This window comes from Micropterus salmoides, unplaced genomic scaffold (assembly GCF_014851395.1).
Source record: "Micropterus salmoides isolate LMB-PRFRI ecotype aquatic unplaced genomic scaffold, ASM1485139v1 Ms_hic_scaffold_18, whole genome shotgun sequence".
Taxonomy (NCBI): Eukaryota; Metazoa; Chordata; class Actinopteri; order Centrarchiformes; family Centrarchidae; genus Micropterus; species Micropterus salmoides.
Genome location: NW_024040928.1, coordinates 16,403,518 through 16,523,075, shown reverse-complemented (window position 1 = coordinate 16,523,075; position 119,558 = coordinate 16,403,518). Strand labels below are relative to the sequence as shown.

Sequence of the window (119,558 nt, the reverse complement as noted above, 5' to 3'; positions counted from 1 at the left end):
CTAAGTACTACTGATATTAGGGAACCTCTCTTAGTGGCTGCTGTTGAGTGTTTTCAAAGTTGCACATGTTTGTAGTTACTTAGGAGAAGTCATTGCAGTTGTCGGGGGACAGCTGATGTAACTTCCTGTTGTGCCACAGCCTGTCCAAAGTGTTTATTTCAAAACATCTTCAAATAGTGCTTTAGAATGCCCCAGTTGTGGTTCTTTGCCCGTTTGTACCTGTATGCATAGATAAAGTGATTTATTCCACCCCTGTATGGTGTTAAGGGACATTTTTGTTTAGTACAGCACTAATCATGCATCATTTGATGTCACCGCTTCAAAGCTCTGCCTCAGCTGATATGTGGATGAAGGGTAATCTAATAGATAGATGGCTGGATGGGAGGATACAAACAATTTCCTTAAATAGCATCACAGCGACTGCTTGAATCACAACCTAATTGCCTCGTGTTGGAGATGATTGCATTAATTCAGTGATACAGACTCAGTTCACACAGCAGAGCCGGGAGATGTCAGGTTGCCAATAAAACAGGAGTCTAAGTTTCATCCCACTTTATTGGATTGTACAGTAGCCTTTGCCAATCACAGGGGATAATTGTGCAGCTTAAATTACCATCAGAGGCTACAGAACGAGTCCTCCGTAAGACAGCTCACCGTCCTGCCACTGTGGTCCTCGAGGAAAAGGGATATAACTTTCTTCAAAATCCGCTTTTCAGTGCTCATTTCACAGCACTGTCATGGTTGGCGTCAGATTTCCTTTTCACTTGAACATATCGGGTCATGATTCTTGTTGTGTTGCCACATACCAGTTCATCAACACAGACATGGTCATAGTGAAGTGCTGATTCGATAAAGTGTGAATTGATCAGAGCTGTACAATGGAGTCCTTAATAACCTGTCCTGCGCTCAGCTTTGGTTATTACTATCTTAGATAACAGGTCAGGATACCTCTCTCTTTCTCTCTCACACACACATCCCTTTGTGCCTAATTTTTCTTTGAATAGGGATACTTTCAGGTCCCTGTCAAAGCTAATACCAGTAAAACCATGCTAGACTTTCATTGACTGCATTGTATCAGCTCTTTCAAAAGACTGAAACTGACGGTAGAAGTGGTTTCGACTCATTGAGTCAGTGACATTGAACTGAGGGCAAAGTGCTATTCACCTCTCATGTGTCTTTCTTCAATCTCCGGATGACCGGTTTAAGTAAACCTGTACTTGGCTGCACGCCGAGTGCAGCTTCTTTCTAAGAAATCTGTCCTCCCAGAGGTCCTGTGTCACAGTGATGGTAACATTGGCAATGCCCTTTCATTTAATAGTGGCATCCATCTGCTTGACTGTGGTTGTATGTTTTTATGTGTGTGTGTGTGTGTGTTGATGGTCAGCTTATTGCCTTGGCTGATTATTGGAATTAATACCAGCTGTTCTTCCCTGTGTTGGGACAAGCTGACGTTGTGTCACGTCCGTCGCCTGAATTCTTTGCACAAACATGCCTGTGCATGCCCACATGAGCCACAAACTGCCATTTCAGTCATTTCTGTCTTGGTGTTGATGGATCTTTATAGGCTTGTCTTCTCTTCTCTCCTCCATTTGTCAAAAATAAGGTGTGTTGCCAGGATCATAAACTCATGCTTGTATTAGACTCAGATTTTTGATTAGGAGTGCTATGGACGTGATAAGGGTTTTATGGTATTGTCAATTTCTCCACCCCCATCTCCTCATCTCTTTTATCCCACCATAAACCCCACTATAACCATGGGGGGGGGGTATTTTCTGATGTACCTCTAAGCTTCATTACCTTCCACGTCCTACACATCTACGTGTGTATTTGCAGCAGGAATCTTTGACATTGCATCCTTTTATTGGACTAGGCAGAGACAAGCAAGTGTTCCCTGGAGGGCATTGGCTCATTAACTTGCGACCCCTCAGGGACATGTATGTGTTTGTGTGCAATGTATGTACCTGTCTGTATGAGTGTGTAACATGTATATTTTTTCATGTTTAAGTGTTTAAGTTCTTATGAGCAACAACTTGTTCTTCTTCCTTTTAAGCACAAGCCCCCAGCATAAGTGTGTCAGTTCTACTGTATGTGTGATGATACCGTATTCCCGCTTACTTGTTAGCTAGTGCTATGCAGCACACTTGCCGCATCAGGACACAGTGGTTGAATGCTGCAGGAAGGCTTGGGGTCAAAAGCCCTGAACTCAGGTGTGCCGATTCGCATGATTAACTACAGCTGTCAGTGAGGGTGGAAGGTTCTTGTCCCTCCAGTCCTTCAGCATGACAGGCAGACTCCCTGACTCTATGCGACCTGCTTTTGTCCACTGTGTCCCCGTGAGTTGTTCCACTTCCTCCAGACGGCACGGGGACTTGCTGCCATACGGGTCAAACAGGGCTGGCTGTGATGCCGAGCTCTGGGGCTGCACAGTGTGGTGCTGTGGACGGATTAGTCTTGAGTGTTTGAGAGTGTGACAAGATTTTAAGTGCATGGCTGAAATCCACTAGAGGTGAATATTTTTTGTGTAAGGACACTTGCATTTGAGTATTGCCTGTTTATGTAACTCCACATTAGTGTTGGAATTTCAGAACAGTTGATAAAAAATCTGTTATATAATTACATAAAAAATGTGAATATAAATCTTATATAATCAGAGAACATATAATTCTATACTGTGATCAGCAATCAGTGTAATGAGATGCATGTAGATTTATGTATATGGCATGTGTAGATACATATTCTATAATATTTTATGCAAACATCGGTGTAATATATGCACATTTGCATGCGTAAGTAGGCGTTGTCACTTCACTCTGCAATCTGCTGTCCAACAATACACTTTGCCCTCTGCTGTCCCACTGTGTCTTCAAATCTAGAAGAGTTTTTTAAATAAAATGTACATTAATGTAGATGGAGTGTATTTTGATTCCATTTTAATACATTAGCTTTGCCTAAAACAAGCTGACGTATAGTCATTTGAGCAAAGCCAGTGTGCATAATGCTAATGCAGGAGCTGCTTGATACAGTCAGTCATAGTTGTCATGTTGCAGACGCTCATCCACCCTTTTCTCTGACCTGACCATGTGCATAACAGCTTATAGATCAGTACGTGCCCAATTTGCATATTTCCCAGGGTTGTTGTGTTGAATGATAATACATACAGTAGATAATGGGGAGGCTGCAGAGGCAGGGTGTTCTGCACTGACTTGACAGTTTCCCTAAGAATAAAGGTCCCCGTGCTGTAGAATTTAGTCCAACCTGCAAGACGTTTAACTGATTTTCAAGCTTAAAAAACCTCTCTGGAAAAGGTTGCACAAAAACATGTTAAGCATGAAAGATTTTTAAAAAGATAAAATCAACTTGGTAACATTAACCCAGGGAGAGAAAAAGACTATATTGATAACAAGACCACAGCGACCAGCAGGCTGTCATTACTAGGTAGAACTAGATTGGGTGGATGCTATGGCAATCGACATCGCTTGTAGAAGCAGCAGCTCCTTCAAACTTCGCTACACTTTTGTTTTTTATTTGTTTTTTTCTGGCTTTATTGCCAAAACATGTGTTGTTAGGCAATATTTGTTGTTATAATACAGTCATTGGAAGATGAAGATGGAGTTTTTGGATAAAGAGCAGCAGACCACGATCCACCCGGCCCAAACAACCGGACCAGGCACCACGGTGGGTGCTGAAATCCTTCAGAGGAGAGGAAAGAGAGCCAGGAGAGGAGCCATGTTGGCCTAGCTTGGACTTCTGCTCCTAAAGAGCCGGTCTGGATTAAATGGGACTCATGTTGACCAGACAACGGAATTCAAAGACTGTTGTGCCCACATTGTTACAGAGACCTGCCCCATCAACATCCCAAATCAAGCACTCGACAGGTGGTCCAAGTTCGGAACTGTCAGCGCAAGACTCCGGTAAGATGAGAGGAGGTGGACTCTGTGTTTTACATCGATTATGCTTGGTGCTCAAACGCAGTACAGATGGACTTTGTTTCCCAAATGTCAGACTGTTTAGTGTGAAGATGAAACTTTCATATTATCATCTGGTTGCTGCTGTTTACATTCACCCCATGCAAATTCAAATGTGCACTGTGGAATGTTTGTGGTGTATACGTATATTTATATATGTATATAAATATCTGTATATATTAAACTTATATGTTGTGTGTGTAGCACAAAGGAACTACAAATTTTGTTTCGTTATGCAGCCTTGTGCTGTATAATGACTAATAAACAACCTTGTAGATTATATACTGTAAAGTATGGGCTATTTCTGTGTCTTTGCACTGCTTGCACCAAGAGCTTTATTTCATTGTCCTAATGTTTTCAATTCTTGTTGCTACCATCTTCAAGGTAAAATGAATTATGATATAGCTGGAGCAGTTATAAATGAAATATTTATCTTAAGGACCAAATACTGGTCAAATATAACCCTATCACCTTGACTGTACATGGGATTTACACCTGCGCTTGTCCACCCCTATCTCTCTTTTCTTTCTGCCCTGCTCTCTTTCCACTTTACAAAAAAAAAGAAAAAACACTAATACAGCGGCGCCTTAGTGAAAGGCCTTATCAAAGAGCACAAACAGCAGTCAGACTCAAAATACAACACACACACACACAATGCAGCCAGATGAATGGCCCCGCCACCACACAATGGTGCTAAATTAAATCACTGATGACCCTCCCACATCACTCACTCACTCACATGCAAAGATTGACTAATAAGGACTTCTTTGTTTGCCTGCGTAATGTATTCTGGATCAGGTGATATCAGTTGGGGTTGGAAGGTGCATGTGGTCAATTTCTGTTCATTATGCAAATCAGCGCTGCAACAATTGTTCTCCAGCCACCCTGGTATGATTACTGAATTAATAATTTGCTCCCTGGTCCTCTTCATATTTTGTTTGCCCTTTTATTCAACAGCATCTTGATATCCTTGATGCATCCTTTATATGAGCTGTGTCCCAACAAAGGAGTTATATGGAAACACATACGGACAAGGTCATATAATCAGCATTGATTATCCCAATGTGCAGTAACAGGACATAAAAATGCCCTTTTTTGGACTTTCTCCACTTTAGGACAGAGTTGGCATCAGGTGTTGTTAGCAAGAGAGTGCAAACACAGCTATTACTTCCACTGCTGCACCCTTGTCCCTGCTGCTGGCGGCAACCTGTCGAAGATGACCGTGTTAGCAAACAGCCCAAACAGGTGGCAACGTCAGTGTCACTCAAGCATGAGCAGCCTCAGCTGAGCTTGTCAAGGTGGGTAGTTTCATCTGTGACCTTACAAACATACACAGATGTTCAGAGATTCTGAACTCAACTCACTTAAACATAAGCTGTGATAAAGTTGTTTGAGTTGTAGATCTTTATAGCAGGAAGTCCAGGCAGACCACAGTCTGTCAGACGTACTGAATGAGTATCATGAGGGTGACCACTGAGTTGATGGTGTTTATTTGGACACCCTGGACAAGTCACAAGTCAATCACAGGGATGGCACTTAAATAAGCAGACAACCATTTGCACTTCATGGCAATTGAGTGTCACCAAATCTGAGCAAGGCTCGGTACGCCCCAGACAGGTCATCAGTCAATCACAGGGCTGAAACACAGAGACAGACATTGAAACCATTTACAATCACATTCACATCTAAGGACAATTTTCGAGTTACCAATCAACCTCACCTGCATGTCTTTGGATTGTGGGAGGAAGCCCACGGAGGCATGAAGAGAAAACATGCTAAGTCTACATAGCCAGCAGGTTTGAAACCAGTGCTAACCACTGCACAGTTGTGCCGACCCCAAATATTATCACTAGATGGCAAATAATATGAAAGTTCTTGTAGAGAAGAGACAGGATTTTTCAAGTCAGCTGAAGCACTTCTGCAAGATAAATACATCCTCATTTTAAACCGGTTTGGTTGGGAACAGTTTTTAATTTAAAGGATTTATTTCCCAGTACTAGTTGCAAGGCAGAAGAACAAAATAGCAGCATTGTCATCTTGATGGGTTAGATGACTGACACATACAAAACATTGCAAGACATCAAACAAGTGTTATTTCTGCCATTCCACATGATTGCAGCATAGACGGAAGTCTCATAGGGTCTAGACAGTCATGGACCTACTGTAACACCTTGTTGAAAGGACAAACCAAGTCATTAACTGTTGACTTTTTCTGCAGAACCACCTGTCTTGAACGTTGGATGAAAAGAATTTACAGAAATACTGTCCTGAGCACATTGTAGCACAGCGCCAAAGCATGGTTACAAATAAAAACATTATAGCCTTTGCCTTTGATATTTGATGCATTAAGGTCCTGTCAGGGGGAAAATCCAGTGTCACCTGCTAAGCAGACACAGGGGGCTTTCTCAAACCCACCCCTCCTCAGTAGCTCTTCAGTATGAAGGGTTACCACAGCATGAAGTCAAACTTGCAGCTGTGGAGGGTTCTCCATATTAAGAGGGTGGTTAGAAATAACAGGTAAACTGTGGAATTCCTTCATAAGCAGGAAACAACCTTCACAATGGATTGGATACTGATAGAAGCACTGCTTGCTAGGCTGTTTCCCTGCAAATGCAGACTATGATTTGTGTGATGCTTTTGTTTCCCATATTATCACCACAGTTTCTTTTATTTTTTGTCTAAACCCAATTTGAAATATATAGTGTATGAAAAAATTGGCACATTTATGCAGTGTTTCTCCAATTCTCCCGTCCTGCATTGTCTACTTCCACTGTCCGCTATGGTTTGGGATGGCCTTCAATATGGCGAATCTTCCAGGCAAGCACACAAACAGAGGCAGAGGGGAAAGGCCGAGGGTGTAGTGGAAAGATTGGGACTGAGCCCCCGTCTGTCTGCTTGTCGGTCTCCACAGACACTCAACGCTGCAGCATCCCAACATCACCAGCATCACCAGGTGCAGTGGAGCAAAACCTACTATGTGTGCGTGACAGAGAAAGAGAAGGGGGGGGGGGCTGGCAAGGTGGCGGGATTTGTGTTGAAGCCTTTGCTCTGTCAGACATGCGCAAGAGCGTCAGCAGCAGCAGCAGCAGCAGCAGCACCACTGCGCTGCGTTTCCGCCTTGGCTGAGCGGCGCACACAGCCGAGAGGGGAGGGGAGGCAAGCCGAGAAGAAGAGCGGAGCCACCGAGACGCAGTGGGGCACAGCACGGAGCGAATTACACCGACGCACCCTAACATCCCAGCAGTCCGTCTCCAAATCTCCACGTCAAGAAGCGAACCTGTGCGGTGCGCGCCAGAGCTTTTCAGCATGGAGACTGCGCTAAAAAACAAGCACTAAAATGTGAGATTAACAGAGGAAATCAGAAGAGAGAGAGAGAGAGCGTGTGTGTGTTTGTGTGTGAGGGAGAAAGTGACTATCCCCTTTATCTTTTACGGGTGATCTCAATTCTGTGCTCTGTAGTCCGAAAATGAAGAAGTTCAACATCAGGAAGGTGCTGGACGGCTTGAAAGAGGTGTCCTCCTCCACCCCGTCTGTCCAAGTGGGGCCACAGGAGAACCATCTGATCCAGGAGACCATCCAGTCCGACCATTTCCAGCTCTGCAAGGTGGGCGAGCCTGATGATTTTACTACACAGCTGTTTTCATTCCCTTTCGCATGTAGTCCTTTATTTATTCATTTATTTTAATTATTATTATTCACAAGTCACAGTTTGTACTGTGCGCATCCCATCTCAGGACACAGCTGGTGCGACTGCGAGTGAGCCCCACACAATAAATTAATTAATGGGCTAAGCATTTTGCTCCGTTGTCGTCTTCTAAACTATAACGAGCACCTGCTGGCTGAAGGTTTATTTAACATTTGGCAAGAATCTCTTTTAGAAAGAGAATCATAAAAGCGCTCTGTGCTTGTCTAAGGCATGGTAGGTAGCCAATGACATATCTAACTACAATGCGCATACTGTACGGCGAGTGCGCACTAACAAGAGGACAGTACAGATTACTAAATTCCCATATGGCTGCACATATTTGTGTTTAAATTTTGCCAAGAAATTTCTCAAAGCAACTAGTTATTCAGGGTATGGTCACACTGGGTATTATAATGCCATTGTTTGCTGGATGTGTGCTTGGCATGAACTCTCATATTGAGAGATTGGGCCAAACTGATCCCCTCTTGCATAATCTGCTGGGTTTGGATTAGCAAAACCTAGTTTCTGGTTTATGTATGCATATGTGAGCGTGTGTCTTCCCCTTTTGCTGTTGTCCTTTCCTTGCAGTGTCTGTCTATCCCCTTTCTCCCTCTCACAGACACACCTCTCACACTCCTCTCTTAACTGTCTCTCTTGCTCAGCTTCCCTCATGTATGCACACACACACACACACACATACACACACACACTCAAACACATACTATGTTACCCCCAGATCACTGATCCATTGGGGACTGATGGCGCCTCAAGTAAGTGGGGGCCTGTTTGAAAGGAAAATGGTTTTCCCTCCTCTGTCTGAATTGGCCACAACAATGGACAGGATTAATAAACACTCATGCAATTTACAAGCTGCACGTGCGACATGTGTCATATCTTTAAATCAGGATTTCCCCAATTGTGCCGTAATGGTTTGGTGGCCTTTTTCATAGACACCATTGTGCACTCGCTATTGATTCCCCCACATATTTAACGTACACAATTACAGCAACAGTTTGTGGATTATTTTTAAGGTTTCCAACTGTAGAATTACTAATAGGTTTATCAGGTACTTGTAGACTTTAATAGCTCTCTGAAATGCAGGCTTGTGCGATTGTTTTTCTAATTGGACATGGTGCTAAAAAAACAAAACTCTTAGGTCTGGTAGTTACCGCAGTGACATTGCCAGCACCGTGGAAGAGTCATATGATGGTTGTCCTTGGCAGTTTTAGAGACACCAGCAACCAACCGAAAGCCAAACGGCAATGATCTCAATAATAGTAAGAAGTAATCCGCCAGAGTGCCTAAAATAATAGAGACTAGAAAACTAGATAACATTAGCTAGAGTCAAGTCAACACACCCCAGGGCTTAGGGGATATTGTGGTTTAGTGGCTGGAAAGATTACAGGTTTAATTGACACTACAGCCTAAATATGTCTGTCAACAGCCAGACATCTGATTAAAGTCTTTTTGAACTAGGCTCCATCCTCCTTCCTGCACCTTTACTGTCTGTCTGGACAGAAACTCTGTGTAATGTTTCTCTGCAGGGAAGGCAGGTGTCTTTGCTGCACTGAGTGCTTCTTATGTAACGTGCTTTAGCCTTCTGCCGCTAAGCAAACAAATCCAACAGCCCACCACCGGCTGACTTATACCATAAAGCTACAGTTACACACACAGGAATATACCGAGGGTGGACAAAAAAACAGAAACATCTGACAGTGCAATGCTCTCCAATAGAAGGCCCTGCAACAAATCATAACCAAATGCTCCTTATTGATGTGTTTTCCATGTTTTTTATTTTCAGACTTCAGAGTAATCACGACTTCATGTGGGAGGCGGTGAGAGAAGGAAAATGAGATAAAAAGAGAGAAATCTCAAAATAGGCCCATGATTATAAAATGATCCTGAATGGCTAAGCCAAATATCAACGAGGAACAGGGTAACCATGCTAAGAAAGAGAATTTGTTCCTTCCATTTTCTCTTGTCTGCGGAATTTCAGGCTTTACATTTCTGTTTCCTTGTTCCTTTTTCCACACTTTCGGCATCCATCCTGGCTATTTGTTTACCAATATCATGTGTGTGACATCCTTTGACAAAACAACACCCCTGCTGTGAAATGCAAATTGATATAGTCTCTAACACGTTCTCTGTTTTCATTTTTCTGCACATCTCTCAGACTGTCCGTCATGGATTTCCCTATCAGCCGTCGTCCATGGCTTTTGACCCCGTGCAGAAGATACTGGCCATCGGCACCCAGAGTGGGGCTCTCAGATTGTATCCTTTCAGTTGCCATTGAGCTGTTTTAGGTTACCGTGACCTGTCGCAGCTCGTTTTGGTACCTGCATCCTTGGCAGGCAACAGCAGGTAAGTGGACAGATGCCCGAGCTGCCACAGTCAGATGTCGAAGTAGAATGTTTTCGGTAGCATTCATGGATTGCCACTTTGACCTCTGTATGTCCTTATGAGCTTCAGGATCAGAAATTAAATCTTTGATTTGTCTTTACTTTTAAAGTACAAGTCCCGGATGTTGTCACATGGGAAGACCTTGCTTAAACCATAGACCAAGAACAAGCTTGACTCAGTATCTCTTGAATCCCATATTTCGGTTGCTGTTATTGACATTGCCACACTGTTGCACAATTGCTCACACACTTTAAGTCATCAGAAATGTCACTGAAAAGTTCACATTTAGCGGCACAGGCTGAAGTATGTGCTGCAGTTCAGCCGGAGAAGTGAGTGGTTGGTCGGCTTCTTTGCAATATGAGGACGTTTACACAAACGGGGACAACAGCTTGTGCTGAAATGGCACCGTGGGGAGTCGTATAGCTTCAGAGAACGCCCGCGTGCTCGCTTGTGTCAGGCTGCTTTTACAGGTCCTCCATGTGTTCTCCTGCCTGTCCGACAACCCTTTGCCAGCTCATTACGTTGTGATAAAGAGTTTGCCTGGCTGTCCCTCGTTCCCACCTGCTGGCAGCTATGGCTCTGACTCTGTTTCGTTCACCTGTGCTGGAATGGTGAGGATAAAAACATAGACACTCAGGCAGAGGAGGATGGGAATAGAGTCTACAGAGTCATGTTTACCAGATGGAGTCCATTTACCTTTCGTATCTTCTCTGTTCTTCTTAAAAGCAGAATGAGGGAGACAGAAGATATGATCTACCGCTTTTTCTGGAGATGACTGGAATTTCCTAAAGATTTAAAGATAGAAACAGAAACCATGCATTTCTTCCTGCAAACGCAGAGCAAATTCTGTTGGCGGTACACATGTATTAGAAGATAGGCGATGAAATCCCTTCCTTGGTGGAAGTACTATGTTAGGGCTGATGCAGGAACTGGTGAATAAGCTTAATGGGGCTTATGTCTTGCGGGCTGGTACATTACTCTTGTGAGCTCCAGACTGGGTAAACTCGGAGTGAGAAAAAAAGCTGTACTCATGCTGTAAAAGAAGCCTATAACCAATCAGCTTAGAGATGAAAATGTATTTTCCCACAGACGATCCTGAGTTCGGATGAAATGATGTTGTCAGATGGTTCCTACTGGCTGAAACTGGTCACTTTGAAATTGAACAAACAGAGGAATCTCACGTGTGTTTGAGTGATGTGCATCAGATAGAGTCTTATCTCAGTCAGGGGAAGGTGAATTGTGAGTCATCCATCTATTCTTTGGTGCTGCTTCTCTTCCTGTGTCATTTGCTGTTTAGTCAGCCCTGTCTCTTTATCTGATGACAACGATACTACAGTGGCACAGATGAAGGGGGCATAATGGAGATTTCACGATTCATATTTTTCCGTATTTTAGCTAAAGTTTTAGCAGGTGTCATGTTTTGTGGCGTCCTGCGACTCCTGCGCTAATACACATCTATGTCCTGAAGGTAAGTATCTTTCCAGTTAGTGGCAAGTAGTGACTATTGGCGTCAATTCATGTTTGTGTGTGTGTGTATTTGTTTGCCTGGCTGGCCTGCCAGGGCATTTGGCTGCACCTCTCTCCCATGGAGGATTACAGGAAGTGGCAGATCAAGGGCCTCAGCCTGGCAGCGTGGCAGAGGACTGAGAATTACAGCAGGAACAGGGTGTGTGTGTGGCTGTGTACATGCGTGCGAGTGAATACGTGCGCACATGCCTGCGTGTGTGCATGAATCCTCCGAGGAGACGTCTGATCCCTCCAGCCATAAAGCCAATCACTTCTGTGATCCCCCCCAAAACTGTCCCGTGTTTGATGCTCGCCACTGACTCTGCTGCTGCTTCCACTGTCCAGCTGGGAAGATGACAATGTCCCTTTGGTGTTTTCTGGAGGAGGGGACGAGGGGAATAGAGAAAGAGGTTGGTGGCAGGAGAGCCAGCGGAGCGGACAGGCGAGGGAGAGCAGAGAGAGGGAATGGATTGGAAAGAGCAAGAGAGGCAGGCTATCCCCTGCTTCAAGATCTAATGGCCAAGAATAGAATCCTTATTGATCTGTGTGTGGTAATGCACTGAGACAGATATGCCCAAGTGCATGCACACACTGCTATCAGTTGTTTTCTGTACAATATCCCAGCAGCGAAAAGAAGTTGCGAGCATTCGTAAAAACAGGTTTTGCTGTGCAAGCAGTCCGTGCATATTAGCTATCCATCGGGATTAGCAGTGTAGTTATAATAATAAGCATAAATGCTGTGTTGTAAAATGCTGAAAGAAAAAAGCTCGTGCTTGTGTTGAGGCAGTTTGTGATATGAGGTAGGCCTGAAAAAAGTGGAAGGAACATCCCATCTTGGTCTGTATGTCCTTTATTTTCCAAGTTAAAAATGTTGCAATGATGATACTCAGTTTATATAATATGGCTCAAACCAAACACAAGATCTCTTTGGCCATTAGTTTAATGTTGGTACTTGTTAAACAACATCCACAGCAGGTTGTTGACATGGAGCATTTGTATCATAAAGCCAGCGGCAACAGACAAAAAAAGTGGGGCTAATGAGCTGCATCTGTGTATCAGCCACGTAATGTAATATTATGAGCCTTCATCAGACCTAAATATGATGTTAATTGATCTATTCATTCATAGATTCATTGGGTGGTAATGGCTCAATAGCTTTTGAGTACCAACCAAAAGGCATCCGAGAAACTGAGTGTCAAAAACCTAAAAAAACCTCCAAATTTTGGACTGTAATTTCTTGTATGGCTGCTTGCTTAAAACAACAGTAAATACTAATGCACTGGTTGGTCTGACATATTTATTCGTCAAACCACAGTAATGTATCTTATAACAATGGAATTGACAGATTTCCAGCAATACCTGAACTTGTATCCCATGCTTTTAATAACCAATATCTAGTATTTGGACAGAATCTATCTAGGGTGTAAACAAGAGTTGTTCTTTTTTTATAGGAAAAAGTTACCACCCTTTATAATTGAAATGTATACTCTGCTGGTTCAGTTTGTGTGTTAAAGGCAGACATAATGTAGGTGGAAATTGGCACTATGTAGTGGGAGATTCGTTCACTCCCTGACTGAAAACATGGTGCTGGGGCCTTATAGGGTGATTTTGCCAGCTTACTGTCATCAAACTCGAGTCATCTGTGTGTGTGTAGATGTATTTTTGTGTGCGTGTCTGTTTGCTGGGTGGTCTGCAGCTGCATGTGTAACAATGAGGCGGCACACCTCTGCGGAGAGATGGCTCTTTACTGGTGGTGGCCAGGGGAGATGGCAGCACTATAACTCAGAGACTCCCTGTGAGCCAGCAATAGATCAAATTGTCACTCCATGCTCTGCCAGATTATCTCATCGGCAGGCGCAGGACATCATAGGACTCACACATACAAATGGGGGCACAAACACACACAGAGTTATTATTTCAGGATAGACATTCTGAAATGGCAGGAGGAAACACACACACACACAAGCATATGATGGAAGAAGACTTATACAAATGTTAGTGAATGTGCACACACAAATACTGTATGTGTACCGACATACGTAGAAGGGCAAACCTTTGCACATGCAGGGGGACAGTGGTGCACACATGTTTGCAGAGACAACCACACACACACACACACACACACACACACACACACACACACACACACACACACATATATACAAAGCTTTGCAGTAACTGCTGTGACTGGCAGTGGCCCTGTGCAGCTTTTGGTCGTAGCACAGATTGACTATGACATATCTTTGTCATTATCTTCCTTCTGATTCACTCAGTAACTGTGCTATCCTCCAAGCTAAGTCTACAGTCACAGGAGAACCTCACTGAGCCATGAGTCCTCTAACTGGACTACTGAATGGGAAATTAAATAGAAATTGTAGCTCAGCACAAGATGTTGGAATTTCATTGACATAGTACATACAGATGAAAGTGTTCAATTGGAGCTTACAATCTCTAGAGAGCTTTACAGTGTGTGCATGCATATTTCTCTTTGTGAGCCAAGTTTGATGGGAGTTTCTAATGTGATATATGCTCTTAAATTAATTCAAAGATGCCACTAATGCCATTCACAACACACTGGCTGTATATAATTTACATGTCTGTGTTGATGGTAATTGATTTTGATTGTAATGAGTGATTACGGTGACTCACTGGCTCCTTCTTTTTGTATGTCTTCAGCATCTTCAGAGACCGAGGAAATGTAAATGGTGAAAAAAGTGCATGCGATCGCGCTATCTTTCCAGTCTGTTGCGTAAAGAGTGTGGGAGACTCTTTTCAGGTCACAGATCATTTGTTTATTCTTTTTATCTGTTTTGGTGCATCTCATTTCTCTTCCCCCTTTTTGCTTTCTCCTCACTGGGGTTGCCAGTTGCAAGTTGACTCTTCTAGATGGCTCTCCACAGTGCAGACCGAGCCTGGGGTTATGTGTTTGTGTTCAGTTATGCAATGTGCTGGAGCTTGGCGCAGCAAAGTCGAGGCTGACTGAGACAGCAATAGTATAATCAAAGGAGTTAAGCTGCTGCTGCCGCCACTGTGTTCTATATAGTATGTTTTATGTTTGAGTGACGGAAAACTTTTAACTATATAAAACTTGCAATGCTGCGTCTGTGCTCTTGTGGTGATATCTAGGAATATTCCTTAGTGTGTCAATCCTGTGTCAGTGGTTGGTGGGTTACCTACCAGTAGCATATGGCAGATGAACGGCTGGGAAAGAGGAGAGGTATCGCACAAAATCGAGAGGGATTAGTGTCTCATCCCACTTGACCTCATTTTACTTTTCGCACAAGTGGGATAAGGATTGGGGAAGAGAAAAAAGAGAGAAGAGTTTGAAATTAAGTCATCTCATTGCATCTGATGTGAGAGTTTAATGAGGCTTGTGTGTGGGTTGAAGGAGTCTGCTTGTGTCTGCCAGATGGTATTTTAAAAAAAATCTTAAAAGAGTCCGTGGTGAGGTCACCAGAGAGCTGCAGACATGTCGCTTTCATGTCAGTTCAGTGCACATTAACTTTACACCATTCCTGGGACAACGAATGTGTGTTTGCAGGCCTCAGAATTTTTGCACGCATGTACCTGTTTACTGTAGTGAAGTACTCTTAATCAAAGACCCCTTGTGTATTGGGTTTCATCTTTCATGCTCTCCAAGAGCACTCAGCTTCCTCCTTTTTACCAGTTCTGAGAATTGGAAAACAAATTTTGCAACATCAGTACCACAACAATGTAGTTGCTGCGTCTCTCTGTCCAATATTCTGACAGTGTGTCCTGCTTAAGTCCTTTAGCCTTGACAAGCCACAAATGGAATCTGGGTTTAGGATGATTAAAGTTGTGCTGCCATGTTGCTTCTCTTCAATAATTTTGTGTACATTTAACTCCAGCTTTTACTACTCTTGCTCCCTGTCCCTTATCTCTATGAGCTACTGTCTTGCAAGAAGTGATAGTCCTCCATTTCCTCCAGGGAGTCATCACAATCCAGGAAGCCATGTGACGTTTTTGTTCACTAGAAGCAATATTATTGGAGGACAAGTAATCTTGATGACCTGGAGAAAGGTTAACAGCGAGGGCTGCTGTTGCGGATGAATACTAAAGATGTTTTATCTGTGAACTGTGTGTTTTTGGCCCTGTCATCAAGGTTTTTTTGTTTTGTAAATTAGGATAATCATTTAACCAAAGACACATTTAACATTTATTTAACTTTGATACAGGAGGAAAGAATTAATGTTCAAAAAACACTGCCTGCATACAAAAATAAGTCACCAACCTCTGCACTAATTATTCCCAACAGACAGATAAGTAGGGGCTGGCTGGCTCCGATTTGTACACATACTATACACTCAGAGGGCGTACCTATTGCACTGGTTGATGGTTGGCTCTATTCTGGCTTGTGGATGAGTGGAGCTATAATGTTTAGACCATGCAAATTATATAGTGTTTGCTGCTCTGAGATTGCTTGTCATAATGATGTGAAGCGCTAATTAGGTAGAATTAATTGAAAGCAAACACGAAATAACAAAAAATGCTTTCAAAATTGACATCAGACCCGATGATGGACGCTGCATCTTCTTCTTCCTTCTGTAGGCATCATTTTACATTAAACATTTGCATCATTACAGATAGAAGTTGTTGAGAACCGTGAGATGTTGCAGTATTTAACTTTAAGCTCTGATTGGTCGACTGTTTCTCCACCTGGTGGAAACGGCTGTCAGCGGGCACAATTGACCCTTCGCTAAGCCACGCCCCGAATACACAGCTGGCTAATCACAGCACAGTTTAGGACTCGCTTTAACTGAGGTTCAACACTTTCATGGCTGCACTCCATTGACTGTAATGAGTTGTTTTCTAGCTTTCTTCTGCCGTATTTTTCTAAGATCTGGTCAAACGCTGTTCCTGGGGCACTTGCAATAGTTACAGTCGCTACCCAGAGAGGTTGATAGAAGAAGTATGATTTATTGTCTTTCCAAACCTAAAATAAATCCAGTAAAATGTCGGCTGTGGGTTGTTCCTAATGTAATGTTAGTTAGGTAACGCTAGCTAACTTCCTACTGAATGTAACGTAATAAAGCCCTACTGTTCTGCTCTTTAATGATTGTAATAATGAATAGGTGCCTACCCAGCTTTACAGAAGCAGTGTTCATCCTCAATACCGTTGACTTTTGTCTCAGTCGTCAGGGATGCAGTGGTTCACTTGCACTGTGTGATCGGTAGGCTTTAGCTTCTCTCTTTCATTTTTTTCACGTCCGTCTGAGCAAGTTTGAGTCCGTCTGACAGCCTGAATACAACCTTCAAATGTATAATGCAACTGCAAAACTGTCTGCTTCTTTCTGAGAACACTTTTTCCAACAAATTTGAAAATATTTCTCCGGGGAGTGCAGTAAGACAGTGGCAGTGCCGACAGTTTGTCGGACTTAGAAACAGTAACTATGGAGGACGGGGCTTAGCGAAGGGTCAATTCAGAGATGTTGGACTTTGTTCTGTGCGATGACAGATTACTGACAACATTTCAGGTGTACTCTCAGTTTTAGTTCTAAATAAATCGGATCATCTGAGCATTTGTTAACTGCTCTGTCTAACTTCATTGTAACAACTTTGCCTCGATCCCAAATTTTTGTGAAGGATTTTTTCCTTCATTAAGGGTAATATCACACAGGTTTCGCCAGTTCGTGATGGGGTCATTTGCTGAGCTAAAGTAAACCAAAGGTGACAGTTGGCCAGACTCTGTCCCTCCTCTCCGTCTGTTGGTTTGACTGTCTATCTGCCACAGCTGCCTTGATAAGGATGCACTCTGTGATCAATTTCCTGGGTAACCCAAGGTCAAGATTAACTTTATTTTGTTTCATTACAGACAGAGTGGCTGGCTCTCTTTAGAATGTAATGCATGTAACCTCCAGCCACCAATGTAGATTAGGTAAGGCATCAGAGACTGACCTTGTAAGGATACTCCCTATAATCTATGGAACAGCAGAGGGATAAATATTGTGGACCAAGAGGAAATCTTCAGATTTGGTCTTGGTGCTGAACTGTCTTCAACTCCACTTCAATAAACGATGGCACGTAAGACATCCTGTGATTCCTGAGATTGTCTGAAAAAAAAAGAGTTGGCCTGCTCCCAATAATTTCTATAACAAATACCTTAAGTGCGTACAGTGTTATAATTATAAATACAGTAATTACAAAAATAAAACCCAGACCGGAATTATCCTTTAAGTGTTTGGAGGAGATACTGGTGATTGTAGTGATTTTGCACCCCCTCTGCCTTGCAGAGAGTGACACACAGTGCTGTCCTCCTGATTTATGACAGGATTTACTTCCCACAACTGCCCTTCAGCATTGCTGGGGTCATTTGTGTGGCCCGTGTACCTTCTGTATCGATTTGCTCTCATAGTAGTCCTGGTCAATATGCTGTATATACTGTAACAGAACTCTCATGACCATTACATTACAACCTGGGTCTCTCACACCAAAGGCATGCGTCTTGTCCACTGTACCATCACCACCCCAGCAGCGTGTTTGATTGTGGAGAGGTGGACTCGAACGGTTACAAGGCGGGAGCACTGACCTCCAGGCCACATCCTGAGTTGGCAAAATGACCAAACATTTTGACCACTGTCCAGTCCCTATACCACAGATGTCCCTCAACATTGAGAGTCATGTTTCCAAAGCCGAGCCTGTGCACGCTATTGAATTTATTCGGTGTCATTGTGTACAGCGTCTGATTTGGGAGTCATGGTATGTGTGCATTAGCATGTGGTAACACTATGAATCCTATTGATTTCAAATTGTGGTATTTGTAAGTCTAAGGCTTTCTTTATCATAAGATGAACTCCCCAAAGAATAAATGCTAGTATTTCTAAAATAATGTTAATTGCAATTTCTTAACAACTGTCAAAACTAAAACAAATGACACTGGTTGCCTTCTGTCTATAAATAGGGGAGATTGTCAAGTGCTGCTTATTGTTTTTTCAACTTGCCCTGAGCAGATTATGGCATGTATGTATAGCTCTCGCTTGTCTAGTGATATAAATATCAATTCATCATACATGCTGTTAATCTAGCTCCTTAGTGAAATGTCACTGTCATGTATCAAATCGTACATGACAGTGACACAGAACTAGTCATATGATATCAATTTAAATGCATTTTTGAGGTTGAATGAGAAATGCGATGCCTTTCAATTAGCTTTGGTATACACACCCCAAGCTGGGGCATTGTTGAGTAGTGACATCTGGTCTGTAAGTACATGTTCGTCCACAGGTCTCGGGCGGATGCCTTCTATGTTTCCTGCTGTATAGTGAAGGAACTGAATTTTAAAGTGAAATGTAGGTTTTGTGTAGGAAAACATCATAACTGTGTAACTGTTCCTGTTTAGTCTCAAGGTGACTTGACAGACTCAAAGGTGTCTCCTTGACTGAAGAAAAACTGCATTTGATGAGGCAAAAAAAGGCTAAAAATAAAAGAATCCCTTCTCAGGTGCTTATTTAACATTAGTGTTGATGGCTGGCACTTGGTGGTTTTGCCTCACATGGTTTTTTGAGGTGTGGAAGTGTGGCAGGGTTGAGCCTAACTCTCGCTGTCAGGTTGGCACAGTCCCTCTGGTGCTTGTAAGGTGACTGGCTTACAGAATGCTGTGAAGCATAAAGATTTTGTCGTCTTGCTTTTCTCCCCGTCCTTCACGTGACCTCTAGGTCTCCACAGGGCCACACTGCTGAAATAACTGTGAACGGGGTTCTTCCCTCATTTATTCTTCGTCTTACTTCCTCTCATGTTATACCACATGCTGTTTTAAAATCTATTTTCTATAATTCACGTTCCCAGGGATAAGATTGTTGAGTTGCTTTAAGATTGTGGGATTTTTCTAATAGGATTTCATTGTGCTTCTGGTCCCCCTGCTGATTTTCTACAACTCATTATTTTTGTCTTGCGACTGTAGGTAATCTTCCACTGTCTTAGAGGGGTTTACTCCATCCCCAATTTAATGTTTTATATGCTTTCTTATCATTTGTTACTGTAACCATCTTCTCTTCCAAGTGTCTTATCCAAACATACACAAGAATATGTTTCAAGAGCTTATGTGTATTTTAATGTTCACCACATGCACTTCATGCCCTACCACAACCATCATGATCAGTTAAGTATAATTAATTAACAAACTCTTCTCTCTTATCTTTTACATTACGGGTGGTATTATTATGATCCTCATGTTCATTCGATAAAGCATTACAGAGCTTGTTTTGTCATTAATGCACACATTTATGCAGTGAGGTATGCCGATATCTAATAAGATCATCTACGCTGTACGTGTAGGGGTACAAAATGTTAGGATGTGCTCTCATGATGATGGGATATTTGGCATTCTGTGTACAAAACATTGCAGGGCATAAAAAGTATGCATGCAAGTTTGAAGGTGAGTTTGAAGGTTTGCACGTGCTTGCTCTCCATCGATACCTCGAGCCTAAAAAATGGCTGCATGTCCTCATACGTAGTAGTCGTGGAGTTAAGGGCAAAGAAATCCTAATCTTTGTGTAACCATGATTATAGGTGAAACGTGAGCTATTGAACTGGCCTTCTCCTATTGGCTGGACATTTAATAATCTTTTATTCTCTAGATTGAGTGCCAAAATCTATTGATTGTTTTCAATTAACTCATTGTTTAGTCTATTAAATGTCAGAAAGTGTTAAAAAATGTCCTATTTTCAGAGCCCAGGGTGAAGTCTTCAACTGGATTGTTTTTTCAAACACCTAAAGGTATTTCATATACAAAGCAGCCAATCCCTTACATTTGAGAACCTGGAACCAGCAAATGTCTGGCATTTTCGTTTGCTTATTAAAATACTTGTTGCTTAATTGTCAGGTGAAGGACTTATCGATTGTTGTTTCAGGACTAATGTTACATAACAAATGAGTGAAAGCGCTCTTTAGCCTGGCAGCCTGCACCACTGACTTACTGAGCTGTGGAGCACTCATATTCTTCTCCAGTATCTTGTTTTTCCAGTACTGTTTGATGTGATATTGTTATGCTACTTTATATTGTTTCTGTTAGTCAGGTACTAGCTCAGAATAAGATTGTACCTTTGCAGCAATCCTTACCTGTGTTGCTGAGACAGAGACGGTTGTGGTTTGAAGGCGCACAGACGACAAACCATGAGCACCTAATGGCCGTGGGCTGTGTAAATGGTTGGTTATGACCTTACTAAAATCTAGGCACTCTGTCTCTGTCTGCAAGGTCCTCTGCTTGCACACACACACACACACGGCTCTGAACACACAGTCACACACACAGAGGAGGAACGACAGAGAGGTTCCCAAGGTACCAGACCTTGAGGAATTGCCTGTCACCAGGTTTGTGTGTGCAGAGATGTGGATGTACGTGTGTACCAAGGCTCTTGCAGACAGAGACTGAGCTGTATGTGATTTCAGCTGCTTTTATACAGTAGGTGAGTGTCCTTGCCCGTGGTTCTATATTTATTTGCATTTAGCCTCAGAAAGGATTTAGTGTCCAGCAAAATGTGCGTCCAGGTGAGCCATCTGTTATGGTAGACACAAATTTTTCTATACTTTTGTTCCTTAAAAGTGTAAGTCCCAGATGTAGTATTACACAATTTGAGTCAGACTGTTTCATGCTTTTTTTACCTTCTTTGCTAAAGGCAAATTTCTACATACTCAACTAAACCAACTCCAGCTGGAGAATATTAGTGTCTCTGTCAGCTGTAGCTAACAAGCCTAGATTGCCAGTGTGGCCGAGTGGGTAAAGTTGCTTATGGGTATATTATGGAATATGTACTTTAACTAGAGATTTCACTTTCTACTTCACTTTTAACTGCACCAAATCCTGTCAAGCGGAGGCGAGGACTGCCCACCTTGCAGCACATGCTCCTTGTTCCAAAATAAATGTTAGCTAGTGTTTACATTAGCATGAGAGCCTAACAAATTGCTTGTGATGTTTACCTCAAGATAATATTTGGCACGGTCATTTGTTCCACTCATGGTTATTTCTAATCAAGGTAGAAAGACCTCTGAAACTGCATTTTAAGAATAACCAAAGACTGCCTTTCAGCCGGTCCCTGCCTTCTACACGCAATTTCGTGCGGAATCAGGAGGTGTCAGGGGTTGTGGCATATTCATCATCTAACAGTAAGGGTCTTAGGTAAAACCACCTAGAAATCTTTAGAATGATGTCAGACTGGGTGGAGTCATCTTTCCAATATTGGTTAAATTTCCAAACCAAACGAGGGCATTTAAAGCCCTTCAGACACATGTAATTCAAGCTGTGCTGGGGTTAGCGCACATCTGACTAGGTGTTCGGGGAACACACAGAAGACAGAGCAGAGTAAGCAGAGTTTCCTTTTACCTCAGAAAAGAAACTTTTATAGGTCTGTAAAGCTTTGGAGGTGGGACACTTTGTAAACCACATAACAGACCTAAAGTATTGTCAGGATTTGTCGTGTGCTGGCAGTAACAGGTTTTAGGACCCAAATGCAGGACACAAAGGCAGAGCAGGTACAGTTTCTGGGTATTTATTTAAGCCCACAGAACTTACAGCAGAGTCCAGAATTCAACAAAGGGTAATCCAAAAATGAGGCAGAAACAGGCAGGCAAGTGAGACACACGGCAGTTGACGAACATACAACGAACCAGCAACAGCTGAACAGAAGTCACACACATTTAAGCACTGGCTAATGAGGAGGGCGGGAACACAAACAGGTGATACTAATAAAGACAGCAGACAGGCAGGCAGAGAGACAGCAGGGGAAAACAGACAGATACTAACAAGTTTCAAAACACAAGGCAAGAATCCAACTGGAACTCAAAACACATACTAAACAACAGATACTGAACAGACCAATGAACAAAACTCACAGATACCTAAACTAAACCAGGCCAATCAGACAGCCCAGTGTAACAGCTATCATATAGGCTACACATATTATCTACCTACAAGCTACCTGTTAAAACACACCTGATTTGCCTACTTGGTTGGAAATGTGTTTCCAAGATAGGGCTTTCTTCCCGAGGTCTCAATACAAGTGTAAACTTGTGTTGTACAATTCAGGGAATTCAGACCCAAACAATATTAACTTTTCCTCTATAAATGTTGTAATGGCTTAAAAAATCTTTTTGTGTTTAACTACTCTTTAACGCTGCTATAATCAATATTTCTACATTAACAATGGATCACGTCACTCTATAGCTCTATGGCGCTTAACAGCATCTTTTTAGTAATTGTTTAGGTTTTCGTTAGATGGACAGAAATAAGACTCCAACTGAATGCTAATGTTGTTCCTTATCTGACAGAAGTGTGAATAAGCAGCTGTTCGCCAACAAGTGTGCCATATCAGTGTTGTTTTCATGCCAGCTTGTTACCGCTGCCCACAAGTGGTCATTACAGGTTTATAGATTATATAAACGATGTGAATTTCAAATTCTCCAAATTCACTCATTTGCACTTGCAAGGAAAAAATTATTTGTTATGTGAGTTAAGTTGTTGTTATTTAAATTTAATATAATTAGAATTTTTGGGAGAAATCTTTGTGTCGTATGTGTCAGGAAACAAACTGGTACACCACGATGCTTGAAGCAGCTTCAACCCCAGCGCCTGTTGAGGACAAAGTGTGTGTGTGTGCTGAGCTGAACCCACAAATGATCACTTTTAGTGTAAACACAGCTGAGCTCAGTTTCATCACAGCCTCACTTTGGGATCTGCCATTTATTTTGTCTCCCTCGACAGACAACCCATCGTGGGCCTGCAGCGTTTTTGTTTCCTCCTGCTGACACTGGCGTCACAAACAAATAATAGAAATTTTCCCCAGCCCAACAGAGGGGCTCTAAATATCCGCTCAGTGATTTAAGGCTCACTGCTGCCAGCCTAAATAAATGACATTTATAATGGATTTTGCTTGAGTAAAGCCAATGTCCTAGACTAACTTTAGCCAGCTGAGGCTGTGATTCTGCCCAGGACTTGGCAGCGCATTTGCTTGTCAATAAGAGCTACGCAAATTTTGACGTTTGCCTTCCCCTGCCCTGCTGGTAGCTGCGATGATATTTATCCTCCTGTTGCTCCTCTGTACACTGCCCTTTAGCATGCAGCCATACTGAGCGCCTGCAGGAAAGACACACATGTGTCGCATGACGTGATGACTCAGGCTTTAATGCCCTTCCCCCCCTCCTCAGCTCTCAGCCTGTTTGTGTGTGTGATATAGGGCTATATTTAAGTACGTACGAGTTTTATGTACTGTATGTCCAGCATGTGTGTCTGTGTGTAGAATGTGAGTGGCCGAGGGGCTGTTTGTACTCTTCCGTCTGATTGAAGCAGAATGTGGATTATGTTGTGATGTGAAATGTGGGAACAGCGGGGGAAGGGCAAAATGGGTCTCAGGACTTCAGGGGACATCAGGGGAGGAGGGGGGTCGAGAATAAGAAGGGAGTTACACTTAACGTTTGTGCCAAGACAAATCTCTACAGTACATTGTGTCTGTTTGCTTTAACATCATCCAGAGTGGGAGTTGGCAGACCAGCAGGAGGGATGTATGCTGTGATTGTTCTTCCCTTTTACAACGCAGGAGACTTCTAGAATAGCATCAACATGGTGCAAATCTGTTAAGATACAAATACCTTAAAGTGCTGCAGATGTGTCCTTGGTTTGTCATTCAGTGCAGCACAACTAGGCCTGAATCCCTGCAGCTACAGGAGACAGGAGGGAAAGCAACAGGAAGAGTGGAGGCATGAAATCACTGCAGACTGACGAAGTTGCATCTAAGTTTAGAAAAGTGAAGAGGAGGAAGAGAAATTAGAAGGAGATAGAGTGTACTTGTGGGAGTGTCTGCATACAGAGTGGAGCCAAAGTGGTCGCAGACATTCAGCTCTGTGACTCACAGTCCCGGTGTTGTGTGGGTAGGGCTTGCAGAGATTGGAAGGAAAACAACTGGCTCCTCACCCCACCTGGAATCAGACTGCTGACGAAGCAGAAGCCACCACATGTTGCTTGTTTGCCCGCTGCATGAGCAGGATGAAATGTCAGACCCCTAGGAGACGGGACACGCCCACTATTTCTCACCCAGCACACGGAGCACTGCAGATCCCCCCCCGTCTCCACTAAACCATACACAGAGCATCCTCTCTTATTCCTTCTTACTTCTTTGATTCATAACAAGAACAGTGTGTGAAGGAAAGGACAACCTTGCAGCTTGTGCATCACCACTTACATTTCACTGATGAAGCAGCTAATTTGTTTGATAAGCCAGAAGCCCTTGTCATCTCCCGGACAGCAGCGGGAGTGAATGATGAACAGGCAGTGCGAGAGGTCTCAGCTAGCCGTGCCACTAGGCCCCCATTAAGCCTCGATTGGGGTCTATTGGTGTGATTTCTCTTCCTGTCTTGTGCCTGGCAAGGCTTTTGCTTTCACATTAGACGCGGGTGTCGATGATTGCAACAGTGAGTGCATTAACCCTCGCTGGCACTGCCACAGACTAGGGCTGGGCAGTATATCGGTATAATGAGGTACAGCGATATAATTTCAAAAGAGATATAAAATTAGACAATACCGTTTATACCGATATAGTTTGATGTTGAGTTAATAAATATGTTTGTGTAAAGTCCTGCCAGCATTTGCTCCTCTCTCTCTACCTCATCGCGTAGCCCCGCCCCTCCCTCTGCGTCTGCACACAGCGGTCTACTCACCAACTCACTAACAACATGGAGGTGTCGAAAACACAACAGTTCAGTGTTTCCCACACATAGACTTTACTCCAGCGGTCCGCCCAAGTTGGGCGACACATTGTAGCATTTATCAGAGAAACACAGAGTTTTTTCGTTACAAGTCACGACATGGTGGATATTTTACATACGCAGACCAAGTAAAGCGACAGTGAACACACCAGTCAGATGTCAATCATTAGCTACCACGTGGGTTTTGTTTTGAAAGGCTACGTCTTCAACACGCAGCTCAGCTGCTGTTGTGAACGGAATCACGTGTGGAAAAGTCCAGAAGACGAGTTCTGTTTTTTGTTTTGGCGGCTCTACAACATACAACATAGCTTACTACTGATGGAGGAAATCACCGGAGCAGACATAGCCTACAGGGAGAGAGAGAGACGGAAAGAAGCGAGGCACACTGATGTGTTTACAGCAGAGGTACGTTAGGTCTGTGAGTGTGAAGAGAACTTAAGGAGGCAGATTCAATAAGTGAGTGACACCTAATATGGAGAATGAAGTATTATTAAAACGATGAAATAAGAAACAAGCTAAGTTACTTCAAATAGTAAAAACATGGCCGCCATAACAACAACCCCCCCCCCTCCCACACTCCAGCCCACACGCTGTTAACCCTTCCATTGACCGTTAAATCACACACAATATAACAAGGACTGCTTTTAATGTGATTAGCTCTATGGTGTACTTTATCCACTATAGAGTATATAGAGTGTTTTGTATTTTATAATACTAAAGTGACATTGTGAGAGAGATTTCCCATTCCGTCTCTCATTCGGTAGGCAGTTCTCAGCGTACCGATCCGCAGCTGGCCCTGGTGCTCATTTTTAGAAACTGTTGCTGCATTGCCATGCATTTTTAATGGCTACGGCCATTGTAGCAGGCTGTGTTCTGCGTGTGTGTGCAGTGTATTTGTGTGTGTGTCTATTGGAATTGTGTTCATAGGTGTTTGTACATAACGTGTATGTTCTTTATACATGAAGAAGCTTGAGCTCCAGTGTGTGTAGAAGAACCAGGTAAGACACAGATGTATGCAGTTGTACGTGTGTGTGTGTGTGTGTGTAAGAACTCTGTCAGCATATGAGTACATTGGTATGTGAGCGTCTGTTTCCATTTGTGTTAGTACATCGTTTTGTTTGCTAACAGTGATTTGGACGCTGATCAGATACGACAGCTTTGGGGCTCAGACACACTCCCTGAATCATTTTGAATAAAACCTGTGGGCTCAGATTCCCAGAGGTCTTTCTATTAATGCTTCCATGGCTCCTGTGCATCTCTGAAAAATTAATTTGATGCTTGGCCAAAGCTTAAAATAACCAGGAATTGTCCAAAATAGAATGGCAAAAAAAAGCGCATGTTATCAAAACATTTGATAAGATCAATGTCGGTTCACATTTCGTTCAAACATTGTTTGGAAAAATATCTTCCATCTTGGTCCTGTTATACATACGTTGATTAACTCTGAAATCCCTTTTTTTCTAATTATCATTTGCATTCATTTCATCTGATCTGTTGATAACATTTTTACTGCATATCAAAAACAATAGGAAAGAACTACAGAAACATGATACTCCATTATCTTGACACTTAAATAACATGTAGAAAAATATGTGTTGAAGCTTTAATTAATCCCGGATAATGTAGCGTTAGCCAGGTCACAGAATGATCTTTTAATCCTCATCTATCTTAGTTCTTTGAATGCAGAGGGCAAATAGATTAGTTCAACTTGAAAGTAGTAATCTTGGATAACTGTGTGCTCTCATTTTAGAATACAGTATGACTAGAGAGCCGAAACCAGGATCAACTGCCACATGATTGGCTTTTTTTTGACATACAATTAAAGCCATTGCATGTTTTACTGCAGTTTGGTAATGAATGATAATTTAAGAGCAGAATGTCTTACCTAAAAGCATATTAACTATGTGATGCAACTCTGCAAAGAATAAGAGATGATCAAACGCAGCACGAACTTGTACATATATTGCATCAGTAAAATGTATTCACAAAATAAATGTCAGTATATGCAGTTTGTGAATAATGCCAGTACCGTTGAAATGTAAAAGCATCATAAGCAAATAACTTTTTATTAAAAGTACTAGTAGCCTACTAATAAAACGTTTGCGATGTGCACTGCAATACAATAGCCCTGCAATATGACGCCATTGACAAGGTGACCAAAGGAAATGCACCTTTAGCTAGAATAAAATTTTGATATCTCTGGGTTTGAACATTGTTAGAAACATTTGGGATACTGTAAGTACACAAACATTGGTCTAGTCACTTTTAGACATCTTAATGCAGAAATGTTACATATACTTTAAAGGGGGAACTGATTTTATACTTCAAAGTCTGTTTACAGGTTTTTGAGAGTACTACTGCATGTAAAAAAAGGCCTTTTGTGGCTCCAGGGAAGCTTTGGGGAATTTCATAAATTGCCTCAAATAATGTCATTTGAGTTGGCATCGGTTGGGGCTGAAGACTATGAAGTTTGAAGATGAAATAGGCTGGGGAGCTAGAGCTAGAAAGAAGAAGCCTGCTCCTCATCTTTGTTAGAGGCTAGCCACTCAAGGCTATATTAGCTGCAACAAGCATAACACACCCACATCACTGACCAAACTGTTGGTCATACAAGTTGCATTGTGGGTAATGTAGGCGCTTGTTTTTGACAAGGAAGAAGAATGTGTGAAAAAAAACATCAGTATCTCTGGTTCTGCTGCATCAATGTTAATATTTTTTAAACTGTTGATCATGAGCATGACAATGTTATTACAATGCTAAATGGGTGGAGTGATCTATTAAAACGTTCTGCTTTGTTGAAATTATTAATTCAGTTGTTCATGTGTTGACTCAGTCCTTTGATATATTTTGAGTTAGTACTTTTCTGATTGTGTATTATTATAATAAACGGTGTTTTTAGTATTTGTCCAGCTCGTTTATTGTGCATATATGGGGGCAAAACATTAAGAAACCATTACAGAATAGTGCTCTACAATACAACTGAAAACTGTGCCCACAGTTTTAGAGAAGCTGTGTACATCATCACTTGCTTGTTATTTGATATCTTTCATAGCAGCAAAGACATTTGACTTGAATCATCCCTCCTGTGCACTGTTAGGCAGAGATGGAGAAGTAAAACCATTGAAATGTCAACTACCCTGTTGGAGGATGCTGTGATGTATAATGTCTGGAAAGAAAGGACATGACATATGATGAACATGCTGCAGATAATCTGTATACACACATGTATATACTCAGATGCACACACACACTCACACCGTCATTATCTGTTGGTTTCATAGAACAGTATCAGTGAGGTGCCAGCACTTAGGTGTCACCATATTGCCAGGCTTGCATACGCATAGCTCACAAACTGTAGTTACAATATGATCTTTGTGTGCATGCATGTGTATGTGTGTGCTGAATATCAGTCGTCATGGTCGGGCTACCTAGCAGGCCTCCTGGAAGAGCGATGAAATAAGAGGGGGGGGATCAGACCGAGAGGCGGTAGAGATAAAAATGACAGAGATGGTACACGAGAGAGAGGCGGCGGGGCGACAGGGGGGATTAGTAGCAGAGCGAGGGAGACGCTCTTTCTTTTTCGTGCTCGCACTCCTTCACTCTTTTTTCCCCGTCCACACACTATAGGCACTTTGCCTGGCACACAGCGATGAAACAGAATACATGCCGGCCTATGTGCCCTCCACACTGCATGACACATGTCTATGAACACACACATTCACAAGCAGGGACAATCCTCTTGACTTATGTAACCGCCTTTGTTGCAGAATGCACTCACTCTAGACCCCTCCCTCCAAAGGCCTGTATATGGTGTGTGATGAGATTATGTGTGTCTGTCTCTTCCCTGTCTTCTCTCTTTTCTCTTAACCTGTCTGTTATAATCCCTACACTACAGAAATAAGGTAGCACACAATATGTGACACGTACTGTGGTGTATGTGCGCTTGTGTCATAGGCGCGCATTTTTATATTGCACAGATGGAGGTGTGAGTCATCAAAGTGCTGTTATTTAATTAAGTGCATGGTGTGTTTGTCTGTGTGTTCATCTTATTAATCCTGTCATTCAGAGAAAATGTCTCACTTTGGAGTCCCGAATTACTTAATCCAATCTAATTCATCACCTGCATTAAGCCACTTGTCCAGGTCAGGATTTTAATACATTTACTGGAGGTATTTTGGTGAGTTATTGGTGTGACCGAAAAGTAGAAAAATCTGAAAGTCTGTTTCTTCAACCTTTATGCAATTATTATGTTGATTAATCGGTCTAGGTGGTCATCAAATTACTCGTTTTGACTGAACTACAGTCAGAAAACCTACAGATATTTAGCTAACATCACAGGATAAAGAAAAGCAGCAATTCCTCTCAACTGAGAAGCCAAAACAACCCAATGTTTGACGTTTTGTCTTGTAAAATCCCTTGAATGATTATTCAGTTATCAAAATAGTTGCTGATTAATTTTCTGTCAATTGACCAATCGATTAAACACTTAATTATTTCAGTAAATGAGCTCTAGTCAACAGGTTCAGGGCAAATATAAGACTGATATCAAATCTGGTTTAGATTTTCATGATACTCGAACAATGATTTCTAATGATTTTTGTGACCTTTAGTCTTGTGCCATGGGCAGGTAAAAAAAATCCCCATCGATTTTGCATGACAAGTTCACTTCAAAAAGAAGTGGCCTCATTTTCATGAAATTTGTTGTAGATGTTCAAGGTCGATGGAGCATGATTAATATTTGTTTTTCATGACCCCTTAAATTTTCCTTTTGTGTCACCATCAGGCCAAAATTTCTACTTGTACAAAAATAATGTCAAATTCAAAAGACATTTTTGGAGCAGAATAAAGGCTCTGGTATACTCCAACATGAACAAGAACAGAAGGGTGGACAACAGACGTACTCACGGTTCTGTGTATACTACACTGGGTGTCTGTGTAGGTGGACATGCTCACAACGCTCTAAGAATTAAATGTTGCTCTGTTTGTGGAAATCTTTAAGAAATATATGCCCATGTCTGTGATGGGCCTGATGAAATATGTTATGCGGACCCTCACTGCTATGTAGACGATGAAAGTTTTAGCTTTTAGCTTCACGCTCCTAAGGGAAGAAAGCATTCTGATTTTATTGACCCCTTAACCCCAAGTCTAGTGCCATGCTTAGAGCAAAATGTACATTACGTGTCCTGTTTTGTACATTATTCTCTCCTGCACTGCCTGTTTATTGGTTTAAAAATGTCGGACATGTAAAAACTGTAGAAGTTTGCACAATAGCAACAGTTAGGGATTTAGCATCTTGCTCGAGGACACTTCAGCAGGGCAGATGGTCACCAACACAGGGGCTTGAACCTTTGTCCTCAAGTTGAAGGACATCTTCCTTACTGACTGTGCCACCCCGCTGCCCCTGAGTACATGTGTGTGTCAGAGATCAGGGCAGAGAGAAAATGCAGATGCTTCACAAACTGCAACACAGCAGTTAATCTGTGTGTGTGTATGTGCATGCTAGTTCACTGGACGCCTGAAGTTCAGTGCTGGAGATACTTGGCCTTCTGTCTCGCATTAATCAAAGAGTAGAGGACAGCACTACGATTAATATTTTATATGCTGCATGACACTTTTGGCAAGATGCCCTTCTGCAGTATACTACTAGCAAAGTGACAACCATACAATGTAACAACGGTGTGTCTAATTAGTCCTAAAGCGGACACAACAGAATCCATGCCAGCAGAGAGTGCTGTAGAGATAAATCAGTCCATCAGTCTGGACAAATCTATCGATGCTGGTGTTGAAGGGGTGTATGGTAATCTCAGTATAAATGTGATGTGTGTGTCACTTGATCTTTCATTTCATTAAGAATATGCATATAGAAATAAGCAATCTGGTATATTTTTTATGTTTTCCTCTTCTAGGTGAGTCTGCCTCAAGGTTACTTTCCATTTGACCTCCCTAACTATTTGTGTTTGAGTAACTTCGACGCCACAAATCCATTCCTGATTACGCCCTGACGGGTTCTAGAAACACACAGTGCATCTTTGCCTCTCCCTCTTGTGGCATTTCTATGCAACGATTTTTTTCATTTAACAGTCGATTTCTCTTACACACACCCCCCGCTTCTGAGGTGTGAGTATACAGTCAGTCAAGTGTTACTGCACGGCTGGCAATATACTGACTCTTGCTGCGCTGGCAGCTTACAGGCACCTGTCCTTGAAAGTAGGGCCTGGCTCTGCATTGGTTGGCACACTGAAACATATTAGAGGCCAACGGTGGCTAATCTCCCATGGTCCTACCTTTGAAAAGATTTGTTTGATATCAGTGCCAGAGGGTGTATGTGTGTGTGCGCGCTTGTGTCAGGAGAGGGAAGGGAGGAGGGAACAAAAGAGCAGCACACACACACACACACACACACACACACACACACACACACACACACACACACACACACACACACACACACACACACACACACACACACACAGTGCAGTACACTTTGATTGCTTTGAGATAGTGTTGGGAATATGGTGAGGATGGCTCCAGGAACAGGCTTAATGGCTGTGTTGGGTTGTAAGATGTGTTCAGCTTTGTAAATGATTTAACATTCATGTTTATACTTCTAACTACCTACACCTGCTGGTGTACAGTGCAGTATAGTACAGTACAGTACCTGGCACTGTTCTAATTAAGATTAGATTAACGGAAGTGTTTGATGAGAAAGCTCCTCAGTGTGGATGCATTTATTACCTTTGGCACTTGTATTAAAACAAAGACTCATGATCTCACAGTGTGAATGTGTTAAAGGTTAATTTGGCATTAAGTTACATTCTAATCAAACATTTTCCTCCCTACCACTTTGAGAGGGTAATACATAAAGCCATCTAAATGCATATGCTGGCTCCCATTCGCCACATCCATTATTCATAAACCGGAGGAAACCCAGTCACAGACATTAAGTCCTGCAGTTGCTTTGTCTTCCTCTCCATCTCTCTTTACTTCTTTTTCTCTCAGTATATAGCCAAACCATGTTTCTCCCCCTTGTCATTATAAATGTCCACTTGGGTTTTGTCTTAAAACTGTTATACTTGTTTTCTCTCCCTTTTTTTTTTCTTCCCCTCAGACTTACGGTGTCTTTTGTCTCAGTCCTTACATATCTCAGTCGTGTTAGGCAACATTCATCGTAATTGGATGGAGGATGAAAGCCTTTGCAAGTCACACACAAATATTATGTTTAGATTTTACATTTGTAATACAAGCTTTTCATTTGGATCCGCCCTCTTCACTCTCCCCATCATCCAATAACGGCCAGGTATCATATTAAAACATTACGTTTACACATCAATTTACAATTGATCAGATGTCTGAGTTTTGTATATGCTCCTCTTCCTGGTCCTGCTGGCAATAGATACACCACTGTTTAGACTATCTGTTTATGGATCTGTTTTCATAGTGAGCATGTTCAATATGTGCAATCCAATGACAGTGGGTGTGAAATAGGAGTGACCAATCCCTTTGGAGACCTGGCAGTGATGTGGGTCATGTTTCATTTATATCGTAGATTTCACATGTTACATAAGAAATTAGGAGTATATACACAGATGGAAAGCCTTTTTAATAAGAAAATAAACCTAGAAGCCTTTTCATTTAAGTGTTAATATTCTGAAAGTAGTTAATTGTTTTATTAATGAAGTACATGGAGTTATTGTTGCAAAGTATTTGAAGTCAGGGTGCAGCAAAGTGAGTAACTGTATAAAGAGGGCATTAGATGAGTTCTTAGAAAATATAACCACCAATATTACTAATTCCATGCTCTAATCTTGAGAACAATCACATAATGTGATACAATAAGTAATTTCTTGATTATCTTTACGCAGAAATGAAGTTGAAAGCTGCCATAGTCAATGATTTCATCTACGAAGCATTTTAGCATCTTTCAGCTCTTTGTTTTGGTTTTATGGCCCACACGTTTACTATTTTGATTCAGTCTTACTGCTCTCATCAGTGTCGTTTTTCAGTAGCAGCAGCTGGTTTTCAAAGAAAATGCTTTAGAAACTGACTGTACGCCACCTGCCTACCACCAAAAGGGCACGCAGACAAAGTTACGGACTAACTGGTGAACATAGTGGAGCAGTCAGCAGCTAAAGAGTCAGATATTTTTCTCAGGAGCTAAACCTAAGACCTAAACAGATCTAAACAGAGAGTGAATGCTGGACTTACAGTTGTCAAGTGGCCAGAAACAGGAGTCCAAACTAATGCTGATGTTGCTCTGCATAAGCTGGATGTGTGTTAAGTAAGGGTGCTCCGATCGATCGGTCACCGATCATAATCGGCCGATAATGGCTTTAAGTAGTTTGATCGGTGGTCGCTAAAAAGGCCGATAAGAAAAGCCGATCAGATGATGCAATACTCGGCAGACAAATTTTCAACGGCAGCTAAAATGGTTTCACTAGGCTGTGTGAGCGGTTTTCAAAGCTAGCTAGCACCAAAGTCCTTCTCAGACAGAAGGGATTAACGCGCCCACATAATCATTTACAATTAGAGTTGAGCAGCAATCAGACAAGTGGAGCAACATGCAGGAGCGATCATGTGTCGCAGCTGTGCTCATCTCACTCACACACGCCACCCGCAACCGGAGTTTAACAGACTCAGCGCATCAGGCAGAGCGAGACTGATCCTTCAGTGTGAGTTTCCTGATGCAAAGAGCGGTGCCAATCAGCTGACTGCCTCTCTCTCTGTTCTCCTTACAAAAACGGAGACCTTTTGCTACGTTTCCGCCTCCCGTCCAGATTAAAACGGTGAATCAGAAGATGTTGGTTTGAAAACGCTGCTGACCCGGTGGACAAAACAGAGGACTTTATAAAACGATGACACACTCTCACATTTGGCTTTGTGAGTCGGTCTCATCAGTCATGCAAAGCAAAAACACGATGCTTTACAGAGTTTTAGTTTTGGTATTTTTTATTAAAATATAAGTGCTGTGTAAATAACACTGAACAGTTAAGCCTAGCCTACTGTGCATGTCGCTGTATTTACTTTGCGACAAATCCCAGTCTGTTTTCCGCCGCCATCTCTGGTACTCCTGTGTTACTTTCAGTAACAGTTCCACTTCGTTGTCGGTCAATGCAAAAAAAAAGTAAAAAGCCTGGTGTGGTTCTTGGTCTGTATTACTTTCTTCTTTCGCTAAATCGTCTGCTACTGCGGAGTAGACCATCTGCTTCATGTTTACACTGGCACGCGCATGCCCAGTGTAGCTACCTGAACGGCCACTAGATGTGTTTTCAGTCCTTCTAATTTAGACAGAGATCAACTCTGATAACGCAGCTGAAACGCTGCTGTGGACGGAGAAGATCGGTTTCGTTATAAAACTGTAGCAGTGTGGATGTAGCCTCACATTACCCCACTCCTCTCTCTACTCCTCTCATGTCAACCTTCCCGTTTTCCCCGAGATTCTCCCGTGTTTTTCCGTTCTCACCCGTTAAATGTTTCCCCGTAAATCAAATAAAAACCTTGTTTGCTACTCTCCCTCTGGTAAAGTCGGTGGCAGCATGTAAGATATGTAGACTGTGCTTCCTGCACAAGTATTAAAAATGAAAACAATCCACTGATATGATATAAGGCCTATAGCCTACTAATGGCAAACCATATGAAATTAGAATGAATATAGTAGCCTATTTAATATTAACAATTGACTGTATAATATGGAATTTACATTGTAGCCTATTTTTATTTATTTAAATTTTCCTTATTTTCAAATCTCATTGAAGGCAGTTATGACTCCTCTCTGTAGCCCTTCTCCCTCTCTCTGCTCCTCTCTCTCCCCCCTAAAACCCACAGAATCTGCCTGAGCTTTCCAGAACAAAAAGCAGCTAATTCAGAGTTTATCATCGACTCAGGATGCCTGTGCTCCTTTATCTCCTAAATATTTTGGCTACAGTCTTTTTGGTTGCAGTTTTTATGGTTTTAGTAAATTAATAAAGATGCTGTTTGTTCTGTTTTTGTAGTTATTCCACAGTAAAGCTATATTTGTCAAGCTATTAGATGTTCACAGTAACCAGGCTATGGTTTAAGTCTCTAACACAGATTAAGTGGGATTTGTTGCCCATGTTTCCTGGCAATAAAATAAACAGTTGTCATTTCATGATACTTTATCATCTGTTAACTTTAACACTTAATACATTGTTTTTAGGACCAATTAAATAAATATACAGTATACTGTATAATGCTACATGATAAATAAAAGGCTCCAAATAGACCCAGTGATCTGGGATCGGTATTGGCCGATGCTGCTTTCAGCAATCAGTGATCGGCCCAAAAAATTCTGACCGGAGCACCTCTAGTGTTAAGCCACTTTTTGCTTATTTAACTTTTGTCTTGTTTCCTCCACCCCCAAGTTGCCAAAAAAAAGTTAATGCAGGTTTAACATTAAACAGCTAAACATAGGACATACCTGCTTACTAATTGTAGTTACAGAGTCAGAACCATCAGTAAGACTCACAGGGGACATTTAGTCCTGACTCACTTTTTCTTTGACTTCTCAGTTCTTATTCATGATGGATGATGAACAGTGGACAGTAGAGGAAGACGGAAAGCAGGGAAAGTAGTTCAGGTGGGATTTAATCTAAGGCCAGCGGGTGAACATGTGGCTCCAGAGGAGACGTATTGAACCAACTGACTCTCCTTTGCTACATGATAGATGATACCTGTGATGCTTTCCAGCACAGTACCAATATGTTTGGCTGTTACTGCTGACGCAAACCGAACCTTTTCTGCTGTTGCTGCTTCACATATAAAGATTTTCTCTTTGTTACTTTAAAATAACTGAACCTAGTTTTACTTTTTAAAACCATGAAGGAAAGCTTTTGATTTTAATAAATATAATAAATTTACACAGTACTGTGCAAAAGTTTCAGATAGGTGTGGAAAAAATGGTGTGAAGTAAGATTGCTTTCAAAAAGTAGAAATGTTAATAGATTTTAAATATCAGTTAACAAATTGCAAAGTGAATGAACAGAATAAAAGTCTAAATTCAATCAATATTTGGTGTCACCACCCTTTGCCTTCAAAACAGCATCAATTCTTCTAGGTATATGTTTTTGGAAGAACTCAGCAGGTAAGTTTGATCAAACATCTTGGAGAACTACTCACAGTTCTTCTGTGGATTTAGGCAGCCTCAGTTGCTTCTCCCTCTTCTTGTAATCCCAGACAGACTCAATGATGTTGAGATCAGGGCTCTGTGGGGGCCACACCATCACTTCCTGTAGTCCTTGTTCTTCTTAACGCTGAAGATAGTTCTTAATGATTTTCTCTGTATGTTTGGGGTCGTTGTCATGCTGCAGTATACATTTGGGGCCCATCAGATGCCTCCCTGATGGTATTGCTGGATGAAGTATCTGCCTGTACTCTGTCTGCACTGAGGAGACCATTTATTCTGACTTAATCCCCAACTCTGTCTGCCTAAATGGAAACGGGCAAATAAACTGCCTTCTGCTACAGCCAAATATTTTACATTTTCACTCATCAGGCCAGAGCACCTGCTGCCATTTTCTATGCCGTGCATAATTGAGTCGCGTGGCCTTGTTTCCATGTCGGTGGTGTGGCTTTTTGGCTGCAAGTCTTCCATGAAGGCCACTTCTGACCAAATTTCTTTTGGACAGTAAATGGTATACTAGGGTCCCACTGTTTTCTGCCAGTTCTGAGCTGATGGCACTGCTTGCAAAGGGAAGTAAGCATGATGTGTCTTTCATCTGCTGCAGTGAGGTTCTTTGGTTGACCACTGCGTCTGTGGTCCTCAGCGTTAGCCGTTTCTTGCTGCTTCTTCAAAAGAGCTTTGACAGCACATCTGGAAACCCCTGTCTGCCTTAACGGCTGTTGCTGTTTCAGTTTATGATTGTGTTTCAACCTAAATATTGAATTGGTGATAATTAACACCTGTTTGGTATAATTGTTTAATGATACACCTGAAAATATGGCCACAAAATCCCTGACTTTGTGCAAGTGTACCTATAAGAATTGATGCTGTTTTGAAGGCAAAGGGTGGTCACACCAAATGTTTATTTGATTTAGATTTTTCTTCTAAAACATTTGCACAGTACTGTATATTACTTTGAAACAGACTGAATTCAGCTCAGACTTTACGTCATGGATATGGTATATGGTTATATTTAGGCTAACAATGAACAACACACTAAACTGGTGTAAATTGTTCTTACCCACATCCAAACAGGTAATTTACTTCAATTTGGTGTTTGATTGTCTCCACTAGAGTTGTTTCCCGTGAAAAACACATACATTGCTAATTCTAAATGTATGACATCTTACTTCTTCTCTTCTGAATCAGTTCAGAACAGGCCACAACAATACTAAAGTCACCTTTTAAGCAGAAATTGCAGCCCCTTGCGGAGACATTGTTATGCCTCCCTGTTGTGTTTAGCTCTACTGCCTGTTGGAACATAATCCTTTAACTGGCTTTGCATTGCTATCACAACAGCACAACTTGTGATTTCTGTTAAGCTGCTGTCTGTCACATCATCTGTCTGTCATGTAAATGAGACTATTAAACAGATTAACAGTAGCATAGCTAAAAATCACACATCTATGCGATGATCAGGGTAGAGGAATGTCCAGATTTGTCCTACAAACTGTATAATCTTGTATTTCTCTTTTTCATTCATACAGTACCTCTCCCTCTCTGGTGAGTTCACTCACTTCCTCTTTCTCCTGTCGCACCTCTTTCTCTTCCCTCATCCTATTCCATTCTGTTTCACCTCTTCCTCTCTTTTCTCTTGACGTTTCTCATTTTATCTCATTGCTATGCATGCCTTTTCATTGGAGGGTTTGGCCACAAGCTGTTCTGCTGACTCAACATTTGTTCCCTCATAGGTTACCCCTTTAGTCCCTCCCGCTTCCCTTCTATCTCATCCTCGCTCCCACCCTCCCTCCCTCTTTCCCGCCTCAATCCCTACAGCAACTGAATTTCCAAACCTCTTTCCACGCTTTTATTCTGTTCCTTCTCCCTCCTCTGTCTCATATCTTTTCAAACATTTGCCTCGCAGTGGCCATACATTGGCACAGTTCTGAGTTGTCCTGCTAACATTAGATGATGTCCGGGGTTATTAACACCCTACTACTGGGCAGAACTGGACATTCTCCAGAAACCAACAATCCACATTATCCCTACAGCACAGGGGGGTTACAATTTTTACTATGTATCACCACTGTGTCTGCCTCGCCTGTGTTGGCTTAGGCCCAGACTAATTCATAGACAATATTTCTTAATAGAGCTGTGATTCTAGTACAAGTGGCCCTGTGTTTCAGCATTGTGCTTAGCCGTATGAGCTCAAGAAGATGGTAGCTAGTTGTAATTTCTTGACAACAAATTCAAATCGGTATTCAAGTTAAATCTGTACAATGTCAGTTAGATCACACATGCGCCTGTTGGTAATGTTTTGTAAACACATGGAACCTGCCAGTGACATCCTGATTTTGGGGCATCTCTGCCCCTAATCAGCTGTATACCTGCAAACTCAAGGAATGGGCCTCATTTTTCACTAGAATTTGGATTACTGCAAAGTTGAACTGTGCACCTCAGCAAATGGCCATTGTCAAGAATGTCATCTAGATGAATCTTAGGGGCAGGGCTGGAACAGATGCATGTGTATGTCTGTGTGTGCATTGTAATGCATTCCAAGGCGAATGTGTGGAAGCTGAGGCAGCGACAAACACTCAGCGGCCCCATCGCAGTTTAATTGTTTGCCTGCATAATAAATCAAATGTGTCAAGGGAGATTATTTATACAAGGACTGTGTTAAACAAATAAATCACCAGTTTGCTCAGCTCCAGATTTTTCTTGGTGTGTGGAGCCGTGTTGGCGCCTGCGGATTGCGTTACTGTGTTATTTGCTTGCATTTCAGGAGGATTGCATGACAATACTCTGATATTCATGAGGGAGCAGGAATCTCAAAGCTTCCTCGTGCTCTCTGTCATTGATGTATTTGGTGCTAGTCGAATGCTCTGGCACATGGAGTTGAATGGAAAACAAATGAACACAAAGAAGTCTTAGGGTCTCTTTAGAGCTACAATGTGGTAAATCTCTGAAAGTGAAAGGGTGAAGACCTGTGTCCAGAGAACTTTTCAAGCTTGCAGCGTGCACCAGCAGCTTAGTAGGATGCTGGCTCTTATTCCTGCTGTTGTAAAGCACATTTAACCTCAGGTTGAGACGTTTTCAAATTTCACTAACCGTTGTGTTGCTCAGCGAAAAAAAAATTTGCCCTGCACTGACCCTCTCTGTCCAGAGCATGTTTTTTTTTTCATCTAAACCAAGAAAACCATGTCAGCATTGTAAAGAGAAGTCCCTGGTGGACACACAGGATATGCCTTCATTTTTACAATGCTGTAAAGAATAATAAAAAAAATGTAGCCTTATTGATCTGAGGTAGTACATCTCCAAACGTATGTTTTGTGGTAAAAGAAAAAATTGTAAGGAGGTTACAGGAGATGGAATGTATCAGAACAATAATCTATTTATTAACTTATACATAAAAGAGCATTTAGAACATTACTTTCCCTTTGAATTGTACAAATATAACGTCATCAAATGTGCTACGTCAGGGTGGAGCGACAAAAAGGCTGACTTAAGGAAGGTAGAGCTAAGTGACTGGTAATAGCTGAGTGCCGGCCACAGTGCAGGGCCGGATCATGGCCTGAAGGAATGGAGATGCAGCTCCCTCAGCCTTTAAATTTGGTAAAGGTAAATAGCTGCAGGCGGCCGGCGGCCGGATGGAGTGCAGGAGATAGGTGACATGGGAGCGTTCAGGCATGTTGAGGTTAAGGTGGGCTGCAGCATTATGGATGATTTGTGGGATATCATCAAATGGGAGCTGAGTAATGCATGGACAAGCAGTTAAGCCGGGTCCTTTGTGGCTATGGTGGGAGTCTTTGCAAGACTGCTGTTTCACCGGGCTTATTACGGCTTTGTTTCCTTGGTTAATCGTTGCGTTGGCATTCTTTATTCTTGCTCCTGTTCTCCTCATTTCTTTTTCTCTCGATCTTTCTTTTTTTTTTTGATTACTATTTTTGCATTGCCTCCTTTCTGTTCCTTCTGTTTTCTGCCCTCCCAACTTCCATCGCCTCATTGCTGTCTCTGGGTCCAGTGCAGAGCAGCCTGTTCCCTGTGGCTCCACCTCCCTCCTTGGCAGAGTGATGTATGAGTGGCTCGCTTTGACGTCACTTCAGGCCCAACGTCATAGCAACTCAGTGCTCCCAGGCATGCTCTTTCTGGTGCTTTCTCTCAGTGCCTCTCCCTTCCTCCTTCTCCTTTTTATCCTCCATTAATCACCTCTCTGTTCTTTGTTTCCTCTCAGTGTCTTTTCCCATGTTATATCTCTTCCGTTTCACCAGTTCCCCTTCTCCAAATCCCTTTCTTTATCGTGTCTATAATTTTTCATTGCTCTGGCTCATGTTAAAACGCATTCTGCCTCTCTTCTTGTCCACCCTCTGCCTTTTTCTCACTCTTCATGAGCTTTCTATTCTCATCTAAACCTGCATCCTCTCCGTCATTTTTCTATTTATTCCTCTCACAGACATACAAATATACAGAGGCATGACAAAGCAGCAAGAAAACCCTTCTCTCAGGTGACATACAGGCTCATTCCTATTTAATTACACATATCAAGATCAACTCTATTCCTGGATAACATGGTTTCATAAAACCTGCAGTCTGTTTCCCACTGTACCTAGCCAATTCCCTCTATGACAACTTTGCTTTGCCAGATGCCCAGTGACTCACCTTTATTTGTGAGGTAAGCTGCCTGTGGCTTTGACATAATAAATAGAGGAGGAGCAGTTTAAGAGTGAATTATCAGTCAACTTTGACTTCCAGAATAGTTTGGGAAATTTTCATCTGACTTGACAAGACATGAAGCTGACCCACTTTTCTGCATTCGCTCTCTGTCTTCCTCTCTTTTCCTGTCTTCTTGTCTCGCTCCTATCGCTGTCTGTCCACTTTTAGCGTCGGCGCAGTGTGGTGGGAGAGGCGAGATAGAGACCTCGCTTGGTTTAAAAAGGAATGAGGAATGCTCTTGTCAGCAACTGTGACACATCTCCTACTGAGCCTGTCCCATGTGGATGGAGTTAAGGCACTGTGCAGTAACTTTAGGTCATGTTTGTTGAAATACTGGGGGGGGGGGGGGGATGTGACTATGGCAACTGAGATATCAAGGAACACATTTTTTAAAGGTTTATTTTATTTTACTGGCATTTGTAGTTCTCAGAAGACTTGGGTGGAAGATTTGTAAGCAGTTCAATATCACTTGTCAATCAAAGTGTGACCAATAACGTGACATCTCATTCCCATCTTCCTATGTTAGTTCCAGACAAACACTGCATAACAGAATAACAATATAAAATCAAACTCTTCCTGTGCACATGAGGATATTTTCCAGGAGTATTAACATGTTTTCCCCAAGGTGAAATATAGTGGGTAAAATGCATTCATTTACGGTAATAACATAAAGGCTCATGCACCGTCCACTTGGCTCAAGGTTCAATAAAAAAGAATGACCATGTTCATTATAAGAAATCTGTGTCTACTACTGTCTTTCTAACTTGAATCCCATGAAATATTTTGTAAATGTTGTTATACCATGTCAAAAGCCAATGATGTGAAAACAACCCACAGATATTGAAGTTATGTTATTTCCCACCCTGCCGTGAAATCGAGGCAAAGACACACCGCCAGAGGAAACATGTATTTTATAGGAAACACATTTTTACACAGTGGAAATAGCTACCCAGTGCCAGAGGTCTACAAAAAAAATGCAGAAGCTTACATTCACCGTAAAGATTGAATTACCATCAAATATTGAGGGCAGCCCAAAGGGCATTCAAATGCATAGCACAGAGAGTGTATTACTGTTAAGATGGAGTGGTCTTATCTCTAAATAATAATGTTTTATTCATTTAAAGTCATCAGTTAATGGCGAGGTTATCATTTGCAAATGATTAATAAATTATACAGCGGTTTATCATAAAACAAATGCAAATCATAAACTTTTGTAAGTATTAATTAACAAACCATCTGTAAACAATTGTTAAATAATTAGTTATTATTTAAATATTGTAAACCTTATCTATACATTACCTTGGATAGTCAGTTTGACTCGATCAATGTTAACTGCTTCCTTCTTTCAAAGCTTCCTATTGGCTACTACTCATTTGTGAGAAACATTCTGGTGAAGGTTGTCCTGAATAGTGTAACATCGGGTTTGCCAAAACCCTTTGCATGTTTGATAAAGCATTTGTCTGGATTTAAAAATCCTCCTAATAAGAAGTGGACAAAGCCACGATGACGTCACCTTTCAGTTGTGTAGACTAATGTTTTGAAGCCTCAAGTGTGGCATATTAGCTGTCGCCATCTTGGTCTTTTGGAACAAGAAGTGATCATATTTGGATGAAAGGGTGGAGCTGTGGAGGGTGGAGTTGCTGCACCTGACAGGTTTTTGTGGAATCGACTTGTCAATCCCAAGCCCTAAAGCATACACTGGTTAATCATCTGTTTTCCTCCAAATGGGACCATAATTTACAAAATGAACATCATGCTGTATGGAAGAAGCCTTGAAACTAGCAAATGAGACCATAAACCCATTAGGAAAGTGTTTACTGAGGTAATCAATCAAGTAAGAAGTAGGGTCATTTTGTGACAAGCTTCTAAATCAGGGGTCGGGAAATAAGTCTGGCAAATTTGTCCAAGCCGTTATATGGCGGGCCAGAGTAAAGTCAAACCATATGAAATCATGTGCATGTTTACCTTAGTCGGTAATGTGCGGGACTCCCGATGGGTAGGTTGTGACATCGACTCCATCTCATTGTGGATATTTTTTTCTCCCTTGTTAAACAAATTGAATGAAGGACACTTTTGCACATGGTCACACAAAGCATGTGCCGCAGTGTGCGCATTCTGGTGTTTGATCCGCATTTATAAACCTATGGACACTTATTTTCATTTCCCTGAGAAAATTCAGGGGAATCCAATCACACGTTTACTAACGGCTTTTTCAGAGGTGTATCAATCACGTCAGAGACTCTTTTGAATGTTCTTCAGAACTCTTCAAAGTAAAAGCTCTTAATAAACTCGATATGAAGCATTGCTGCAAAAGACGTTCTTGCGCTTTTATTTTAGAAGCACAATCACTTAAGAGGAAGTGGTTATGTGAGTAACTGTAGCTGTCATGTCTGAGATCTATTTCAGCACTAGCCGTTATAAATATTTTTATTTTTTATTTTTCTGCTATCAAAGTCGTTTATGTGTGGCCCTGTGATGGACTGGCGACCTGTCCAGGGTGTACCCGCCCCGATGTAAGCTGGGATTGGCTCCAGTCCCCCGCGACCCTGTATGCAGGATAAGCGGTTGACGATGGAGTTGCTGCTCGGCATTAGAAAGAATGCAGGTTTAAGGCACTTGGACTAACTTTCCTGCTTGATAAAACCAAAGGGGTGGAAACACACTTATTGCATTCTTTAAAGGATTTAGTGGTTTACATGAACTTACCAGCCTCCTAATGTGAAGTATAAACTCTGTTGCAAGTACTAGTGTCTCTTCATTCAACAAATGTAAATGGAAAGAGAGGAATACAGAGCAGGAGTCTACTACTACTAAAATTAAGTTGTGGTGAAATTCAGTCCATTGCCAAATTCTTTCACACCTCTTTATATATTTAAGCTAAGTCTTCTCCCATTGGATTAAGTGTCTTATTGTGGCTGCTGCATTCTTATGATAAGTATTGTGACAACATTCACTTGAAACACGCACGTCTGTGCCAGAGTGTTTGTGCGCTTCATGATAGTGTGCTTGTGGGATGGCTGCCTCTCTACAGAGAGAAGGCAATGTGGGCCGTTCACAAAGCAAAACCTTAAAGCCCTCCTCCAGCCAGTTTTAACTGCCATTTTTGGTTAACGTTCTTTGTCAAACAGAGAATGGGGGTGTGGTTAATAGTCGGACGTAATACATTACCATGACAACCAAAAACTGACCGGCTGGAGTGTTCACTAACAATATGCTGTGTTAACATCACTAGACTGTTTGAAGTTTAGTACACTTTACTGGCAGGAGTAGCTATTACTTACCCATGACAGAAATTAATGTGTGAGTATCAGCTGTTATCAATCATACAGTTGATGGTCCTGTCACACACTGCACACAATAACTCCCACTACGTTTTATGGTGCGCTTACTTTACCGCAGGGGTTTGGGGGATGCTAGCAAACTACACCTAGCTAACTACAACTCAGTTTACTTAGCTAACTGAACTAGAAAGACAAACCAACAATCAGACACAGAGAGACCTACTGTAAGTTCTAAGTAAATTACATGATAAATTAGTTAGCTAGCTCACAACGATGTTTATCGGTTTGATGCTCTGACTTAACAAGGCGTGACAGTTTTTTAACGAGGCATGACAGTGCGTCTGCGCAAGCTTGAAGAATGACGTATGACTTATGGAATTACTATAGTCATACGTCCCAACCCCCGTTTCAACAACTAAGCAATAGCACAAAATTAAGCTATTTGTCACAAAATATTTGGCAAACTATGTGGGTAATCAACATTGTAGGAAATGACTCAGAAAAATGTGAAATATCATAGAAATGTCAAAATACACTGGAGGGGGGCTTTAAATCTTTCTTTCTGAGGCCCTGGAAGATGTAGTTGCCAGGCAACATTAGGAAAGAATTTTCAATTAATTCAGTTTAGTTGGATGGATTGTACTGTCACCGGGCACAAACCATCCTGATCAACACCACACAAGCACTGTTGCATGTATGACGGTTACACAGAAAAAGGGTTGCTCAACACAAACTGTGTACAGAGGTTGTACTGTCATAAACAACTACAGATTTATGGGAAAATGGGATGAGTTTGAATATTTAGTGCTTATTGAAAAAGGGAAATATGCCCAAACATGACATTCTTACTCAGTCTGATTACCTAATATCTGAGTTTGATTAGATTATTAAAAGTAATATTACTATATTTTGGTTGTCCAAGTTTAGTTAACTCTTTTCTCAAAAGGGAGCATTTATTAACTTACTGCACATCAATTTCTCCACAGCTTATGGAAACAAATTGCCATTGATTATGTTCATGTTCAGTCAGTAGTTCAAATGACACTTGGTGATAGACTATTTCTTATGTTTTGGCACCGCGTTCTCTCTCATCACGTTCCCCCTTCGGAGTTTGGAAACAATTAAATACAGCATAATTAAAGCTCCAAGGCGTACCGTACATTATGATCCTCATTAAATTAGCTGATCTAAGCTTGCTCTTCGTTGCACATTGTGACCTACATGGACGCTAGTGTCTCTCTCCAAGTCCGGGACAGTTTAGCCAACGGCAGTATCCTCGAGGATCACGGCCATGCTAGGTCAAGTGGAGAGAGCACTGGGGATCCTCTGTCCTCATCCATTGGCTGTGACAGAAATTTGGTGCGCGCTGATGAGCTTTTTTTGCCTCTCTCTTACAATCAGAGTACTGTTTTGGCTTTTAATTTCTTGCAGTGTACGCAGCTCTAAACTTGGAATGTTCAGTGCAGCAGTGACCTGTCACTCTACATATTTCACTTTGTTTGAGGCACCACTGCTGAGACCTCCAAACGCTTTTCTTTTTTTGAACTTCCTCTGGAAGGTCTCTCTGTTTGACAGTTGGTGAAGTTGCACTTGTTTTGAATGCAGCTACTGTGGCAGCGGACATGGACTGCATGTGTGCACAACCTCAGGGATTCAACTTCATGCTGTGATTTATTGAAAAACTGGTATCTTTAATGGGGTATTTGATAAATCAGAGGACAAAGTTTAGAATGGAGACAAAATGCAAATATGTGCCTCTTCCTTTTATTTTGTTTCACTACAAAGCAGGTGCTAAGTAATATTGAGTTTCCTTTAGTTTTCTAGGAATTTTCCAATAATGTTTCTTCCTTTTTCCCTTTTTCTGTTTCTCAAATCCTATGCTAATGACTACTTACACTGTTACTTTCAAGTGATCACCTTGGGTTTATTGAAGCTCTCTTACTGTTCACACTATAGAAATTTCTAGATGCAGCTTACCTCTTTGATTGCACCTGATAACATCAGAGATGTTGATGTACAGTATGTACATTTGAGGAGAATTTAAATTCTAAATTCTAATAAATGTCCAATAGTAGAATTTGAAATTTGGCAGCGAGAGGCTGGCTTATCCTTACTTACTGAACTCTGTCCCTACAATGTAAAAGTGAAAAGAGAGATGAGGACTGACAACTTTCAGTCCAACTCTGCTTCCCATACAGCTCATGCAGCGTTTGTTTAGGGTATTGCCAGGTGGTCTAAAGTGGAGTGAGGCAGAACAGAAGGTTTTGAAGGTTTACTTAGGGTCAAAAAGGTGGCAGGGCAACATTTCAAGTTTCAAGCTTTTGAGGCTAAGTTATCCAGATGACAGTGGTTACTGACTCAGGTGTCATATAAGGGAAGATTCATCATTGACTTGCTGGCACCATCTCGGTGTAATAGTTTAGGTCTGCTCAATCTTCCTGGGGGCTTACTCGCTGAAATCCAGTGGAGCTGGTAGATTTCTCTTGGTCAGGGCATCGCTGGCTCAGAGCTGTAGTCCTTTAATTGCATGTCTAGGAGGGGGAGAGCAAAGCTTAATCCACCTGGAGAGTTGAGGGGCAGCTTTTCAGGGGGCACAGAGGCTACTGTATCACTCTGATGTATTACTCTGATACAGTAGCATGTGCACCGTTGTGATTTAAGAGTGACCGTCAGCATTCTCTGATAAATCTGGTTGGATTGAGGACCATGAGTCTCTCAGACTTTTTATATATTTTTCTCCCAAAGATCTAAGTCTTTAATATATCATTTACAACTTCTTCAGTGATTTATAGCACTGACTACATATATGCTTGTGAATTCACGATTGAACTTGTTATGACAGTTGTTATTTACACATCCAGCAGATCCAGAACAACATTAAAGACTCCATCAAGCACCTCTCTCTTCAGCTGCTTAAATGCTCCACTGTGGACATCAGGTAGTCGCTAACGTTGTCTGTTTGCTGTTTGGTGCTGTTTTTTTGGGGGTAACTTTAGAGAACCAAAACAGTCAGCTGAAACACACTGAAATACTGCATAGGGAGGGAAACTGAGTACAATACAGCACATTGTGGTCTAATATAACTATAAATTAAATAGTTGCCACTGCATAGAGGTTAATATATTGGACCAAATGATGCAAACTGTGTGTTTGTTTACTTATAAACGCCTTGTTGTGTATTCAGTCCAAAGGAAAAAACATAATGCACGGGCTGAGTTAGAGGCTTTTGGCTTGGGAGAAAAGGTGTGTGGTGCTGGCTCTGTCGATGTGGTAGCTTTATTCATTGGGATAGTGACAACACACCTCAGGAATGATTATATGCATAACAGCGTAATAAATTACATTGGTGCCTGTCTGGGGGTTGAAGACACAGTTTGCACTGTGGGAGAAAGGAGGACTTGATTATTGGAGTTTGAGTTCGATTTTTAGGTGGGCTGCGCTTGTTTGGCTGTTGCTGCTGCCACCATTGTCACTACCAAGATGTGAGGTTGTTTTCCCTGCTTAATTAAAGGAATACCTCTTTCTCTGTCTTCCTCCCTGTTTTCTGTGTTTCCTATATAGATGCATGAAAGATCCTCTTATAATATCTGATTAATCTGTATTCATAAGTCAATGCGTGGTTCAAACTGTGTCTTAGTTGGATGCCTCTGCAGGCAATTTATTGTACACACATACCCTAATGATGAGCAATAGTGTTTAACACCTCTATGTGCCCCTTGTATGAAAAATTGCCACCCCCACCATAGTCCTGAGTCATTGGAAGAATGAATGGATATAATCAAAAAGCTCACCCATTCACTGTCCGTAGGAAGAGAAGCTTGTTTTTCTCTGTCAGTCCCTTCTCCTTCCCCTCTCTCTCTCTTCTTTCTCCAGCCTCCATCCTCCCCGCCCCTCTCTGCCTGTTTTCTCTCTCCTCTGCATCTTTTATCAGAGTTGTCTATCTCTTCTTTAACTGTATCATCGCTGTCTCTCTCTCCCTCCATGCTATTATTTTCTCATCTGCTCACGTAATATCCACCTCTTCTATGCTGATTCATTTTCTATATATTTGAATATCTGAACCCCCCCTCCATTTTCTCCCTCTCAATCCTGTTAGTTTTCTGCAGCAATGCCAATGTTGCCCTGTTTTGATTTGACTCTATCCATCTATCAATCTATCTATCTATACAGTATATCTCTATATACTCCATACTACTACTACTATTACTGAACTAAGTGGGTCAGTATTTCCAAATCATTATGAACACCTGAATTACATATAGAGTTTGGTAATTAGCATATTAAGTGCTTTTATTCAAGAACATTGTCTTAAAATAAAATACTCCATGGTAACACTAAACCCTATGGTGTATAATTGTAGGGCACATAATGAGATGTTGAATTATTACAGTATTTTCGATAAAGGAATGTGATTCACAGGCATGCGAGGAGTCAGAAAGGCTGAAGCCCTGCAATGTGAAGCTCTTTCCTTGTCGTACGTGGTGAAAATGTTCAAGGTCTGATGAAAGACCATTAAAATGTCACTCTGGATATTCTATTTTCCTTCCTAAGCAGGCAACCATCTAACAGATGTCATGACCTTTTGAATTGGGTGTAGCGGGGTGCAATTGACCCTGAGGCACTTGTTCTGGGCTACCGTACATTCAACCTCATGCATATGCAGTGCGTACTGAGCTGCCTACGCAAACAAAAACTAGTGGTTTTGGTGACACATCCCTTTGGTGGCACTTTACATTCCTTGACAGACAACCTTTCAGGTTTGGGCGCCCAGGTGTGGAGTGTTACTGCCAGCACGAAAGTGGAGCGGCCGTCATCCAGCTACAGTTTCTTGTCAATGAGGTAGGTAAAAAAAAAAATTAAAAATGAGAGAAACAGCACACTGCTTTTTTCTCAGGCGTCTGTACTCACCAGTTTGTTTTACAAAGCCAAGACAGGTAGCTCAGTGGGTATTTGTGTTATTGTAAAAGAAAATTATTATCCTGCACCAATATTCCACTTCTATAAAAAAAGTACACTGTGCTGTATATCATTTAATAAAGACTTACAGACTGATTCATGAATGCTCATCCCTGGTAATCGCATTTTACGCCTTAAAATGTTCAGAAGTAGTTTGTACTGTGTGCTGTTGTAGGGAAGGGTATATGAAAGATAGGTGTGAAAGTAACTCACCTCCCTTATTTGCTTATCTCCCTCCACTCTTTTCAATGTTTTATCAACGCTCGTTCTTATATGCTTGTATACCAAGAGTATAATCAGTCATTTGACCAAATTCCCCTGGTATCAGCAGGGCTGGGTAACAATCCTCAATACTTTTTGAGTACTGAGCATTACTGTGTTCATAGCCTTGAGTATCAAAATGTGGCACCGAATACCTGGTCACATTCTTCTTCAAAGGACACTGCATGGGAACAACGTTGTATAACCTACAGTTGTTTGCATTTGTCCTTTTATAAAATCACAGATGTGACTCAACCCACGACTGACCCAACCTGTATTAAGTAACTGCTCAGCTAAAATGGGCAGTTCTGGTATGCGTATTGAGTACCTGCAGCACTTTGTGATTCATATGAGGAAAAAAACTGAGAAAAAATTTGTTTGATGATTTACTATATATTTATGAGGAATGTGGTATTTCATGTTTAGCTGTGTGTGTTTGCTGTGTGTGTGTGTGTGTGTGTGTGTCAGCGTCTGTGTGACTGTGACTCAGCAGCTCAAATAAACCTTCAGGGAGATTTTTTATTGCCTCCTACACGCACACATACGTTCATATACATCTTATGAATCATCATCGTTACCTGGGAGAAAGCTGCCTGATTTAAGTTTCCAGGGAATGCAGTGTGACTCATGCTCACAGAGAGAATGTGCTGTCCGTATATAAAATGAAATGCCCTTTCTGTTATGACAGGGTGCGCTGGTGAGTGCTCTGGCTGACGACAGTGTTCACCTGTGGAACCTGAGGCAGAAGAGACCAGCCATCCTCCACTCTCTCAAGTTCAACAGAGAGAGGTAAGAGCTGCACACAAAACTACAAATGACAAGAAGGAAAGCTAAGTCAATGTGTCCGTCTCACATCCATTCTCCTCCTTCTCTCCTTTACTCAGTTAGGCCCTCACACTCGCTCTGATGCAACGTGAACTGTGTCCTTCCGAGCAGGGCCAGTGTCACAGTTTTGCCGCCTGTGGGAACTGTTAGTTTTCGCTGACTGTCATACTGTATGCAAACAGACAACATTTCATTAGGCAAATGTGTCTGCGCGCCTGCAAAACTGTGCACAGAGCACAGGAGGTGACAGAGAGGCTGATGCTCTCTCTCCCGGTTTCTCTCTCTGAACACTCATTATTTGGGTCACTTACTCGGCCTTTGAGGCTTTCCCCTCACTGGGGCACAGGTGTGAAGCCACCCAAACACCTGAAGGTTTATACCAGCAGGTTGTTATGTGCACAGACACACACAGAACATAAACATAAACTCACACAAGCATTTAATATGCACAAGGCACACAGCTATGCAAGTACACATATGCACACAAATGGTGGATTGGTGTATGAAATTAAAATGTCTGAGATTCAGATTGATTTGATAATCATGATGAGAAATACAGTTTACCTTCATCAGACGAAGCCAACTGAATGATATGGCCGAAATCCTTTAGGAACCATAGTGCTGAATTTGCATTTTTAGTCTATTGTGTACATTAATACTTAATATTAGTTCCAACTCCTTTATTTAAAAGCATACCATGAGATATTAGATTACATTTAAGGCAGTCAGTTTTGTAAAATTAATTTCAGAGGGCTGAACTCTTTGTTTTGTCACACAATTATTTTCATTATCAATTAATCTGTTGATTATTTTCAGGATTTATCGATTAGTTGTTTGGTCTATAAAATGTGAGAAAATGGTGAAATATGCCAAATTTGCCAAAGCCTTGTTGTTTTGTCCACAACCCAAAGAAATATTCACATTTAAGAAGAAGCTGAAATCAGATCTGTTAGTTAGAATAATTACCCTGAACAATTATTCAATTATGAAAATAGTTGGCGATTAATTTAATTGTTGACCACTATTGGTTTAATTGACTAATCGTTGCAGCTCTAAGTAGGGGTTTGGGAAACTGACCATATGATAGCAGCAACGTCCCTGATTTGAGTCCAGGGACTTTTGGTGCACATCATCCCTCTGCTCTCTACCCCTTAATTTACTGTCACCCCTCTACTTTCCACTATCCAGAAAAGTGGCACCAGGGGGCCTTTCCAAAACTCTCCTTGGTGCTACATCAAGGACAATCCAATATCCAAGAACTGTGTTCTGGCTGACAAGCAAAAAAAGCATCGCATTAGTTAAGGTATCTCCAAACCTGATTCAGAAGACAAACCAGCAGTCATGTGTTTTGGTTTAAGAGATTTGCTTTGAATATTGTTCCTTCCTACATTAAAATGTTCAGCAGTCAATTCTCAAATTGCAAATTTCAGACTGTCCTTGAATGCACCAACACTTTTACAACTTTTACAACAACAATTACATGAGGAAAACATCCTTTTGCAGATCTTGCAGATTTAAAAATGTCACATTGAAATAAAAAAAAATGTCTTCTTAAAGAAACTGAATGAAGATAAAGCCAAACAGTATGCTTTGAAAAATTCATGATGGTATAATATATGGAAGAGACAAAAACATGCTAAACAGCCAAGACATCATCCCTCCAATTTCTTCCAACGTCACTTTTTTTCATTAGCAAATGTTGTCTAAGTTCTGAGATACAAAATGAGTGCAGTGCAGAATCACCTCACCTCAAGGAATTCAGTGTCCACTGTCTCTTCCAATCACAGATACAGTGATTACCCATCAGAGCCAGTCATATCATTGGCCAGTGATCTGTCACAGTGAAAAGTGGTGAATGGGTTAAACGTCAGAGCAAATGATCTGAGACAGCGCTGATGTCTGATTTGAATGACAGGTGGCCGGCAGCGGCTTTTAGGGCGCGTTTTGTTCTTGAGGAGGCGCTTGACCGCCTCTGACATTTGGTAAGCACCGCCGTCCAACGCAGCGACCTAGAGAATCAGAACAGAGAGGAGCGTAGTGACTGTATCTCAAGAGACGTCAAGATGGGATGGAAGAGCTGCGAAGTCATTTCAGACGGAAGCAGTGGGAAGAAGCTGAAGAAGAGGCTTGTGCAGAAGAGTAGTTAGAGAATTTGAGAATGGAAGAGTAACAGGATTGACTGGAAAGACAAAAGGAGAAAGGAACAGGTCACTCAAGCAGTAGGAGTGCTTGAGAGGGCCCATATATCCCACTCCGCATTACCTGTTCTCATCCCATTAAAATTTCAAAAGCACGAAGGCAGGCTTTCAGTCTTCATCCATGCATAAAGCATAATATATGGACATTTTAGGGAGAAAATATAAATACAGTACTTGAACCTCATGAGTGGGACAGTCTTATTAGTTGATCTGAGCATTAGACATCAGTCTGCAGTTCTGCACCAATTTCAAATGAGAGCTTTGATGTCCCGCAGACTGCCAGTCACTCTGCCCTGTGTACATGTGACAGTGTGGAATCATTCAACTTAATAATAACAAGTTTACATCTTCTGTATCAAGTTTCTGGTTTCCTCCTGCATCTCAAAGTCATACAGCTCAGCTGAACTGGAATCTTAAAAGTGTGATTGTATTTGTCTATGTGTTAAGTGCAACACAGAAGCAGTCAAAGTACAGCAGCAGGGACGAGAAGGAAGGAAGTGAATATGATAAAATTGCTGCTTGACCCAGCCTCTTTATGGGCTTCTGTAAAAAATAATATCATTCATCGTCATATATTTTGCCCTTTAGCTCTGTGACATACTGGCCAAACTGTCATAGGTATTTCTGTGCCATTGGGCCTGTAAACCTGCTTGGAACAAGTCATATGTTTTGCTTTTAATACAATTATTTCTAAAAATTTTATGGCTTTGCTGATTCAACAAAACATAGAAAAATCCTCCTTGGCAACAAGTGTTTCAGTCTTTTGTTGGGCCCCTCTTATTTCAACTTTCATGCAGTTTAGCCAAGTTTCTTGCAGTCTGACAAGCTTTTAAGGTCTCTTCTGATTCTAAAGGCTAAATATCTCTCTGCTTTGTTTCTTTTTATAAAAGGTGTGCACACCTTTGTTGCTTTAATGAAGACTTTTCAATATAGTTGTCAAAAGAAATAACATCAGGTTACATTTCGAAATAGCTAGGTTGAAAGTTTGAATGTAAGAATGGCTGTCGAAGTGAAGTCAAGAAACAGTGTAGATAGTTTTTAAGACCGCCAAGTTACAGGATTGAATCTGACAGAGCTGTAAAACCTATAAAATTCCACTGCAAACTATCCTGTCTCCCACTTTTTACCTTTGCTCCTTTATTTTTCCCCTCTCTGACTGTTTGTTCAGTGCTTGACTTTAACTTGTCAGGGTGTAGAGGACAAGGCAGCCATTTCCTCTGTCAACAAAAGGACAGTCACCCAACCAGAACTGCCACGACCGCCTCCTGACAGAATAAAAAAGAAACAACAGCCTGCCACTATTCAAATGAAACGGTCATGTTTAAAATACCCCACATACTTCTAGGTACATCAATAATCACTGAGATTCACACATAAAAAGGTTTATTGTAGTATTATTCACCTGTATTTCAAGGAATAGTTTTAATTTTTGGAAATTTACCAAATCGTTTCTTGCTTTGAGTTGGATGGGAAGCACTTTCATGTCTGTGTGTTAACCATTGAGCTAGAGCCTTGAGCTGATTAGCTTAGCTTAACATAAAGACTTGAAACTGGGATAGGCGTGGCTCTCTCCAATGTTCAAAAATACAGCAACCAACTGAAACTTCTCACTAATTAACACATGACAATTTGTGATTTTAGAGGGAGCTTGGTAGTATATCGTAGTATAGTTTGGAGAGAGCCAGGCTAACCGTTTCCTAAGCTAGGTTAATTGCTTCCTGGCTTCATAGTTCCATACTAAGCACACCAACATTACAGTAATAATGATTTTCTCATCCAACCCTTGGTAAAAAAGTGATTAACTGTATTTTAAAATGTTGAACTATTACGTTAATGGATTGCCATTAACTGGGCACAGCTCTCTTGCTAATAGTATCTTTTTTTCCTACCTGCTAGCATGGCTTGGTTCTTCAGTGCAGGCTAACATAAATGAAAAAATATTGTAGTTGGTTCACTTCTAATCTAAAAATCTTAATTGGATGTGCCTCTACACTAACTTTTTTTTATTAAAGACATTTATTTTCTACATAACCCTAATTCACCTTTTGAAATATATATACGCTTCCTATCATCTGAGGACCTGTTCCGAAACAAATCCTTCTCTGCCACCTTCCTTCCTTCTTCTCTCCTTCCTTCTCCTGATCAGAATTTGAGTTGATGGGTGAAAGCAGTGTTGCAGAAAGCCCCCCCCCCAGCGTCAGCATCCATTCACATCAGATCATAGGCTTTAGGAGAGAGGAGAGAAGGGAGGAGAGGAGGAGTTGAGACGGACTGGGCCTCAGCCAGAGAGCAGTGAGTCAGTCTGTGGGTAGGAGTATGGGGATGGAAGGAGCGCAAAAGAAATCCTGCCGAGTCATTCTGGCGTAGGATGCTCTCATCACCTCCTGGCCTCACAGGAATGCACTGCAGATGTGGATGCAATCGTCAACGCAGGGTAATATGATTGGAGATAATAACAGGGGGAGCCAGAGTCACCACATGTACACTCACGCCAGTACTAATGAGGCCTGATATCTCCACTTTTAATTGCTCAGTGGTGAAGTTTTAAGATGATTTTGTTTCTATCACTAACAGTAAGTCATTGTATTCTTGATATTTGCTTGAATCTCTGCCACTGGAAGCTGATCAGTCACTTAATATTTGAATTGAAATAGCCTGAATCTCATGTTTGATCCCAGCAGGAGTCACAAACACCCTCGAGGTAAAAGACTCTGAAACCTTAAAATATCTACTTAGTATTTTGTCGACATTGGTAGTGCATCAATAAAAAATACTTAAAGCACTTGAAAAAGGTAATTATTTAGCCGAGTAGAGTTTATTCTTGAGATATTCAGGTTGCTGCTGGACTGTTGATACAGGATTTATTCCCTCCAGAACATTTTTCTTCCTGCCTGCCTTTTCTCTCCAACTTAACCTTCTAACTGTGCAAATGCATGTATTTAAAAACTGTGAAGGTGAATGAACCTCTGCATTTTTTAATTACGATAAAGTCACAGGCTCGGATTGATTTTTCGCAGGTGTTCTGTGTATATAAGGCGGAGAGAGAGAGTGTGTGTGTGAAAGTGCTCAGGAGACGTGTTGTAGAGACAATCTGTGTGTGTGTGTGTGTGTGCGGTGTGTTATCAGATTAGTTTCTTCTTAATTGAGACCCTGTGGGCAGATTGGGGTCTTTGGCCTCTCAGATTAGAACAGACTGCTTCATCCAGTGTGGATCTTTGCCAAATGAATACTGTATGTCATTGAATTCTATTTAATTTGTGTTTTTATTTCAACATTGATGGGCAATTTTTCCAACACCTAAACCTATTCAACCTTAAAGAGGTGGTATTATGCTCATTTTCAGGTTAAAAATCTTAATTAGGGGTTGTACCAGAACATGGTCTAATTTTCAAAAAACACCATATTTTTCTCATACTGCACATTGCTGCAGCTCCTCTTTTCACCCTATGTGTTGTTCGCTCCGCTCTTGAGCTACATAGTGATGCCTCTTACTTGTATAAAAATCTTTTTTGGGAGTTGCACATGCGCAATTCCCAGGTAAGGACTACTAACCAATCAGAAGCAGAGAAGGGCAGGTCGTAAGTAACAAGGTTGTGTGATCCAAATCAAAGCCGCTTCAGACTGCGACCGTAACCTAGCAGATGGTATAAGTTACTAGTCCACAACAACACAACATCATTGTTCCACATCTTACCATAAACCACTACAAAAATCACCATATTTCAACTCAATTTTACATAAAAAATTGGACAAACAATTTGAACGTTTGCTCAGTAGCTTTGACATCAGGTGTAACATTAGCATTAGAGCTATAACTTTAGCTGTGTTAGCCAACGTTTACAACAACTGCTGGCCCACTGGACTCTACTGCATCTAAATTTTTCTGTACCTACCGATGAGGATGAAGCTAGCTAGTGCCGTGCAGAGGGCACTGGTGCCGTGAATATCCTTTCAATTCATGGGAGAGGATGTCGCTGTTGCCACCTGCTGGTGTAGCTAGTAAATTACTCTCAAACCTACACATCTCTGTTTACAGATCTCAGCAGGACAGTGGACAAAATTCCACAAATGTGTAAAAAGGAAGTTACAAATGTCACGTGACCTGCAAATTGACAGGAAGCAATCCGCAAATGTGTAAAAACAGTTTTGTGTGTAGAAATGGATCTACAAATGCGTAAATAGCACTTTGTATGTGAAATAGAATCTTTGTACAGATTAAATTGTGTATTTGCAAATCACACTGTATTTTTGTGGATATGATTTTACACAACACAAATGTAAAAATACATGTTTTAGGTTGTGAGATATTTGTGTATATGTTTATTTACAGATCTCCGCAGTACACATTGGACAAAATTCCACAAATGTGTAAAAAGGAACTTACAAATGTAACGTGACCCACAAATTCACAGGAAGTAATCTGCAAATGTGGAAAAACGGTTTTGTGTGTACACATCACCCTGTATTTTTGTGGATATGATTTTACACATCACAAATGTAAAAATACACATTTGCAGATTGTGAAATATTTGCGCATCATTGTACACATTTGTATATTGTCTGTGGGTTACAAATATTAAAGTCCAATTAAATCTTCCATACATTGGTGTTTATTTTGAATATAATTCACAACCAATAAAGCATACTTACAGGTTGTGATTGTGAATTTCCAGGCCCAAACAGAGTCGGAGTTGCATCGTCTTTTAGGACTAAACGGTGTTCTGACGATCTACGCTGCCTTGCCGAAAAGTGCTACCATAGCGCAAATTGATAGACTCGACTCTACTCGGCCCTGCTCCGTTTTCCATTGCAGATAGTACCCGGAGATAGTACGTAGCTTGTCGTCATAGCGATGCCACACACAACTGCCGTAACGTAATGTTCAATGCGACACACACCAGCGATCCACACAGCTTTCTCTTTTTTAAGTTAAAACGTTTCAACATTACACAGAATGTAAAGACAGATAAGCGGTATAAAAACCTTCCAGCTGTGTTTTCCTCTGCTGTTGTTGCTGCAGTGGTCTGTGAGCGGGCGGCTGGCCGGCCTCGCCTGCTCCTCCCGCGGGTTGGCACAGGCATCCCAACCAGCCACTTGCAGAGCTCCTCAACTCCAAAAATATTCAATACATTTTTGTTCCGCCATCACTTCTCATAAAACTGTCAATATTCGAAATCTACACAGTTGATTTCTCACCTCAAAACTTCTCAGAAGTGGATTTAGTGATGAAATTGCATATGGAAACTGTAAAATATAAAACTTTATGTTGCTGGCCTCTTCTCTGGCGCACGTGATGATGATGCAGTGAATAGTGAATATTCTCTCTGACCAATCAGCAGTCTGCTGTGTTTTCAGGTTACATTTTAGTATCCCTCAGCTCGCTTGGAACCTCGACGGATGTGAGGTGATATGAAAAAAGTACCTGGAAGCAGGTACAGGTACAACATTTCTACAATGGAAAACCAAACAAAGGCGAGTCGAGCCAAGTCGAGCTGGTACTGTGCAGTGGAAAAGGGGCTTAACTAAAATAAAAGGGCCTCTGCTCAGACTAGCTTGGTTTAAGGGCGTGCCTGACCCCCGCTAGCTGCTTGGCAAGCTTTATGACACGTTTTCATTGTGACGTCACAGTGAAGGAAGGGAAACAGCTGGACTACAAACGAGCTGCAGTTCAGAGCAGTGCTTTCTGTGGGAGATGGGAACTCCCTTTGGGCTGGACTTTGGGCTTTTTCACTTTGCAAACCTATTACATGCACAAAAAAGGGATATAACTCAATAAAGGAGAGGGGAAAAGCCAAAAAGCATAATACCACCTCTTTAATCAGCTTTTTTTTTGCATTGTCTTTGCCCGAATCACCAATTCCAAAAAAAAAGCACTCTAAATTATTCTAAAACTCCTTTATGTTCTGATCCTTTTAAACAAGAATATTGGCCAAATGATACAGCAGAGGATTAACAGATACAGCTTTGATTAATATACAGTATATGACAAGTATTATTATATTTTGAAACAAAATCATTCCTCATCCTCTTTCTGTACGCTTTACCTAAAGTTATTGTGCACACAAGCATACCTCTTTAATTAAAATGTTTTGATACATTATATTCTTACATAATATTAAAGCTCAGTCACTGTACTATCACTGTTTTGCTGCAGCAAAGACACTCTCATTACAGGAACAAAGAAATATCCTTTTTGTACATTATTGTCTTTTTAACCATTCAGCAGTTAGTGGTCAATGATTTGCTCAAGGGCATTTTATTAAAAGTTGTTCAGAAACAGGGAAGCAACACTAGATCAAATGTGTCACAGTTTTGGGGTGTTTTATTATTGCCTTATTTTGGTCTGCCTGTCTCACCTCAGTTGTAAGCTACACATATTGTCAATAAAGTCTGTAAAACTGCATCTACTCTGCCTGTTGTTCTGCGTCTGTGTCTATATCCCCTGTTTCCTGTGTTCCAAAATTATTCAAACTGGTGTCTTTCTAATGCCACTCGGGTACAGATTACTCCATTTGTAGCAGTGGTCCTCTTTAATAGGAACATGACATAAAACCATGCATTACAAATGATGATTTTCTGAAGTCCCCAATTCATTTGAAGTGAACCGTGCTCTCATATGTCTAGCCTACAGTGCAGCTAGCCTCAGAGTTGTGTGTGTGTGTGTATGTGTGTGGCAGGCGTCTGTCATTTCCGAGGCAATGTATTTGGCCCTGAGCCTGCAAGCTGGCAGCTGCCTTTGTGTGTCGTGACCACTTGAAGCCGGAGATTTCACCAGGAGACACGTGCATGCAACAACAAGTGTGAACACAATCACACGCACACATAAGTACACTTGCACAAACAATTGGGTGCATATTTACATGCACAGAGACACGCACACACACACACACACACACAGAAAGGGACACACACTTCTAAATTGCGAGCAAATTTGTATAATTATGCCCCTGACACTGCCTCTCAGTTGGCTCTCTCATGCTGGCTCTCCAAACACTTCATCAGTTATCTTGTGTGTGTGCACATACACAGATCAAACATTTAGATACAACATTAATTCATATCAGATGCTGAGTAGCATGTACACATGCAAATGTAAACACACACAAGCATGTACAGGCACATAAATATGAGACAAATAGACATCCATGCACACAGAGTGGTTGTATTTTACAAAACCAACACTCTCATTGGGCCCTCGTATGCATAGATGAGGCACATCTGTCTGTAGACAGTCTGCCTACTGGATATAAAGATGCCACAAGTTGTCATGAAAAGTCATGTAGTTCTTAAGTTATCTTGCTTTGTTAAGTGTGTGTGTGATCAACTGTCCATGTTAGTAAGGCAGCTCATACTCTTGCAACTCTGTCTCCTAGGAATTGTGTTCATATACTATACTACTATCTACTAGTGCTGGGCAAAGATTAAAATGTGTTTTACATTGCGATTAATCGCATGATTTTCTGCGATTAATTGCATTAATTGCATTGTTATGTGCAAAATTCAATAATGAATTCTATAATGAAGTAGTGTATTGCGCACTTTTAATTTAAATGTACGGCTATATACACAAAAGTGCAATATCATGTGGTTTGCAAACACTTTAAACAATTAAGGTGCTTTTTACCAGCAGTATTCCCTTTACACAGTAGCAATAAAATATTTCTTGTAAGTCTCAACTTAAACATTAATGTAATCACATCAAATATAAAACAAAAGCTATTTGCCACTGCCAGGGCATTACCTTTTATCTAACTAAAACAAGTTACCACCAGAGCCACAATCATAACATCATAACAGCTACCTTCTGAGCAACAGGTTAACATATATATCGTAAAACTTCAAGTAATAGCCAAGTCCCAAATAGCAGCCTACCCCGTGTACTAGCCTGGTGTGGGAACACATTTTGACAAATAAACGCAGTAATAAACTCCATTAAACGCCTGGTCTGGTTTTTAAATAAGTTCTTTGAATGTATAAAACTTCTTAAACACTGCGGAGTCACCCGCTTTAGCTGCTTCTAAGTTAATACAAACATTAATGTGTAAACGTATGATCAATATGTCAGTATGGATATGCTACACATTGTTAGATCGGTTAGATTCTTCACAATTCAATCGTTCAGTTAAATTAACGGAAACAACAAGCCCCGAAGTCTAATTCTTAAAGATTTACTGGTGTAACCGACATGCTACAAGAGATGAAAAGGAAAAAACAGTGTTCCTTAAGTCCAGATGTGATTGATTATTTATATTCCTTTAGTCTGTAAAGGTCAAAAGAATCAAAACAGCTTTTCATAAAAATTTGTCCAAGTTGTGAATACTGTCAAGTGAAGTCTATCGCTCTCTGTCTGCTAACTTCTGCCACATTTCTCTTATCCTGCACCCTATTGTTGTTTTCGTTACGTTGCTGCCTTCAAAATAAAAGCACATAGCTCAGCGCTAGATCAAATGAAGTGTATTTGATATTGGATAATTTTTGTACAAGTAATATTCTGTTTGAAATAAATAAACTGTTTCATAGTAGCCTACTTCAGTTTTGTGCAAGTGGAATTAAAGGCCTGTCCCAAATATATGCAGGGTCAATTCAGTGACTTTAGCAAATAAATGCCTGGGCTATTAATCAAAGTTTTACTATAAATCTGTTTTCTTGTTGTTTTTTTTCTGAACAGGTATCAGCAGAAACATTTTTCTTTTATTAGGGAGCAGCAGAAACAGTCTATGTTCAGTAGCAAGTGTCCCTCTTAGAGTGAGGTGAAGTGGCTGCCTCACGCACATGCCCGCCCACCGCCGAAGTTCAATTGTCTTGAACTTGACGCGCAGCACAAATCATTGGAAGAGAGACTGATCCCCCCTGTTTGTGAGTTACCTAAATCTATTACTTTTAATAAATAGGAATTCGCATCGCAGAGCATCCTCGCAAAACTAGATGAAGGCTTATCAGGTAAAGTTATGTAGCCTATAATTCTATCCTGAGTTAAATAGGCTACACTAATCAACATGCAGTGTGTAGCTATCCACTTCGCTGTGGCATTTGATCGCTTGTCTTGCTTTTGTTTACCTACTTCTCCCACATGCTGCATCCAGCGTAGTCTGCCGAAGCCTCCCTCCACTGCTTGTTTGGGTGACTGATTTGCAGGCTGATCAAAATCCCACCCCTCCTGTGACTCATGGTTTGACTGTATGTGTATTCAGATTCACTTTCAAAATAATAATAATAAATACTGCATTAATGCGCTATAAAACAACTGTTGGCGTTAATTAATTAATGTGTTAACGTGCCCAGCCCTACTATATACATGTACAAATTACAATTTTTCGAAACAATGCTCCCTGGATTACGTTTTTAATCGACAAACATTTAAAATGAAAGTATTTGTCAACATATTTCATTTGTTTTTCTGACCGATTGTTTTCAGCATGTTAATCTTAAGCCAACTAAGTCTCAGTTAAAGTTTAGGGAAAGTTGTGCTCTTGGTTACATAATGGAAAAAGTCATCACTGACTTTGAGACAGGACATGTTGACTTTAATATTAAACCAAAACCAAGATCACTTACAGCAGTAGCTGGGTGCTAGAACACAGTCTCCTATATCAGAGTCCTGTGCTTTCACCTATCACTAAACTAGTCCCAATGACCTCTGTGTTTAAAGATTTTTTTTTTTGGAACAACATTGCTCCTGAATGCAATCTAGTAGACAAAATGTGTTTAGCAAATCAAATTAGTACTGTATATAAAATATGTTGCAGAAGAAAGGATTGCAAGAAAAGTCATTGCTCTAAGTCAACTTACACTGAGATTTAAATACTTTATTTGATATTTAAGCTAGGCCTTTTTCTTGCTGCATGTAAATGTGGGTTAAGAGTTGTTTTGTGTGTGGTTTGGTGTGTCTCTGTACACATTTTTGGACTGTGTGAATGAGATTTATGTCAAGTAGCCTGATCCCTCTCCTCCAAAATAAAAATTAACATATTCATTCAAGAGCAGAGCACTTGGGGGCAGAGATGGAATAGATGAGATGGAGAGATGCACGAAAACACACAGATATGACAGTCAAAGTCACTGCAAGGTCATGTTTACACAGATCCGTGTTTGGTATGTACAGTATGTCTGTAGGATAATTTTCCTGTTTAACCCTTTCTCCAACAACATACATATACATACAACTAATATCCTTTGCCTAATATGTTTAGGAGAAAATATAATTACTGCCTACATTAAATTCACATGAAACATTTAACCCAGTTCAGGAAGTGCCAGGCCTTACATGTGTTAGGTACAGCTTACATGACATTTATACCAGAGACTCAGAGACCAGAGTGGGACTCCTGCATCCCACATGTCATTTGTTTTAAGCTACTAAAACACTTGGTTATGTCAGGTGAAGATTGCACGTTTTGGTTAATTTTTAACCAAGATGACATTTTTTTCCCCCCAACTATACCCAGCTGCTTTGACTTGTCTTTAACCCTAAAAATGTCATCATCAATCATGCTTTAGTTGCCAGGAGTGGATATTGTGTGGAAGACAAATTAAATATATGTGTAGTGAATATTTTCCAGATACATTCAATTAAAATGTGTCCTAGTTATGTTGATATTTATTTATTTTATGTAGATAATCATATTTTTCCCTGCAAAACATATTTGTAGTTTGGAAAAAGTAATTGAAGCACAGGGTTACAGGGGAAGGGGTTATCATGATCTTTCCTGGAATACTGCACAGGGCCAAGCCATAAATGTAAAACCAGTTGTATCAATTAATCTCTGACGAAGATAACATTTGATCTGATTACAAAAAGAAAACTCAGTTTATTTTAAATGAATGTAATATTCTCTTTTCTTTGACATACTGTTATTTTGTTTCTTCTGACATACCACTGTATCTACTCAATCCGTCTTTGACAGCAGATATTGCATTCAAATATTAAACTTGATGTGCAGAGTGATTCCATTGCCAAACATGAGCTAATCTGTCACGAACGCAGGGCAAGTACTCCAGTGTGTCCTTCTTGTTGGAAATAATGGATGAAGAAGATTTATTTAATTTATTTCTGATGTACCAGGGGCTTTGTCTTAAAAATACAGGCCACTGAAGTCTTCAGGTGTAGCTCAAACCACTGTGCAAGGATCACTGGAGGAGCTGGACGACCTTGAAACATTAGCAAGCTGGATTACCAAGGTTGAACATTATTATTCCTCAGATGGATTGGAGGTTGAAGCAGCGGATGGATGAAAGAACAAAATGATGAAAAAGGGATGAGAATATGAATGGATAGCCACCGTTAAGGAGGGAAGAGTTTATAACCTCTCATTAAACTTAAGTCTGATGGATGGATGAAAAGAGGAGATGGAGGGGGGTGATGATGAAAACAGGAGAATTATGGGTGTCTCTTTGCCCTCATGTATCTTGTAGGTCTGGAGAGAAGGCGCTGATTGAATGGCTCAAAAATCTCTTTGGTTAGCCACTCTCATCTCGACTGCTTTGACCTGATCGAGTGGTAAATAATCCTCTCAAAGTTTCGCATAATTTGTCTCTTGTTAAAATTGGATGTCGAGCGATTTTTGAGAAGCCTCTTTCTCTCTCGGATGTCTGCATCTTTCCCCCTGGTTTGTCCACCGTTTTTCCTCCTCCCCTCTGTCATTCCCTGCTTTTTTCTCTGCTCTTTCAACTCATGTCTCCTGTCCTTCTCTTCACAGAATAACTTTCTGCCACCTGCCCTTCCAGAGTAAATGGTTGTACATTGGCACAGAACGAGGGAACATCCACATCGTCAACGTGGAGTCCTTTACGCTCTCAGGCTACGTCATCATGTGGAACAAAGCCATTGAACTGTGAGTGTTACTGCCCACTGATGCTGCTCTCTTAATGCCCCTTAAGTTCCTTGCTTTTGCTCTCTCCTTCGTCTTCTTCTTCATATACTGCACAATTTCTAATGCAGTATAGGTTTTGTGCCATATGGAGGGTGTTCTTATCCAAAAGGAGTCACTGATAAGTAGATCAATATTTGAACCCTGTAGGAATCAAACTGATATCGCCAGCACTGCAACACTGATCTCAGGGTCTATTGACTCACCTTGCAGCACTTAAGTGAGATGAGGGATGCTGTGTATTCAGCATTTTACCTTTCAGTAGGTTATTGTAGTTTTAATGTAATGAGATAAGCAAGAATCATTAGTCAGTCTATCATTTCCAGGCACAGTATCGGACTCCAGGAAGTGAGCGACCTGTCGCTTTGCTGTTTCAATGGATCTGTCTGCTTGACAGGCTCCATTTTGGTTCCCTGCTGTAGAGACTTAAATTATTCACTGGAGCATTTTGCTTCACGCTTTCCCCTCATCCCCTCCTGTGCGTGTGTGTGTGTGAGTGTGTGTGTGTGTGGTTGCAGAGAGAGGGGAGAGAGGAGGAGGGAGGGAGGGGGTGGAACAGGTGTCTGCCGAGATCAGTGTATGGTACTCACAGACGTCTCGTCTCGTCGACAGCGCTGCAGGGAAGAAGAGGCGAGAGTGAGTGGTGGGAGAGAGAGGAGACGGCAGAATGTATGACAGAGGAGACAGGAGTGGAATGGGTGAGACAGGGCTTTTGCCTGGGGAAAAGGACACGCAGGGAGGACGAGTGATGAAGGAGAGGAATGGAGCGGTGACAGAGGGATAAATGCAGGTAACAGAGGGCAGAGCAGGAGATGGTTCAGAAGAGGAGTCATGTGGATAGGTGAGGATAGAGAGTTAGATGCAAAAGTTTTCCGATTAAAGGGGGGGAAAGGACAGAAGAGGGAGGTACAGAGTGACAAAGACGAGATAGAGGGTAGATGTGGACGATAAGATAGAGAGGTAGATACTGGGGTGCTACTTGTCGGAAGGACAAGCAATACCATTGCTTAACTCCTCTTTTCCCCCCCTTCACCTACAGTACCTTCCGCTCCTCTTCACCTAGACATCAATGTGTGTTTCCCCTGCCCTTCCACACATTGTTTCAACATCACATCTATTCCAAAGCTGTTCCTGTGGTCATGAAAAAGTGCTTTCTATGAGGCACCACCTTATTATTATGAAGAATATGTGCATTTGTATATTTAGTCATCCTGTCTGACACACAGTCAGCTGCCCTACCTGCTAAGCCACAGCCGCCCGTGAAAAGGGTAATGTTGTTAGGAGATGGGACAGAAAGGACCCAAACGCAACACTCAGAGGGAAGGAGGTTTTATTGAGGGTTCACGGAGGGGGCTAGAGAAGAGGTGAGGGAGGAGAGGTGGACGCCAGGGGACACGGGCACGGAGGACCGAGGAGCAGGGAGGAGCCGGGAGGGCGCCGTGGAGGAAGCCCAAGAGGTGAGGACCGGAGGATGAGCCCAGCCCCAAAACAAGGATCATGAGAGCCTGGACGTAGAGGTGGCACCGGGTAAGGAGCAACGACGATCAAGCGAGGATGGTGTGGAGAACCGGGGTTGAAATACAGTCTGGGATGAGGTTGATTACTGGCAGGTGTGGCAGGCTGACGAGGTGGCTGATGAGGTGCAGGTGTAGGTAGTTGGCTGGGCTCAGGAGCCGAGGGAGAGAGGAGGAGAACACAGGGAGGCAGGCAGAGCAAAACAATGGGTGAAATAAAGTGAGAAAAAAAAAGTAAAACCAGGACACTCACCGTCAGCTGGGCTGTCCCCACAACAAATGTGAAAGCATCCCTAAAGAAAAATCAGGTAATTTCAACTATAAGGACCTGTACCCTCATGGTGCTTTATATGCAAAAGTGAAATATTATTTAGAAAACACACAATTATGTATAAATGTTAAATGTTTTACTATTTTCTGGTTTGGTGGCAAATCCTTTTTGACTACATGAACCATAACCTCTGAAGGGACTTTCCTAAAAGGTAGATTAATCCTTCCCAAAACACTGGAGTTTATATTAGAATTAGAAATAGAACCTTATGCCACATTCACATCAAACAAAAGGTCACACAGCCTGTTAGAGGAATTTTAAATGGCCTCAATACCCACCTTCCTCGACATCACAAATTACAGAAGCAGTAAACATTACAGCAAGTACACCACCATGTTGCTAGTCGAAGATAATTTAATAATCTAAATCTCTGTTTATATTTTGCAATAATACAATGACACGTACATACAAATGTACATACAAGTGACATACAGTGTGCTGTAATATGAGCCATATTGACCTTACATATGTGCTCCTCCTCTTTCTTTCCTCTAACACATTCTCCACATTCTTTCCTCTAACCTCCTCAGCCCACCCCAAGATTGTACAAATCATCATACATCGTCTAACTTAACATTCTGTTCCGCAACAGCTTTGTTAAGCCACAAAACCTTCCTTGACATGTTGTTGTTTGCATCCAAACTGTAGCCCTGCACAATAACTTTGAGGGAAATTAGGTTTTGGTACAGGCCCCATCACTCACACAGCCATTCTGTGGGACACGAAGAAGGCCGGGAATATATTCTTGTCACAGATGCTCTCAGTTTGCATAGCTGTTGGATTGTATGACTGTGTGTCTATGGTTTGCTTTGATGCAGATCAGAGAGGCATGAGGTGATTCTCTTATTCTCTCTCCTTGTGTCTCCCTGCCAGCTGTGGGGTTTGTAGGGTGGCAGTCCAGATACACTGGCCCCTGTACCTTTCCCATTGTTCTCTTCTGATGCTGTCATCAGAGGAAGATTGCACTTGATCTAAATTAACGAATTAGCACTGTAGCGATAAGTCAAGTGACGAAAATGTACTGACAAAAAAATCTTTACCGTTGAATAATTGTTTATTTAATAGTTTGCTGGTTTACTGGTTGCAGTTTCTCAGATGAAAGAAAGTACTGCTTTTCTCTGCTTTATATCATCATCTGAAATGCAAAAACCCTGAGAGAGCCCCTTTCCTGCACCGCAGAGCATATGGGTTTTCTTTTATAGAGAGGATACTACAAACTATAAAGTGTCACAACCGCTCTCTAGGTGCTGATCCTGCGATGGCCATGATTGGGGGAGCTAACCATGGCACTCCGTATTTGACTTGTCCTCATTACTCACTGTGGCAGAGTTCAGGATTTTACACGAAGTTATTGTAAAAAAGCCCACCTGCACACACAGCTTAGATTGTAACACAACTTTACTGTGAAGAACAAGCTTTTCCTTTAAGGCCATATTATTATTATTTTTTTTAATCGCCAGTGCCATGGTGCTTCTCAGATATGTTTTAATTAGTTTCAGTTTTGAGAGGAACACTTCACTCACAGGTAAATTAACCAATAGCCACATCACCGGCTGTACACATAGTGCTATTGAAGCAATCTTTCATATATTTTATATCAATCCCTGCCCACTGCACCTCTGTTCTACTATCCTAGGATATGGTGTGTACTGGGGTCATCATCCCTCATCATCCAAGCTGCAGTAGCTGTGCCAGTGGCCCCAGGCGTGGCTAGGCCAGTTCTCTGTGTGTTTGTATGACATGACTCATGCCTCTGTTCCCAAGCTACGGTACTGAAAAGACGATTAGACAAACACATATCCTACAGTAAATAACCAACGGCATTGCGCTATAGTTCAGTCAGTGCTATAGGCGTTAAGGACATTGCAGTAAGGCCACATGTGAATCTGTGTTTGTTCATAAGCATAATTTGTATGCATGTATGCACTGTATATGCAATAATGTTTATTTATTTATACCTGGCAGCATCTGTTTGTGTTTGATTTGATTCAGCTATACGGTCACTGGCTACAGTGAGCTTGGGGGGAAGTGGAACAGGAGTGGTCAAATCTTAACAGCTTACTATGACACATCGTTCACATGAACATGTTGGCCTGAGGCCTCTTCTGTCCTGTCCCCTTTCATTTTCTTCCACTCTCCCACTAAGGACCCTGAAGCTATTGTGAATACTTTTTTGAACATTTTTCATGCCTCTACGTATGTTCCACTGTATTGTGTTTTGCATGTACTGTACTACTAGGGAAAAGTCTCAGCCTCCAGTATCCTCAAAACCATTTACAGTGGTTCCAGGAAACCCATGTTGCAGATGTAGGGCCAGTACAGTGACCTTTCCTGGGAGACACAGCCTTCCAACACCAGATGCACTTACAGATAAATAGTAAAAAGTAAAAAGGCAAATGCTGCTTTAAATCATCTTGTTCAGTACAGTTCAAAGATTTGTAGTCATTGTTTATTTCAATGTTCATAATGTGCTGCTTTTGACTGTCTTCACTTCTAAATTCAGTCTGTTGTTTACTTAAACTTTTTCATTCAGTTAAATACAAAATTAAACTAAGCACTGTTTATGTAGATAAATAGCTCAGCAAAGACTTAGCAACACACAAAAGTTAGGTAAGGAGATCAATACCCATCTTATATCTGTTGGTTACATACAGTATAAAGCTCCCATACAGCTAGGAAACAGTTAGCTTAGCTTGGCATAGACACTGGAAACAGGGGAAAACAGCAAGCCTGGCTCTGTCCAAAGCCCACCAGCATCTCATTAATTAACATGTTATTTCTTGTTTGGTCAGTCAAACTAAATGGGAAAAAAGTGTATAACCTTTATTTAACAGTTTTATGGGGATTACACGATTTAACTGCAACAGAGTCATCACATAATGGTTATTTGTCTCTGTTGCTTTTGCTGTCTTTCAGCAAGTTTTTAACTGGGAAGCAGCATACACTGTGTACCATGGCTAAGCTGACAATGACACTGTCAGTCAACAGCAAGAGGGGAGCTAATGCAAAATGCTGAGGATTTGATATTTAAGTTTTGTTCATTCATGTACTGAAAACCTCTACATGTACCTGTATGGGAGGATCAGTACAGCTGGGCACTTTAATGAGAAAGATGTTCTTCACGCTGGAACAACCATACATAGCAATCATGTATGGTTACATGAAAAAGCATATATATATACAGTGTATATATATATATATATACAGTGTATATATACATTGATGACACATTAGCCTCAAAGATGAGCTTTGCACAAACTCCTATGCAATAAGACACACACTCACAGTCTGCCGAGGTGACATGAGGCCACATACGGTATGGGCGTACTGCAAACGGGCTGTTTAAGCCATGTTGCTGCGGAAACACTGTCATGGTGACTGCACTTCCGCTGCCTCAGAGAGTGTCACCCGTGGTGACACCAGATGTTCAGGGCTTCACTGTGCATGTGTGAGTTTACATGTGTTAGTATTAAGCTCTCAAATATGAATGCTGAAATAATACCTGTGCATTATATCAGATTTATTATATATTATTTATTATCAGAAAATACCTTTCTTTAAATTCACTTTTTCCTGTCTTTTTTTACGTGTGTGTATGTAAGAGGACATGTGGCTGAAGAGTTGTTTCCAAATTCAATAAGGTGCTACTCTTGCTTTTTAGTATGTGTGTGCTCAGGTCTTTGTTAGTGTGTTTGCATCATATTCGCACAGCAATGGTCCATTTTCTTTGATGTGCGGAAAGCATCACGGGGTGGGATGCATATTTGATACACCAAGAAGGATTTGGTGCAATAAAGGTTTATAACAGATGACCACTTGAACTGAAGGTGCCATGGGGTGAAGATTGTGAAGATTTGATGATGTACCGAACAAGAATTATATTTGCCATGGGGCATTTAATTTAACTCTAGTAGTCGGGTGTGTGTGTGTGTGTGTGTGTGTGTGTGTGTGTGTGTGTGTGTGTGTGTGTGTGTGTGTGTGTGTGTGACACGAAAGACCTTGAATCTGTAGCTGAAAGACAAGAATGTGATGCCCATAACTGTGAATGATACTATGAGAATAATGGCATGTTCACAGTCAAACAAGCATGCGCATCTATCTGCATGATCATGCAAAGACTCACATACACATCCTTAAATGTTCTTGTCCCTGAAGAGCTTTTTTCTCCGTATTCAGAGCGCAGTCATTAGCAGTACACAGACAGCAATGTGTGGTTACAGGAGCGTGCTGAAGTAGTTAAGCATGCGTTGTTTGTGTGTGTGTGTGTGTGTGTGTGTGTGTGTGTGTGTGTGCTGGGGGGGGGGGGGGGGGTATGGATGATTTTTGGGAGCCTGTCTGCGCTCTGCCCATCCTGCCTCTGTTGCCATGGTGATTCCTTTATCTCCTAACCTGAACATGCATTTGTGGACTTTGCGAATGTGTTCATGTCACATTTATTTACTGTATAATAACGGGGTTTTAACAAACAGATTTGCTTTGTTAGACTCACAGGGGAACACAGAGAACATAGCGCATAAGATCCTAAAACAAGAGAACCACGCGGGATAGGAGGGCAAAGCTTTTATGCGTACAAGTTGCATTTTGTTATTCAGCAAGAGGGTAATTGTTTGTTATGGATATAGGTTGTACAAACGGGGTGGGTGTTAAGATGTGTCTTAATTGTGCCGACATGCAAATGTGTGTGTTTGTGTACATGCGCGTGCTGCTTTGGATGGCTGTTAGCTGAGAGACAGGCAGTGAAGGGGGATTAGATAAATCAACAGCTCCAGCTGCAGCAGAGCTTAGGTAATAAGGCTCCAGCACAAACAGGCTAAATATAGAGAAAACTGACTGACTGCCTGCCTGCCCACTAACTGCTACCTCTAACACACACACACACACATATAGTAACAGGCGACCAAATCAAACGCACCATTAACTTGAAACAACTCAACAAAACATACAACATAGGCCTAGTTTTTAGGCATTTTAATGTATTATACCTTTAAAGAAAAGGAGTTTATATTAATCCTCTGCTAATAGATTTCAATCAAAAACATGTAACTTGATTTAAATATATACAGTTTTTATACTTTATATTATCATCAGCATGTCCTGCACTTCACTGTCTGACTGTAAGTTGAATAAAAAACTCTGCTGCTAAGACATGGGCAAAAACAAGGAGACATCCTCTCCTTGTCAGGCATCTCTGCCCTTGCTCCCTTGTGCTGGGGTTGTGTTTCAGGCTCTAACAGTCACTGTTTTTGAGCTGTGACCTTCCCTTACGCTCCTCAGCCCACATCTTCTCTTTAAGGGCAGGGCAGGTTTGGTGAATTCTGCAGCCACATGGCACACAGAGAGAGGAGATTTGACATAAGGCTGTCTGGAGGGTAAAGCACAGACAGGAGGGGGAGAGGAGGGGGCAGCCGAGCATTTTGTGCTGTCTTCTCCGCTGACATGCAAATGGACACGCACATACACATAGCCATTGGGGGCTGCCTGGCCTGACAGAGCCATCCATCACAACCTTAAGTGAGCTTATGTCTTTGAACAGCCTTTTAGAGCCTTGGAGTGATTGGCAGCTCTGTCCTCCCTAGCAGACCTCTTCCACAGGTTCAAAGACACTTGCTTCCCACCTTAACCATTCCCATATATCACTATGAACTACACATCTGTGGCCTTGTTTAGATTTCTGAGTACTGCGTGTCTCCGTCTTTGTCTCTCTCATAAGGTCCTCCAAGGCTCACCCTGGACCAGTTGTCCACATAAGTGACAATCCCATGGATGAGGGAAAGGTAAAGGAAACAAAATATTTTTTTCTCTCCTCACAAACATGTAAATACCTTCGAACTCGAAATACACACGTTTTTAATAATGTATTCATTCTCTATAGTATACCAGTCACAGACAGCAAATCCATAAATAGTATCACACTGCACACCTGCACCATGGTTTCACAAGCATTTAGTTCCAGATAGGACCTCACAGACAGCAAGGAGTTGTGTCATTGGTGAAAGTTAGGTGTTTGTAATTGCAGTGAGAATAGACAACCAAGAATCTGGTCGTTGAATTTGATGATTCCATCAGCACGTGTAAATGAAATGCATGAAATTCTCCAACATGTACACTTTAAGTTTTACTCATTAATATGACAGTGAAGTTACTTGAAGCTGCTTATAGACTGAAAGAAGGTCTTGACTTGGAGAAGTTGGTTTGCTCGCTCTCTCTAGACATTTTTGTCACCTACCACTGTGATTTGCTTGACTTTTTAAACAATGTGAGAAACAAAGTAAGGTGACTAACTGAGAAGACAGATCATTTACCACACCCTCTTGTATACATTTCACTTTACCTAGGTTATTTTTTTTTTACACTGTGCATGAATACAGCCTCGTCATGATTTAGGGTAATTTCCATTGCACAGCTAAAAAAGGGCCCGTTGCATTCAGGTGATCTGCTTTAGTGATACATATTTCTATTTTTTTTGGTATTGAGATTAAGTGTTTCTATAAATAAGTCTTCAGAAAAAAATACACTTTCTGTTCTAAAAAAAAAGTTTCTGCATTCTCTGTTATTATCTCTTATGAACCAAGGCGTGGAGGTTTCTTCCTCAGCCCCTGTAGTCTCCTTACACCTGACTTACTTTCATGCCGCGCAAGAATGTCAAATGTATTACTTATTTTTCAACCCATCATGGGGTCTATTCTATCTCTTCCCTGTCATCTCTCCTACCTATCTCACTGACTGCCTGTCACTCTTCCTTTCCAGCTTATAATTGGATTTGAGTCTGGGATCGTGGTCCTGTGGGATCTGAAATCAAAGAAGGCTGACTATCGCTACACTTACGATGAGGTAGGCAAATCTCCCCTCTTCCCTTTCTTCTCTAACAGCTCTCAGTCATTCCTCCCACTTCTGATCCTCAGAGTATCTTTTTAATACAGAAACTGGGAATTAAATCACATATTCATGAACTGAACTGTAACAGCTGTGTGTGTGTGTGTGTGTGTGTTGGAGACTTTATTTCTAGAACAAACCTAGAATTTGAGTTAAGAAGATCCCACACACATACTGTACACAGACACACACCTCGGAGTCTCCTCTCTCATGTGTTGATAGTCCAAAACGAAAGTGCTGAGAAGAAATATTTTTTTAACTTCCTATTTCATCTCACTAGGATAGAAGGGGACAGGTCTGTCTTCATAGGAAACAACTGTATGTGTTTAATTAAGATGAAGCAGACGTTTGGTTTGCCAGAGGAGAGTTTTACAGCCAACTCTAACTGGACTCACTAACTGGATTTGTGCTATCCAGCTATTAGAAAAATGAAGGCGCTCATCAGTAAGTAATTTCTCAAAAGAAAAATTAGTAAATTTTGGGAAATACACTTATTTGCTTTCTTGCCGAGAGCGAGATCATTGATGCAGACCTCATGTCTGTACAATAAATATGAAACTATAGCCATTAGTGGCTGACATAGCTTAGTACAAAGACAAGTAGAGAGAGCTAGCCTGGCTCTGTCCTGAGGTAACAAAATCTGCCCACTAGCAATCAAAAAAAGAGTCAATTTGGCTAGTGCTGCAGTCACAACTACAGACAATATGTTTTCCACATGAGTAGTGCCATTTATAAAGAAGAGACAGTTTGTGAAATTAATGTTTCAACAATGTCTTTATTTATAGAGTAGAGGGCCATGTGTTCATGTCTCCAGAGTGAGGTTGCAGGGTTGCACAGTGATGTGTGCGTTTGCATATTATGGTTGTAAAAAGAGCAACGTTCTTTTAAAAGGTCCACCTTTTTAAAGCACTGAATCATGTGGCATTATTGGCTCCCCCAGAGGCAATAGTGTGCACCTATAAATAAAAGAAGAGACAACAGTAAAAAAGAGACACAATATCAGCGCTGCTTAGATCCCTTCTGGACATGGCATGTGTCAAACCTAGACTGCGTCTGTTATCTCCACTCATGTGGTTGCTGTATTTGGAATGTTTTTATGATCTGTTATAGATGTGATAAAATGTTCGACAGCCTGTTTTTTTGGTGTAGTTTTGGTAATTGGATATTTAGGAAATCTTGGGCCCATGTAGATTTACTCTTTGGGTCTATCTTTAATCTATTTCTGCTTTATCTGAACACAGTCTAACCTCCCACAGTCCATGGTCCTGTGAGGGACCAAGCAGTTAAGCAAAAGGAGTCACAAGGGAAATTCAAAAGTAAGGGTTTTTATTTGCCAAAAATCATTACAACAAAATAAAGGTAAAGGTTTGGGCCCATAAAAGAGGTCAAATAAACAAACAGTAACTAAAGCTCTGAACATAAGAGACTCAAAAATACAACTGACCTACTACACAAGAAACAAAGGGGACTTATATATTGGCTGATCCAACCAATTTTGACACACAGGGGAAGACTAACAACAACAGCACTACTACATAACTACAAACAACAACAAAACCTACCTAAAAACTTATTCCAAAAGAAATGTACTTTTACTTAACCTTAACTCAAAATACTCAAATATAATATAAATCTAAACCCCAAAATATCTAATGAGAGAATAAAGCCACTCCCCGGACATAACAAGAAGTGGTGGTGTAACAATTAGGCCACCTCTCCTATAAAGCTGCTCCTGCTCCAAGTGTCAACCCTTTAAGCCATCAGACTTCCTGGATCTCTCCCGGGTGGCATCCCACATTGGTAAGCTCAGAAACAAAATTATACAAACAAAATGACAATCCAAAAGTAACTAATGGTGCGCGCTCCCAAAAAGATGCTTCTGTATAGTCAACTAAATAAAGTATAATGTGAAATGAACTAAGAGTCCTGTAAGTTATTTGTAACCAAATAAATATTTGCAACAAATGTCTAATGTGTATGAAAAAGGTATATAAACTAATCCTAAAGAAAACTGCTCTTCACCTGGTTGTGAGGCCATGGCTGTGGCCATCAGAGTCTTAGTGGGAACTGAATATGGCTATAAAGAGGAGAACTCATTCATAAATTTGTCACTGAGGTTTAAACCGACTGAATGGTTGCGAGCACACACACACGCAAGCGCACACAGTCAACATGTACATGGTCATTCAGTGGTGTCCTCAGTGCTTAGACACAGAGCCAAACGGGCTGTTAAAGATAATGAGATTATTGTAACACTCATGCTGATGCTCACCTCATTGGCAGGTTATGTTGCTGTGAGCATACTGAGATAAGAGTCACCGAGGACTACACGGACACACAAAAATGAGAGTGAATTTTGTATGTTCGGTATGTACTGATGCTCTCTCTCGCTGTCTTTGCTCTTTCTCCCCCTCTCAGATAATCTAATATCCTCTCGTTGCTCTTAGGGCATTACATTCTCTAGTAATGAATCTCCTAAGGGAGCTCATCTCTTCTCCCCAAACCCCTACAGTTACACATCTCCAGAGACCAGGGTTTTGTGTGTATGTGTGGGTGGGGGGGTGTACTGCTTCTCATTTTGCTCACCATGATTTGCACTGCAACACAACACTTTTCAGGACATGGAAGAAAATCCTTGTGTTCTACTGTGCTGCATCGTTAGTGAAATGTGGTTGTGATTGCGCCATGACTTTTGTAAAAGCACTGTTGTAGACAGGCTGTAGATAATAGAAATTCTGTTTTTAATCACAGTTGCTAAAATGTGTGTTTTAAACAAACACTACATTTTCAAAATTTATATATTGAAGTTGTAACAGATTTGAAAATCAATTTTATATTACTCATTATCATCATTTGGAGATGAGGATTGTACTCTAGTGTGGGAGACCCGGGTTCAGTTACCACTGCGACACATCCACCATTGTGTCCCTGTGCAAGACACTTAACCCCTAGTTGCTCCAGAGGTGTGCAACCTCTGACATATATACGCTTTGGATAAAAGCGGCAGCTAAATGACTTATTATAATTTTCATGGATGCGATAAGCTATTTCTAGCCTCCACTGATTGGTGGACTTTCAGGTGATGTTTATATATTGTATGCTGTTGAAGTTGTTTGATAAATTAATGTTACCTGATGATGGTATACTGAACCAAGCATAGTAAGTTTCATAATACGATTGACAGGTTGTGCAGGATTTAGACTAGAAGTTTTAAGTCTGCATACAATATATATAGAGAGATACAGGCCTACAGTATGTGATGAAATGGCACTGGTGTACAGGCATACTTGAGTTATATGATCTATCTATATTGCTCCCTTAATTGGGAATGATGACAGCTGAGCTAAATGTCCAACACCAAGATGATTGCTATGAAAACATGTGTCTAATTTGAAGATGTTTTGCACTACTTAGCTCATTCCTGTCATTAAACATATCTCATATTCATTATAAGCCACTGATACGGCACGGATTAGTTGGTACAGTTGGGATTGTTTGCCATCAGTCGCTCATGAATGTGTGTAAGCGTCATCTCTGTATAGCTTTTGCAAACAATACTGTAGGGTGAAATAACTTCTTAGAGCCATCAACCCCATTGCAAGCTATATTCATCCTGCTGTGCGCTTTCATTCAAACGCTATTTGCCTAGAAACTTGCTGCCAAGTATCAAAGTTGTCGACTGAAATGAATAACGAAGCTTTTCCGCCTCTTCTTTTAAACAGCATAGTAAGTCAGTAGACTATGCAGTGATAGATTCAGACTTTGGAATGAGCATGTCTTAAAGTATATTTTAGTGTTGATGGAATTCTGTAGGGGTTGAAACAAGTGAAAGGCAGTCTATGGTCTAGGTTTTCAAAGGATAGAGATAAATGTTTTTGAGAAATGTCTGCTCCTTTATTCTTGGCACAGTTTTTGACAACTTTTGCAAATGTACTCATACAACCTCAGCAAGTAGGGTGCACATAAGGGAAATAATGATATTGTTTTGACTGAAATTAAGCTATTGTTAGTTATAGATGCTGTCATACTGCAGAAATGTCAGCAAATCAGGGAACTTAACCTGGCTCACAGACAACAACAGAGTTTCCATTGAGTTCAGACAAACGAAAAAGGCAATAAAACTTTTGTTTTTACAAGCTCTAAAAAAGCTGAAAGAGCACACCTTCCACTCTGTGTCTTTCAGTGGATTGTGTGTTATTAGCTGTGGATCAGCAGTATGGGCTTCCAGTGAGTGTTAGCCAGAGAGCATCCGTCACCCCGACCATGCTCCACTCTGCTTCTGTCTGACTCAACACCTTGGTTTGAGTCCAGCCCTGTCGAATGGCTCATATTACAGGCAGATCGGAGTTTCTACTTCCTTCCTTCCCCTGCTGTTTGTATACTGTTGGCTGTTGCTTGCTAAATGAAAGCAAGGATGATTTATTTATATTTATGTGTTATACCTTCAAAAGGCCTTTTAGTCAAACTCACTAATTTAATATTTTGTCTTGTTACACAAACAAGGAGCATGCCACAATTCTCAGACCTGTTATTGAGGGCCAACAATAACAAGTGTAAACTTATTCCCACAACCACCAAGCATTAATTCATTGCCAGGCTATACAAAAAAGATTGAACTGTTTTGCCAGTGGACGAATTAGTGTTATTAACAAATTTTAACACCATAATTCATATAATAGTAAACAACTATTTTTGAATGCAGGTTCAGTAAGATTTAAAACAAGTTGATGTAGACATATTAGTAGCACACTGTAGTTCCAATTGGGCAAGGTTGTCCATTGGACAATACATTGGCAGAAAGATGTTTCTGAGGTATTCTTTTTGTTGGACACTCTATTTGATGTCCTTGAATTGTAAATCCTCCCATCTGGCTGTCTAAGAATATTAAAAGCAGATGCTACAAATGATTGGCAAACTGTACCTGACACGAGCCTGGCTTCATTACGAAGTATTTCCTTTTCCCCTAAGACCTGTCGAGAACAGACAGATACTTTTACCATTCAAAGCTGATGGGTCATTTGGCAAGTCTGGCGCAATATCCATTACTGGATAGAATATAATTCTGTATATGATGGTCAGTCTCTGTGGGGGTCTATTCATCAGGATGAATACTCTTACTCTTCATAAAACTAATTATTGTTGCAAGACTCAGTGTCCCGCACACTGGTCTGGCAACACATTTGTTGATGAATTTATTTTCCTATTGTGATTCCTAAGATAAATTAAGATGTTAAAGGGTTTTTTGTTGGCCCAGTGCTTTGGTCCAGAGTGAAATATTGGAACCATCATTGGATTAATTGGATTGGTCTCTAGAGGATGAATTTTATTGGTCTCTAGAGGATGAATTTTATGTTACGTTCAGCTCGTGGGCTGAACGCTGGTAACAGGAGTTTTGGGCTCAAATGCACGCACTGGAGAAGAGCAGATAACTCATATGTGATTTATTAAACCAAACTGAGAAATTACAAAACATAGTCCAATAAATGTAGCTTGCGAAAAGTCCAAGTGGCCAACAGAAAGTAAAAATCCACAGCGAAACACAGGGAACAATCCAAAAACCATGAAACATGGGAGAAACTGGGGCGCAGGAAGAATAAACCGGAGTGAAAACAATAAACTGGCACTGAATGAACGGAGTAAACCACTGAAATACACCTGAAGAGAAGAATATAATCACTGACACCACAGACAATCAAAGAGACAGACACAGGAAGTAAAAGAAGTCAACACACGCTAGGGGTAGACAAAAACTACAACAGGAAACACGAAGCTCACAGAAACATACAGGGAAAGAAATCACAAAATTAAACAGAACACATGGCACGAGTGTCCTACCAACAAAACATGTTCAAAGGCAAAGAACACAGACATTTGAACAAGACCAGAACACTAGGACAGACCAAAAATACAACATAACACAGGAAACACACCCAACCAACCCAACCAACCAACCTTTAACCACTTATTCTTTAGCCTACGGGACGCTACCGCTATGTAGAACATTCATGGACTGCTGGTACTTTTGTAAAATATGTATCATTACATTACACGGAACAATGACAATCACAAATAGTTTATTGGTAATTTAGGCGGATTAAAGAGTTAATGACTTTTGTGATTTTTCAGCTAGCATCACCAATATGTCAACATTTACTTATGTCTAACACTTTTTTAATAATATACCTCCAAAACTAAAGACAAAAGTCTCTGTTGTTGTCTGTTTTCTTGCTCCAATCACAATCGATGATGGTGCATCATCTATTTTAATGCAAAAGTAATTATTTGCAGTTAATTGGTATTACAAAAAGGGATTGCTCTATGGAAATCTGTTGACATACTTGGCCCCATATGCTTGTTTTTTTAGATTAAGCCTTTTTTGGTTAAATGTTTTTCTACTTGAGCTGAATTACCACTGCTGTGAGAGGCCCTGCGTGTGTGTCTGTTTGGCACTTCAGGGCTAAGCTGTCTTTGTGTCTCTGTGTGACACACTGCTGGCAGAAGCTATTCTAATTAGGGCTGTGATATGTGTTCTTATGTGTAGGTCTATTTTCCTTCACCAATCTCGGTTTGTGTGTTTGTTTTCGTCTTTGCCATGAATTCAAGTGTGTGTATGTATGGGGACACACTTGCTCGTCTAGTTGTGTGTAGTAGCGTTGACTCAATTCTCTCTTCCCCCAAAAGACCAATCTATGAAAACTGACCTAATGTAATAAATCATGAAATTAGTCTTTTTAATTGGTATTGTTTGATATGATGAGTGCCATGTGTATCTATTACCCTTCTCATTTTCCAATTAAACACAGTGCATTGTTCCCTATTGGGACTGTCACAGTGAACAATGCACTGATAAGTTTCTAGAACTCAGTCTGTTGCTGTCGAAACATCTCTGAATGGGTGAATGAGGCTTTTTCTCATTCAAAGTGTGATAAGTTTTAGCATGTAATATCACATCCTTTATCTGGGCTGCAGTCAGCATTAGAGCTAAAATGTACTTGGTTGATTAATCAATTAGTCAATCGACAGAAAATTAATCGACAACTATTTAGATAATCGATTAATTGTTTTAGTAATTTTCTTAAAGCAAAAATGTAAAACATTGCTGGTTTAATCTTCCTAAATGTGAGGAATTGCTTTTATTATTTTGACTTTAATTCATTTATGATAGTAAATTAAGGTCTTTTGGGTTTTGGACTGTTGGTTGGACAAAAGAAGCAATCTGAAGACGTCACTTTGGAAAATTGTGATTGGCCTTTTCTTTCCAATTTCTTGACATTTTATAGACTCAATGATTTGTCAAATAAATGTGAAAATAGTTGTCAGATTAGTTGATAATGAAAATAACTGTTAGTTGCAGCCCTAGTCCGCATAAGGAAAAAACATCTTAGACCCTCCTCTCCACTGGTTTCCACAATCACTAATATGTCATCTTTGTTAAAACTTCTGTCATCTATCCATAAATAAAAATGAGTACAATACCTATGAATCCCTCCCTATGCCAACCTCAGGTCCCAGATCCCCAATAATTTGCTCTATATGTCTAATTATACGTACAACTTACCCAATGTGGGATAATTCTCTTCAATTCCAGAGTGTGGGATGATAAAATTTGCAGAATTAAAAAATTATATATCACACTGCATTCAGCACACCTGGTGTAACTGCATCCACACCACTGGCACTGCACGCCGGTGAATCACTTCTGGCATACAAATTATTGACAAACTGCGTCCCACCATCCCTGTCACTTTGCCTATCAGGACTCACATCCACCATCAGCTTAGATAAGACACCTAAGCCATTACTCATCATGGCTCTAATTATTTCCAAGAAAACAATCTTCATGAACAGGAAATCAGGAAACTCCCTAAGATCCAAAGAACTCCGATGAACTTTGGTTTCCGAACTTCAGCCATGTTTCATTTGTCTAAGCGAGAGGGATTACTCATCATGTGAGTCTGTGTGTTTATGCAGAACGATTACACATAACCATAGCGCTGTCTCACCAAGCTCTCTGTGACCTGGAGGAAATCCCACTGAGAAATCAGGATAATGAGACCTTTGAAAATCCTCAAGGCTGTGCATCCAAAAACACCCACCTTAGGAACCTCTGACTGGTTTTTGGTTGTTCATGGTCTCCTCACGTATCACTTTTTTGGTCTCATTTTTGTGAGTTTAAGGTCAGGCTATGCAAGAGAAGGGGTTCATTACCCCTCAAAATATCTAGATATGAAAATTACATTTGTTGTGGTGAGCATATCACTGTTGTTACATGAGCACGAGTCGGCATTGGTTCCCCACTCCATCTCTTTTAGCTATTTTCTAAAAAAAAAAAAAACACGCAGCACCGCTGATGATTAATGAAGAACTGAAGGTAAAATTGATATACACCTACATAAATTGCAGCTTCAATTGAAAGAGAGAGACAAGCTGACCGTGTGCCACGTCGGCATTGACAGCCAGGTGATCCTTCATTTCAGATGAGCGATATGAGATAAGGAGAAGCATTTTAAGTTCACACTTAAAAAATAAGGGGAGATTTAGCATGAACAGCAAAATTTAAAAAACCCAAAAGGCTATGCTTAATACTAACCATCATGTCAGAGAATATGTTCAATCATCCAGTCTCTCAAAGAATAATTTCACTTACAAAGAACTAGGCTTGTTGTAGGGCATATTACTGATGGTGCAGGTGTTCGGGTAAAAACATGCCCCTGGGTGATAATTCATGTGACAAGTCTTGTTAAATTGCTTTTGTAAAATGCTGTTGTGAGTGTTCCCACAGATTTGGTGCATGTCGTCATATTTACTTAATGTCAAAACGTTCGCCAGGTTTAATTATGAGCTATGAAAAGGGCATCAATAAGGAAGGTTGCCCTTTACTGGCATACTTTGGTCATGATGTGTTTTGTGTTTTCATTGATTGCTTGTCAGTAGACAAATCATTGGGAGCCAGGCTTACAACGGCAACAGGACTGTTTAGATGACAGGGAAGATGAGATGGCAGAGAGGGTACCTTCTCTCAAATCCTGGCCTGTCTTTCTTTGTTCCTTTCCATATCTATTAACCTGTCTCTGTGCCTGTGCCTTTGTCTTGGTTTTGAAGGCCTAACTCAAAGGTCGCCTCTTAAATAGCCCCTTTTAGCATTGTTGGCTTTTCCATTAGAAACTGTAAATGTTGCAATTACTTTTATTTCCTGTTTTAAACTTGAAATTGTTTTTGAACTTCCTTGTTTACTTCTTAAATTCTCTTTTACCCTCTCTGCTTCTTCTTTGCTTTTTTGGGTTAGCAAGACAGGCTAATTAAATACTTTTATTTGATTTTAAATCATAATAAGTATCTTGACACCAGATGAACCTGAATGCGCCAGATCAACTATGTTTCAATTAAACTGAATGAAGACATTTTCTTTTTCCTCGAGTGAATTTGTGTCTTTCTGAAATAGAATTCTTAAATTTATACCCATGGTAATAAAACCTTCCTCCTGGCATTCATGAATAAAATGACCAATCCATTCCCACTTTTCTCCATATTCAGCAAATGGGCCGTATAAAAGCTTCTTCTAATATATGCATTTATGCCACAGGAAACGCTCTGAAGTCAGGGGCCGGACTCTTTTATCTCGCTTTCACCATCTGTTCAGGGGTATATAATCCTGAATCACCAGCATTTAACCCATATGAACATTCTACTGTGTACCTTATGGCTGCGGCAATGCAACAAACTTGTAGCGTAAGGTGGCACATGATGTTTCATCGTGCTGAACTGCTGACCTCCCTCCCCCTCGCTCCCTGCATGTCGTTTCCTAGGCAATCCACTCAGTTGCCTGGCATCACGAGGGCAAGCAGTTCATTTGCAGTCACTCAGATGGGACTCTGACCATATGGAACGTCAGAGGCCAGGGCAAACCCATACAGACAATCACCCCACACGGTAAGGAGGAAACACACTCAAAAACAAACACACACCCCTCCCTAATTCGCTCATTTACTTCCACCTATATATTAATCTGTAGTGTTTAATGTTACTTTGTGGGGATTCTGGGAGGGGACTACTGTATATAGAGGATAGATTTTGCACCCAGAATTTGTTAACGGGGTAAACATAGTGCGCTATACAGTAAATGGGAAGTGATTTCAGACATAGCCAGATGCATGACACAATATTTGAATGGACCTCCATCCCAACATACTGGAAACATATTGTAATTCATTCATTTTGGTTATATGATGCTTGCCTTTGGTGTGGGAGACCTGGGTTCGATTCCCGCTGTGACCCATCCACCATTGTGTCCCTGAGCAAGACACTTAACCCCTCGTTGCTCCAGAGGCGTGCGACTTCTGACATGTATAGCAATTGTAAGTCGCTTTGGATAAAAGTAAATGTAAATGTATATATTATTAGGGTCTTATCTTAACTGATACTAATTTTAACTTTACACTTAACTGTATAAGGTTGGGTAATTAATATGGTACATAATAATTAAGAACCCCATACTTGATCTTTTTCCTAACATAAAGTAGTCATAAAGTCTTTCAGCAATAGTAGTACAATTGCCTTGTGCTGCGCATCATTTCTATGGCTTAAGAAAGGAAAGAAAACAAATCTGAAACATCCATAACAGTTATTGGTCAATTTGGACATCAGAACTTCCCTTTTGATGAAAAGCAGGTAAAACAAATACTTTAAATATATGCCAAGCCAAAACATATGCCATATACCTTTTATGGTATTTTACCTCACCAACAGAAATCATTTTAATTTATTTACTACTCTTTTCTTTGTTTCTTTTTCTTTCTTTCAACATGTTCCTATGTCTTGCATCTGTCTTTTTACCTGTATGTTTCATCTTTGTATGGCATCTTTTTGTATGAAATGTGCTATAAATAATGTTTTATTATGTTATTATTATCATATTCTGAGATAAACTGGTTGTCTAAGGAAAGTAACGAGACTCATTTAAATCAGTGGTTTTCACGGTGGGGGGGTTGTGAGATGATTAACCGGGGTAGGAAATAAGGGAAAAAAATTTTAAAAATCTTTAATCATTGCTTCTTTTTGAAATATTGAATAATTTTATTTCTTCAGGGATCTAAAACTTCAGCTGAAACAATATGAGACAAGAAAATCATCCACAGATTGAAATGCTTACAGCTGATAGACATGCATGTGTTGAGGGACTGCAGGTAGACATTGCTTTCTATTGGGCCATATGGAGACAGATGTATCTATTTCTGTTGGTTATTGCATCAAAAAGGCCACTGATTACTTTTGGGGTCTTATCATATAGCACAAGTTTTACAATACATGATATCAGTGCCTTCAGCCACCTCTGTCAGTCACATGACCCAGTCTATACTCATCAAAGCCATGCCTCAATAGTCTTCCTACACCTGAAATCCTCACTGTTTCCTCATTTCAAGATTATTGTCAGGTCAATTATGTCCTGCCTCTGTTTGCTTTATTTTCAGTCTGCACATGCATACATTAGTGCTGGAGCTCTGTTTATTTCCTGCAGGAAAGAAAGCCTGCTCTTTAGAAGATGTATTTTAATCCATGCCCCTCTTTCTGTGTGTGTGCAACACATGGACAGAGAGAGCATGGGAGTCAGTAAAAGGAACAAAGAAAGGAATGAAATGAAAGGGAAAACTTCTAACCAGTTTCTCAAGCCGGCTTTGTGTGTAGGTTATTGTAGAAAGGATTTCACCACACAGGGTTTTTAATTAGTTGTTTCTCCCACTGCTGCTTACACAATTAGTTTGGTATTTAATGGACATTTATGCAAATTCCTTCGGCAGGTTTAATTAAGGCTTAAAGATCTTTCTTTAATTGTCATTTTAGATGTATTTATTAAAATGAGTTCTTTATTATACAGATCTGCCTTCTATGACCTACCTTAGGGCTCACTTTGGCTCTTCAGTAAAAGCTCAGATACATTCAGTAACTTACTGTGCATTCTGATACAAAACTATGTTCAGGTAGGCAAACATACGATGGATGTGCAAATTCCCTTCACCTCGTTTCAGGTTTGAATAGATGGATTCTGTTAATCATTCATGTTCGTCACTCCTTTGCATGTCTCTGCCCCTGCATTTGTCTGTCTCCTCTCTGATGAATTGCCTTTTGTTATTGCCTGGCTACTGTTCGGAGCTGCATTTTAAGTGCAGCTTCCGGGAGAGAAAAAATGAGATGACAGGAGAAACATGAAGACAGGAGGGGAAGAGGGATGAACTGGCAAACTAAAGTAACTTCTGTTTATTCTATTTTAGGAAAACAGCCCAAGGACGGAAAGAAGCCAGAGCCTTGTAAACCCATTCTCAAAGTGGAGTACAAAACCACTAGAAATGGGTAGGGTCCCTCTCTCTCTCTGTCTGTCTCTCACACACACACGCATAGGCATGAATATGCTTAATTATACACAGTTATGGCAATAAAGGCACATCAAGGTTATTTACAGGTGTTAAGGCTGTTGCCAAGGCAATGTGAGTAACACATGTGTTTGTGCTTCAAGCTACGCAGAACTTCAGTCAAAGTCTTTTAATGTTTAAGTGTTCTGATATTAAAATAATGTGATGAAGAAAACCCACTCCTCTTGTGCCCCTGCATTAGCTATCAGGGCATATTGGAGGTCTTTTAAATTGTCAATTAATTGTACAATTTTTAAAGTTAACTCTTGGTTTCACCAGTGAAAGTTAAAGGTTCAATGTGTAATATTTATGGGGATCTATTGACATAAATGCAATATGAAATATACACAACTATGTTTTCAGAGGTCAGTGTTTCAGCAGCAGGGGCAGGACAAACAGCCCCCCCGAAGAAATAGTCACACTTTACAAAACAAATAAACTTACAGTTTTTCCCTTAGGATGGAGTTGTAGCAAAAGTTTTGTCTGAATATAAAACGCCAACACAACATGTCTCACATTGCTCTTGTGTCCACGAGCATGCGATGCACCTGAGAATAGCTTAAAACTGCAGTGTTTTCCCAGTTTAATGTGAGCTTTAGATGAATGTTTTGGTGTTGGTCGGGGTGTTTGGCGGTCCTCCCCCAAGAAAATTTTTAGTTTTTTTTTGGAAAAATATGGAATTTCACATCATATTGGGCCATTATTTTCACCATATCTCTGAACAAATAGTTGGAAAAGCTAGAGCAGATAATAGACAACACCCAAAGCAGGCAGTATAAAATACAGTTTCCAGTTACTTTCAACGCCATTCCTAAAGATCTTACAGAATAAACCGTTATGTTTTTATTACCTTAGAATGAGCCATTTCTGAATACATACACCATGGTTCATCTTACATGGACGTGTTTATACAGTAGCTCGAAATGGAAACTGATTTAGGATTGTGGCAAAACCTGACCATATTTACAGTATATTTGAAGTGTTTTAATTTATGATATTAGTGGACATCTATAGACCAGTCAGAATGTAGTATTTTCTGTGCTTATGGTATAAATTGTGTAAACAAAAAGCCAGTTACATTTTTATGCTTGTGTGTTTTTGTTGTGTTCCAGGGAACCCTTCATAATCCTGTCTGGTGGTCTGTCCTATGACACTGTGGGCCGGCGGCCTTGTTTGACGGTAATGCATGGGAAGAGTACTGCTGTGCTGGAGATGGACTATCCTATAGTAGACTTCCTCACACTGTGTGAGACACCGTACCCTAATGGTGAGTTTGTGGATGTGCTCATATGGCAGTCATGTGCATGTCTGTGCACATTACACACACGCACCTTTTTTTTTTTAATTAAGACGGATTGCTTGCCTGTGTTAGTGTGTTTCTGTAATAAATTTGAAATTTCCCAAGGGGAAGGTTCCTATTCCAGTTTCATTATCCGACACACAGCATATTACATTTTATATCTCTTTGTACGAAATAGCCTTCCATCTAAATAAAATTATTATATTATTGAGGAGTTGACAGCTAAAACAAGTTGGAGTGGAGCTAAATTGGATCCTATATTTTTATGTAATCCAGTATGTAAACTGATGCAGTGTCATCTGGCACATATACAACTACAGGAAGCATTAGTTAATTATGTAAAAACGGTGACTTTGAAAATTGACATTACTGGGTCTCTGGATTACACAATACATATCCGGCTGATAATGTGTATGTGTGCACGCTTAAATCAGTGTTGATGTGTAGCGGAGGTTGATAATCCATGATGATGTGGCTGCAGATGATGCAGTGTGCCTAAATGCAACGTGCACACCCATGTGTTTGAATGGGAAAACAAATGGCAGATAAAATATCGTTAACACATACTAGTACAGGCACAAAAACTAGTAGTTACTGTATGCAGACAAAGACAGAGATGAAGAGGTGAAGTACAACTCATGAAAAGAAATAGTGTAAGTCATTCACAAAAATAAATTTGACCTTAAGCTTGGAGATTAATTCTTGACCCTGAAAATAGCAGTTTGACAAAAAATGTCCTATAACAAGGTCCACTTACTTGTTTTTTTCCAAAGCATTCATTGCCTTCCTCAGCAGATGGATTTGTCCAAGTATAGCTCTGTATTGAGCATTTGCTAAGAAAAGCAAAGGAATGACAAAGACATCATTACTTCTTTGTCATTTTGTGTTTGGCTGATTGCCTTGTTTGTAAGTAGTTTGTATCTTTAGGTAAATCAGCAGTGAAAGTGACCATAATTACAGTAGTATTCTCATTTCCCTAACTGACAGACTGAGAGATACTGCACAGTGGTCTGAAGTTGCATAACGATTCACAAGAGAATGTGAATCTCTTGTAGAACAGCGTCAGGGCAGTAAAATGAGAAGGGCAGTGAGAGATGTGGTGTTGTGTGTGTTTCAACCACGGTAGTGCTATGGGAGTCTGAGACCTGCTGCTTTGAACAACAGATTGTGCCCTAAACACCAGTTTGCATTTACACACACATATGGCTATAGTACATCTGAATGTCCTCTGTGATAATTTTTCCAAATCAAAGAGAAATGTAGCTACTGTCTAATCATAATGCAAAGGTCAGTGCTTTTTTCTCACTGCACTCGACCCGGACAAAGCTCTAGCGTCGCAGTATATTTAAGGTTAGAAAGGTAGACCTTCTCTTCCCATAAATATTGTCAAGGTGCCTTGTAGCAACGCATTTAACCAGCTTAGCCATTTAGTGGCCAAAAATAGAAGACAAAACTGGGTAGCTCTGATGTGATCATCAATCTGTGAAAGTAGGGAATTCCTTGCATACATTCATTTAAAAAAATGATGTTATTAATAATGATTATTCATTTTCTTAATATTCTGTTTGTATTCACAATTTTTCAGTTCGATCTGACCTCCATTTATTTAGTCATGTTATTACTGGATGTGCGTAACCCTCATTTGAGTATTTATCGCCTCTGTAATGTTGTAAGACTCTGACTGGAATCAGAGGGATGTGCAAGTAGCTTTAAGGGCAATCATCTTGAGGTTGAATATTAAATTCCACTCCCAAATCAGACTGATACAAATATTTAACCAGAGCAATATCCCCCACACTTCTAAATCACATAGTTTAATAAATATTAAGCGTTCACATCTTCAGGGCACAGATATGATAATAACACTTGCCATATAAAGATGAATTCTTCCCCTGTGGTTTGTAGATTTCAGGGGAGTTCTCTCTCCAGGAATTAGACTAAACTAAAAGTGTGTGGCGTGATGAATAACTTGTCTTGCTTTTTCGCTGTGCAGATTTTCAGGAACCTTACGCTGTGGTGGTCCTTCTAGAGAAGGATTTAGTGGTGATCGACCTTGCACAAAATGGGTGAGTCTGACTCTGTTAAATAACTCTTCATCATCATGACTTGTTTCATAAACGTGGGCTAAAATATCACAGCTGACCTAAAAGTGCCCGTTATCTTCGTATATTTGCCTCTAGTTTACATAATGATGTAGCTTACTCACATAAATCTTATTATTTAGTTTGCATGCAGCACTGGACAAGACTCAATGCACTGATACTGGGCAGACGGACTAATTCAATTTAGAGTGACTTTGTCTGTACTGTCTTGTTAACAGTTATCCCATATTCGAGAACCCCTATCCTCTGACTATCCACGAGTCTCCTGTGACCTGCTGCGAGTACTTTGCCGACTGCCCTGCGGACCTCATACCTGCACTTTACTCTGTTGGCTCGCGGCAGAAACGACAGGGCTACAGCAAGAAGGTACTACATAGGAAGGCTCTATGTTGTACAAAAACATATATGCATATTTTATAATCTTTCATCTATTTAACCACATCAGTGGTAAATATCCAGCTTTGGATGGAGAACCTAAGTTTTTAAGAGCAGGGACTTCTTTCCAGTTTCTTCTCAGTAGATGGGAAGCAATGCAATACAAAACCGGCATTTTATAGTAGGGTGTATTTTAAGTTAAGTAGGGTAGGGAATAGGGCTGGGCGGTATATCGTTATATGAGGTATACCGATATAATTTCAAAAGAGATATGAAATTAGACAATTCCGTTTATAACGATATAGTTTAATGTTGAGTTAATTAATGTCTCTGTAAAGTCCTGCCAGCGTTCGCCCCTCTCAGTCCCTCACCGCGCAGCCCCGCTCCTCCCTCTGCGTCTGCACGCAGCCGTCTACTCACAAAGTCTCTAACAAGATGGAGGAAGACACAGTGCTGTTCAACACTGTTAAAGACCTGGCTAAAAAGAAAACACGGTTCATTGTTTCCCACACATACACTTTACTTACGCGGTTTGCCCAGGTTAGGAGACCCATTGTAGCATTTATCAGAGAAACACGGTGATTACATTACAAGTCGTGACACGGTTTATATGGACAGTGAACACACCAGCCAGATGTTATTTGTTAGCTACCACATTGGTTTTGTTTTGATAGGCTATGTAGTGGACCTAAAGTTATTAGTTATGCATTTTAATAAATTTATGAGAATTGATACCCAATTATGAATTATTATTCATAAAATCAGAATTTCCTCGTAAAGGGCACCACCGGAGTTGTTATAATCCTAGAGTCTCCGGACCTCTAGGTAGTTTTGAATAATTATACAATTATTACTAGTGATCAGTTAGTTAATAATCGCTCAATTATCTTAAATCAGTCAGTCAGTCTCATATCTAAAGGGTCAATTCTCTTGGCAGGAACTATAAATAGGCAACACACACAGCTCTTGATTATATTACAGTGAATTTATTCTCTAACTAAGGTGATAAAAAGATGGTTGGATACAGGGAACATAAACATTTGCTGAACAATGAGCCTGGAGGTTCGATTGTGGGAAGCATTTGACTCATACGGCATAGAAGAACTAATGAAAGTAAACTAATGCTCTAGTTTAGGAGTTAAAATGGACATCTGATCACAGAACATGTGTTAAGTCTTACTGCTTGTCGACAGCCTGCTTTTGGCCTGTTGCACGGGTCCCACGCTAGCTGCCCGATCCTGGCTTTTTGCTAGGGATTCTTCGGGTTCTCCGTGTCTGATTGAAAAACCTCCTCCATCTGGCAATTCGGCTGTTTGCTGGTTTCCTTGGTTGTAGCTGGCGAGACCACGTGGCTTGGTCTGACCTCGGTGAAGTTGGCTCGACGAAAAAGGCTTAAAATGGAACTTGGTCGTTCCTGAATTAGTCCAGTGTAACTTAACAGACTGATAACTTTAACAAGCAAAAGAAATAAAGAAAATAAAACAAACTGAAGGCAGATCGATGTCTCGGCACTTCAGGTGTGTAGCTTCAGGCGAACAAAGGCTTGTTTGTTTCGCTGGCCGAGTCTGGGCGTGTGGCCTGGCGAGGCACGCTACGCGCGTGCCGAAGCATCCAGAGGGCCGAGTGGAAGAGCGAGAGGAGGGAAGAGTGAAGAGTGAAGAACGCGAGCAGGTCGCGTGTCGCTCTTTTGTTGTCTGGGGCGTGGTTCCCCAGGGGGCGTCTCAGGTTTCCCAAGGGACTGCCTTTCCAAACTTAATGTCTAAAGAAAAGAAATCTATTTGCACGTATTATAATCAAATATTTTCCACAATCGAACCTCAATGGTTGAACGGTTGTACTGTTCTAGGCATTTGGTAAATTGTCACATTATTGGTCAGGATTTTTATACATATAACCGCATTTCCGACGAGGGCATGTAATACTTATTTCGTCCACTTGGGGGAGCTCAGGTTACATGATGAAAGCTTGGATTAAATCAAAGATCGTCTCTCCTTAGGAACCGGGGAATATTGTTGATTCATCCTTAAATTCAAGCTGGCGATTAAGAGTATAGTAAAACATTTCTTTGTCATCATTTCTAAAGGGATTTTGTAAGAAAGTATTATGAACAAGCATTGATTACATTAGATGAAGGAGTGTCTTGCTGAAAATAAAAACATTGCACAAGTAACTTCTTTCAGCACTAATATCAACAGATAGCAACAACAGTTAACATAACTACTCAAATAGAGGCAAACATATTCAGGTAACTAAAGATTTAATTAAATTTAATTAGATGCTTTGAGTCTTTGAGACTGCAGTCCTTTGTCATCCAAAGTTCAGTGTCTGGAACATGTCACACTTAGGTGGGACAAGGAGTATCCTTTTGATGTGGTAATAAAACAAAGAATAAGGTCAGTTTCCACGGAAACGTGTGTGGTGGGGTAAGTTTTGATAGGCTGTTCAGGGAGATGCCAATGGCTGGCTCGTGTCCCTTTGTCAGTTTAACAGTCAGGCCCCGCGTTATCAGCTTCGGAATCAAAATGGTGCCAGTTTTATGGTCGGGCTAGCACTTAGAGAAAGCAACTTTGACCCCTCCCCATCTTCTCTGGGGAGGAGAAAGGAATTTAGGGTAGCTCCACATTTATTCCATGAAAAATGCACAAATCCACACTGTTGTTCACTACAGCTATATCGTCAACACGCCTCCTCAACATGCAGCTCAGCAGCAGCTGTGAACGGAATCACGGAAAGAAGAGTCCAGAAGACAAGTTTTTTCCGGTGACTTACTTACAGCTTAACCTACTACTGATAAAGAAAACCGAAACAGACATACAGGGAGAGAGAGACGGTAAAGCCCCTTTTCCACTGCATGATACCAGCCCGACTCGCTTGGTTTTCCATTATGTAAAAGTTTTACTACCTGCTACCAGGTACTTTTCGCCCAGCCCTAGTAGGGTAAAATGCTTTATTTTACAGGTTCTTAATAATCTTTTGGATCTGAGAAAGTCTCCTGGTAGGACTTATGTAATTTGGTAGAAATTATATGAAAAATAGGATTTTCTTTGAAAGAAAAGCAAAATTTGTCATTTGAGCATGTTAGTATGCTGATGTCAGCTTCTAGCTCAACGTACCGTTGTGCCTAGGTACAGCTATGCAGAGCCGCTAGCATGGTTGTAGACTTTTAGTCTTTAGTTCATATAATTAGTAAAGAAAATTAAAAATTTTGGAAATCGTAAGGATATTATGGAACTGTGAAATATGCGTGACTCTGTCACTACAGAAATAGCTAACTGCTCCTTGTCATCGTTGATTTAAACAATTTAAGGGCCATTCTTATGCAGGAGCAGGCAAGACCAGTTTTACTTTGGAAATAAAATGATGACTACTCCATCACAAAATAACTCTTTGAACACACCTCCCATCACAGATTAATGATGTATATGTAGCCCCCCTGGCCTGGTGGGTGTCATGGGATGTGTGTTCTTAAATCCAGTATGTAGAAACAAAGAGGCAGAAAACTTTCGCTTGCATTCAGCTCAACTGCAGGATTTATTCTTCTTCTTAAACAAATGAAGAAATTCACATTTGACTCCTTGAGGTGATAAACAAAACATCAGTATCTTCAAGGGTGTGAGATATCTCCACACACATGTATATATATGTATGTATATGTATATATATGTATGTATATATATATATATATATATATATATATATATATATATATATATATATATATATGTGTATATGTATATATATATATATATATGTGTGTATATGTATATATGTATATATATATATATATATGTATATATGTATGTATATATATATGTATATATATATATATAAATAAAATAGTTAGATGTAACTAAGCTACTTTTGCCATGCTGCTGTAGCTTAGCTTGCTACATTTCACTGGGGGGTAGTCTGTGTAGTGAAGATTCATTTAATGTAGAGTAGCTAGTAGCTTAGCTCACTACATTTTCCAAGTAGCTTGCCCAACACTGCGTTTAACATAATGTTATAGTTATACAAACATAGCAGTGAATGCATTTTCAGGTCAGTTAACAATACAAAACAAGACCATTAGCATGTCTATTGTACTGTGGGTACTCATTAGCAACAGATCCGCTAAACTAGCATGTCAGTGTATAGCTAAACATAATTATTTCAACATATTACGGCAATACTACTCAACTGTAAATATTACACATTATTACCAAAGATTCACAACACTCTTATCCCTTATACTGGGGTACATGCATGCAATTTTAAGTAACATTAACCCACCAGTATATAGAAACAACGACGCAGAAAACTTGCTTGCGTTCAGCTCAACTGCAGGATTTATTCTTCAGCGCGTGCCTCTGGGTTTTAAATTCCTCCCAAGCGCAATGCGCCACCTAGTGACCTGTTTAAGTATCGCCCCACCACAGTAACAAGTACAATACAATGAAATAAGCATGTTAGTAACAATTTAAGACAAAATATCATTAAAAAAATTCTATGGGTGTTTTTAAAACACATTTTGTTTATTTTTACCAATAAACGGTACTATAATGAACTGTACTAATTAAACAACCTTTTAACATATCTTATTGCCTAACTGTATACACTTTTTTTTAACCCTTTACATCTAACGGTGCAACAGTACCCCGAGGGTGGAATATTCCTTCATGTCGTTCTGGATAGCAGTGTCATAAAAGAGCTAAATGCCTAAATTAGAAATGTAAATGTTCCACACTGCACCCTCTAACTATTTTGCCATACTCATACATAACAAAAAGGCTCCTGGATAAAAGACATATTAATACATGCCTATGCTTACTTTTGCTACAAACTGCAAGCAGCATGAGTTAACTTGTGGTGCTAAGGTTTATTTCTCAATGTTTCTGTGAAGCTAAATGGACTGTATAATTGTGTCATATTACCTAAGGACCCTCTTCTCTCTTTGTACACCTCCTTTCTCCTCTCATTCTCTTCTCTTATCCCTGTATCATCAAAGACAGACACCCTGCTCTTTCAGCCATTATGCATGCCTATGTTCTTTCCCCTGTCGCCTTGTTCTAGCTTTCTCTCGGAAATGTCAGCATGTACTGACCCAAACTGGCTGCCTAGCTGCTGCCGCCTCCACCCCCACCCTGTTAAGCAAAAGCCTGGCTGAGCTACGGGAGGGCATTCTCACATAAAGATCACCATGAGTCATCCTAGTGACCTTTGTATGTGTCACCGTGTTCAAAGCCAACCCCCCCACTAACACACACACTCATATGGAGACACACACACTCAATGAGGTACATAATGCATAATTGCGAGACACCCTGAGAGACATACAGAAGGATTCCCGCCTGTTTTCCCCACACACTCTCACGCGTGCAGTTTAATCATGTCATCTAATTCAAAATCAATGTTTCCATTGACATGCTGTTTTATTGACATAGCTGCACTTCTACCTGTGCTCTCTGATTCACTCTAATGTACTGCGTGTGTCTGCTGTCTATCCAGGAATGGCCTATTAGTGGTGGAAACTGGGGTCAAGGTACACAGAGCTATCCAGAGATCATCATCACTGGGTAAGACAATACTGATTTCATTAGTGTTATCATTATGATCATGCTGCAACTCAGTTACTTTCACCTCTGCTGCACAGGTCAGGTCACCACAGCAAAAAGAGCTTGTCTTAAGACTGTAGATGTTTATATATTCCAATCATGTGCACTTTGCCCCCTTTTGATGTTTATTATCCCGCACTAAGCTGTCAACAAGGGGAGAAGGGGCGTTTTTAACAGAACACACGCACTGAAAAAGTGACATTGAGGTATGGGTTTGGCAGTAGGAGGCTTTTGCTCCTTTCCTTCCTCCCTCTCTCCTCACCCCTACAATGCCGTATTAATATTCTGTCCAGGTTTCTCACTCTTTCTAAGAGTGCCACAGCCCGCAAAATATTTCTCTCCCAATACACTCAGCAGAATTGGCAACAAAACAATGAGACAATACTGACAGTATCCTTTTCTATGACACTAAACGGAAATGCTGTCATGCTTATTGCCTGCTAATGAGTGTAATTCTTGTGTACACTCATTACACGTGTGTTAAGTTCATTTCTAGATAATTTTCAATATGTGGATGAAGTTGGATGTCATGTTACTTACACAATTTACACTACATGGCCATGAACATTACACCCATACAGGATGTGATTGTTGAGCATGTCCTTCCAGAACCATGGACATTATTGTGCTGCTATAACAGCGTCCACTCTTCAGGCAAGGCTTTCACATGATTTTGGAATCTAGCTGCAGGTATTTGCTCCAAATCGGCCACAAGAGATTTAGTAAGGTCGGCCACTGATGTTGGGCGATAAAGCCTGGCTCGCAGTCGGCGTTCCAACTCAGGTTTCTTATGAGGTTGAGGTCAGAGCAGCTTTGTGCATGGAGGCATTGTGGGAACAGGAAAAGGATGTCCTCCAAAGGTTCACCACAAAGTTGGAAGCACATTATTGTATTAAATATCATTGTATGCCACAGCATTAAGATTTCTCATGATTTGAATTATGGGACAGTCTACTGATTACATCCTAGTTAAACGACCTTGATCAAAGTCATTAAAATCATTAGTGAAAGCCCTCTAGAGTGAACTATGGTGATTAGTAGTATTTTTGTGTATAAGTATTAATACACAAAAATACTACTAATCACCATGGTTTATTTTGATTCAAAATTGTTCATGTAAATGCATGTTGTACATTTGAGAATTGTTTTAAAATTATACTCTACTAGATGTTAGATGTTTCAATGCTGCAGGTCCTACAAACTGATTTATTTTGATCGGACTAGAATTCAAAGTTAGAACTCTGACATTGTAAAACAGGACACAAATTGAAATTCATCTCTCTCTTGTTCCTCTGTCTTCTTCTCTTGAAATCCCAGGCACGCTGATGGAACTGTGAAGTTCTGGGATGCCTCTGCAAGTGAGTTCTCTGAACGGCTAAGTTTGGTCTATTGCCTCTCACAATGCCGGAGTCAGATTCCATATGTCTGATGTCCCTAAATTACAAGTGATACTTGTCCCCTTTTCTTTTTTCCTAGTAATGCTCCAGGTGCTCTATAAGCTCAAAACAGCCAAAGTGTTTGACAGGAACCGGTCCAAGGAAGACAAGGGCAGTACTGAGGTGTCAGATGAAGACCCCTTTGCTATTCAGATCATGGCCTGGTGCCCTGAGAGTCGGATGCTGTGTGTGGCCGGGGTGTCAGCCAATGTTATCATCTACCGCTTCAGCAAGCTGGAAGTAACTACTGAGGTGGTGCAGGTGGGTAACTCTTTATAATCTGGGTAAAATGCTTGTTTTTTGATGCAATTAAAGGGAAGAAAAGTGAAAATATGTGTGTTTTAATTGTTAAGACTCTTAAAGCATGGACACAAATAAAGGAGATAATTGAACTCTCTAGCTCTCCATCAAGAATACATTTTGCTTGTGTTTGTTGTTATTTGCACTAAGTACTCACTTTCTCTGCTGTTAGAGTTGCGTGCACAAACGCACGCACACACACACGCTCAAAGATCTGCCTAGTCAAAGGCAGTATGGTTGCCATGCCAACAGACGGAGCAGTGAACAAGCAAAGCTAGACTGTCATTATAATCTGCCTTGATAGCGACTTAAGTACTTATGGGGGTGTGATGAGAGTCAGTGTTAAATGGCATAAAGAGAAATGCTGTTCAATCTGTGTGCGCATGTTCAGAGCCCCCAGACACCAAAAGAGAGTGTGCGTTAGGGCTGAACGATATGGCAAAAATAAAATCATGTTCATCATGTTGCAATTATTTTGACAGATAATACGATCTTAGTGGGAATGGTCATTTCATTTTCATTGAGATTTTTTTTTTATATGATTCTTGCAGTTTATATGATTCTTGTAGGTTGTAGCGTCTTTGTAGCAATATGATGCTTCGTTTATAATAATATGTTGTGACACATTCTACCTTCATCACAAAATTGTAGCTCCAGCGAACTGGATATTGTACTTGGCCATATTGCGATTCCGATAATATTTTGATGAATTGTTCAGCCCTATTTTGCGTGGATACATGTCTAGTCTCTACTGGATACGCAGTTGCGGCAAGCTGTAATAAGGAGAGCAGTGTCCCTTCGCACAAGGTCAAACACTTTTCTACAACTTTGCAGAAATGAAGGAGGACAGAGACGCGCAGGAGGGAGCATCTGAAGAAGAGCACTGATCACTCTTCACTCCCATATGTCAGTGGGGCTAATGAGACTGACAGAATGCAAAGAGAGGAGCTTATGACCATTGTACGTGTTTTGTATGAGACTGTGTGAAGGCGGAGGTTGCACAGAAGTAGCCTGAAGGAGGACTTGGAAGGAATGGAATATTTCAGTATTGGAGGACCTCTCTGACTCTCAATCTTCTTACACATGCACATACACGCGTCAAAGTGACTGTCACTGTTCTCTCATCCTCAGAGAAATTCATGAGGAATTGTTTTCTAGAGTTTAGTATCATGATTTTGCTGATCTCTTTTATAAATCTGCTAATACCTCGTGTCTTTGTGGACCTGTGTGTTTGTGTTGTTTTATACAGTTACTAGAGGTTCGAATGCAGTATGAGCTGAATGACATAGACACTCCAGACGGCGGGGGAGAACAGACATCAGCGCTTCCCACCCCTGGTGCCTCCCCTCAGACAAGTGGCCCACCTTCACACCCCTCCACCAGCAGCAACAACTCTGATGGCAGCAACATTCCCTGCCTCAAGTATGAAACATGCTCACATGCACGCACACAGAAGCACTCTCATAAGCAGCAGCAGCGCTTGCACACATTCTCGTACACACTCATACACACGAGAGTCTTGCCTTTTGCCTCAAGCACTCTTGCGCAGACTTAGTCAGCGCCTGAAGCATTCTCAGCCACAGCCTCCCCATCATCCCCTCGCAGCCACTCATGCCAGACCCTCAACACACAACAGTTTCTGAAATGCAGCTGCACCACTCGTCATTCTCTTTATGAAACCCTTTTTTTATGTATACCTTTAATTTTTTGCTCCTCTCTGTTTCTCTCGCTGTCTCTACTCCTCTCCATTCTGCTCTGTCTTCTTTTCTCCAGAGTGCGTAGTACTCCTCTGAAGCAGTCTCCTGGTTACCAGGTAGATCTGGTGGTCCAGTTAGTGTGGGTGAGTGGAGAGCCTCCTCAGCAGATCACAAGTCTGGCGCTCAATTCCTCCTACGGCCTGTAAGTATACAGCCAGTAACATTTTAGTCGAGACTAGAACCAAGTAGAAATCTTTTCTGAAAAACTTTGTAATGTGAACATGTCAAGTATGTTATGCTCATCAAGCTGGATCAGCCGAAGTTCAAAAATTGAATGACTAAAATGTATAAAGACCATCATATAAAGACAAATATGTACTCTGTAGACTGACATTCTACAGAGTTTTTAGCACTGAAAATGAAATCGAATCTCATAACGTGTTTCTCTAACCCATCTCTTCTTTTCTCTCTGCCTTTTCACTTTCTTCCTCCACTTCCTCCCCGACTCCCCTTCCCTTCCCAGAGTGGTGTTTGGCAACAGTAACGGTCTGGCGGTGGTGGACTACATCCAGAAGACGGTAGTGCTCAACTTGGGGACGGTCGAGCTTTACGGCTCCAATGACCCCTACCAGAGACAGCCCCGCTCGCCAAGAAAGACCCGACAGCCCTCTGGAGGTAATGAGAAAAAGACATAAGAGGGAGTAGGGTTTTTTTTTTTTTGCTTTCTTGTCATCAGTACAGCCGCAAGGCATAACTCTTTTAAAACTTTAAGTCCAGAGCTGACTAATTGTACATCCAAGCTGGGCGGCTGAACACCAAACTTGCAAGTCGCTCCGGGCTAAGCAGGAGATCCCTAAGACCCCGATCATTCTCGAATTTCTTTACACTCAACCAAAATCCACACACAAATAGATAACTATGAACCAAATGGCTCTTGAATTTAGAGTGTTGCCATTATGTCTATTATAGCAAATGATTGCCCACAATACTTCTGCTCTGTATGTTAATTAGATGCTGTTTATCAGGTACAGCGTAGGTGTAGGTCAGATCCTCATTGCCAGCAGACGTGGGGCTGGCCATTTCATATCATATTTCAGTGTTTTTCTGGACTTTCCACTTATTATACCATTGCCTACTGTTTGTTAATGACTAGCTATTAAAACACTGCTTATCTGTTCTTTCAGCCCCACTAGCTCAGGGTTTGCTTGTTTTTTATTTCAAGGTTTGAAATAGAAATCCTGTACATGATTATTTATTTTATTCCCCTCTAGTTATTTTTGAATTCTTGCCATTAAGCTAAAATTGTGTTTTAGCCTCGGACTAAGCTGAACTATGATCTGCAAATCCTGTTCTTGTCGAATGACAAATTAAACAGTTGGGGAAAATTGCACAGACATTCACGGAACATAAAATACCACTATCAAGTAGGTAGCCAAACACACAGGTTTAGGGATTTGGGTACACTAAAATAGTTTATTTCAAAATAACTCTTGGAATGCACTGATTGAAGCAAAATCACATTTTGTATTCAAGGTTTATTTTCAGTAAATGTCCGGGTTAGAACACTGTAATGGGTTTGTAACAGTAAATAGACTCCGTTTATCCCACAGGTCCAACGTCCCTGAACTGATCTGTAAAGTGATCCAAATAGGAGTGAGTCAAGTCAATGAACAATACATGTTAAATCTAAAATGATGCTACCCAGGCATAGTTCATGAGGCGGACACACAACAAGGCAGTTTGACAACAAAAATACTAACTCTTTCTATTTCCATCTGCCTCTCTCTGTGTCTGCCTCTGTGTGTGTGTGTGTGTGTGTGTGTGTGTGCGCACACACTCAGCCCATCCCTTTTGCACACATTGCCACTGCAGCCTCATAGTACCACTGATAGGAAGTGAGATGCTTTCCTTATGGACATACTGCCACCCTGTGTTGGATGATGGCAGTGCGGCTACATAGCGGATGCTGCAGTGTCATGAGGATGTGCTGCCCATACTCAAAAGCAAAAGTTTGATGGATCAATTAGTAAGCTGTGTGTATGTGTGGATGTTGAGCAGGCTTACACATACACACACACAAACCAATATACACACGCAAACGTTCACATATACACAAGCACGTGCACATGTAAATACACACAGAGCATCTGGTGTCACTGACTGGTGAGCAGTAGGCTGGCACCTGTCAGAGCTTGGCGAGCTTGAGCAGTAATCAGGCGTCCAGCTGTGTTTCTCTGCCAGCAGGGACTGCTGTCTGCTTGGATTTCTGCCTCAGAGGACAATGTCACATACACATGCACGCATGCATGTTTGTGTACAAACATGCACCTGGCAAAGGGAGAAATTGGACTTGCACAAAATCTTCCTTATGTTTAAAATATGAGCGGAGCTGACAGAGTTCTCTCTTTACCTGTCAAGTAAAGAGAACGTTAGACATGGAAATCATCCATTTGTACATACAGTCGAGTCCAATCTCCCCAAAAACACAGTGCAGCCCTAGTTGATTCACTGTGAAGTGGCAGTATATGATAAAGTAAAAAAGGGTACTGACAGAATGAACACCGGAGTGGTTCTTTTTGATTTGCTTGATTTTGTATGAATTGTGTGATCTCTGCTGCAGGTCTGTGCGACATTAACGAGGGCTCAGCCACATCAGAGGACCGCTGCAAGTCCCCTACTTCAGGTAACATATCCTTCAGCGTCTTATTAAAAAGTGGGATAAATATAACAGAGGCCTTGTGTTATCTAGACGTAAAACCCAAACAGTGAACCAGTATTTGAATGCAAGAGGAGCATTGGTTAGAGAGGAAGATTAATGTTTCAAAAGAGCCTCTACTTTTAATAGTATTTTATAGAAATTGTTGCTCATCAAACTGGAACTGTACAGAAGGTTTTTTTTGTTGAACAATTAAATTGTCTGGCTGTCAATTTCATTCTAACCCAGTCTTTAGAAGTGCACTGTTTGAGTTTATTACCATACGTTTATGAGTTTTTGAGAGTATTTTCCCATTTGTGCATGCTTTCTTTTACCACTTTGCAGAGTTCAGTAGACGGGAAAAAATTTGTTTTAATCTCGCATGGTATTCTGAAAACCTCTGTTATAGGCTGCAAATCTATCCCAATCTCTATGATTCTAATTCAGTGTGACAAAGATTATGAATTGAATGAAACTGTTAAACAATGCAACTCTGCATTCTGGTAGAGAAACCCATTAATTTACATTAATTAGAGTGTGAGTTAAAAAGTAAAAGTTCAACCGGAAGAGCCTCGGGCATTTTCACATATTCAGTAACTACGTAATTGCACATTTTAAAAAACATATTCTCCAGTTAATATTTTGAGCAGGGATGCTCTTTCAGTTAAACGTTATTATGTATCTGGATTTACTGTACTGAATCTGTACAGATCTGTATGAAACATTATCATATTAAGCAGTTTTCATATCAGTGAATATGAGCAAATGCAAACAAACCAAAATGCATTGTCACTTAGCATATTATACACCACCGCTACATTGCAGTAGTAAATTGTATAGAAGAACTGCATTGTGTGGTGCAACAGTAAGATGCTCAGTTGCTCTTTTACTTGCCTCCTTCTTAATCCATGTCATTAGTATTTCAGCAGAAGGTGCTCGAAGACAGAACAGGCCAGATCCATCTCATTAGGGGTAACTTGGCATTAGCACGCTGAAAATAAGGAGCTTTTTTATAAAGGTCAGACAGAAAACAAATCTCAAAGTCTGGAGCCCTGCTGCTGTTTCCAGGTATAATGGCTGTCCCAGCCCCCAATGTCTGGTGCCACCAGACTGTGGTCTGCTACATCTGTCTGCTCTGCATTATTCATAGGACAGAGAGAGATAAGGTGCCTTCCTGCAACAAATTTCTGCCTTAACAGTCATTTTGTCTGGGGATAAGTGTTTTTTTTTTTTTTTTTTGGTAAGTGATAAAGTCTGCCAGTGGGAGAAAATAATTTAGATTTCTGTTCACGCAGTTTCACCTGTTTAACCTCGGAATAAGTTGCAGTACGGTGAATTAAGTCTCCATTAGTGCCAGGATAGTGTAATTTCATTCAAGAAAAAAAAAATTGAATAGTTTGATTTGCATTAAAAACAACTTAAAATGACCACTTACAGTTGTCAATGCTAAACCACTTTTAGCAATAACACAAACAGACTTCATTATGCATTCATTTAAAGCTGGGGTAGTTCAACTTGTTATAAACCAGCAAGAAACAGCCATATTTTGAAAGTATCCAACAGAAAAAATCCCACCCCCTCCCTTCAGGCCTCCCTCCAAAGCCACTACCCCAAAACACATTTTCATGCAAGTGCACGCCTGTAGATGGGTAGACAGGTAGCTAGGACGTGCTTAAGGTGCGTTCCATTTACCAACTTAAGAGGGCGCTTCCTTTGAAATTTCCGACTTTGAACTCGGAAATTCCGACTTCCCATGTCAAATGGAATGCACCATTATTATAGTCCTGCAACAGCCACAGATACCGGATTTATTTCTTTTTCGTGTGTCAAAGCATTTGATTTATTGATTGCTGTGGATGAAAAGAGAATAAGACAAATTTCAACAAATTTTACAAAAATAAATTGCCTAGGCAGAATGCTCTTCTCTCTTCCTATTTTGCACACTGAAGTGTTTTAGTTTTATTTGTTTTTAATCATTACAATCTTTGCTCATTATGGCAACCAAACAAAACAGGGGACATTTTGATTTAACTGGTATTTATTTTAGGCACAAATGCAATAAAGATGTAGACGTCATGTAGACATTATCTATGAAATTAAAAAGGAGTTAAATTTTCCCAGCCAATAGTTTTTATTATATAAAAGAGCAGGCACTTGTAAAATTATACCATATTCTTTCATTGGTTAATCTGTTTTTAGTGTCCTGAATTTTGACCCAGATTTATTGAAATTAAAAGGCCAGTTTGCTGTTCCACAAAAAAATAAGTGATTCATCAGGGTAATATCACTGTTTACCCTGATGAATCCCTTATTTTTATATGTAGTAACCGTAGTAACAAGCCAAAGGGTGTTTCTAACTGCACATTCACTGTACTTTACTTTTCCCCTTACACCCCAAAAGTGTTGATGTCAAACAGCAATCTACAGCAATTCTACAATGGAGGTGGTAGAGGAGGTAAGATTGGCCAGAGATTTTCATAAGAAGCTGTGTAGGCAGGACAAAAAAGTCCAGATTTGTGTCCCCGCCCCCCCCTCCCCTCGTCTCTGTCCTCCGTGTCATGGTCACCACCGCGGGATGAAGTAGAACAGAGAATAGATAGTCAAAGTTCGGCTTCACTTCTTAGTTAGCTTCTGTTCCACTATCGTTTGGTTCTCACTGTATAAATGAAAAAACAACATGAGTGGGTTTTTTTCTTGGTTAAAATGACACAGTGTTCATATACATATGTACTCAAATGTTAAGTACGAAAGTAAATGGTTAGAAAACTTGACACAGAGAACTGAAAGCTTGTGGAGCAGAGGCTAACCTGGAAGCAGGGCAGGAATTCAGCTGTCTATATACAAAAAAATGCACCTTAATTGCCTTAGACGCACATTGCATGCTACATGTATGTAGCACGAGTGTCATATTGTAAATGTGCCTGCGTGTGATATCTGTCCTGACCTCCTACAACAGATTTATATGGCGTTCTCTGTCCATAGTACAGTATGATGACACCACAGAGCGGAGAGCAACTCATCTGTCCAACTGTGTCTTTGTGTTCCTTCAGCTTGTGTTGATGAAATATATAGAAAGTTCATTAACCAGTCGAAAGTAATGCTCATTGTCTGTCGAAGGGTTCCGGATCCTACCCTCTGTCAGATTCAGGCGACGATGAGTAGGTATCTAAAAATGACTGCTACATCACAGACTGGAGGTTTGACCTTGCCTAGTCCAGTCCTTCTCAAAACATTGTCATACTAGATTCTTTTTAACTAGCCTGACCTCATTTCATTAGTCTGAAGCCAGTTTAAAATTTAACAAGACATGTTTTGAAAATATTCTAAGCCTTAGTATATGCAGTACATTTTCCCAATCATCCTATTAGCTTTGTTGCACCTCTGAGGGGAGACACGTTTGGTGACCTCACGTAATTCCCAGCATAGCTCCACCCAACTTTAACCAGAGCAAAGGTCTAATTAGCCGGAATAAGTTAAGACGCCTGTGTGGATACACAGAGCCCTTAAATGAAAGTAAATAGAGGGTGTAAGTAAGCCATGTGTTCACTGTAGATTGTCGAAAACTGGATAATCAGTGACACTCAAACTGTCTGCCATGTTATTTTTAAAAATGGAAACGGGGGGAAAAACCGAATAATAAAAAAATATAAATAAAGTTAAACCCAACCCAGTTTAAGCGTGAGGGTATTAAGGACTTCTTTAGAGGGTTTGTCTGCACATTTTCAGTCAGTTTTCGAACAAAATGACGTGCAAGCTTGCCACAGCTTCATTACTTCACACCTACCATTAGTGAACGTAACATTTCAGTGCACACGTGACAGTATGTCCCCTTTTATCACATAGATTTTCTCCAACTTCTTTCTCCTACAGACAGAGAAATAATATCTCAGACCTTCATTCATTGTCATTTCCTTTTATGAGTTCAGTCATTTAAAAGGTGGAGTGAACCATAGCTATAAAATTGCATTGCATCTTGCTGTATGTGAAACATATGGATTCAGACAGGATAGAGGAGTGGGCGGAGGTGTTTATGGTTAAATAGAGGACATTTTGTACCAGTTGAGACAGGTAAGGGTGTGTGCCTAATACATTACATATACAATACACTAACAGTAGACTCTACTCACTACTTTTGACCATCTTTTGTCTTCTTCCATCTCCCGTTCAGTATTTTCTGTTTCCTGTTACGTTCTTGTTCTTGGTGCATGCTCCTGTGGCATGAGGGTCCTGAATGGCTGTGCAGTTTTAATGTATCTCACTGTGCCTGTCCTCTCTTTCAGGGCATTGTGCAGTGAGAGATCACCTCCTTCATATTGTCTTTCACGGCATGCCTCTGTGATATACAGGGTTGTCTCTGACTCTTTACACAGTGTCTCCTGTGAAAACCACTTTGGCTCCTCAAGTCAAATAAACAATCCCCCAGCACTTGTTCCACAGCCTTCTCTTGTTTTTGTGTATTTTAGCTTTGTGCACAATCCTAGCCCAATGCTAGTTATCTAGCTTTGCATGGCATCATGTGTTAGCTTAGATGTGTGTTTGTAAAGAGGGATGTTCTCTTTTTTCCAGCAAAGATGTCACGGAAATTAAGCTTGCCTACTGAGCTAAAGCCAGACTTGGGTAAGCCTTGACTTCGTGTCTCAAAAGAATTTGTATGGAAATGCAGTATATCTTTCTCACTTCAACTGGACTCCGCCACATTCCATACGTCCAGTTTTATCTGGTTATTAGCCTCAAAATTGGCAAGCTGTGCAGATGTTCTCCTAAGTTTGCATGAGACAAAAGTAGCACTGATCTGACCAGAATGGAAATTTATTGAGCTAAATCAAAGTGTTGGAATTAAATTGAGTGTGAAATGACTCCCACTTTTTGACCTTGGTGGGGGTTCTTCTAGAGGTCAGTGGTGCTAAGCTAATCTGCACACTCCATCTCACTGTTAAGCTTTCTGTAACTTTTGCAGCTTTCTCTTTCTCTTCTGTGTTCTTCATGTCTTTCCTTTCTCTGTCTGATTGGTTCGTTTCATAAAAATATTTCCTAATACATTATCACTTTCAAAAAGAAAGAGTTTGTTTGTTTTTTATTCTGGGGTGTATGGCATTCTTCTAAAGCGGCAAGAACATCGGATGCAACATTTTTAAAGGGTCAAATTAAAATGTGCACATGCCAACACGTTGTGTTCCAGTGTTATACACGTAACCAAAGTGCCTCATAGCTGGATATTTCATACTAATTAAAATGCTGATTGGGGATGGAACGTTTTTATAATGTTGATCGGTCTATGAAAATGTGCATATGCAGAAGTGCATTGGATTTGTTTCTATTGTATACTGTATAATATAAATTTGCCATCAATTAGGTTTCAGGTGATGCAGCTCTGTTAGTTTAATGACAGTTGAAATGATGAGATTCATCTGTTATAGATTAGATTAAATATCTATAAATTAAACCATCCTTTATTACATTTACCGGCTGTTAAAAATGCAAGCCCATGCTCCTGGAATTTTTACACAACTGATATGTCTTGAGTTTGCTCTAAAATTTCAAACCAAATGCATTAAACGTCCAAAGTGTTTCATTTACTAAGACACTATAAAAAGCTGTTTACTTTTTCATCAATTTATTTTGTATGTACAGTACAGTGTCCACATCGTCTGTCTTGTGATTTCACTGCTTTGCGGCTGCTTTACCTCTCTCTGTTTTCTCCTCACTGTCCTTCTGTCTGTATGCCCGCCGCGGGGTGCCAACCCATTAGACCACCGGGACAATTCTTTCAGCCGCTCGCGCTCGTCCAGCGTCACCAGCATCGACAAGGAAGCACGAGAGGCCATCAGCTCCTTCCACTTTTGTGACGCCTTCGCCCGGAAGGGGGACAGCACTTTGACGCCCTGCCTGTATGTGGGCACTACCCTGGGCACCGTGCTGGCTCTAGCTCTCACATTGCCGCCTGCTGGGGAGCAACGGCAACTGCAGCCAGTTCTCATTTCACCTACAGGTGGGAAATGGGACATCAGAAGGGAGGGAGCGATGGAAAATAGATATAGTTATAGTAGGTGAAATGTTGTATTGTCCAAATAATTTCTGTAAACTGTCTATGATGTCCACAATATTTTCTATTAATAAATCAGAGTTAAAGTATTATACAACAGCAACACTATGAAAAAATACCAGTAACAATCTTTTTTCTTCCATTTGTCAGGCATGTTGGTACGGCTGAAGGGCAGCATCATGCGGATGGCTTTCCTGGACTCAACAGGTTCCCTCCAGCCCCCTCCTTATGAGCCTTGGTATGAACCCAACGTGACAGCAGATGGGGAAGAAAGAGAGAAAGTCCGTAAGCGCAGGCCCGTCTCAGTGTCCCCATCCACCTCCCAGGACCTCAGTGAGAGCCAGTATGCTGTGGTGTGTTCAGAGAAACAGGCCAAAGTCGTGTCCCTCCCATCCCAGACCTGCATCCATAAACACAGTATCACAGAGGCTTCCTTCATCCTGCGGGCAGATGTGGTGCAGATGAGCCAAGGCGTGTGTGTGGCGTGTTTCTGCGCCAATGGCCACATCATGACCCTCAGGTAAGAAACATGTCAGTCTGCGTCAGTCCGAAATAGCTGGTTATAAGTAGAATGTATCAATCAAAGTCAGTTTGAATAAATCATGTTCATTTCATTAGATTTAAGTAGATTTGACCCGTCTTCTGTTGTGGTCTCAGTTTGTGTTTTTTAACTAAAAGATGTTGGAGGTTTAGTATTTTTAATACTATTGGTCAGTATTGTCATGACAACTGTCTTTTGAGTATGAAACTGTAAAAAATGTGAAAGAATTATTAGTTTTAAGGATGTGGAGTGTTAAGGTGTACGCTAGCCAATGAGAGAGCTAGGCTAGATCATTTTTTGACCAATAGAGGAGCAGGAGGCAGGCACAGGTGCCTGCTTATGAGCACATCAGGTCGTGCATGAGGATTGAGATGGAAGGTGGGGATTGATCATGATCATTATACCATGTCCTCCATTAAACCTTTTTTTTTGCTGAAGTTGTTATTCAAATAACACAAACTTTTGTCCTCATGCACATCCACAACAACTACACCCACGCACATCCTCAGACCTCTGTCCTTATGCAGACCTGTCAATGACCGTCATACTTTAACTCCAAAGTATTACTCCACTGTCCTAAGTGTTCAATACAGTGTTGAAAAGTGTTAAAACATGACATATTTTCTCTCTAATAATAACTTCAACAACAACAGTGACCATGTGTTTTGGTGCTGATCAAGGCTACAGTAGAAAAGGCATTTATTGACAGCCTCATAATATTCTTTAGATCTAAAATCACTTAAATCGTTTCTGTGTCCCCTGTCTAGTGTGCCGGGGCTGAGACCGCTCATGGATGTAAACTACCTGCCTTTGACAGACATGCGGATAGCCAGAACGTTCTGCTTCACCAACCTGGGTCAGGCCATGTACCTCTGCTCCCCCACTGAGATTCAGAGGATCACTTACAGCCAGGACATCTGTGAAAACCTGCAGGTCAGTTCTATATACAGTCAAGTATGCTTATGCATATAATGAGTCATGGTTCAGGATTTTGGGTTTAACTTTTAATTTAAATAAAGTTTCAAATTGTATTTAAGAACTGCATATTGTACTACAAATTAAACATTTCATATTAAAGACAGTTGACATGATCATGTTAAATAACTGGAGGAAATATATTTGGGAACTGTACTGTGCTGTATACTTCATAAATACACACAGGCAGTTAAACTGAATATAGCAGGGTAATATGTGTGTTGATGTTTCAGGAGATGCTGGGTGAGCTGTTTACACCCGTGGAGACACCAGAGGCCCCTAACAGAGGGTTCTTCAAAGGTCTCTTTGGGGGCGGAGCCCAGTCACTGGACAGAGAGGAGCTATGTACGCCAAACCTACACATGCCCAGATATAAACTGGTTCAGTCCTTTGTTGATGCAACCTCTCACTCACACAGCTCTGCTTTTTTCCCCGTTCATCTCTTAACTCAGTCGGTGAGATAGCATCTGGAAAGGCAAACCGAAGTCTGGCCCAGCACATCCCAGGCCCAGGTGGCCTTGAGGGAATGAAGGGGGCAGCCTCTGGTGTGGTTGGAGATCTGGCCCGCGCCCGGATAGCACTGGATGAAAGAGGCCAGAAACTGGGCGAGCTGGATGAGAGGACAGCTGCTATGATGGCCAGCGCAGATGTCTTTTCCAAACATGCTCATGAGGTAAAAAAAAAACTGTTCTCTCTAAATTCTAATATATGGAGAGAACAGTAAACCCAGTGTGACATCAGACCAACAGACACCTGCCTAACAGAATGAAAAATAAAGTCTTGGTTAAAACAAATAGTTTACTGAGGAATAATCTTTTAAAGGCAGGAGACATTGGTAATAATATAGATAACCAGAGCTGGTTACAATATCTGTGCAATCTTTTGCAAACAGAGTTGTAGACTAAGAAAAGAAGAGAGGGAAACTGTGGGTCACAGTTATTTTATTTTATTTTTTATTTTTTTACGTTAACAACAATTACAAGCAGCCTGTCCAGGGTGTACCCAGCCCCCCTGCGACCCTGTACGCAGGATAAGCAGTTGACGATGGATGGATGGATGGATGGATGACAATTACAAGCCAATATCTTAAAAGTCATTAGATGATGAGGCATCTTTTGAGAAATGCCAATCTTGCTTAAACACACTGTATATGAACACCATCCAAAACATACAGTGCAGTGCAGTGGGGTACTGTATATCTCTGAATACTGGCTGCTCTGCCTCCTCAAGTTATTTGAGAAGTACTGTACAACTCATTTACACTATTTACCCACTAGAGGGCAGAATATGCCTGTGGAAAGTTCACAGTGATGTGGCTAGGGAGCTTACTCTAATGTTGTACATGATGTAGGCAGTCTCACTTCAGATCTTTCTTTTTTTTTTTTCAGAAATGAGATCGACAGAGATTAAAAAATGCGAGCTCAGCAGATGGAGCAGGAGTTGATGAGGGACTTTTACATTTTGAATTAATCATGAGAATCATGGGTTGCCTAAGTCACCAGTTGGAAAGGTATTCCTAATATTAATTCATGTTCTCACTCCTACATTTCCTCCATTTTCAGATGATGCTGAAGTGCAAAGACAAGAAATGGTACCAGTTCTGATCGGTGACCGGGAAGGAGCAGAGCTCCATGGACACAACTGTCACCTTCCATTGGCTCATTTGGACTCAACCTTGACCCCCCCACCCATCCGTCTGTCCATTCATCTATCCCTCCAAGCCTTCTTCACTTGGACACTTGGGATTTTCTTCCCTAGCACAATGTTGAATACTGTTCTTACCTCAGTCTTAGGGTGGAGCTGAGGGGGAGACAGGGGAGAAGGACAACCTCAGAGGGAGCAAATAAATTGTGTCTTTTTTTTGTCGTTTCTTGTTTCTTTGTTTATCTCTGTTCAGCCTCTCCTCCAAGGTAGCCAATTGGCCCACACACCTGGAGATTCTTCATTCTCATTTGCCAAAATGTCCTTTACTGTTGTCTCCACTCCGAGCCCATTGGGGCCGGTATTCAAACCGACGAACACAGCTGAAAAAAGACAAATATTTAATGAAGAAACAGACTACAAAAAATTCTTAAAATGTAAAAAGAAGGGAAAATAATCTAAATACATCATTATATATACATAAATCTAATAAATGTGCAACACTGTATCCACTTCAGAGTGACAAGTACTAAAGAAAGGGAGAACTCATCGAGGAAACAAGAGCCGGGTTTGAAGGCTGAAGGAGGCAGCATTGGAGAGCAACAGGAAGTGCTGCGACAGTGACGCCTCCTCTATGCAGAGAGTTACAGGGATAAAAGCAACTTATTCTTATGTACACTGGATATTTCACGCTAGACTCTCCTCTGTATCTTACAGATTTTCATATCGTTACCAACAGTGTGTGTGTTAATTTCTATTTTCTTGCCATTCCTCAATTTGTTATTTGTTGGGTTTTTTGCTCCGTCTGTATTATCGGAAAATCTCTTATTTTTCTATTGCTGTGAAAGTGGATGATATTTGATTTGTTAAAAAAATATGTTTTGTGGCTTTTGTCTTTACAACTCAAATTAATTTCTCCTTATGAAAAGGGCTGGAATCTAAATGGAGGGCAAGGATATAAAAGGCATATATCATTTAGTACTCACTGACATGGCAACATCAGATTTCTTGGCTCTGATATCTTAAGCACGTATGAACCACACGCGTTTTATGGTTTACCTTTCATTTATTGACCTATCTGATGTGATGTGTGTGAACTGCCTCCCTCACCCTCTAATGTCATAAGCTTCCGCACTTTGGCTTAGTCTGTGAGTGTGACTACAAATGCTGATGAGATGAAGTGTTGAATACGTTTATAGTTTAGCCAGATTTATTGGGTTTTCAGGAGTTTTTAAATTTTAGAGTACACATCAGCATGGAAATTACATACACATAAATAGAAATCCTTTCTATGTGTATTCACATATGCAGGATACTGGAAATATGGATGTATAATCCTTTAAAAAAATATATTTGAAAACATATTTCAGTTTTTTGGGACAGTTGGCTGTATGAGAAATGTCTGCACGATTTCTTAGTCAGTTATTTATTGAGGTGCGAGAGACAGTTGCGTTTGGTGTCAGAAACTTTCACCTTCATTAATATCTCGTTTCTATTTCCATATTTGCAGTGAAGCTCAAATGTGGTGTATCTCTCTGTCTACCTGGCTTTTAACCTTTATTTGTATATAAGTAAATAGTTTGACAATCTAAGACCAACTGGAAAGTAAATTGTTAAGGTTGCTCGAGCAACATAAGAGGAGAGAGGCCATATTTTTTCTGACGCCAAAGAGTTGCTTTAGCTTTTTCCATTGCGTTATTGTTTGGTCACTCAATGCGTCTCGACACCAGACAGTATACAGTAATATGTGTAATACAGTATATAGCTTCACCCATTGAGTGCAAACCCAGGATCAGGTCCATTTAGGAATATTATCATCTTTCGGCACCTTTCAGGGTTCAAGAAATGGAGCAAGTTGCAATGGAACTCAGCCATTTATAGTATTATTGTATCACAATATGTCATAAAAATGTAACATTTGGACTAATGTTTAATGTTTGAAGTGACCTAAGTGTTGGTTGAAAACAAAAACCTGAACCATTTCATGACAGGCCAGACACAACAATATTTATGGTATTCATCTGTGTGTGTGTGTGTGTGTGTGTGTGTGTGTGTGTGTGTGTGTGTGTGTGTGTGTGTCAGGGTGTATTCATGTGTGTTCAAGTGATATGATTAAAGGTTTTTGGTTGATTGATAATTAATGTTGATGTCCTAGCCTCAGCAGTCTATGTCCAGTTGAGTGTTTTGTTACACTAACTAAAGCCACCAGTGACGACAAAACGGATAACAATAGGATCATGAGAATTATACGGATGACCTTCGAAATTCTGGTTTAATTTAACTTGTGCATGTTCAGTCATTGCTCACATGCTTCGACTCTCCTTCACCTTTCAGTCTTTGTCCTCTGAATTCTCTCTTCTTCCAGTGAGTCTTCCACTGACTCTGTTGGTTCCACAGCTACAGATAGGGCCCTCTCTGTGTTTAGTAAGCATTGTTGTGTGGATGTTAGCAGGTAGGTCTTTGCCCACCAAGGTGAAGAAGAGGGGGAAAAAACAACTTCAGGAAAAATAACTAGTTTTAGCTGTAGGTCATCCCCGAAAACCTGTTCAATGTCTTTCCATTCACCAAACATTTGTGTGTTTCTTTTTTTTAATGTTATACTTTTTCCATCTTTAAGTGTGTTATTTCTTGCCCATACACTACCGAATGCAGTATTCTTACCCGATACAATCCACACATCTAAACAACATGAGGGAGTCCTGTCTATCTGCCATATGCCATCTTCTGTCCTGGATTCAACAGTTATCAGTGGGTTGCAGTATTTTTCTCATTGTAGCCAATTTTCTTGTACAGTTTTATGCAACTTTCACATGGATGTTTATGACTTTATCTGCTGCCACAAAAGTTTAGAAATTCTGTAGAAATTACTGTGCAATGGAAAATAAAAGTGGAAAATGTGTTTTTTTGTCTTAAAGCATCTTTTAAAAAAAGATTTCAGTTCAAAATGTAAAGATTTTACTCTGTTCAGATGAAAGAAAAACATATATTTCTGAATGTAATGTTGGGGTGAATATAAGGGATAGAGAGTACTGATGAATGTAATGGTGTACATAGTGTAAGCATGTATACTGTTCTTAAAGGAGAGGGTGTGAATGGGGAAACTGTCACATTTGCATCTGTACACTAGATGGCAGCAAACACACACTGTTGTCTACATGAAATTTAGATGAAGAGAGGTCAACAAACATTGCAATCATAGTATCCTATGAGTTAATATTAGGTGATCTAAGCAAGTTATATTTGACTTTATGTTAATTAAACAATACATTTATGGAAGAAGCAGAAGTTGGTCATAAAATCTGACTATAAAGCTGCAGATTTGTGAAATCTTTCAGTTTGAGCCACAGTAATAGCTTGCTATGTATTCTTATTGTGTGTTATGTGCTTTTACTGTATTGCCTCCTTTCTTAGAGCAACACAACCCTGTATTGATCACACTAAGTGACTTCCAAATGAGCTCTCTGGTTTCTTTGAAGTCATGACACAGTTGGCGAAGTGGTCAGTGGAGCTCTTGAAGCTTTTTTGCACTTGAATTACAGGCAATGGCAAAGTACCTTTAAGTGAAATATAAATGTGTTTGCTACTGGAAACATAGTAAGTCCTAATCTCAGTTGAGCTGCCATTGGGGTCACCCAGTCCTGTGTTTGCAGGGACTTATTATGTGGATCAATCACTGCAACAACCAGCGAGGCTTCCAGCATGGCTTTCCTGTAACTGTACATTCTCAGTTATTGCTTCCAGAGGTCATGTGTGACCCTGCCTGATGACTCATGGTAGTTTGAATTCAGTGCGAAAGAAGTAGTTAAGATGAAGCCAGACAAAGCAATATATTACAAGAATAAGTTATAGACTTAGAATTAAAAAAAAATAGATTATAAACCAACCCACAGACCCTATTGCACAGAAAACTATTGATTGGTGGCTAGAGGAATAAAGCAGGCTATGACTAAATGTCTGTCAATCTAACAAAAAGCAGACATACTATGATTCAATAAGTACTGTTTTTTTAAATGAAGTCTGTAAAATTGTCATCTGGTCCGCTAATCTGATTTAAGAACAAATTGACTAAATCGGAGTTGTGCTTTCCTGTAATACCGACAAATTAACAAGGAGCAGCGTTCTCTCCTCCTTTTCCAAACAAGAGCTTTTAAAATTTGTCTGCTTAGAAGATATATGTATATGTATGAATATGCAAAATCCATGTGTAAAATCCATAGTTCAATAAAGAATTATAGATCTAAGGAAAGATGCATTCACCAAAAAGTGATTAGTTATTCCAGTATTTATATACAGGAAATGGTTCTGACTCCCCTACTCCTTCCCTTGCACTCTTGCACTCTCTTCCTATGTATAATGCATAGAGGTTATGGCCTTGTGGCGTATCACCACACCTTCTTTATGTAAACAAAATGATCAAACAAAGTGGTGTCATAATTTTATTATGAGGAGTGCATGTGTTTTTCATCAAAGATAAGCTTCTGTGGCTGTGAGGGGTTGAAGGGTAAGGTAACAGGAGACTGAGAGATAGAGACAGAGGGAGGGAGATTGGGTGGGTGATGAAAAATACCCACCATGTTGATTTGTTCAATTTGACTGAAGCCATGAAGAGAAGGTCGCCGGGGAGATATGTTTGTTGATGCACACTGTTTGAACTACTGACCTTGTTAGCACACGCACAAACGCACACAGAACAACGTGAATGAACAGAGCCATGTCTGCACAGCAGGAATCAATGTGACACCTGAGGGAAACAGGAGGAGAATGAGCTGACCAAACACTTAGTTTGATTTAAACCATCCCTGTAGTCAGAAACACAAGATGTTTCATGTGTGATTTTTCTTACTATATATATTATTTAATTATTATTATAATATTTGAGAAGGTAAACCATAAACTCAGTAATGACAGGCAATGCCAGGTTTTGTTTTTAAAAACGGTCACCTTATTGTTAATAACAACTGATATGCTGAGTCAAGCCTGAAGATAAATAGCAAAATTACTAATTTAGACATACTTTCATTTAGTAGATTAAATGTAATGGTGGTCAGTAGCATCTATCTAACCATCTGTTCAGTTAGATACCACTTTGAAATGTATCCTGATCAGATCCTTTTAGACTAACTCCACTCACCTAGTGTTTTATCTAGGGAATAAGATATGGGCCTGTCTCATTCACAGCAAATTTTAAATGTAGCTGTTAAATGTAGCTGGTTCTGGCAGACAACTCCAGCACAGTTCACACATGGCACACTCTACAAACTAAAGTAAATCCAACACACCTTTCGCAAGAAGGCAGCCTATTTGAGCCTTCCCTGTCCAGTCTTTTACGCTGCTGACCTGCTTTTGTACTTTTCAAACTGTGCTGTAATTATTTCACACAGGCTTGCTGTTAGCCTGTGTGTTGAGCCTGTAACTTTAGCACTTCATAATGAAGCTTGCTTGCTAACAGTCCCATCATTTTGCTTTAGGGGAGAATAATCCCATAGATCTTTTTATGGCATACAGCATAATTACTAACATTAATTATGGCCGCATTGTATTAAGGTTAAACATTTTTAGTGCTCTACTATTACATGTTCACTAACTGGCGCGGCTTACAGGGACACTTACTGGAACCCAGCCATCATTAACCAAATTAGTTTCACCTGTGCCTTTCCTGCTGTTAAAATTAACAGTTAACTCTGACTCTATAGTTGGTACTTCACTATTTTTGAGTTATATCAGTTGTTAAGTAAGACAGATTCACTTCAAGCCAGAAGTTGGAGTTTGCCAACTTAACATTAACACAATAATTTCCCTCTAATATTGGCTTCATGACAAAACTCAACATTGTCACACATTCATTGCATTTTCTGCAAGCACTTCTTATTCAGTTAATGTTCAGGCTTTATGTATCAACTTCCTTCTCTGCTATTTACATCATATTGCATCTAACTGCCAAGCTCCTGTTTTTCTGTCTGCACTGCCAGTCCTCAGCTTGCATAAAAAATGTTGTCTGCTTTTTGTTGTGAAGTTCTATGTATCCTTCCTTTGCCAGGGGCATAGGTATAGACAATGCAGACAGTGCAGCTGCACTGGGGCCGAGTAACTTGGTATCTAGCTGCAGTACCGGAGACTGCAGTTTCAGGACCGGAACTGCATTTGTAGGACCCTTGTTTACTTTGATACTGTATTCTTGACAGCCCCCCGAAGCCAATTACCCTTATCCTAACCATCACAGTGTGTGTGCCTAAAGTGATTATATGCATGTATCCGGTTAACCCTACAGCAGACAGGGTTAGCCTCCTTCGTGTTGCTTTGTATTACCACTACCAATCCACTAGATGGCGCTGTCGCAAACGAGCTACGGTCCCAGGATTGCGGGAGTCCTGAAACTGTAGCCAGATAATGCTGCTGGGGCCCGCACAGTAAGGGGGACCGGTGGCGGGAGCGGCCCCGCCAGGTTACCAGCTGGACTTTCTCAGTTACATGATAAAAATGTGTTAAGAATTAATATTCAACAGCTTGCTTCCACTTTAACTCAGGTTAAAAAATTAATAGAAATCAAGTCATATACACTCAAATACGCATTTCCCCCTTTGCCATGGTGTGTAACACCACACACTTTTGCGGTCAAACTACTGACTGCAGTCAGTATTCTGTAGCAAGCAGGTGGCTATAAGATATAAGGTGAAGTATCAAAAAATGTATTCCACAGATACCACAGAAAGAATTTAGTCTTATTTTCTTTGGTATTGGTCTCACATAGCCCACTTATGCAGTGATGATTGCTGGGTAAAATATGTATGGTTGCCCAATCTTAAATTTCTATTTGATCATGTGACAAGACTCCAGAAACCGGGTGAAACGCAAAATCTGACAAGTAGACTAGCAGAGTGCCCGAACAAGCTAGCAGTCATGCTATTCACACAAAAGTAGTTTCAAGAAGAGACAGGTGAGAAAAGAACAGGAGGAGAGGGTCGCAAAGCTCCCAAATAAGATTGTTTTAGATTTTTTTTTACTGAGGACATTATCAAAGATTTTGCTCAGTGCAAGGCTCATGGACAACATTCAAATAGGTGAGAAACTTTACAAGTGCTTTTTCAGTGGATTTGGTGTGGCTGCCATGCCCCTGTTTAAAATGCTGTTATCAATTTGGGGACAGGACCAGCTGAACACTTGTTTGTGTGGATGTGTTTGTTTAGCTTAGCTGACCTGTTTTCAGGATATGGTGGTGTTTATGAGTAGGCCACTTTTCTTTCTTATTCACCATAATGTCTTGCCTCTCTGTCTGAGAGGAATGTTGTTGCTGTGATTAGGGAGGTTATTATAAGTTACTGAAAATGCCTGAAAAGTCTACATCATTTCAGCTGCACTCAGCTGTTTGTAGTAACCAATGACAGCACTGTCCATGCTCATTTATAACCTGCTCTTTGACTTCTGTACTTTGCAAATACAAAAGTCTAGGTGACACACCCCGACTCTAAAATCCATCTCATGATGGTAGCCTACTTTAGACTGCTGTGTCCGGACGCACGCAACACAGCTGCAGCAGCATCCTGTGTGCGTGTGTGTGTTGGAGAGAGACGCACACATGAAGAATGGCTGAGTTAGTATGTGAACAACTTGTGGATACAAAAATAAAAATACAGTGACTATTCATGTCTCAGAAGTTACTCCTTACAGTAACAAAATACTGTAGGGAGGATTAAGTTTGGAAACATAATGACTATGCTTACAAAGACCAAGGCCAAAAGGATGACTTTATGTTGACTGTTTGTACAAGCAGATAAGGGGGAAAATACGCAATTAAATGGTTCCTCTGGATATTGTTTCATCTCTAGTTCTATTCGAAAAATATGCAGCATATCTATCTGATTTGAACCAATTAAATTTTCAATTGCTGCTAAAAAGGCATCTCTTGCTCTTACAATAAAGAGGCAGAACTTTTAGTCAAGGCTCATTTAAATACATATGTTTCTGTTTGGTTTAACTGTACCCAGTTAACACCCAACCCGCATATAACAGAGAAACGTGTTAAAAGGATCATTTGCTCCAATCTGTCAAGCTGAGAAACATCTGTGGTTTGGAAATGAGTGCAAGATCATCTGTATTCTGGTTTTCTGTGTGTGTGTGTGGAAAGGGAGCGAAAGGGTGTCTAAAACAGACATGGGTGTAGTTGGAACTCTGACCTTGTAATTTTAAAATGGCTTGAACTCAGTACTTGTCTTCCTGGTCCAGTGAACAGTCTGGAGGTTCAGTGATGGAGCTGTGATCTGCTGCCCTCTGATTGGTCGATCACATGCTTTCCTTTCTGCCCTCGAGCCAAGACTACCTTTGGGCTATGATGTCTCTCTTTAATACATGTGTTGTCAACTTTTCCTCACAGGCTTAGAGGACTGCTATGAAAAATGATGTTTAAAATACAAACCAAATGCATGTACCACACATTTAGACCATTAGCAAAGAGGGAATGGTCACAAACACAATAGACCACGTCATGGAATGCAGACCAAAACAAAATGGCTGCCACCCAATCCCTCAGCCTGCGCAACCAATTTTCAATTTGCTGTAATATGTGGTTTTGAAATACCAAAGCACTAATAAACACAAATTGAGGTCTTTGTGTGTATAATTACAATAGGCACTGAAGTGGAGTTTAATCAGTCAGGTTCTGTCAGCCATGACTAAGGGATTGAAGACTTGTTTCTAGAGAGTGGAAACCAGTCGTGTCTTGCTTTCTGTGAATGTTGCTGTCACATTCTAGCTGTTCTATTTAAACACTGTATAACGTACAGCTCTTCCACATGTAACTGTTCTGTATTTATCAAAATACAATCTCCTCATAATCGATCTTGTATTTGTTTGAGACTTCACTCTCCACATAAAATGAGAGCTGGATGATTACAATTAAGGACTATTTACTGTTTGCTACTATCTAGCCTTTAAAAAAATATATAAATTCATTAATTGAGAGATATTTAGTGATTATATGAAGATGCGTGGTTTTGATGCACTTGCCCTGTTAGACCCCAGTGATGGCGAAATCAACTGTACTATTGAAAAAGGAGAGATTGCACAAAAAGATATGTCTGCCATGTGGGCCCATTTGTGCAAGGATTTTTATTGGTTGTGTCTGTAAAATCCTTGAACATTTCACTTGCCGAAATACTTAATGCTGTTTAGGAAATAGTGGCTTGGCTTCTCTCGGAGAGGGACTGCTTCAATATGCAAGGCATGCTGTGTTTTAGCATAAAAGGAATGAAACTTTAATGACT

At 40.7% G+C, this 119,558-nt stretch overlaps 1 protein-coding gene and 1 long non-coding RNA gene across 6 annotated transcripts; one reads left to right on the top strand and one right to left on the bottom strand.

Annotated features, from left to right (window-relative positions):
* The first annotated feature begins 7,064 nt into the window (after window positions 1–7,064).
* On the top strand, window positions 7,065–113,200 carry stxbp5a (syntaxin binding protein 5a (tomosyn)). Of its 5 annotated transcripts, XM_038727158.1 has the most exons (28): window positions 7,065–7,304; window positions 7,425–7,569; window positions 9,824–9,921; window positions 49,131–49,212; window positions 50,279–50,379; window positions 64,310–64,444; window positions 72,036–72,099; window positions 73,073–73,156; window positions 83,005–83,128; window positions 85,465–85,543; window positions 86,715–86,869; window positions 88,896–88,968; window positions 89,223–89,370; window positions 94,867–94,934; window positions 96,291–96,331; window positions 96,450–96,670; window positions 97,959–98,131; window positions 98,483–98,608; window positions 98,930–99,081; window positions 101,027–101,089; window positions 103,503–103,556; window positions 105,668–105,718; window positions 106,809–107,144; window positions 107,295–107,664; window positions 108,453–108,618; window positions 108,894–109,005; window positions 109,113–109,333; window positions 110,223–113,200. In XM_038727158.1, the coding sequence occupies exons 2-28, from the start codon at window positions 7,432–7,434 to the stop codon at window positions 110,262–110,264; spliced, it is 3,477 nt and encodes a 1,158-aa protein (XP_038583086.1). In that variant the 5' UTR covers window positions 7,065–7,304; window positions 7,425–7,431; the 3' UTR covers window positions 110,265–113,200. The 5 variants fall into 5 exon arrangements, with proteins under 5 accessions (XP_038583086.1, XP_038583087.1, XP_038583088.1 ...); XM_038727159.1 differs by having other exon boundaries at window positions 7,065–7,569; window positions 106,809–107,090; XM_038727160.1 differs by lacking the exon at window positions 103,503–103,556 and having other exon boundaries at window positions 7,065–7,569.
* Window positions 73,954–87,761, bottom strand: LOC119909099. Its single transcript, XR_005445372.1, has 2 exons — window positions 87,660–87,761; window positions 73,954–74,154 (listed from the first exon to the last, which is right to left on the bottom strand). It is a non-coding gene; the product is annotated as an uncharacterized LOC119909099 (long non-coding RNA).
* Window positions 113,201–119,558: the final 6,358 nt, after the last annotated feature.

Coding starts and splice junctions, on each gene's coding strand:
- stxbp5a (XM_038727158.1), top strand. CDS start 7,432: ATGAAGAAGTTCAACATCAGGAAGGTGCTGGACGGCTTGAAAGAGGTG. Junction 64,445..72,035: donor TGGAACAAAGCCATTGAACT/GTGAGTGTTACT, acceptor CTCTCTCATAAG/GTCCTCCAAGGCTCACCCTG. Junction 98,609..98,929: donor CTCAATTCCTCCTACGGCCT/GTAAGTATACAG, acceptor TTCCCTTCCCAG/AGTGGTGTTTGGCAACAGTA.